Source organism: Candoia aspera, chromosome 14 (genome assembly GCF_035149785.1).
Source record: "Candoia aspera isolate rCanAsp1 chromosome 14, rCanAsp1.hap2, whole genome shotgun sequence".
In the NCBI taxonomy this organism is placed as follows: Eukaryota; Metazoa; Chordata; class Lepidosauria; order Squamata; family Boidae; genus Candoia; species Candoia aspera.
This window is the reverse complement of record NC_086166.1, coordinates 16918721-17062899: the sequence shown is the minus strand read 5'-3', so window position 1 is coordinate 17062899 and position 144179 is coordinate 16918721. Positions and strand designations below refer to the sequence as shown.

Sequence of the window (144179 nt, the reverse complement as noted above, 5' to 3'; positions counted from 1 at the left end):
GGAAAGGTGGATGGAGAGACCACTGCTTTGCATTCAAAAGGTTTGCTTTTTGTTCAAGACCCCCAAGGAAGCCTGGAAAAGCCCTCTGCCTGATATCCTAGAGCAGCAGTGTGCTGTGAGGACCCTTGGGAGCCCATTCCCCAGGGATCCACAAAATCAAAATTATTTGCCAGCCTATAGGAGAAAATGTCAAAAAATAAAAAATAATGCAATATTAAAATCTCACCAAACAGTCACAAATAATTTCTAGGGGCACAGCAAACATTATAGAGCAAATGACTAAAGACCTGTTGCCTCAACCAAAGAATGATTGACTGCTGATGTCACACGCCCACTCCAGTTTTACCACCTGGGTTTAAGGACACCATGATTTGTTGCATTGAAGGCAAGCTTGGGGTGCACATCTGTGCTTTTCAGAAAGTAACTGTTTGTTCCTACTCCCTCTGCTGGGTTAATACGGTATTTGTTACCAATGATAAAATTCTAGCTTTCATGCAAAAATTAGAAAATTTTCAAAGTTTGGAAAAATTTCCAAACTTGAATTCACCATCATGAGCGTCAGCTTCCCAATACTCAAAGACTTTTCTGATGAAATTGATGATGTCATTGATGAATGTGATTTTTTTATATTGTATGATGAAATGTGTAACATTTGGAAGATCTACAAAACTCAGTGAACTAATATTTTCCAGATAATCAAAGCATGATATTACAAAATCAAGCACTGGTAAAATATCTATTAAAGTGCAGGACACACCACTAGGTTTTAATGTAACAGAATACAAAAAGTTCATTGATATTCAGATTCCACATTACAACTAAACTTTGAGAAACTACCACTTGTCATGTTTTGGTGTAGTGTCAAAGAATACAATTATCTACCAAAATACTTCTCCCTTTTCAAGTACATATCTGTGTGAAGCCAGATTTTCTTCATATACTTCAACTAAAACAACATATCACAATCGATTAAATACAGAACCAGATATGAGAATCCCACTTTCTATTAAACCAGATATTGATCATATTTGCAAAAATGTAAAACAATGTCACTCTTTATTAATTTATTTGTTAAGAAATATGTTTTTAATGAAAAATACGTTATGTTAATATCTAATGGGTTTAATATTATTTTTACATGATTCAATAAATAAATATTCTATGAATTTATCAATTTTACCAATCGGAGCGAATATTTGTAGCTCAGGGTTGAACTGTGGAGTCCTTGGTGCTCTCTGAGCCTTGTTTTCTTGCAGATGTTTCATTGCCAGACTACGCAACATCTTCAGTGCCAGGGCAACAACAAGGCTCAGAGTGTATCAATTTTAATTTTTAATATGGTAACTGTTGATAAATATAACCTATACAAACACAACCCATAAATAGTGTTCGGCACATGTAACACCACTGCTTCAGGAGCTGCACTGGTTGCCGGTGTGTTTCTGGGTATAATTCAAGGTGCTGGTTGTCACCTTTAAAGCCCTTCATGGCTTGGAACTGGGTTACCTGAGGGACTGTCTTTTCCCAGTTGTCTCCACCCGTCCAATCTGATCCGGCAGGATGGGCCTGCTCCAGGTTCTGTCAGCCAAGGAATGTCAGCTGGCAAGGACTAGGAAGCGTGCCTTTTCTGCTGTGGCGCCTGCCCTCTGGATTATCCTCCCTCGTGATATTAGGATGGCCCCGACCCTTCTGGCTTTTCGGAAGGCCTTGAAGACCTGGCTTTGTGCCTGGGCCTGGGGCCCCAAGTGTGGGAAGGGCCCCGTTTCATGGTTGTGAATGATGGATTTTAATATCCCTTGCCTGTATTTATATTTAATTTTCTCTTGTTTTAATTGTTTGTTTTTTTATATTGTTAGCCACCCAGAGTCACTGGTCTGAGATGGGCAGCTATATACATTAAAATAATAATAATGATAAAGATAATAATAATAATAATAATTCTAGAGTTGGAAGGAAGCTCTAACTCCCTGTTCAGTGCAAGTGTCCTAACCTATCCCCTTATGGATTGATTCCACTATTGACCTGCTACTGCCCTCTGGAAGTTTTCCTCAATATTGAATTGAAATCTGCCTTTCTGGACATTCAGCTCCTGCTTGAAGAGCAGGTGGCAGCTGTGACCAAGAGGGCTTCTGTGCAGTTATGTATGATGTACTATTTATGACTCCTTCTAGAACAGGAGGGTTTACTCAGACTCACTCATATTTTAGTCACTTCCTGTTTGGATTACAGCAATGTACTCTACACAGGGCTGCATCTGAAGGCCACCCAGCTTCAGCTGATCCAGAATGCAGCTGCTAGAGTGCTGAGGAGAGCAACAAAGTTCTCTCATATGATACCCTTACTCTGAGAGCCGGACTGGTTAACAGTTTGCTTCCAGGGGCAGTTCAAGATGCCAGTTGTCACATTTAAAGCCCTATATGGCTCAGAATCAGAATATCTATGGGAGCACCTTCTCCCTGTAGTTTCTGTCTATTCAATAAGATTAGGAAGAGTAAGTTCTCACTAAGCCTTCTCAGTGACAGCCTTGCTTCTTTGGAACAGTCTACCAAGATCAAATTAGTTCCTACCCTGTTAGGTTTTAGAAACTCCATTAAAATACGGCTTTTCAAGACAGCCTCAAGAGTGGAACTGCTACTAGCGGTAAGCACCCCTGTCATATGTCCTTAGTTGCCTGATTGTTCCTTGGTGCTGTTGTAATTATAATGGCAATGTGTTATGTTGTCTGTTGTGCGTTTTTTTAGTAACTTTCTTAACTGTAAAAGAGGTAAGGTGCTCAGAGCCTTTTGGATAGGGGAGCCATAGAAGCCCTAGCAAATAAATAAACACACTGTAGATGATGATGATGATGATGATGATGCAGCCTATAGGAACATACTGCACTTCTAAGTCGATCACCAGGGAAAAGAAATGGAAGCAAACACCAAAAATCAGTGGTGCATTTTCCTGACATTTCAGGGGGGGGGGGACCATCCAGAAAATGGACTTGGTGCCCTTGCACCAAAAGATATTTAAGGACAAGTACGCCTCTTGACCAGTGAAAATTGCTCAACTGCCAACCCCTGTCATCCCTGGGCAGCCAGCTATTCCCAAACCACAGCCTGCAGATAAGTTGGATGATGGCCAGGACACTGTGGGCATAGGGATCAAGATATACAATGGATACCCAGCCAGAGATAAGCAAGTGTTGGTCATCAGGGTAGACAATACAGATTTACATGGACTAATGCTTGACCCTGGAATAAGATAGGGTAATACCAGGCATAGAAATTATCCTGAATTTCTTATCCTTTTTCATTCAGTTGATGAAATAGGATTTACTTTTGAATCTTCTGTTTTTGCTCTTATTTAGTAAGGAGGTTGCAAAGGAATGTGCATGTAAATCTCCTGTCTTTAATACAAGAATGAACTGAGGAAAAGAGTTTCATATGCAGCAGTATTCTGCATAGTGCACAATGCCCAAGGACAGCCTCAAGGTGTATGACATCTGTTAGTGTTTGCTACCCATGACCTTTGGGTAATCAGGGGACTGCAGGTACAGGCGAAGGATTGGCAACGGAGACATGCTGGTATGATTTTCAGGTGGCTCAAGGCTGGTGGAGAGAATTCAGCTCAGCAATGAGCAGAGGTATATGGGCAGATAAGAAGGTAAAGTCAGTGCTAGAAAATATACTTCCAGAATGTACAGGGAATTAAATGCTGCAGGGAGAAATGTAGCCCAACAGGCAGGAAATGGATTTCAAATGGATTGTCTTGTTTGGAAAAAGACCTTTAGACCTTTAAATCCATATTCCTATTCCTTTAGATCCTTTAAACCATGGATTAACTTTATAGAGCAAATTGGAATAATGCTGAATACCATTGCTTCTTGTGGAAAAGTTATACAAATGTCCAATTTAGCCTTGAGTACTAAACTTGACATTTGTATATGACATTTCCAAAGGAAAAAACATGTTGATTTGGGCCAGAGTCTGTCTACTGATGCTGGCCAGTCATCCCACATCTGAAGCAGAAACAGGCCATTCACAGCTGCATGGCCCAAGCATGGGGTGGGTCTAGTTCTCCACAATCCCAAGGGTCTTCCATATTCAGTGGCACATGTGGCTGTTGTTTAGTAAACTCAGTGGGGAGTCCTGTGCATTCTCCCACTGAATTTGTGATGAAAGAAGGCTGGAAGAAGAGTAGGTAACAGCAAGCCTCTTGCATTAATCTCAAACCACTGCTTTGCATGGTGTTCTCTAAGTGTCAGTCCCATTAGGTAGACCAGACCAGAAAATCAACTCCACAGGAAGGCTAAAACTACTTTTATTGAGATTGGCTATAATTACAGAATCTTGCACATCTGATTGTGCTGCACCTCCTCCTCCTTCTGATGCCCATGTGAATTTGGGCAGCATCTGCCTGAGACACTTGCAAATGTTATCTTGTTTCTCAGGGCTTAAAAAAACATTTCAGCCCCTTTTGCCTAAGTAATGTTTCCTGCATATCTCTGTCAAGGTGATCTTCCTTACTCTCTACACCAAGGGCCTTTCCCCATGGCTGAAATGGTAGCCTCCACCCATTCTTGAGTTGACAGAAAATTCTAATGGCATAAAAGCTGATGTTTCCTGACTTTCCTCCAAGGAAATGGGTGGCAAGCCTAAAAGCTACATCCCTTGAGGCTGCTCTTGGATGATGTAAGAATAAGAAAGAAAATTTTGGCCTTTCTTCACTGCTCTCCACCCACCCATCCTTGAGCCAGCAGAAAATGATACTGCCATGAGATTTTCACTCCATTGTCAATCCCTCCTCTCCCCCCTGCCTCTCTTCCCAGTCCCTGCAGACCCCTAACTATCCAAAGGTCATGGGTAGCAAAGCCAACAGATTTTAGACACCTTGATGCTACAGGGGCATTGTTGGAGTTGAAGCCAATTTAGTGGCCAGCTAGAACCACTGAAATGGGGCAGAGCTTATAACACAGCTGAGAAGCTGGCACAGAAAAAAGAAAATTATCTTAGATAGCTTCTGTGAGCATGCCAGAGAAACACAGGTTATTGATCTTACGCATTCAGCCCTCCCAAGCATAAAGAATCACACACTTAGACAGATTAGGTTAAGATAAGTAAAAGAATTCTTACTGACTTTATTGTTGCTTCTGTTACATCCATCTTGGTGAAAAAGATGAAGTTCTTTTGTTCTTCTTTCCTTTCTAAATACTTGTTGTTGTTTATTCGTTTAGTCGCTTCCGACTCTTCGTGACTTCATGGACCAGCCCACGCCAGAGCTTCCTGTCGGTTGTCAACACCCCCAGCTCCCCCAGGGACGAGTCCGTCACCTCTAGAATATCATCCATCCATCTTGCCCTTGGTCGGCCCCTCTTCCTTTTGCCTTCCACTCTCCCTAGCATCAGCATCTTCTCCAGGGTGTCCTGTCTTCTCATGATGTGGCCAAAGTATTTCAGTTTTGCCTTTAATATCATTCCCTCAAGTGAGCAGTCTGGCTTTATTTCCTGGAGGATGGACTGGTTGGATCTTCTTGCAGTCCAAGGCACTCTCAGAATTTTCCTCCAACACCACAGTTCAAAAGCATCGATCTTCCTTCGCTCAGCCTTCCTTATGGTCCAGCTCTCGCAGCCATATGTTACTGCAGGGAACACCATTGCTTTAACTATGCGGGCCTTTGTTGTCAGTGTGATGTCTCTGCTCTTAACTATTTTATCGAGATTTGTCATTGCTCTTCTTCCAAGGATTAAGCGTCTTCTGATTTCCTGACTGCAGTCAGCATCTGCAGTAATCTTTGCACCTAGGAATACAAAGTCTTTCACTGCTTCTACATTTTCTCCCTCTATTTGCCAGTTATCAATCAAGCTGGTTGCCATAATCTTGGTTTTTTTGAGGTTTAGCTGCAAACCAGCTTTTGCACTTTCTTCTTTCACCTTCATCATAAGGCTCCTCAGTTCCTCTTCACTTTCAGCCATCAAAGTGGTATCATCTGCATATCTGAGATTGTTAATGTTTCTTCCAGAGATTTTAACTCCAGCCTTGGATTCCTCAAGGCCAGCTTGTCGCATGATGTGTTCTGCATACGAGTTGAATAGGTAGGGTGAGAGTATACAGCCCTGCCATACTCCTTTCCCAATCTTAAACCAGTCTGTTGTTCCGTGGTCTGTTCTTACTGTTACTACATGGTCGTTATACAGATTCTTCAGGAGGCAGACAAGATGACTTGGTATCCCCATACCACTAAGAACTTGCCACAATTTGTTATGGTCCACACAGTCAAAGGCTTTAGAATAGTCAATAAAACAGAAATAGATGTTTTTCTGAAACTCCCTGGCTTTTTCCATTATCCAGCGGATATTGGCAATTTGGTCTCTAGTTCCTCTGCCTTTTCTAAACCCAGCTTGTACGTCTGGCAATTCTCGCTCCATGAACTGCTGAAGTCTACCTTGCAGGATCTTGAGCATTACCTTACTGGCATGTGAAATGAGTGCCACTGTTCGATAGTTTGAACATTCTTTCGTGTTTCCCTTTTTTGGTATGGGGATATAAGTTGATTTTTTCCAGTCTGATGGCCATTCTTGTGTTTTCCAAATTTGCTGGCATATAGCATGCATTACCTTGACAGCATCATCTTGCAAGATTTTGAACAGTTCAGCTGGGATGCCGTCGTCTCCTGTTGCCTTGTTATTAGCAATGCTTCTTAAGGCCCACTCAATCTCACTCTTCAGGATGTCTGGCTCTAGCTCACCGACCACACTGTCAAAGCTATCCCCGATATTGTTATCCTTCCTATACAGGTTTTCTGTATATTCTTGCCACCTTTTCTTGATCTCTTCTTCTTCTGTTAGGTCCTTGCCATCTTTGTTTTTGATCATACCCATTTTTGCCTGGAATTTACCTCCAATGTTTCTAATTTTCTGGAAGAGGTCTCTTGTCCTTCCTATTCTATTGTCTTCTTCCACTTCCGCGCATTGCTTGTTTAAAAATAATTCCTTATCTCTTCTGGCTAACCTCTGGAATTTTGCATTTAATTGGGCATATCTCCCCCTATCACTGTTGCCTTTTGCTTTCCTTCTTTCTTGGGCTACTTCTAGTGTCTCAGCAGACAGCCATTTTGCCTTCTTGGTTTTCTCTTTCTTTGGGATGTATTTTGTTGCCGCCTCCTGAACAATGCTGCCAACTTCTGTCCAGAGTTCTTCCGGGACCCTATCTACTAAGTCCAGTCCCTTAAATCTATTCTTCACCTCCACTGCATATTCCTTAGGAATATTAGTGAGCTCATATCTAGCTGATCTGTGGGTCTTCCCTAATCTCTTTAGTCTGATCCTAAATTGTGCAAGAAGAAGTTCGTGATCTGAACTACAGTCAGCTCCAGGCCTTGTTTTTACCGACTGTACAGATGTCCGCCACCTTTGGCTGCAAAGGATGTAATCAATCTGATTTCGGTGTTGTCCATCTGGTGAAGTCCATGTATAAAGCCGTCTCTTAGGTTGTTGGAAGAGAGTGTTTGTTATGCAGAGTGAATTGTCTTGGCAAAATTCTATCAGCCTGTGTCCTGCTTCGTTTTCTTCTCCCAGGCCATACTTACCTGTAATTCGAGGTGTCATTTGACTGCCCACCTTAGCATTCCAGTCTCCTGTGATGAAAATAACATCTCTTTTAGGCATGTTGTCCAGTAGGTGCTGCAGATCCTCATAGAACTGCTCTACTTCAGCTTCTTCAGCATTTGTGGTTGGGGCGTATATTTGGATCACTGTGATGTTAGATGGCTTGCCCTGAATTCGAATTGAGATCATTCTGTCGTTTTTTTGGTTGTATCCAAGCACTGCTTTAGCCACTTTACTATTAATTATGAAGGCTACTCCATTTCTTCTGTGGTCCTCTTGTCCGCAGTAGTAGATCTGGTGGTCATTTGATGTGAAGTGGCCCATTCCAATCCATTTCAGTTCACTGACGCCCAGAATGTCTATCTTTAATCTTGACATCTCACCAATAACCACATCCAATTTGCCCTGGCTCATAGATCTTACATTCCAGGTTCTGATGGTGTGTTGATCCTTAGAACATCGGATTCGCCGTTCACCACCAGCACCGTCGGCCGCTAGCCGTCCTTTCGGCTTTGAGCTAGCTGCGTCATCACGTCTGGGGCTAGTTGAGCTCATCCTCTGTTCCTCCCCAGTAGCATTTTGACCATCTTCCGACCTGGGGGTCTCATCTTCCGATGGTATACCGACATATCTCTGGTTGTACTGATCCATTTAGTTTTCACGGCAAGAATACTGAGGTGGGTTGCCATTACCTTCCCCAGGGATCGCATTTAGTCTGACCTCTCTGTCATGACCTTCCCGTCTTGGGTGGCCCTTCACGGTTTAGCTCATGGCATCATTGAGGTGCTCAAGCTCCAGCACCACGACAAGGTAACGATCCTTTGCTGAAGTCTAAATACTTAGTTTGCCCTAAAACCTCAGCCCTTTTTGCTGCCAAGGGGTGAGTGGAAGAAAAGGGCAGAAACCTTCATCTAGGCCTGAGCACATGGCCCTGATGAATGGAGAGCAGAGCAGCATGCTTGCTTCTTCTCCCTCGGTGGAAGAAGAGAAGAGAAGAGAGAGACAGGGAGTGGCAACAAACAGCTTCCTCAGAGTTGCATTGTGCGACAACTCAATTTACATGCTAATTCACATGCTAATGAGGCATGCTGGATTTGCCAGGACTTCCAGCAGGAAAAAGGAGGGAAATACTATTTGAACAGCAGCACAGCTATGAGAATCTACCTCACTCTTGGGCTCTAGATGAGATGAAGGCAATGTCAGGGGGACTTGGCAGGGCATATTCATCCTTTGGTGAAGGCGGGGAAAGGCTTTATAGAAGTTGCACTTTGACCAAATTCTTCTTTGAATTAAATAAATAGGAAGGACATTTTCTAAAATGGAGCAAATGCCCCTGGACATCTTTCCAAAATCTAGGTCCCTCCAGGCCTGGTGGACTACAATCCACATCGTACCTGTAATGGTTGCCTATCCCAAATGTACTCAGACTCACAAGCAGTGGCTTGAAACAGATCTGGTTTATTTAGGAATAGTATGCAAGTACAAAGAAAGCTGAGAATGAGCAGAAGCGTGCCAAACACAAAATAAAAACCCTCAGTGTGAAAGTAAGCCCGCCCCCCATACAACCATTTCAAGCTCCCCATCCCAGGTGCCCCTAACGAGTTCAGCTAATCAATGGGTAAAAGACCTTGGACACCAACGATAACCCAACCACATTTCTTTGGTAAGAAAACAGACATACAGCCTGGTACAAGGTCTTCCCAGCAGCTCCCTCCCAACTGAACACGTGTCTGCACCATGGCATGCGAGCCGTTACGATGTAAATCAAACATTGCAACAGTGAACGTGACAATACCCAGCCCAGGGAAACCCATGGCAGTTAAAATGCTGCTATATGCCTTTGAATCCAGTTATAGGAGTCAAATTTCAGTGGAGGTTTTTCTTTTTCAAACCCTTTGCTGGTGATTTGTTTTCTTCTGTTCCTGGTTGACTTATTTTATGGTATCCTGTCACGCAGGTCCCTTGCTTTATGTAAGAAAAGCAACTACCGTATAGCAAAAGGTTCTGTGAATGTTTCTCAGGAATAGGAGCTTTGCCGCAGGCCAGAAAAGAACCCTAGAAAAGAAAGAGAGAACAAACCTCAGAGAGAGAGAGGGGGAGGAAAGTGTCTCTCATGCAAGCAAAACAATGGCTGTGCCAAAGTCTCCCTCACTGCTGCTTTTGACATTTTATCTTACGCATAGGATGTCAGAGAGTGTCTTTCTCATTTCTCTTGGTGGTGTCTGAGCAAATGGCACATGAGCTTGCCCCAGACCCCAGCTTTGATCCTTGGCCTCTCTCCAGTTACCAAATGTTGGGAGAGAAGCTGCCCCTGAGATTTAGATGGAGGGATCAGTGGGGGAGAGAAAATGCCAACTTAGAACACTCACAAAATGTTTGCCAGAGAGAATGCTCATCCATAAATCTACCCTTGACCATAAAGAAAACTGGTGAAGTTGCTCCTTGCTAAGGATATACAGTGCCTTGGATCCAAAGCAGAAATCATGCTTCACAGGAGGTCTGTTGGCACCTTGTTCAAGGAACTGTATCTTATCCTGTGCCACACAATTCCAAGAAAATATGCATATAAGTGAAAGATGCACCAATTGCACACCCACACCTTTCCAAACACTTTATTGCACCCCACTGATGTTTCAGCTCAAACATGTAATACCTTTTCTAGATATTAAATTCAATATGGCTGCCATTAAAATGCCCTTTTTTGTTGTATAGTAGTTATCAATTTATTTCAAATGGATTTTTATTTGAAGACTTTCTTTTTACCTAGTATTCTTTTTTTTTTAATCCTTTCAATTGTGCCTGATTCTCAGAGACTACCTGGACAAGTCCCTTGTCTTGGCAAGGTTTTTCAGAAGAGGTTTGCCATTGCCTCCTTCCTAGGGCCAAGAGACAATGACTGGCCCAAGGTCACCCAGCTGCCTTCATGTCTCAGGCGGGACTAGAACTCATGGTCTCTTGGTTTCTAGCTGAATGCCTTAACCACTACACCAAACTGGCTGTCCATATTACATATCAAATTTATTTATTTTCTGTGGATGTTATGATATTTCTATCTTGATGATGATCAAAGACCATAACCCGATCCCTGTTGGGGAAAGGGGACCCAGAAAATCATCTACAGGGCTGTGCTGAGGAGTTTTCAGAGCATCTGCAGGATGAAATCGCTTGGATTTGCTCTGAGTTGGATTCCAAGCGTGGAACGGGGTCTGGGGAGATGCCTGCGGAGCACACTTACCCAGTTATCTGGGAACAGTTTGATCCTGTTGGACCTGAGGAAGTGGACAAGATCCTGTGGAGTGTAAATGCCACCACCTGTCAATTAGACCCATGTCCCTCCTGGCTGGTGAAGGCAGCTCAGGAGGTGATGCGTGGTTGGGCCCAGTCGATGGTAAATATATCCTTGCGGGAGGGGGTGTTTCCAGTGGCCTTTAAGGAGGCATTGGTATGCCCCCTCCTCAAGAAACCATCTCTGGACCCTATTGTGCTGGATAATTTTCGTCCAGTCTCCCACCTCCCCTTTATTGGGAAGGTGGTTGAGAAGCTGGTGGCACTGGAGTTCCAGAGGATCCTGGAGGAAGTGGATTATCTAGACCCCTTTCAGTCAGGTCGCACTTATGGATGATCTCTGGCGGGAGCGGGATGGGGGCAGTGCATTCATCCTTGCTCTCGACCTCTCCGCGGCTTTCGATACCATCAACCATGGTATACTTTTGGGTCGGCTCAGGGAGTTCGGAGTGGGCAGCGTGGTTTTATGCTGGTTCACCTCCTTCCTCTAGGGTCAGTCCCAGTTGGTGTTAATAGGGGAGGAGAGATCGGGCCCACGGCCCCTCCTTTGCGGGGTGCCACAGGGGTCAGCACTCTCTCCCCTCCTTTTTAACATCTACATGATGTTAAAATTTGAGATCATCCATCTCCACTGGATGAGGTATCATCAATATGCTGATAATACTCAGCTATACATCTCCATCACAGGGGAAGTGATGCTGTGACTGCCCTCTCCAGGTGCCTGGGGGTTGTGGGGGTCTGAATGGGGAACAACAGGCTTCAGCTGAACCCTGGTAAGATGGAGTGGCTGTGGGTTAACGGCCCCTCGGTTCCTAGGAATTTGCCATCTTTAGTCCTGGATGGGGTTGCACTGCCCCAGACAGACCCGGTGCATAATTTGGGGGTCCTCTTGTACTCACAACTCCTGCTCAAAGTGCAGGTGGCAGTCGTGGCCAGAAGGGCCTTTGTGCAACTTCATGTTGTGCGCCAGTTACGCCCCTTCCTGGAGTGAGAGGCCCTTCCAATGGTCACTCATGCCCTGGTCATCTCCCATATAGACTACTGTAATGCACTCTACATAGGGCTACCCTTGAAGAGTATCTGGAAGCTACAGCTGGTCCAAAATGCAGCCGCACAGGCGATTCTGGGTGCTTCAAGATCAGCAAATATTACTCCCTTGCTCCGCAAGCTGCATTGGGTGCCAATTTGCTTCCAGGTCCAATTCAAGGTGTTGGTTATCACCTTTAAAGCCGTACATGGCATGAGGCCAGATTACCTGAAGGCCCGTCTGTCATGACCTCGTTGCAAGGCACAAAGAGCCTCACAACGTAGATCTTGATCATCAAGGAATAGAGGAAGAAGATAATTAAACCAGGGATTAAAACAAGCACCCAAAGCACCCACACCCATGGACCCATATACAGCTGAAAAGAAGGACATCGGATGAGCAGAGATAAGCCACACCTGGTGCCCTGGAGGACACACCAGAATCGAGAGGACAAGAGAAGACACCGGGAAAACGCCCATGCAGCAATCAAGGACCCCATCAAGAGGGATTGGGACAATAGAGGGTGGAGGAGCCCGGGGCCATACAAGAGGGTATAAAATGGGCACCTCCACACTACACCTCCCGTTCCCGTTTTTCGTTCTGTCAGCTACCATTCCAATAAACCAGAAATCCTTAATACCCATTAAGTGAGTCTGTGTCTTATTGCGAAGCGAGACTGACCCTGACACCGTCTCATCCCCATTACGTCAATCCCTCCCACCTGGTCATGCAGAGAGGGCATGCTACGGACCCCGTCTGCAAGAGAATTCCATCTGGCGGGGTCCAGGAGGCAGGCCTTCTCTGCAGCAGCTCCCGCCCTTTGGAACATCCTTCTCCCGGAAGTGAGGTTGGCCTCCTCTCTTTGGGACTTCAGGAAATGGTTGAAGACCTGGCTTTGTCACCATGCCTGGAGTGGGGAGAGGAAGAGCCACTTTTGGGGTTGGTTGGTTCCCTAGTCCTGCTGAGGCCGGTCTTGTCCCCCTTTGGGTGGAATTAGATCTGCCATTACTTGGATCTCATTACATTTTATATTTATATTTATTGATATTGATATTTATTGATGAATGATATTATTTATGATTTTATTGAATTTTAAACTGTTTTATTGCAAACTGCCCAGAGTCACCTGTATGGGGGAAATGGGCGGTGATAAAAATATGATTGATAAATAAATAAATAAATAAAATAATAAGATTTTGATTGATTGACCTCAGATGTGTACTTTCCTAAGGTTGTGCAGCTAGAACCTTTTTGGGTTTGGAACTGAAGAGCTGCGTATCCAGGGCATCTGAGGGGGGCGGGGTTGTGTCAAAAAAGCCAATATAGTGGCCATGACCATGCAATCAAAGCTGTCCTCTGGACTCCCCTGGGCATATCCCTACTCTTCTAACCCTTCCACCATGCTCCCCCCCATTTTCTTTACATCTTATTTTCTGGGCCATTCCAGTTGCCATTTTAAAAAGAGTCACTGGGAGTTGGGCAGATTATTATTATTATTATCTGTATAGTCCAGAGAAAGCTCAGAGATCTTCTGGTAAATAGAGAGGAGGCAAGAGGCTCATGATTTGCTTTGAGCAGACCAGCTTCCTACTGACTTGCTTTAATTAAAAGGAAAAGTCAGGAGTGGCAAGGAGTCTGGCTGTGCCAAGCCAGTTGTTGGTGGACATCCAGGGGGTCCAGGATACCCTTGCTTGATTTACATAGTTATTTTATGTATAAGAGAGTTCAATCCAGATCAAGGTCACAAATACAATTAAGGGTAGTATTTTCTTTTTATTCTCATTTACCAAATCATCATCTGGCCTTGGGAAAATGTTGGCTTCCATCATCCACGGCAGCCCCTCTGGATGTCAGTTACACCATCCCACATGACAATTCATGTCATGCTTGGAATAATTTAAGAAACCATGAAAGCTTTTTCCAGGTGTGGCTCAACTCCCCACCTCTGCAGGATTTAGTGCCTCTTTATCAACTGATTGACAGGGAAGGATGCACCATTGAACATGTATTGAATTTATGCAGATGTTCCAATGACTTACCAAAAAGGTTTCCTCACCTTTACTTCAAGAGGTATGACATTGTACCCCTTCAGAACAGCTCAAGAAAGTAGGTTAGGAAACTGCTGCACAAATATATCCGCATGGTCCTAACAGGAAGAAGAGCAAAAATATTTATCCTATGTGGCCTTGCTCTCAATAGCCATGTGACAGTTGCTGATTGACAAGCCCTGGGTTTGATGTTCTGTGGAGCAAGGTAGCTGGGGCTGAACAGAGGTGGCAAAGAGGGGAGGCTGCTGATTCCAGTGGATTGGAACCAAGGCAGCCCTACTTGTGAGGCATTTTTGAAGGACCTTTTTGTAGGTTTGACTTAGGTTGGCAACAAGCATGGATTGGCAGAGTCCCATTCCTTTACTGGGCTGTTTCCTAAAGAGTCCAAGTCTCTGCTGATCATGGATGTCTATGAACCAGCTGACTAGCTAAATGCCTCCTGAGGCTAGCTGGGCCTATAGGACCCAGAGCCCCTGGGGCCAGCTGCTTCGCTCTGTCCTCTTCCAGGAACTCACCCCAGCCAGTGATCCTGCTTAGCAGCTGGCTCCAACTCTCTGCCTCTAGCCTCTTCAGTGGGTCACTGCTACAGGAGCCTCTGTTTTTATTGTAACAAAAGACAATGCAGACTAAACACAGAAAGAAAAGGAAGAGAGAGGAAAGAGAATAGAAAGTGCAAAGAAAAAAAGAAGAGGAAGAAATAAAAGGAGAAAAGAAATATTTAAAGAAGTGACTTCCAATCTTTATCACAAGTACAAAGAAACTTAGCGATTCTTCACCCCCTATAAGGTTACATGCAAGTTATCTCTTCTTTCCTTAACCCATCCCTTATTGATATGCAAATCCATAAATCATTAACATTTCAGTCCTGGTGTCGGCAAAAAGGCCATAAAAGATTCCCAGAGCTTTATAGAAATAAGTCCTGTTTTAACCTTGGTCAAGCTAACCAACTTTGTACGCCTTCCTTTTGCTTCTAACAGTCTTGATCTTTAATTCATTCAGATGTTGTCACAGGATTTAACCACTCTTCAAATCTTCTTTTTCCCATCTCAAAGGCTTCTTTGAGGCTTTAACAAACCTCTTTTGCAAATCCAGTAAAGAGTCATTATCCTCTTGGCTTATCATTTGTATTTCCACTTTAGCTGTCATCTCTGTTTTATAATACACAATTTTTTTATTTTCCAGTATTTCAACAATTTCTTTATATTCTAATATTTCTGTATGAGGTGAAGTTTGTTCCAGCCCTTTATCCTGTATATCTTCTGAAATTTTCTTTCACATCTGTCATTTCTTCTTTAACATCTATCTCTAGAAGCAGACATCATTGCTGATATTGTAGCTGCTATTTTCTGACCCCATTTTTCAAAGATCTCCTGAAGTATTTCACATGTCATTCTCTCATTTTGTCCCAATGCTGACCAAAAACAAAAAGCAAGCCTTTCTCTCTTTCCCCCCCCCCCCCTTTTTCCTTTTCTGCTTGGAATCTTTAGTCTCCTCTAGTGTCCAATTTCTGAAATCATAAAGTCTCGAGTTTCTGTTATGACTTAAGGTGGAAAAACAATCTAGTTCCCACAAAGGTGCTATTTATTATATAATTATTTCTAAAACCTTATAGCAAAAGTCCTAATATTCCAAATTTGTCTGGTCCCTTAATTTGTTTATAACTTCCTTGAGTTAAAATCTTATTTTGCTTTTTGCCATTTATTTCAAATTCTTTAAATTCTTAGGCTTATAGTTAATTTTTCTTTTCTTCTGGAATGAAAACAAACTCACCAAGTGGATTTGCAAATTTGTCATTTGAAGATCTCTAATAGCCTTAAGGTAGGTAATTTCTGAAAGTGATTAGAAAGTGAGGTTACCAAACTAGTGTCCTTAAGAAGGCTCCACCGTAGTTGAGAGCTTGATGGCTTCCCTTCATCTCCCGGCGCTCAAACCCACAGGAAATGGCTGTCCTGCAGTCTCCTTGCAAGGAGGAGCAGTTTGGACAATGCTATGTCCCCTTTTCCAGAGAGGTTCTGTAGGCCCGGTCTACTTGCCAGTCTTTTGGTTGTGGCTGCGATGTTGTCCCTGCTCGTTTGGAGATGTTAGCTCACCATTCCTCACTGGGAGTCTGCTGCTGCAAGGAGCTTCAAAGCATGTCTCTTCCGCTACCCACGTGGGGTCTTTTCAGCAGGCCCCAGCTGCTGCCCTTCCACACCAAGTCCTTTGATGAGTCTCTTCAAAGGGTGCTGCTGCTCTCCTATGGAGTCTTTTCCTGGCTCTGATGCTCCCTGGCCTATCCCTGCTGTAGCTTCTGGGTCTAGCTGCTCAGAAAAAAAATCCAGCTCCTTATCAAGTTTCTTTCACCTTATACTTCTGGCCCTCTTCAGGGAAAAACTTCTGCAAGCAAGTTCTACCAAGTTTTGCTCATCACCTCAGTGTTCATTGCAGAATAGCGCTGAAATAACCCTTTCAAAATGTCAAGGAATAAATGGTAACTGCAAACAAATGCATCAATACCTGCTGTTAGATAAAGCTCCAGACAAGTCGGTCAACCAAGCCCTTTCCAAGATATTTATTTCCCCCTCGTCACCTCTAGTGCCCTCCTCTTTTTGCTTTTGATCCAATTAGGGAAGTGTAGGCCCTCCATATAGTTTGTATGATTACTTTCATATGGCAGTTACCATACCAGTCGGGATGATGAGAGAAGAAACCATTCAACTGGCTGCAGGGCCGCAGTTCACACAAAGATGAAGGGAGGAAGGGGGAAGTATATTCGTACTTCTGTTCCTATAGAATTATGGTAAAAGTAGTCCTCATTTACATGGCCTTGGTCTGGTCTCTTAATCTGGTCTATCTTGTAGGGCTGACACACATGAACGTAACAAAAAGTGCCTGTTAGTGCTTGTGCCACTGCATTATCATCTGGAAGAGCCTTCTGGTTTTCTGACTCCCTCTCCAAATGAAGGGGTGTCCTGCTTTTCATTCTTGAGAGTTGTCTATCATTTGTACAGTACATTAAGAATGCTAATGTCATTATGCAGCAAAATAGAGTGTGCCTGTGTGTACTTTGCCAGATGGAGAGCAAACGTGTAACATCATGGGAGCTTGAAAAGCTTATATTATATTTATAAAGTCTAACAAGGAAACCACGCAAATTAATTAAATAGCCTCAGGAAAAAATATCACATTTCCTTCAAGTCCCATTCCTTCAACTTCCTTCAACTCCTGGTGACTTCATGGCGCCATCCATCCAGTTTTTTGGCAACAGTAAGAAGAGGCTTGTCCCTCTTGTCCGAGATCAGCTTAAACCGAAGAAGCTGGCTGTCACTTTGAAAGCCTTCCATGGCACAGGGCCTGGTTATTTGTGAGGCCACCTGTTCCTGATCATCTCTACCTGCCCAACAAAATCCAACAGGCTTGGCAAGCTCCAGGTCCTGTCTGTTAAGCAACATAATTTTACGGGACCCAGGAGACATCCTGTTTCTGTTGCTGTACCCCACAAAATAGAATCCCACCCCCCTGGAATCCAGATGGCCCAACCCTGCTGGTTTTTCATGAGGCCTTAAAAAGCTGGCTTTCCCCCTAGGCACTGGGTTAGGAGGATCTCTCTCTCTCTCTCTATATATATATATATTTTAAAAAATATAACAATAATAATAATAAGAACTACAACAAGCTACATTAGAACATAAAAAGTGAAAAAGAAAGACATATAAAAAGCTAAAAGTGCAATAAGAAGCAAAAATAGAAGAAAATAGAAAAAGAAAGAGCAAGATATAAAGGAAAATATAAAGACATAAAGAAGTGGCTTTCGATATTCTTTACAGCAGTTATAAGTACAAATATTTTAACCTCTCTCTCTAAAGTTACATCATGACTCTCTTCTTTCTATAATGTATCCTGTCTAATCATCAAAACCATAAATCACAAGTTCATTTTTGTCATTTTTACACAAAAAGTCCATAAGGGTTTCCAGCCACCAATAAATGTAGATACTGTCTTTTCTCTAATCAACAAGTCAGTTTATCCATCTCAGCAAGATCTGTCAATTTCACCAGCAATTCCACCATGGTGGGTAGTGCCAAATCTTTCCATATAATAATCTCGCCACAGTAATCATATATTGAAATAATCTTCCATGACTCTTTTCTGTGTATCAAGGAAAAGTTCTGGCTTCAACTGAATATTAATCTTTAAAATGCATCAATGCATTTGAATCCATTTTTTTTAGCTTTTTTACATGTCCACCAAGGATGGTAGAATGTACCTTCATGTTGTTCACATTTGCAACATACATTTGGAATGCTTTTATACATTCTAGAATCTAGATAATTTCTCTGGCGTCATGCACCAATTTTGTAAAAATTCTCTTTAAGACCATAACAATGTAAATTTCAACCCTTTTAACGACTTATTTTCCCATTGCTCCATCTGTATGTTATAACCAAATTCTTAGCCCACTTTATCATACGTTCTTTAACATGTTCTTCCTCTGGTTTCAAATTTCAACAAAAGTTTATACATTTTAGCAATTATATGTTTATCACTGGTGCACAATTGTACTTTGAATTCTGTCTTACTTTGCTCCATACCATAAGTGTCCATTCTGAATCTTTCTGATAACTGTAAATGGGAAAACCAGTTAGGAGGATCTCTAATACCACCCAGTTTGATTGTTTGATTGCCTCTGGTAGAATTCAAATTAAATTTTATTACATTGTATTGATTTTTTTTAGTATTTTATTGTTTTAATTGTACACTGCTTTGAATGGTTTTCAAGAAGGCAGCAGTATCAATGGACTAAATAAATGAACATTAAGGCAAATTAGAAGAAAATCCACAGGGGGAAAGTCTTGCCAATGGTGGCTCCACAACTGTAGAAAAAAGAGAGAAAAGTCCAATTCTTCTTAAATGTTTAGAGGAGAACACAGTATTTATAAGGTTTAAACTAATCCCTGACAGCAGGAGAAAGTTACTTCTTACTGTTGCCAAAAAACTATGGACCATGAACCAGTAGTCGATGATGACTTGAAGGAAATATGATATTTTTAATTTGCTTTTTTATCAGTCGAATGATTGGGCAGATTCTGGCTCTTTATTAGTTAAAAAAACAATAAAAGAGCATTTATAAATACTAAGAATATATGAGATGATGTACAGAGTGAGTAAAGAGTATTGAGTATTATCTTCACCATCATCATACCTCTTTTTTTCTTCAGGGTCTCAAAATGTCTCTACCTGTTAACATTCCAGAACCAAAGTATTGTTGAACCCTTTATCAGCCCTGTTTTTGCAAATTTGCTTTCAAGTCTTTTTCATTGGCTAAATGTTTATTGACTAATCAGGGAAAGAAAACTCACAATCATGTAATAAGCATTTGAATACAATTTTCCAACATTTCACATACATATGCTGGTCTGCATTGGGTTTCCCAGCATTTCTTGGGCCATGGTCAGCCCAGCTTCCTGAAGACACACATGATGTACCAAGAGCTCAGAGATCATGAACCTCAGGACAGGTGTTGGGTGTTAAGGGCGAGGCAACTTCTTTTCTTCCTTACAACCAGAATCACCTGAATGGACAGACTGCATTCCTTCCCTTGGTATAAAAGAAGATACTGCACAGGAGCAAGCCAAAGAATTTCTCTTCAGCAACTTGGTTCCTGTCCATCAGTCTCCTTCCCAAACCCATGCTGACATTTGACAGTAAGGTTTCATTTAGCTGGGAGGAATATATGGGGAAAGGCTTGGGGATGTGGGAATAACTGAATTCTTTCTTAGGCAAGTAGAAATTAGAATAAATTGGAAGGATATCTTTCATCTTCCGCATTCTGGGCTGTTAGATCCCTGACTATGGTAACAGTCTGAATGTTAGTTCCCTTTTCTCCTATTGTGTATATCACAGCTTTATCTGCAGTCTATAAATATGGATAAATTGTCATTTCTTTTTTTCTTTTTTACTATGAATTAGTTTCAAACTGTCTTTACAGAGGAGCATGATCTCCATATGTAGCAAATATGGTCTAGTGAGTTTATAGCCTTTAAAAAATATTTTTCAAAATAATGATTGGTATAATTTTAAATCTTTCATATTCATATTGCATGTTATTATTACATTTTAATGTAATTCACCTTGAATATTTCTGATTTAGCATCTGTGTAAGTCAAATAAGTAAACAAATAGAATAGGGTTACATTGATAGGGATGGTAACACCTATCTTTCTTTCACATTTCTCTTTATCAAAAATGTATGTTTTTCAAACCAAGAACTGCATTTGGTTTTTTAATGTCATAGTAGGAAAGAACTGATGAAAAATGATTTGTTTGATTTATCTTTAGGAAAAGAAACCAGAGTTTGAGGCTAAGACTTCAAACATTTAAGCTAATTAATTAATTAGTTTTTATTTCTACACCCTTGTATGCCACCCACTCATAAGGTTCTCTTCATTTCAATTTTTTAATTTAATATTTCAATATTTTTCCTTTTATTACTATGATTATCTTATGAGAATATGATTTTGCATTTTACATATATTTACATTTTATGTGATGGTTTTTCCTTTCTTTTTAGTTTGGCTTTCTATGTGCAGATCTATGACTGAAATAAATAAAATAAATTTAATGAAAATTAAATATATTATTGCTTCCTATATATTTAATATTGCTTCCCTTATATTCATGTTTCTGACATATTTGAAGTAAGTCCTCATACAATGCTGACATTAAAATAGTTTTAACGTAAGTTTTTTTTTTAAGTAAGATTTTTTTTTTCTTTTCATGGTCATACTTCAATTTGATCTTTTCTCTGGTTTTTCATTTTTTGCCCAGGTACTTTTTAAAGGTGTATTTACTGGGTAAGCCATGGAATTTAATATTTAAAAAATTTTAGCAGAATTTTTAAAAATGATTAAATACCGAATATTGCTTTTCTCAGCTCCCACTCCCATGGACATCACCATATGAGAAACTTATACTTAGTGCTTTCTCCAAAGTGTAGGTAATCAGTTGCAACTCTTGAGGTGACTTGAGGGACTGTCTCTCCCTGGCCGTTTTTACTTGTCCCGTGTGGCATGCTTTTTGGGCCCTGCCAGCTAAGGGCCCAGGAGGTGTGCCTTTCCTGCCATAGTGCCCGCCCTAGGGAACATTCTCCCTCCAGAGATGAGGATGGCCCTGACCCTGCTGGCCTTTCGTAAGGCACTAAAGACCTGATTCTGGGCCTGGGGCCCCAGGGTGTTCAGGGACCCGTTTCATGGTTTTAGTTAGTGATTATGATGGGTAATTTATTCTCGGCTGCGATGTATTTTAATTTTTGTATCTATGACACAATTGTTTTTATTCTCTTTGTTATTCTTTGCCATCCCGAGTCACTTGTTGAGATGGGTGGCTTTACAAATTGATTAAATAAATAGATGAATTCCATATGGAGGATGGAGTGAATCAACAATGCTTGGCTAACTCTAGATGTCTCTAATTCTGGAAATGCCCACCCCAAATCTATGGTTAATTCAGAATGGATGTGTTCACACAACACACTAGCACCTGTATTTACACAACATATTAAACATGTTTTTTGTGTGTATTTGTATAGCTAAGGCTTAGCAACTTATGAGAACCTAGTCTGTTTACTTAGGTTGTGATGCAATGAATGCCTGTTAACCCAAGCAGTTGGTTAATTCAGTAACCCGGATAAGAATGATGTGTGAATGTAGCCATTAATTCATTTCTCAGCTCAGCTGTGGAGTAGCCCTACGGTCCGAACGCAGCCAACTGTTGCCAATCCTTGACTAGCACTAGACATCAAAGAGGATCCTTTCTAGTTAGGTTCGATGGATTACCTTCAAGCTATTATTGATGGTAGATATCATAAAATCCCCTATGCTGATTGTTTTGTAGCTCTCAGGCAAACAGGAGGCAGGCCATGTCCTACTGCACTGATGATTTCTATAGAGATTTTGAAGCCTTTTTAATCACACCTCTTTGGAAAGAGTTCCCAGGCAGAGAAGATGAGGTAGAAACCTCGTCTTCAGACTAATGTCAGACCAGTGTTACCCATCTCAAAGCCAAATTACGCTTAGTGGCTCCAGGAATTGTGTACTCAGGTTTTGGGTGGCACAGCAAATATTTAAAACAGTTCAGATTGATGATTACCCTATTGCTATTGGTGTGGGTCTCAGGTAATAAGAATAAACAAGGTCTGAATTTGAGGGCATCCATGGGGGGAAGCAGTAAAAAAGTCAAGGCAATGGTTACAACTGTGGGATCAAAGCCATACCCCCTTTTAACATGCTTCATGCGTGACACACAATCACATAGGGCTACAGCTGCCTAGTGCAGGAATCCATATTAAAGCATTTCTGTCAGATGGCTGTCTATCCTCCTCATTTAGCTAAGGGAAGCCCACTTCCTCTCTCAGTATTGGTCTACTCTATCAAATTGCTGTGTCTGTTATGATATTTTTCTGAAAATTCTATCAGAATCTGCCTCCCTACATCTGAAATGAATTCAATGGATTTCATGTCCTGGGATGATAGAAAATGGATCAGGACCTTCTTCCTCAAATTATGTTTTCCAGGACTTTCCAGTCTGTCTAAGAAGTGTGGAAGCTATGAAAGAAAATGAGGGTCTCCTCATTTTTGCAGTTTTTGCAGTGCTACTACTGTGGGGTAAGTTATTTAAGCTGAGGTTTTAAAAATGCAATAATTGTATTCATTTATTTAGCAAATTTATATAGCTGCCCACCTCATGAAATGTGACTCTGGGTGGTGTACAAACATAATAACAAATAAAAACCATAAAACGTTCAAACATTAAAAAAACAAAAACATAAAACCCCAAGATTACGGGAGAACAGCAGTCACGTGACTTCATACAGCCACCTTGCAGGCTCACCATGGGATCCCCAAGGTTGATGGAAAAACTACATTTTAAGGGTTTTCTGGAAGGCAAGCAGGGATGCGGCCAACCTCACCTGAGGAGGAATGATGCTCCAGAGGGTGGGGGGGAAGGCATGCCATCTGGGTCCCATCAGATGGAGCTGCTTAGTAGACAGGACCGCAACATACCCCTCCTGCTCGACCTCCTGGGACAGGCAGATGTAATCGAGAAGAGGTGGTCCCTCAAGTAACTGGTCCCATGCCATGAAGGGCTTTAAAGGTCAAAACCAGCACCTTGAATTGCACCCAGAAGCAAACTGGCAGCCAATGCAGCTGGTAGAACAGAGGTGTAACATGTGCCATTCTAGGGGCGCACACAACCATCTGCGCAGCCGCATTCTGCACCAATTGAAGCCTCTGGATACTGTTCAAGAGCAGCCCCATGTAGAGCACATTACAGTAATTCATCCTGGAGATGACCAGGGCATGAGAAACTCTGAGTAGAGCCTCATGGTCTAGAAAGGGGTGCAACTGGCGCATAACATGAAGCTGTGCAAAGGCTCTCCTAGCCATGACTGCCCTCTACTCCTTGAGCAGGTGTCATGAGTCTAGAAGGACCCCCAGTTGCACACCAGGTCTGTCTGGGGCAGTGCAACACCATCCAGTACCAAAGATGGTAAAGTCTCAGATCCAGAAGGCCCAAAAACCCAGAGCCACTCAGTCTTGCCAGAGCTGAATCCTGTTGTTCCCCATTCAGACCTCTACACCCTCCAAACAAGACACAGGATGTCGGCAGCATTGCTTAGTTCACCAGGGGCAATGGTATATAGCTGGGTATTATCAGCATACTGATGATACCTCACCCCATGGTGATAAATGATCTCACCCAACAGCTTCATGTAGATGATAAATAGGAATGGAGAGAGTACCGAACCCCCTGGGACCCCACATAATAGGGGTCAAGGGCAGGATCCCTGGCTCCCAAAACAGCAACTGGTACCAGCCTCACAGAAAGGAAGTGAACCAGCACCAACCCACGGAGCCAATCCAGAAGGATACCATGGATGATGGTACTGAAGGTGGCCAAGAGTTCAGGAAGAGCAAGGACAGACCCCTGTCCCAAAAACATGACCAATGCTGTCTCCATCCCATGCCCAGGACTACAGTAAATCCTGACTGAAAGGGGTCCAGATAATCTGCTTTATTCAGAGCCCACTGAAGCTGCTGCACAACTACCACCTCCACAACCTTCCCTAAAAAAGGGAGGTTAGACACTGGACAAAAGTTGCCCAGCATAGTGGGATCTAGCACTGGCTGCTTGAGGAGGGAGCAAACCAATGCCTCCTTAAGGAGTGGTGCAACAACCCCCTGTCTCAGGGAAGAATTAACCACCACTAGGATCCAACCACATGACACCCCTGGGCAGCCTTAACTAGCCAGGAGGAGCATGGATCTGAGGAGCAGGTGGCTAAGCTCACAATCATAAGGACACTGTCCACTTCCTCAGGCCCAACTGGATCAAACCGTTCCCAGATAAGAGGGAAAGACGTGTATCAAAGCTGGCATCCAACTTGGAACAAATTTGAGCAATTTTGTCTAACAGATGCTCTGTAAATTCTTCCACATGGCCTTGTTGTAATGGTTGCCTAATCCCAAATACTCAGTCTCACAAGCCCGGGCTTAAAGATAACTGATTTATTAAAGGAATAGTATGCAAATACAGAGAAAGCTGAGAATGAGCAAAAGCGTGCCAAATACAAACTTAAAAGCCTTGCTTCCAACCCAGTCCCGCCCCGAGCGCTCATTAGCAACCACCCCCTCCCAGGTGCTAGCAACCATTACATCTGCCTGGGAAAGTAACCTTGAACAGAGTTGCAAACCCAAACGTACATTCCAAAGTAGCAAAATAAAGAACACAGCAATAATGGAAAATACCAGCAAACGGTCAAGCATGTAATACACGGATTAAAGGTTTGACATGTGAAACGTTACGATGTTAACAGAACATTGAAATGGTGAACATGACATATCGCCCCCCTAAAAAAAAATGCTAAGGAGCCGGCTTGTCCGGATAGGCAGAGTGGAAACGGGCAACAAGGTCGGGAGAGCGAACATCGTGACTAGAAACCCACTCAGGATGAGGAAAATGTTTCCAACGGATGAGATACTGCAAAGTGGAGCGCTGGTGGCGTGAGTCAAGGATTTCCTTGACTTCGAAGTGTTGTTGGTTATCAATCATGATGGGAGGTGTTGGGGTCGGCTGGGGATGCCAGCGGTCCGACTGCAGGTACGATTTGAGTAAGCTGCAATGGAAAACAGGATGCAAACATTTTAGATTATGGGGCAGATCAAGTTTGAAAGTTACAGGGTTAATCTGTGCAATAATAGGGAAAGGACCAACAAATTTAGGACCAAGTTTTTTCGAGGGCTGTGGTGATTTGATGAATTTTGTGGATAGATAGACTTTATCCCCCACAGCAAACGTAGGTTGGGGGGAGCGTTTGGCATCTGCATGTCTTTTATAGGTGGTTTGGGCATGGCAAAGGGCTCGTTGAATGTTTTGCCATGAGTCTTTTAGAGTTTCAGCCCAGTCAGTGAGAGAGGCTGGCAGTGATTGTGGATGCGGGAGTTCGGGTATCGGGACGAACTCACGGCCAAGACAGTTTTAAAAGGAACTTGTCCCGTGCTTTGATGTACGGCATTGTTATAGGCAACTTCAGCAAATGGGAGCAGGTCCACCCAGTTGTCCTGTTGATAATTGACGAATGCCCGCAAATATTGTTCTAGTGTTGAATTAACAGCCTCAGTAGATCCATCCGTCTCCGGATGCCACGCAGTGGAGAGGGCTTGTTCGATGCCAATCAGTTTTAAAAATGCCCGCCAAAACTGTGATGTAAATTGTGAGCCCCTGTCACTCACCAAACGGGCGGGGATTCCGTGAAGGCGGTACACGTGTACGAGGAATAGGTGTGCCAGCTGTTGCGCGGTGGGGATGGAAGTGCATGGGATAAAATGTGCTTGTTTTGAGAAAAAGTCCTTTACCACCCAAATGACTGTTTTTCGTTGACTGGGTGGGAGGTCAACAATAAAATCCATGGATATGTCCTGCCATGGGTAGGAAGGGGTTGCCACAGGTTGCAGAAAGCCTTGAGGCTTGCCAGTTTTGCGCTTGGTTGTTGCGCACACAGGGCAAGCAGCCACATAGGCTTTAAGGTCTTTCAGAAGAGTTGGCCACCAGAATTGACGTCTGATGAGGTGAAGGGTTTTAAGGTACCCAAAATGTCCAGCCAACTTATCGTCATGGCAGCGCTGGAGGATCGTCTTTCGTAAAGCCTCAGGGACATACAGACGATCGTTTTGCCAGGCAAAGTCCTCAGTAAAAGTTACAGTGTTTAAGTTCGCCTGTAACCAAGTGTCAGATTTCAGGTGGAAAAGCAACTGTTGTTTCAAGTCTGATGGAATTGGCAAACGCGCCAGACGGGAGGGAGGCGGAGTGGTCTGGCGTTGAGCCTGTTGCGCTCGCGTCTGACTGCGTGTTACAGCTGCCAAACTCAATTGCTTTTCAGTCCATACAGTACCCTGCACCATTGGCCCAGGGCCAGCATCTTGGGGTCTGCGTGATAAAGCATCTGCTAAAAAGTTTTTCCTGCCTGGTATAAACTTGAGTGTGAAATCAAAGTGACTGAAAAATTCAGCCCATCGAAGTTGTTTGGGGCTGAGTTTTCGACTGGTGCTTAATGCTTCCAGGTTCTTATGATCCATCCACACTTCGAAAGGGTGGGAAGCCCCTTCTAATAAGTGACGTCAGGTTTCCAGGGCTGTTTTGACAGCAAACGCCTCTTTCTCCCAAACATGCCACCTTCTCTCTGTTTCTGTGAACTTGTGAGAGAGGTAGGCACAAGGTTTTAAAGTGCCAGATTGGTCTGCTTGAAGCAGAAGTGCTCCGATGGAGAAATCAGAGGCATCAACCTGCACTACGAAAGGTTTAGTTGGGTCAGGATGCTGCAAAATAGGTTCAGTGGTGAAAATCTGTTTGAGTGCATCGAATGCTTGTTGGCAGGCTGGGGTCCATTTAAGGAGTGCTCCTGGGTTCTTTGAATGTCGCGTATCCCCCTGAGCTTTAGTTTTTAATAGTTCAGTAAGGGGAAGGGCAGTTTCAGCAAAATTTTGGGCAAATGCCCTATAGAAGTTGGCAAATCCAAGGAAACTTTGTAATTGCCGCCTGGTACGGGGAGGTTCCCATGCCAAAATGGCTTCAACCTTGGCAGGGTCCATCTCAATGCCCTTTGCTGAAATTCTATATCCCAGGTAATCAATTTGTGATTGATGGAAGGCACATTTAGACAGTTTCGCATACAACTCTGCTTTTCTCAGTTTAGCAAGCACTTGACGCACCAAGTGAATATGTTCTGCCACGGTTTCAGTATAAATCAATACATCATCCAAATACACTAATACCCCGTTAAATAGGTGGTCAATGCAAGACCTCATTGATGAGTTGCATAAAAACCCCAGGTGCCCCAGACAAACCAAAAGGCAACACTTTGTATTGGAAAGCCCCGAGAGGACAGTTAAATGCTGTTTTCCACTCATCCCTTTCCCTTATGCGAATGCGAAAATAGGCTTCCCTTAAATCTAATTTTGAGAAGATTTTGCCTCTGGCCAGATGTGATAACATATCTTTGATGAGGGGTAAAGGATATTTATTTAATATTGATACTGCATTGAGCCCGCAGAAATCGGTACATAGTCTCAAAGAACCATCCTTTTTTGGTCTAAAGAGAACAGGTGCCCTCACCGGGGAGTTTGCTGGCTCAATGAAACCCCTAGCTAGGTTTTTGTCAATGAATTCCCTCAGTGTAGCCAGCTCTTTAGGAGACATGGCATAGATTTTTGGGTGAGGTAATTTCGCATTGGGCAGAAATTCAATGGCACAGTCTGTCTTTCGGTGAGGCGGTAAGCGATCTGCTTCCTTCTCTCCAAACACATCTGCAAAATCTTGGTATTGCTTGGGCAGTCCTTCTAGGGGTTCAAGTGTTTGTACAGTGGTGGTAGCCACCCGTCCACCCTCAATGTCCTCCAGTAAGTCTTTTTCTGGTGCTTTATAAAATCCATCAGCAAACGTTACAGTTCTATGCAGCCAGTTGATAAAAGGGTTTTGTTGTACGAACCAAGGCATTCCCAAAATGACTAAAGGACCCCCCACTGGAGCTATGACAAAAAGTAATTTCTCCCAATGGGTACCCATTTGCAAAGCCACCAGTCCTGTGGAGTGGGTGACTGCTTTTCCCCCAGCCATAGTTCCGTCCAATTGCATGAAGATCATTGGCCGTTGCAAAGGGAACGTGGGCAGTTCTAAGGCAGCTACAACATCGGGATGCATTAGCGAACGTGAACAACCCGAATCTAGCATAGCCCAGACTTCCACAGTTTTGGTTCTAGATCCCAATTTCAATTTGACAGTCAGTGTAGGAAAATTCCCACTCACCGAATCGTGGTCGCGCCCGGTTTCTTCCACCTGCCCAATGGCACCCTTCAGAGCAGGTGGTAGCCTTTTCCTGCTGGCTGGTCGAACTGTAATTCCTCCTCCTCTTCCCCAAATGGGAGGTCTGAAGGGTCGACTTCTGCGCAGGCAGCCCTCATCTTACGCGGTAATGATGGCGATTTTCCTGACGATTTCCCTGGCCGTTCCTCCGGTCTGCATTTCGGGCACGAAGTGGCACGATGCCCTTCCTTCCCGCATCTCAGGCATTGACCTTTCGCAAATCGTCGTTCTCTTTCTTCCTCCCAACTTTTCGTTTTAGGGTGGCTTGAAAATCCCATGGCACGAGCCCCTTTACTTGCTCTGCCCTGCTTCAGTTCCTTGCTATGGGCGAACGTTTCTAGAGCATTTTCCGCACTGCCCGCCAACTGTATCCACCCATACAACGTTTTGGGATCGTCCCGACACAAAGCCCATCGGAGGACGTCCGTCTCCAGTCCTTGTTTAAACATTTCCACTAAAGTTGACTGGGACCAATCCTCCACCTTTCCCTCCAGGGCTTTAAATTCCAAAGCGTAGTCTGCGACGGAGAGGGTTCGCTGATAAAGTTTTTTCAGTGCCCTTTTCGCTCTCTCTTGGGCCAAGGGGTCTTCAAAATGCTGTTTTAGTGCCCACAGAAACTCATCAAAGTCCTCTAACTCCGTAGCTTCTGCTTGGCATAACTGCACATACCAATCCACTGCCCTCCCCTTCAGCTTGTTGGCAATAATATTAATTTTACCCTGTTCCGAACAAAAACATCGCCCCCAATCTTCCATATAATGTCTAGCATTGGTAATGAAAAAAGAGAGCTTGGTAGGGTCGCCATCAAACTTTACCCCAAACAGTGGAAGGGTTCTTATCGGCTCCGCCAGCTGTGATGGCTCTGCAAATGTCAACGCATGTCGAGCCCCCAGTGGTGGCCGATCCCTGGTTGCTCTCGACTCCCTTCCCCTCGATTGTCGGGAAGTCCGAGTCCTACTTCTTCCCCTGAGTGACGGGGACCTCTCTCTCGGGATAGCCAGTTGGGTGGGGTCTTCCTCCCAATCTTCCTGCAGGGACCCTGACCCTCTGGGGATATCCTTCAGGAGGGCCACTATCATGTCCATTTTATCCTCTATTGCTTTCATGCGGGCAGGGGTGACGGGCTCTTCTAAGGGTCTAGTGGTCACTACCACCCTCGGTGATAAGGGGATTTCATGTTCCCAGAATGGCTGTGGTGATTCCCTCCCCGTTCTTGCTTCCACCTCAGGTTGGAGTTCACCCCTTGTGGCACCCTGCACCGCCAACAATAGATCATCCAATTGGGCATCCCGCCTATCTCGACGTGCTGCCCTTTGGGCTCGTGAACTTGGAGCTACCAGGGTCTTTGTCGAGTCCGGCTCTTCTTCGCTCCCATCACTCTCGTGTAGTTGAGGTTCTGTCATCGCTAGTGCTCCCCTTTACCCAAAACTTGGATGGGGCTAGCAGAAGATGATATAAATGATTCTCAGCTTTATGTAATGGTTGCCTAATCCCAAATACTCAGTCTCACAAGCCCGAGCTTAACGATAACTGATTTATTAAAGGAATAGTATGCAAATACAGAGAAAGCTGAGAATGAGCAAAAGCGCGCCAAATACAAACTTAAAAGCCTTGCCTCCACCCCAGTCCCGCCCCAAGCACTCGTTAGCAACCACCCCCTCCCAGGTGCTAGCAACCGTTACATCTGCCTGGGAAAGTAACCTTGAACAGAGTTGCAAACCCAAACATACATTCCAAAGTAGCAAAATAAAGAACACAGCAATAATGGAAAATACCAGCAAACGGTCAAGCATGTAATACACGGATTAAAGGTTTGACATGTGAAACGTTACGATGTTAACAGAACATTGAAATGGTGAACATGACACTTGTAGGTAAACTTCCAAGTCATCCTTTCCCAGGAGGGCTCATGCCACCTTAAACAAGGCTGCTGGATGGCTATCTGTGGATGCAATAAGGGTTGGAGAACTAGTGTTGCTTCACCGCCCTTACCACCACATGGCAGGCCTTAATATTCTCACCTGTGTTAATTCATCCCTCATTGATCTCCAGCGGCACTTTAGATGTCTCTTCTCCTGTTTCATCTCTCTGAGCTCTTCTGTAAACCATGGGGAGCAATGGGATCCACAAGACAGGAGAGGTCACATGGGTGCGATCCAATCCAAAGCCTGGAACAAACAGCTTTTATAAGGTCATCTGCAAGAAAGATTTAAAAAGTCAAGATGGTAGCTGCAACTGTTGTGACACACAGTAAAATGGAGCAAGATTTCAATCAATGTGTGGCCACTACGTTGCCCTCCTTGATCCCCCCCTCAAACCCTTTGCTGAAATGAGATTCAGTTTAATAAGGCAGATAGTCACTCATCACTGCTGAATTTAATCAGTCAAAAACATTGGTTCCTGTAAAGGAAGAAAGAGAATTTCAGTCAGATTTTCAAGATTCTGTTGTAAAGGTAAAGGTTTCCCTTGACATGAAGTCCAGTCGTGTCCGACTCTAGGGGGCGGCGCTCATCTCTGTTTCAAAGCTGAAGAGCCAGCGTTTGTCCATAGACCCTTCCGTGGTCATGTGGCCGGCATGACTAAACAGACCGCCGTTACCTGCCCACTGAAGTGGTACCTATTAATCTACTCACATTTGCATGTTTTCGAACTGCTAGGTTGGCAGGAGCTGGGACTAGCAACGGGAGCTCACCCCATCATTTCAGTCAGATTTTCAAGATTCTGTTGTCATACCTGCTAATAAAGTAGGTAAAGGTAAAGGTTTCCCTTGACGTAAAGTCCAGTCGAATCCGACTCTAGGGGGCGGTGCTCATCTCCGTTTCTAAGCCTTGGAGCCGGCGTTGTCATAGACACTTCCGGGTCATGTGGCCAGCATGACGACTCGGAACGCTAATAAAGTAGAGTTCTATTAATTCTTGGAGTGTCTGTGTCCTGACCTGGCCTGCCTTGACAGGCTGACACTAAGTAAGGAGCAGCTGCATAATCTTTACAATGTTACTGTACATTATGCATGCTTACACATAGTCCTTGGTTTATGTCTATTTGTTCAGTGACCGTTCAAAGTTATGACGGTGCTGAAAAAATGGACATACAACTGATCAAAGTTTCAGCCATTGCAGTGCCCTTACAGTCATGTGATCAAAATTCAGGCTGGCCCACATTTACGATTGTCCTGCCTGCCACTGCCCCCCCCCCCAGCTGGCCTTTCTTGTCATCTTTGCCTGGGAAGAGGAGGGAGCCCCATGCAAGCATGTCGGCGGGCGAGAGCTACAGGCAGGGCGGCAGGTTCCATGGGCAGGTGCTAGGGAGCATGGGGCTTGAGACCAGCCAGCATTGCTGGCGCTTTCTATCTAGGAATATGTAGGGTTGTGCTATTAGCTAGCTAGCTAGGCCAGGCCAAACTCACGTATGGGCAAATACTGTATCCTCCATCTTGACCTGTCCCTGATGACAGTCTGCAGGTTTTATAGGGACATCTCAGTAATAGCTCCCCTCCAGCCATAATTTTCTATTTTTGTTTTCTACTTCCTTCAACCTTGCCAAGCATACTGGTAGTAGTTTTTTCCAGATGACCATCATCTCACACATTAGGTGTCTAAAATATATGAGATTCTGCTTGCTGATTATCACTTCAAGAAAGCAATAAGCCTTATTCAGTCCACAACTGATCCTTCTTGCACTCCACAAGGGTACTTAGTAGCCACCTCCAAAGTCAGAATGCAAAAGCATCTCCTTTCTCTTTCTCCATGTCCAACTTTCCAAAATGCATGCTTGGAGGAAAAAAATTGCTTTAACTGTTCTAATCTTCGACATCATTAAAATGTCCTTATCCTGCAAGATCTTGCCCAAGTTTGACATTATCTTCCTCCCCAAGATTAATCTTGTCTTCACTTCTCCAGTGAAGGAGGTTTTAAAGGTTAATAAAAAGAACTCCAAGCAGCTAACAGCAATCTTGCAGAGTAGAAGCATGAACCAAAAAAGAGAACTTGCACATTAAGCTTAATTACGTTCAGAAATAAATTCAGTATTCACACTGCAGTTAGATGAAGAAAAATAGAGATAGCTTACTTTTATTCAGTAGATCTCGATACAGGTAGATTCATAGTAGAACGCACTTAATAATCACTGGTTCTTGGTAGAAGAGAATGGTTGGGGGAGGGCTGCATTCCCGCAGCACCTCCTGCTTATATGTCTGCCCACACGGTAATAGAGACTGTTAATCCCCAAGCCCAAGAAGGAGGAGGAAGTGGAAATCAGGTGACCCACGTGACATCCCACAAGCACAATAGAGATGCGATTTGCTAGAGTGACCCCCTTATGCTTATGAGACAATGCTGAGGTGATCCCTGATAATTCCAACATCTAGCACATTGTCAATCTTCATCCATTTTTTTGCAAAGGTGGTCTGACAATTTTTATTTTTGGAGAAGGAATTTCAGGCTATGCAATATTGTAACCCAGAAACAGAGTGGGGTACTCAAAGCACAAATCCCTCTGACATATTTAGTGCAATGCAAATTTTTCCATCCATTTCATCTGGCCCTGCCATCCAGAATTCCTTTTTTTAGTTTTTTAAAATAATTTTATGAAGGATTACAATTATACAGATAAAAACTAATACAAACTACAAAAAAGAAAAAAAAAGAAAAAATAGAAAGTGCAGAAAATGAAAAAAATGATTATATAAAAGGAAGAATAGGAAAGAAGGAAAAATAAGAATATAACAAAGAAAAGAAAGAATATATAAAGAAGTAACTTCCCCCTTTGTCACAACTTGTTAACAACTTGTCACTTTATCTGAAAATACAACAAATGATCTTTTCATATCATATCTCTTAACTATAAACTATAAACAAATCCTTAAATTCTCAAAACTATCTTCCACCATCTGTTAACAGGAAAGCATACTGCAACTGCACTATGCTTTCACTAAGCATACTGCAACTGCAAATATACTGCAACTGCATAATTGCAAATGCATTAATTACAGCTGTTCCATCCAGACATTCAAAAAGTATGAAAGAATTTTCTTTTCCTGTTCCTCATAAAAGCCAGTAAGATCAATATTCTGGGCAAAGGAAAATAACTTTTTACCCAGCTTGCTAATTTATGGAACTTAAGGTTGCATGATATTATGATGGACACTAAATTGGTTAGTTTAGTTGTTTTTAAAAAATGGAAGCCAAACTCATTTCTATATTCTAACTATTTAAAGTTCTATTTTAAGGAGGCTGGACAGAAGGCAGTACACATGATCATATTTCTCACCGAACATATCCTGTCTCTTTGAACGGAGTAAGTAGAAAAAATGTGTTGGTTGCATGCATGACTTTGCTTTATAGTTTGATGTCTGATCTCAAGTCAGCATCATTTATTCAGAATGAAACTATATAATCTTATAGCAGAAGATTGTGAAAATGTTAAATGGGAGGATAAACACTGTACAGTACAAATTCAGAAGCACATCATTTTTTTAAAGATACATTTAACCCATCTTTCAAGCACAACACCCCCAAGAAGGCAGAAAGTTAAAACATCTTTAAACATTTGGTGCTTCTTTTAAAATAACTGATGTCAAGTTTTTGTCGTTATCTTGTAGCACCCCACCATCTAATATTACATTAGCTTTTCAGAATTGATGTTCCTCTATGTACGAGGAATAGCCAAGTTTGGTTTTCCCAGTTATGGTTCTCTTTTCTTTTATTATTCAGTGTCCGGCATACCCAGCCTGTAAGTAAAGCCTGTTTCGCTTTTACATTTTTCACCTAGATGATGTTCAGAATGATGAGTGGGAGGGAAGCCAGTTGGACCCATAATTTATGTTTGTTTATTTATTTATTCAAATTTTGCTACCGCCCATCTGCCCCAAAAGAGGGACTTTTGACACCAGATACATTAGTCATAGCTCAGAACTCTCTTCAGGTCTACAGTAGTAATACTATACACCCTCTCCTTGTTTAGCAACTGTAATACAGTCCTTAAATCGAAAGCGAAATGGTCACTAAGTGAACATGTGATGAGAGAATGAGGGAGAGAGAGAGAGATGCTGCGAAGACCACTAGTTTAGATAAAGTTCTCTTATGCAGCAATGCCAGTGCTACTCTCACGCCAGCGGGCATTATTGTCAGGCACAGAAGTTTGGGCATAAGTGCAGGCGTTGGTCAGAAAACCATTTTTTTACTACCATTTATTACCATTGTATTTGCGGACAGTCACTGTCAGAGGACTAGCTGTAATCAATGGGGAAAAAACAAATCCTAATTCTTGTCCCTTTGTCACATTATATGTGACCAGGAAACAGAACCCAGGATTTCAAACTCAGGCAACATTTTTTTATTTATTTATATTTCAAATTTCCTCACCGCCCATCTCACACAAAGCGACTCTTTTTCAAGGAGAAAACTTAGACTGCAATCTAGAACAAAACTGATTAAATGGGAAGACACTTGGGACCTCTGAACAAGAAATATTATTTTATTTTCATCTTTATTTCCATGTTGTTTTATGTTATTTAAAACTTGCCTGTGCCTCTGCATTCTGGACTATTTGCCCGTCTTCAAGGGCGACCCAACATAGAATAAAGTAATTTATTAACCCAACATAGAATAAAGTAATTTCATTTCATTTAAGAATGGCAACTTTGATTTTATTGTTATGTCTGTTCATTTCCTCCCACAGCTCCGACCTACTGCTCTTCTGTCAGCTGGTATGTCTGAACTGAAGGGAATGATTTAAAATGTAGTGGGTGGAAAAATAGGGAACCCTTTCTCCCCAGTAGGCTAGTCAACCATTTCAAACAAAACTAAATAAACAAAGCCACCTCCAATGATTCATTGTTGCAAAAGAAGTATCACTTGGTTCAGTGGGTCAGTACCCCCAGGGTTGGAGCAGGGATAACTGCGGAGTGGGGGGGGGGGGGTAAAAAAAAAAGGCAAGATGGAAGCCATGACCACACAATCAAAGCCTTGTCATTTTTAAAATTGCATGCATGACAAATGTAAAAAAGCATAGAGCTTCATTTTGGATTTTTTTTACCTTCTTCTCTGGATACCAGGAATCTTTTAACTTCTCTTACAAGGTAATTGTGAGGGTAAGAAGCATAATCCAGTGCAAGCCATAATAATATCATCTGCATCATGATACCATTGCACAAGTTATGCAAATTATGTAATTTGCATCAGTTGCGTAATGACACTTTCGCCTCGTGTGGATGCCCAGGTTAAAAGGGGAATTATCTATGCTGGCAATATCTGCATGTGTGACACGTGTTAAAAAGGAGTAGCACTGCAATCTCATGGTCACAGATGCCATCTTGACCTTTCAGACCCCCACACCTGTGGATACCCCTCGATTGGAGTTTGCTGGTTAAAAGCAAGTCAAAATAATTTCAAACAGTTAGGAGAACTAGCAATGCAAGTCTGTCGATTTATATACATTTGCTTATTTGAGTCCCAATAACTCTGGGAAGCTCACAATACCTCAAAACAATATGAAAACCATACAGCAGAGACAAACAAACCACAGAACCAGGCTCAGATAAAGAAAAAGAAAGAAAAGCAGAATGGTGAATCGAGCAAACCCCAAAATTTCCCACCAACAAGTGACATCCAACAAAGGGGGCACCAACCACCCTAGCCCAAGGCCTGGAAGAACAACCAGCTCTTTATGGCTCTTTGGCAGGCAGATACTAGGGGAGATCCCTCCAGTGACCACGGCCCATGCCATGAGTTTTATAGGTCATAACCAGCAAATTGAACCACTCCCAGAAGCAAACTGTAACCAGTGCAGCTCATGGGTAGAGGTGACATACCAGCAAACTGAGGCATGCCTGTAATTTCTTGTGCCTCTGCATTCTGGACTAGCTGCCCATCTTCAAGGGCAACTCAACATAGTGCATTGCAATAGCCAAGCCATGAGGTGACAGGACAAGAGTGACTGCTTGAACAGCCTCCCAATCCAGGAAGGGGTGCAACTGGTGTACCAGATAGAGCTGCACCAGAGCTGCTATCTGTTCATCAAGTAAGAGCCATGAGTATACGAAGACTTCCAGATTGTACATCACCCTTGAATGGGGAAGTGCAATCCCATCTAAGATCAAAGATAAAATATCCCCGGAACCAGGTCCCCAAATCCACACCCATTCAGTTTTGGTAGGATTGAGTCAGAGATGGTTCCTCCCCATCCAGGTCCTCACAGCCTCCAGGCGCTGGGGCAGGACCTCAGCAGTATCACTTAGCTGGCCTGAGTCAAAATATATAATTTGATATCGCTAGCATACTGCATGACAGTCACAGAATGCTGTTACCTTCCTGCCGAAGCAGTACCTATTTATCTACTCGCATTTGCATGCTTTCGAATTGCTAGGTTGGCAAGAGCTGGGGCGACTGCGGGAGCTCACTCCGTCACACAGTGTTTGGATCTTGAACCGCTGAACTTGAACTTGCAACCTTCCGGTTGACAAGCCTGGCGTCTTAACCACTGAGCCACCACACCACCCTAACAGCATTCCGTGACTGTCATGCTGGCCACATGACTGCGGAAGTGTCTTCGGACAACGCTGGCTCTTTCGCCATGAAATGGAGATGAGCACCGCCCCCTAGTGTCAGACACAACTAAATAGGAACCTTTACCTTTACTTTTCCTTTAGCATACTGAGGATACCAAACTCCAATCTGGCGGATGCCTCATCCAGCAGTTTCATGTAGTTGTGACAAAACTTTTCACATTCCATCAGATTGGTTGAATCCTGTCACACCCCTAGAAGAAGGGCCTAGGAAATGACATTTCCTCCCCCAACCAATACTGATTGGATCCAGCCCTGAAAGAAGGAATAGAACCACCATAAAAAGCTGCCCCTATCCCCAACTCCTGGAGTCTGTCCAGAAGGATACCATGGTTGACAGTACTGAAAACTGCTGAGAGAACAAGTTACACAAGGATGGATGTACCACCTCCACAGGCACTACCTGCCACAGGTCACCTACTGTCTCTGTATTAAATCCTGGCCTGAAAACCAGCTGAAATGGATCTAGATAATCCGCTTCCTTCAGGGTTTTCTGCAGCGGCAGTCTGACCACTTTCTTAACAACCTTTCCCAAAAAGGGAAGGTTGGAGACAGGATGATAGTTATCTAGTTATTGGGTCCAAGAACAGCCTCTTGAGGCAGATGGGTACCAACACCTCTTTTAAGGCTGGATGCCACCACAACGTGGATCCAATTACAAGTCACTTCCCTGACTGTTCTCATGATTCAGGAGGGACCTGGATCCAGCAAATGGCCAGTCCACTTCCTCAGCAGTCACTGGTTCAAAATCATCCCAGATCACAGCACAAGGTTGACCTCCAGGCACCTCAGCCAGACCTGCCCAGTCAGAGTCCAAGTTGGAGCAGATCTGAGTGACTTTATCTGCCAGATGGCCAGAATATACCTTACAGCAGCCCTGAAGATGGTTCTGTGGTCTGTCTCTACCCAATAGGGACCAGGTCACCCTGAACAGGGCACTGGGAAGCTCTTAGTAGATGCAATAAGGGTGGAGGAATATTGACATTTCACCACGATTGCCATAAAGTAATCCCTAATATGGGGTCTTCCCTGTGTCCAGTCAGTCTTATTCCGAGTCTTCCTCCAATGGTGCTCCAGGCAACTCTTCTGGTGTTTCATCTCTCTCTTTTCTTTATTTCAGGGGAGATCTCAACTCTACCACTGAAGATTTATGCCAATTTTCTATGCCACAATATGCCTGTGGCTTTGTAGAAAAGGTATCTTTGCTGACTTTTAAATATCTTCAATAAGGTGATTTCATATTTACCATTCTGAAAGCTCAGTGTGGACAGCAGTATCAAACAGCTCCTATGAGGTTTATCTTAATTGACCAGCCCCAGGGAATGGGTATCTTACAAACTGGTTTGCTACAAGTTTGGAAGATCTGTTCTCAGAAAGTTCCCATTGATTCAACAGATCATCATTATTTAAGAAATTGTAAGGAATGATATGACCAGAATAGAAATAAAGAGCATAATAAAGAGCATAAAGAAAAGAAGAGTGTTTGGGTTTCACAATGCAAAAGGCAGTTGGGAGGAGATATCCTGATCAAGATCACAACTGGAGAGAAAGACATTACCCCCCCACCACCACTTTAAACCAATGAGACTCCCATCATCTGCAGTTTGCATTAGAGAAATAAAAATCCCACTAGAAAGAACAGGAGCTTTCCCAATGAAAATGCCAGCCTCTGAATGGAAAAGTGAATCTGTGTATACAGTAAACACAAATGGATGGTGAGAATGGGTGCATGAAGGACTAGAGCCAGGGGTCAACATTTGTCTCCAACCCCACTGGCTACTGGCCATATCCTCAGAGCTGTGAAGATGGACATTTGAACTTCCCTTGATATTTGCAGGTTTCTTGTCTCAGTGAAAAGAATGCACCCAAGTAATAGTAGTTTTGTGCTTCAGGTTTCCAATCTGATATCAAGTGAACTGCCCTCCATCCTCGTGTGCTCCCTGACAGACCCTGCTGTTCAGCCTGATCAAGAGGCTTTCTTGCTGCTCTTTGAGAGAGTTAAGCTCAGCACTTTGCAGGTTGCTCTGGGTCAGATCAATATGGAGGTAAGGCTACTGCAAGCAGGGTCATCTGTGCTGACTGGGGAGCACTGATTTATTTCTGCCAGTTCCTGGGGACCATGCTGAATTCTATGTTTGCTTCCCAGTTTCTCAATTTATTATTTGTAAGTGAAAAGGTTAAAGTCTCCCTCAAGTGAAGCCTGACTCCTGTGACACCATTTTCTAGCAATAATATAAGCAGTCCAGTGTATGGGTTGAGGTGTTAGAGTGGGACTGGACAGATCTAGGTTCAACTCCACCCACAATCATGGGGGTGGAGACGGGATGATTTGGGGCCAGTCACTTACTCTACCTCACAGGGGGATAGTAGTGGGGAAAAATGAGAGGAAGGAGTACGATGTATGCTGCCTTGACTTCCTGGAATAAAGGCAGGATAGAAAAGTAAGAAAAAAATACACGAAAGAAGGGAGTGGTCTGCTACTGCTGTCCTCTGGGATATTTCCTTGACTTTCCAGTCCAGTCTGCAGCCTGGGATTTCCCAGTAGTCCCTCATGTGGGACTAATCAGGTCAAAACTTCATTTTTTCAAGATCAGCTGAGGTTGTTTTGGTGTGCCACTTGCACAGGAGTTTAATAGAAAAGGAACTTGGATACTTTTCCAATAAGAGAAGACCAAAATACATTTTGAGGGGTAGATATTGCACTTGATTCTTGGAGACACTTTGCAAATTGTGTTTGATACTGGTATGCAGAACACTGGAAATTAACAAGAGGAAGCTTACTTTTCCTTCTGCTTTTCTCTCTAACATATATAAAACAATCAGTTTGCCCAAAGATTTTCAGATTAATTAATTAATTAATTTTATTTTTATCCCACCATTATTATTTTTATAAATAACTCAAGGCGGCGAACATACCTAATACTCCTTCCTCCTATTTTCCCTACAACAACAACCCTGTGAGGTGGGCTGGGCTGAGAGAGAAGGATGGGCCAAAGGTCACTCAGCCAAAAGTCACTATGCCTAAAGCGGGACTAGAACTCTCACTCTCTTGGTTTCTAGCCCAGCACCTTAACCACTAGACCAAACTGGCTCTTTTAGATTTCCAGAGACCAGATGTCACCAACTTTCAAAAGTTTCGTGCTGAACGCAGCATGGGAAAAAATTAAGAGAGATCCTCTAGTATGGAGTGCTAGCTTCCTCTCCTCCTGGTTCCAAGAGACGATGCACCCCTACTTGGTGGCTGTGAACACCAACATCTTAGACTGCATGACTCAAATTCCGATCACATGTGATGGCTTCAGGACAATGTATGTAGCAACCATCTGAATGTGTTTTTTTAATTAGTTTTTATAAAAGTCTTTACACACTAAAAGACAAATATAAAAGTATTTGTTGTTTATTTGTTTAGTCGCTTCCGACTCTTCATGACTTCATGGACCATGAAGCTTCCTGTCGGTCGTCAACACCCCCGGCTCCCCCAGGGACAAGTCCGTCACCTCTAGTATATCATCCATCCATCTTCCCCTCTTCCTTTTGCCCTCCACTCTCCCTAGCATCAGCATCTTCTCCAGGGTGTCCTGTCTTCTCATTATGTGGCCAAAGTATTTCAGTTTTGCCTTTAATATCATTCCCTCAAGTGAGCAGTCTGGCTTTATTTCCTGGAGGATGGACTGGTTGGATCTTCTTGCAGTCCAAGGCACTCTCAGAATTTTCCTCCAACACCACAGTTAAAAAGCATCGATCTTCCTTCGCTCAGCCTTCCTTATGGTCCAGCTCTCGCAGCCATATGTTTCTACAGGGAACACCATTGCTTTAACTATGCGGGCCTTTGTTGTCAGTGTGATGTCTCTGCTCTTAACTATTTTATCGAGATTTGTCATTGCTCTTCTCCCAAGGATTAAGCGTCTTCTGATTTCCTGACTGCAGTCAGTATCTGCAGTAATCTTCGCACCTAGAAATACAAAGTCTTTCACTGCTTCTACATTTTCTCCCTCTATTTGCCAGTTATCAATCAAGCTAGTTGCCATAATCTTGGTTTTTTTGAGGTTTAGCTGCAAGCCAGCTTTTGCACTTTCTTCTTTCACCTTCATCATAAGGCTCCTCAGTTCCTCTTCGCTTTCAGCCATCAAAGCGGTATCATCTGCATATCTGAGATTGTTAATGTTTCTTCCAGCGATTTTAACTCCAGCCTTGGATTCCTCAAGCCCAGCTTGTCGCATGATGTGTTGTGCATACAAGTTGAATAGGTAGGGTGAGAGTATACAGCCCTGCCGTACTCCTTTCCCAATCTTAAACCAGTCCGTTGTTCTGTGGTTTGTTCTTACTGTTGCTGCTTGGTCGTTATACAGATTCTTCAGGAGGCAGACAAGATGACTTGGTATCTCCATACCACTAAGAACTTGCCACAATTTGTTATGGTCCACACAGTCAAAGGCTTTAGAATAGTCAATAAAACAGAAATAGATGTTTTTCTGAAACTCCCTGGCTTTTTCCATTATCCATCGGATATTGGCAATTTGGTCCCTAGTTCCTCTGCCTTTTCTAAACCCAGCTTGTACATCTGGCAATTCTTGCTCCATGAACTGCTGAAGTCTACCTTGCAGGATCTTGAGCATTACCTTACTGGCATGTGAGATGAGTGCCACTGTTCGATAGTTTGAACATTCTTTCGTGTTTCCCTTTTTTGGTATGGGGATGTAAGTTGATTTTTTCCAGTCTGACGGCCATTCTTGTGTTTTCCAAATTTGCTGGCATATAGCATGCATTACCTTGACAGCATCATCTTGCAAGATTTTGAACAGTTCAGCTGGGATGCCGTCGTCTCCTGTTGCCTTGTTATTAGCAATGCTTCTTAAGGCCCATTCAATCTCACTCTTCAGGATGTCTGGCTCTAGCTCACTGACCACACCGTCAAAGCTATCCCCGATATTGTTATCCTTCCTATACAGGTCTTCTGTATATTCTTGCCACCTTTTCTTGATCTCTTCTTCTTCTGTTAGGTCCTTGCCATCTTTGTTTTTGATCATACCCATTTTGGCCTGGAATTTACCTCCAATGTTTCTAATTTTCTGGAAGAGGTCTCTTGTCCTTCCTATTCTATTGTCATCTTCCACTTCCATGCATTGCTTGTTTAAAAATAATTCCTTATCTCTTCTGGCTAACCTCTGGAATTTTGCATTTAATTGGGCATATCTCCCCCTATCACTGTTGCCTTTTGCTGTCCTTCTTTCTTGGGCTACTTCTAGTGTCTCAGCAGACAGCCATTTTGCCTTCTTGGTTTTCTCTTTCTTTGGGATGTATTTTGTTGCCGCCTCCTGAACAATGCTGCCAACTTCTGTCCATAGTTCTTCTGGGACCCTATCTACTAAGTCCAGTCCCTTAAATCTATTCTCCACCTCCACTGCATATTCCTTAGGAATATTAGTGAGCTCATATCTAGCTGATCTGTGGGTCTTCCCTAATCTCTTTAGTCTGATCCTAAATTGTGCAAGAAGTTCGTGATCTGAACTACAGTCAGCTCCAGGTCTTGTTTTTACCGACTGTACAGATGTCCGCCACCTTTGGCTGCAAAGGATGTAGTCAATCTGATTTCAGTGTTGTCCATCTGGGGAAGTCCATGTATAAAGCCGTCTCTTAGGTTGTTGGAAGAGAGTGTTTGTTATGCAGAGTGAGTTGTCTTGGCAAAATTCTATCAGCCTATGTCCTGCTTCGTTTTGTTCTCCCAGGCCATGCTTACCTGTAATTCCAGGTGTCATTTGACTACCCACCTTAGCATTCCAGTCTCCCGTGATGAAAATAATGTCTCTTTTAGGCGTGTTGTCCAGTAGGTGCTGCAGATCCTCATAGAACTGCTCTACTTCAGCTTCTTCAGCATCTGTGGTTGGGGCGTATATTTGGATCACTGTGATGTTAGATGGCTTGCCCTGAATTCGAATTGAGATCATTCTATCATTTTTTGGATTGTATCCAAGCACTGCTTTAGCCACTTGACTATTAATTATGAGGGCTACTCCATTTCTTCTGTGGTCCTCTTGTCCACAGATCTGGTGGTCATCTGCTGTGAAGTGGCCCATTCCAGTCCATTTCAGTTCACCGACGCCCAGAATGTCTATCTTTAATCTTGACATCTCACCAATAACCACATCCAATTTGCCCTGGCTCATAGATCTTACATTCCAGGTTCCAATGGTCTGTTGATCCTTAGAACATCGGATTCGCCGTTCACCACCAGCACTGTCGGCCGCTAGCCGTCCTTTCGGCTTTGAGCTAGCTGCGTCATCACGTCTGGGGCTAGTTGAACTCATCCTCTGTTCCTCCCCAGTAGCATTTTGACCATCTTCCGACCTGGGGGTCTCATCTTCCGATGGTATACCAACAGATCTCTGGTTGTACTGATCCATTTAGTTTTCACGGCAAGAATACCGGGGTGGGTTGCCATTACCTTCCCCAGGGATCGCATTTAGTCTGACCTCTCTGTCATGACCTTCCCGTCTTGGGTGGCCGTTCACGGTTTAGCTCATGGCATCATTGAGGTGCTCAAGCTCCAGCACCACGACAAGGTAACGATCCTTTGCTGAAGATAAAATATATAAAGAAGAGAAGGAAAAGAGAAAAGAAAAAGTGCAGAAAAGAATACAGTTAAAGAAATGGGGGCGGGGGAGGATAGTTAAAGAAGTTACTTCCGCCCTTGTTTACAGCAGTTACAAACTTATTATCCCTCCTCCCTCCTTAACATTACAACAATCCCTTCAGCCCCTGCAACCATCTGGACATTAACTACGACTGTACATTAGACCAAGGGACAGGAAGGAATGGGCAGATACAGCTGCACAAATCTGGTTTCTTTGTCTGTCATGTTACTCGTGTATTACACATTTATGGGATCTGTATTCCATTTCCATCCACAGATGGCACTTTAGGTAGCCAGTCTTTTAAATCTACCTAAAAGTTTGCACAGAACATTTTCATGCTCATCCCGCTGAATGTATTTATTTCTGTAAAGAATTTGCCCTAAAGCAATGCATCCTGGGGTGCATGTCCCCTAATCTAAGCCTTCCCAGAAGCATATTTCAGGTTTCAAACTGCACTGCAAGATTCAAAAAAGTACAAATTTCTGTACTGTATTTCTGGTGTGGCCATTTGCAGAGACATTTGCAAATTGTGATGTTTGAATTGAATAACCCTCCCAGATACTCCAAATGATTATCCAGATATTGGAGACAGAATATAGAATCTATATTAGAGACTCAGTTCAGGCTAGAATTCAGATAGCCCAGTATGTTTAAAGCAGGTGAGATGGGAAATAAAATTTCCCCAAAACATATGTTTGCATCATAAATATATTCATTGGATATGTACATTTGGATTATTCCTCTTCCTTTCACTAGTGTCCAGGCCCTAGACAGTGTGTACCTTGATATGGATAATAGCACGAGGCAGTTGGTGACCGATTGGATTGGAAGATTCCTTACTGTATTCCGTAAGTGGAGGAGTGGGGGATGCAGAATGATGGAGGGCTTATTCATACTTGAAACAAATTATAATTCCAGGTGAAGAGCACAATTTCAGTCATTAGCACAGCTCAGTCTACCTTAGAAATAACTTCATTGTGTTTCATTGTGTAAGAGTTTTTCCCACACTGATTCAGGAGACTGATGTAAATAACCCACTACAAGCTTCCCTCTTACCTGTGAAAAGGCCTACTTCCTCAATAAATCACAGGTAAATCAGAAATGGGGTCATACTGGCCTTAAATTGAAAGAATTCAGCTGCTGGAATTCTTGTTGAGCGCATCTCATTTGGTAATACCTCTTGCTAAGAAGAACTATGTGATAATTCTCCTTTAAAAAGATCCACTTGATTCTAGGTGCCTGCCAAGGAGACTGACTCATCTGTTGAGTATCCGCTCCATTGTGCACTCCATTTAATTTGGGGGTACCCAACCAGTGATCCCGAAGTCTCAGCAAATTGTGTAATTTGCATCATTTGCATGATGACATCACAGTGCATATGTCATTACTCAATCCCCTGCAGATAGCTATGACTAGGTGCAGCCCTGCCAAAAGATCCACCAGAGGTGCCCGGGGATGGGTGGGTAGGGGGAGTCAGAAAAGTCAAGATGGTAGCTCTATCTGTACAATCAAAGACTCTCCTTTTTACATGCCTTGTGATGCACATAAAAATGGGCAGGTCTGTAATTTTATGGTCCCAGCTGCCATGTTGACTTACTGTCTCTCCCTTGTTCCCTTGCCTTGACCCCTGTTCTGATGATTCCAGCATGCTAGTATATAGTAAAGGATGCTTTGGGTCAGCACAATGTCCAGTATGAGTCATGATGGCATCAGGGGCATCTCAACATTATTGCACAAATGACACAAATTACGTTCTACGTGTAATGTGGTCATTATAGATGCAATGTCATTTTCCCCCCTTGGCCTCTCTCCACCTGGTGCCCTTTGGATCTAAACTCTGAGAATAATAATCAGGGTGTCTGGGAATTATGGCACAACCCACCCAGAAAGTAAGAGGTAGAGGAAAGGCTGCTCTACCAACCTGGGTCCCCTCTGATTTCCTTTTACATTCCTTTGCATTACCTTTCAGGGTGCCAGAAAAGATCAGCTAAAGAATGGATACAAAGCAACTGGAAGAGGTTTCAAAATTATGCTTCCTATAATGACTTGATGCAGACCTGGAGTGGTTTTGATGGGGTGAGGGGTTTTTCTTTCCCTTTACTGGCCTTTGATTAGGAGTTCCAACTAATCCAAAGTGTTGCACTATGGTAGCAGTAAATAAATGCTGTAAGTTTTTTGTCCTAGGGAAAACAACCTCAGGCACACTTGGGTCTTTTTAAAAGAAACAGTGAGCATTCTGCACAGCTTGGAAGTGTATGGAAACAAATAAAATTAATCAGAAAAAAGAATGCTGATTTGTATCTTGCATTTCAGCCTAATGGGCAACTCCATGGAGCTAAGTAGTAGTCCTGTTCCTTAAAGTTCCTGGCACACATTGGAGTTGTGGAGTCCTCTCTGAGCCTTGTTGTTTTCTTGCAGACGTTTCATTGCCAGAGTAGGCAACATCTTCAGTGCGAAGAGGGAGTGGGCCTTGCTCTCGATTGGTAACACACTGGAGTTGTTTTATCATTACAATAATTATTTTTGCTTTTCTGCCTATAGGTCACTCAAGGCAGCCAACTAGTATCTTGTTCTTTAGCTATTTCTGCTTAACCAATGAGTTTCCTTGAGAGTGCACAGATTTCACTCTGTTCTCTTCATCTCTTTCTAGTTTGCCACTCTTGATGTCCTTACAGCTTCCCAGCTGGCCCAACTGACTGTCACTCATGGGGTCCTCTCCAACATCACCCTAATGGAACTTGTTGCCCAAGCCCTCAACAGTCAGAGTGTCCTCTATATAGAGGCCTTCCTGGATACGTTGTCCACATTGCCACTTGATCTCTCACTTGACCACAAAGCTGTGTATCTTGCCCTGGAGACCATTCTGGCCAAGGTTAACAAGAGCTTCCCTGATCTCTGCTCATCCTCCTTGAAAGACCTGTTGCAGATCAAACTTGTGCACCTGCTGCCCTTTGCTGATGCTAGGATAATGATGCTCTTTCCAACTCAGATAGGCTGTATGGACTTCCACAACATGTAAGTTTGCTCAGGTTTGGAATGAGGCGGGGGGTATGAAAAAAGTCAAGATGGTGGCTGTGACTGCACAACTGAAGCTCATCCCTTTTTTATGTTCATTACATGTGCAACACATATAAAAATGAGGTGTGGCTTTGATTGCATGGTCATGGCTGTAATCTTGACTTTTTCTGGCCCCCTCTGAAGATGCCTCTGAGCAGTGTTTAGCACAACCAAAAGCAGCTCCAAGATTGGACTATATCATTGCATATGGTTTAGATTAAATTTATTGTTTTAAAATTGGATCTTTATGATATTAGAAAAAGCAGCATAATTTTGAAATTGGAATAGTGTGGTATTCTTTATTATTTTCCCCTTTGTTTATTTTCCCCCTTTGTTTGCTTGTTACTTTTTGCAACAATTATAATCTATAATGTAATGCTTTTCAAGAAATTAAATTGTAATTTCTTGAAAAGCATTACATTATGTATTACAAATGGATAATAACAAATATGTACATAAACCATATAACTACATAATATTATACAGAAAACTATATACTTCTGAAGAACACCGCACACACACACAAACACAAATACTGTATAATGGAACTATATGCTTAAAAGAAATAAAAACCTAATTATTTTTTAAATGAAAAAAACAAACCCAACAACATGCAATAATACCACAATTAGAAAAGAATCAAATAAGATCTTGACAGCCACCATACCTGGCTGCTTCGGAAAACCTTTGGGAATTGATTATATAGTAGGTGATCAATGTTACTGATTCTGCAGTAGTCAATATTAGGTCTGTTTTTCTTGGGATGTCAGTGGCTAGGAAGTTGACTGTTATTGGGTGTTTGCATTTGGTTATATTTTTTTTCTTTAAATCTTTCTATTTTACTCCTGTATCATTTGTAAGCTGCACAGAGTATATAAATTGCATTAATAAAACATATTAAAATAACCTTGGGGTGCCTTGAGGTACTAGAGATGCAGCACTTCAGATTTTATTCTGCAAAGAAGCTTCTGAGTCTGCAGGGACACAGATGCAATCACTGTCCACAACTCTACAAAGCACCTGCATCTATTCCCCAGATCACACAGCTGCCCTCTGCAGCTATCATAGGACCCTCAGGAAAGACATGGCTGTTTTCAAAAGCTGCAGATAGGGTTGCCATTTGTGCCCCACACCTTCCAAAGCATCTTTTCAGAACTGAATCAGAAACACTACATTAACACATTCATGATTTTTAATGGTAATATAACTCTCATCTAAATGTTATGTTCTATGCTGAGTTTCAGGTGGTGTTAAATATGAATTTCTGAATGAATTTCTACTGAATTTCATGGAAATATACTGCTAGTTTGTCTATTAGTTTCTGGTAATGTTAGTAACATATGGTAAAGAGAAAAGAATTGAGAGGTTAATGGGAGATCATAGAAAAGTAGATCGGTCATATTTGTGCTGATCTTGAATACTGATTAGAGAAGAGCACAGCAGAGTAAAACATCTGGGTCTGCAAAATATGGGATTACAGTACTCCATTGCTTTGATGTGCAATGTGCAAATATTCATTTTCTTTGCTTCTTTTGCAGCTACAAAGGTCTAAATTCTGTATATTATAAACTAGATCCAGTGACCCAGCTTGCTGTCTTTCATAATCGTTTGAATTTCCTTGAAGGGCAGCTTGCAAAGGAAGGTGATTGTTTCTGGCAAACTGTATTTTTCTTGCTGTATTTTTTCTTCTGAACAATGCAAAAAATATGTTGGGAAATTATTTTTTGGTAGTGTCCACGAACATGAGGTTGCTCAGCTCTAACCAGCATCAAAGCTTAATGCTGTCCTGAAAGCTGCACAGTATTTATTTATCAGTTGTACGTTTCACCTTTTGTGACAGGAGCTCAAGGCAATATTCATAATGCTCCCTCCTCCTGTTTTTCCCAACAACCTTGTGAAGTAGGTTGGGCTGAGAGAAAGTCACTGGCTTAAAGTCAACCAGTGAGCTTCCTTGGCTGTGTGCGAACTCGAACTCAGGTCTCCCTACTCCTAGTCCAACACCTTCCCCTCTATCCCACCCTGGCTTCTCAAGATGCAGTCCAGGACCCAATCCACTGGAAAAGTCTTTCACATGGGCTTCATTAAAATAACATGATGTATGTATGTGTTTGTTTATTTGATTGATTGATTCTATTTTGGCATCACCCAACTCCAAAACAACTGCATAAAATCTTCCTGATGGTCTTGCAGGACAGCTTTACAATGGAATGCCTTCTTTTTCTGGACAAAAATGTCTCATCATTTTGCATATGTGACATTTACTTTGTAAGGGCTAACATTGACTATCTCCCATACCATCTCCCAAGTAACTTTTCACAGAAATTTGGAATAAATAAAACATAGCTGGAGCCAAACATTCCACACATATGAAAGTCAACCTTTTGTGTCCTTGCTTTGGATGTATAGATATTATTCTGGGATTAGGGAGTGAATTGTAACAATAGGGAAAGCATTAGATAAGGGTGACAGGGGAAACATGAGACTGAAGGAACAGAAGCACAAATAGAGAAGGACTGGCACACTAGGGAATATCGGTCAAACTCTGATTTCTAGCTAATTAAACTTTCCTGTTTGTGCACATTTTGCAGGAGTTGCATGCACATTCACAGCCTCAAACAGTAGAGATTGGCTGCATGAAAACTTTGGTCTTTCCAGTCGCTTGGCTGATTACAGCAACTTTGTCCACCTGAATCCATCTTTTAATGGAGTAAGTGCTATTTCTTTCCCCCACGTATTTAAAGTGCTTAAGGCAGCTCACATGAGCTGTCCCCACTTATCACTGTGACCCACAGGATGGTCAAAGACAGGAATGTGATATCATGTGATAGATGCAAGTTGCACAATTCATATAATTTGTACAATGACTTCATGATGCAGGTGACATCACTGTGGCTTGAATCGGATGCCTATGTCTCTTATGCTCACAATTACCTTGGGAGAGAAAGACTAAAGCGTTAGTCCTGCCCAGGGGCATCCACAAGGTGGATCAAAAAAGTTAAGATGGTGGCTTTGCGCCCTTTTTTACATGCTTTGTGTGAGCTTGCTGCAGCTCCCTTCTTGATTTTTTTTAACCTCTCCTTTCAGATGTCCCTAGTCCTACCATTTCTAAATTTATATATCAGTGTGGCTACTGGTAAATGGTTGGGATGTGCCAGCCAGCCAAGACTGGATTCAAATTGCCTTTTAGTTTGGAAGGTTGATCAGAGTCAAATCTATTTTACAGGTAGTCCTCAACATGACCACAATAGGGACCGGAAAATTCATCGTTAAGAAGTGTGGTCATTAAGTATGGCGTTATGTGACAATGACTTGTGACCTTCCCTGCTAGCTTCCCCATTGACTTTTCTTGTCAGAAGACAGCTGGGAACGTTGCAAATGGCGATCACGTGACCACAGGATGCTGCAACTGTCATAAATGCAAGGACCAGTCATAAGTTGCTTTTTTCACTGCTGTCGTAACTTCGAACGGTCTCTAAACAAATGGTCATATGTCAAGGACTACCTGTAATTATTGATTTCAACTCACAGATTCAGTTCAAAGGGTGAATTTGTTCAAATTGTCTTTGGATCAAAGCTTTGCAGATGTTGCTAAACTATAATCCTAAAATCCTTCTCCACGTTGGTTGAGGTTGCTGGAAATTACGATTTGGTAACATTTGAATGGGTCATATGCTTAGGAACATACTGTATGTCTCCAGGCTTCTAACATTTATAAAGAAATTCCCGAAAGTCTCATTACCAGGTTTATTAAAAGAAAACTAGGTTAGGTTACAGGCTCTTGGAAGCTAGATATGTCTGTACTTAACAGCTTTTCATTTTTCATTTTCATTTTAATGTACACTTTGGTGTATAGTGAAATGACAATAAAAGTTTATCTTATCTCTTAACAGTGAGTAAGGCAGGCCACAGATCCTCCTTGGCACCTTTAATCTTTTTGCTAACTCTCTTGATTTACTGGGGATCTGGCTTTCCTTTTCGGAACTATAGACAGGATGTCCATCTGTTCATTCCCAAGCTCAGGGAATTTTATTACATTATGCCTCATATGAGGATACAAGGAAAGTAGTTCTCACTGTTATTTTATTATTGTCTGTTCATCCAACAAATATTACAGCGAGGTGTTGTCATTATTATTATTATTTGTAGTTTGAAGTGCTGGATTTGCTGACAGCAACCCAGGTTGGAACACTGGTGGCCTTGTCTGGCATTCTGACTGATAGCACGAGAGTGAGTGCAGAGATGGAGGCAGCCGGCGTGATGGACCTTTTCCAAAGTCGAAATGTATCTGAGCTCCAGACTTTCCTCCTCAAAATCAGTGCACTTGCAGAACAGGTGAGAGAAGCTTACTTGATGGATTAAGTTGAGCAAACCAAAAATCACTGCTGTGGCTAAGGTTTTGATTTTAGTTTTTTGAAATACATTGGTTGGATGACGTACTGCACATCTGAATTTCTAAAGATTAAACAGGCTTTGAAATGGTGGGAACCAATGGTTGTTCATTGGTTGCACTGATACTCCTCCTCATAAGAGATTGCAAAAAATAAATATAAAATCGGTAGAACTGAGAGGTATGGTCTGACCTAGAGTCACTGAGCCTAGAGGCTGAATTGGGTTTGAAGGGCTGACACTTGGCCATTATCCCACAATCTAGAAGGTTTTAAGACAGAACCAAGCATGTTTTTGCCCTCTATGGTCCTCTTTCAAAGCTTCTGCCACCAATGAATTCAGGCTTCTGACAAGAGAAAACAGAAGCCTCTGAGAAGATAAAGTGAAAGCAGTGATGTAAAAAAAAAAAACCTAACCTAGCTGGCTGCATTCACACAGCTGAGGAATACTAAGCAATGTTAAAATGGATCAAGCTTTGCAGGTTGTGCAAATGCAGCTTTAGGTTTAGCTGACCTGGCTGAAATATGTTGTGTGAACTCAACCACATTGTAGTTGGAGCCTTCTAAAAGAAACTACAAAAGCATTTATTTCATGGACAACGTGAATCTCTGTATCTTGAAAATATAAGCAAGTTTCCCTTGGGGTTAACTTGTGTTTGTCCACTATCTGTCTGCAGAATAACTTAGTGGAAATAACCAACATGAAAGTTCGAGCCATCATGCTAAAGGGAATTTTCCAAATCCTAAAACCACATTTTTTCTTCATGAGGACAACGGATTTGGAGCTTTGGTTCAGTAGGGTTCTGACATTGTACCTGCCCTCCATCACTGCTCAGGAGTTGACGATTCTTCCTTCCCTGTCCAACTGCACCCACTTGTATGTTATGTAAGTAAAATTTCCAAGGGTTATTATTTTATGTAGGCTTAGTGAAGGAAGGCAGAGAGAAAGGAAGGAAAAATTTGGGAGGGAAATCTTACAGAAGGAAGTTAGTATTAATTAGGAACATCTTTATCATTGCACATTTTACAGCTCATTACTTTGGGCTGGTGCAGTGGGAGGGGAAAAGAAATCTTTAAACGTGTATTTGTTGCTCCTAGAAATTAGCCTTTATTGGAGCTGTACAGAGCTTTGCCATTCTGAATTGAGTTGATGAATAATTTGATTAAATATTTCATCAAATATATTAATTGAATCAAACAGATACAGTGGTTCAGTTCCTCAAGTCAAGCTGAACCAATTCAGTTCAGAAAATAAAAAGATATGCTACACATGGATTTTTATTTTTAAAAAAATTGAATCAGAAAATTGAATCAGATCAACCCAGTTTAACAATTTCATTTTCCAAAGTGAATTGGAATCCTATCAATGAATTGATCTGATTTTCAGAATTGAAATTGGAATGTACTCACATCCCTAGAATTTATGTTCTTAATATAGAAATTAATTTTCATGCATTTTCCCCAAGACGGAACCTTCCAGATTTAACTCTAGTTATTTCTAGCCAACATAGCTGGGGATTTATACTTCCAAATGTCTGGCAAAAATCAGGTTAGAGAGAGTAGTAGAAAGAAATGACAAGAAATGACTATGGAAAAGATACCTTATTGCCTCCAAGAAAGGAGGTTCTTCCTTAGTGTGGGAGTGTTTTAAGAGATTCCTCCCAGGTATAAGCCTCTGAAACAAGAGAAGTTAGTGCTGCATATGATCACTGGAAGAGAGGAAGGAATTCCAGTACTACTACTTTGATTTCTTGTAGTGTGAAAGGATTGGATTATGTCTTTGACCTAATGTTGCTGGAGACCAAAACTGAAGTGGCCCAATGGATCACAAAAACTCTTCAGAAAATAGGTGAGCTGTTCCGGTTGTGTTAATTCATGAGCAATGTGGAGGCTCCCTTGACTATAGGAGCAACCTCAGCAGTTATTAGGGAACATAATTTTCAATTCTGCTCAAAATATTCCTTTGCAGTGTTACAGGGAAAGCTGCAGCCCAATGTGGGGGGTGGGGAGTATGTAATCCAGCCTTTCAATTTTGCAGTGGCCACTCACACACATAAAATTGATGTACAATGTGTTTTGAGACTAATTTAACGTACAGGGAGAAAATAATACAAGAGCTCATCTTCTGAGAAGACATAAGTTTAGAAATGTTAGATATTATTATCTAATTTTTAAAAGATAATATAGAACAATGTGGAAATGAACCAAACAGATTTATGTCAACATGGGAGAAACTGGCAAAGACCAACAGAAATAGAGCAACTGTTCCATTTGCAATAAAATATACCACATTATTATACATTTGTGTATTGTGGAACAGAAGACCACATTTTGGGGCTCTTTAACTGCTTGGGAAGTCTCTCAGTCTCTCTCTGTGTATTTATGTGCGCGGATGTAGATGCAGTTCTTTCCAACTTTTTGAAGTCTGTTGCTACTTTCATTTAATTCCAGACTGCCATACAAGAGAAGACTGGTTATCCCTCAGTTTCCAGCGATTCAAATCCATGATTACCCTCACAGAGTTGATGGCGATTGATCCCAACTTCAGTGGGGTAACATCAGCTGTGACAATTTTGCTCCCCAGACCATTGTGCCCTGATCCAATTTTTTTCCTAATGAGCACAGAAACTCTATTCACAAGGGCTGGGTTTGCACAGCAGGCTAGGATGGAGTGAGATCCTTTGTGGTTCAGAGTGTCACTGGTTTATTTGTTCGGAAGAGCAGATAAGAAGAATGCAAGACCAGAATCTCTTTATTTTGATTCTTGATGAGATGAGAATACAAGTGTCCAAAAACCAAATAAATAAAATAACCAACAGAATTGTACTAAGTTGCATCCAAAAGCATGCTCTTCTGTTGCTGAGCAGAACTCAGCAGTTGTGCTGCATAAACACAGATTTAGCATGTTGTGTGAACTCAGCCTTCTATTAATAACATCAGTGTGAGGAAGCACATATTCAAGGCTCATGCTTTTCCTATGTCAACGTTCAGTCATTTATGGTGCATCCAGAAAAAAGTTTTTCAGTGCTGGCCTGGTAATGGTATCCCATTTTATTCCTCACAAACTGGGAGAGGCAGCTAGGTAGAAGATCCCTTGCCTATGGAGGTACTACCATTTGGCAAAGTGAGGCAGCTACCTCAGGAGCACTGTATGTCCAGGTGTTGGCATCAGGCTCCTCAGTCAGTATCCTCAAGGTGAGCTCTTCTTCCTTATTGCTGTCCTGTGTATCTATCTTGCATAATCCCCATCTTCTTAGCCATTGCATGGAGCATCCTTAAGAAAGACCTCTGGGTGAGTGAGCAGGGGAGAGAGGCAACCAGTCTGGCTACATACTAACAGCCATCACTAGCACATGGGAGGCACATTGATCTACTAATGCTATATTGCAGAGAGGCAACCAGCAAGAGTTGTGGGGGCAGGAGATTTTGGAGGCAGGGCTGGGTATGCTTTGGGGCTGCCACATGCCTCCTAAGCCAGCCTATTGTCTTCATTTGCAATGGAGGAGGCACAGCCCCCTTGCTATTACTGCAATAGGATGCAGTATTTTTTTTCAGAAATACATCTCCCACAGGTCCTTGCCATTCACCACAATGACTGAGTTAATGGAATTGTCATTCAAAAAATCTGGAGAACATCAGTGCTTCCAAGTAACATCTTCAGTTAGATTATTCTTATTATGTAAGAGGAATCCTGTTGGATTAGATCAAACTCAAAGCACATCTAGTCCAGTGTCTTGACTTCCTACAATTCCCCTCTGTGGAAGTGTAGGACTATATATGCCACATAGGTTGTCCTGGATCTTCTAAAATCTAACGTGGTGAGAAGTTGTCTCCAATTGCTAAGATCAAGTGCCAGCTGTATAGCCTCTGAGTGGAGACTACACATAGTGCCATCTTGCTTTTTGACTCTACCTGCAAAATGTCTTGGTCCAGCAAATGTAGGTTATTCAGTGAACTCCAGGGCATTTGAGTTCTTTTCAATCCAAGTATGACATAGTGCTGATTTGCTAGGTACGATAGAAAGCAGATGGGAAAACTTTCCACCCACATTGTCCATTGTTTCTCTGTTTTAGATAGCCTACCTGGAGGAACTCTCAGTTGTTCAACTTGCTCAGCTGACAGTGACAGAAGAAGTGCTGAGCTCCATTGACAAGGTGGTGATTGTCTTTCAAAGACTGGGTCATTTCCCAAGCCTCAATGCCTTAGCAGCGTATTGGGATGAGTTCAACATTGCCTTTGAAAAGGTACAGCTTCCTTCAGGAAACAGCTTAATTTGCTGGAATAATTGATGTAGGTTTTAAAAACTGTTTTAGATCAATGAGTTCCATACTTTCTGATTCCCACTTGGAATGGGCTAGCAACCTAATCCCTTTTCAGTGTCCATATGATTTTAATGACCCAAAGTTGGATAGTTGACAATATCTGTTGCAAATAATGGCAGCATCTTTCTGCCCTGATGGATCCTCATGCTCAAAGGAATATTGCTCAATCATTTGGGGGACTGGACCTAGGGTGATGCCACAATCATATACATGCTTCAGTGTGCACCCATTTAGACTCAAATCAGACATGATTTGATCAATTGTGGTATTACAGCATTGATTTCAGGGAAATTTAATAGTCATGAATCATCTCTAAGCAACATTGGGTCTTGTAATTCTCAAAAGCCAGAGAACTTTCGTTCCTAAAGTTTGCAAAGCAACCACATATACCACATGCTCACAGACATCTGCAATTCCCCAGGCTGAAAAGAAAAGAACTTCCATATTGGCCCATGTTGGTCAGGTGCTGCAAGAACAGCTCATGGTCAAACGCTCAATCCCTAGCTTCCAAAACACTCAAGTCATCTGGTTATGAAGATTCTGCATTAACTAACAGTAATTTGGACAGATTGCTTTCATGGCTATAATTCATCTTTTTTTTTTAATCTAACCCTAACCCTAACCATTATCAAATGTGGCCATGAAGTCCCTGTATTGTACAGGGACCTGACTGTAAGCATTTTATCCTTCTTGACAACAGGTGTCCCCAAATTCTAGCACTCAAAGATAGGGTTTCTTTGTGGATGAAAGATGCAAAGCACAAATATTCAAAGCAATTTGAAGCAGTTCAGCAGACCTACACAGCATTTTCCCACACCATAAGTGGAAAGAGGTGGGTGGGCAGGTGAAGAGGGAAACAAGCCTGTTTCCAAGATTTTAACCTCTTCTGATGTTCTGTACCCCAGCTAGACAACATACTTGTCCATTCTTCACCTTTCCTATCCTTTTCAATAAGTACAATAATAACTTTTATCAGGCTAATCGAAGACACACAGAGTCTCGGAATTCGAGACACAGAAGGCCCAGGTCTTTGTTTCAGGTAAGATCTTCCACTTTGTGGAAAAAAGCCCATCTTAAACTACTGAATTAACAGCATCTACAGTAGCTTAATTATAGTGGGTGACTACATTAACAGCTTCAGTGTGAGAAACAGTGTGGTTCTTGATTTTTCAAGGATGTAACAGCAGATATGTGATGCAACATGGTAACTTGAACAATGGTAGTTGCAAATAATAGTGAAGGCATTGGTGGTCTAGTTTTCAATACACTTCTTCCAAAGTGCCAAATAGGACCTGTGTAGCAGAATCTTTGATATCTTTATGCACCTTACACTTTCAGGAAATTCAGGAAATCCTACTAAAACATCCCATAATGACCTCTGAAAATGATAGCATTCTCTGACCAAGAATTTGTAATTAACTTACTACTCAGAAAGCTTACTCAACTAGGCGAATGGAATGAATAAACAATGGTCAGCCACTAGAACACAGTGCTGGTGGCCTTAAAAACCTTCAGAACATCCTCAGCATTAAAAAAAAAATTACATCTGATCCTGTAGAATTTTGGAATGTGTGAGAGGAAAGACTGTAGGTCAGAAATCTTGAATATGCAGTTATGTGAGGGAAAAACTCCCTGTAGTAGCAGGATTGAGGGTGTAGGGTGAAAGACTGAAACTCTCAAACCTCCTCTCCAAAAGCCCTGTGTTCGTGTGCCTTTGAGTCAGTGTTGACTCCTGGCAACTGCCTGGACAAATCCCTGCAGTTTTCTTGGCAAGGTTTCAGAAGTGGTTTGCTTGGCCGCCTCCTTCCCAGGGCTGAGAGACTGGCCCAAGGTCACCCACTGGTTTTGTTTCTAAGACAGGACTAGGAGTCATAGTATCCTGGTTTCTAGCCTGATTCCTTAACCACCACAGCAAACTGGCTCTCCCAGTTTGGTGTAGTGGTTTTGAGGTCGCAAACCACTGAAGATCTCAAACCTCCTCTCCAAGAAGCCCTCTAGATCTACTGTATACACCCTAGTTCTACCTCCTGTCATGATGTAACAGCTTGGTACTTATCACTGCCACCATAGAATGTCTCAGCTGACATTTTCCCCCTACAAATGCCATTATTACACATGAAGCACCACCTCCTAGTCCTGTAAAGCTGTGGCTCATGGTTAGAAGAAGAATCAACCCTTCTTCCCCCTTCCCTTTGGAAGACAGACCACTTTCACAAGAGAAATGCAATCACACTTTTATTTGGGGGGAAAAAGGAAAAAAAGAAAATGGAAAAATCCCTTTGCAGCTTTAAGTGCAAAATATTCAGTGTCAAAGAATATGAAAATATAGAGCTGTACAAATCATTGATCATGACTTCAAATCCTGTCCCATAGAAAAATATAAAGAACAGTAGAGGAGAGAAGACTGTGGGCAGACCACAAGATGATGCTTGTCTGCTCCTGGTTTAGAGGTAGCTCTGCAACTCTGCTGTAAAGTTTCTAAGCTGCATAAAATGCACTTAACTTGTACATAGAAAATAAATACCAGAGCAAAATATTAGATTTAGTGTAAGCACACACAACAGAAGCTACAAATTCAACACAAGTTTTTGGCTAAACTTTATCTACTGTACATCCATTGAAATAAGCAGATTCCAGAAGCAACAGTTCTCTGCAGGCTTTCTTGGATTTTTTTTTTTTTACAATTTCATATGCACACACACACCACACCACTTTTTATCTTTAGCATTCCAATTAAAAAAAATTATTACTGTGGTACTGGTGCTCATCTTCCAGTCATTACTACAGAGGGACAAAGAAGCTAACTTAGAGGATCAGTAAAGCATGCTGAAGAATAAATAAGAGATGGTGCGGCAGTGGTGGGGGTGATTATGTTCCATGGATAATAGATTTCTTATCCTATGATTTGAAGTTAAGTGAAGATGCTCCTCAGATGCTGGGTCAGATTTCTGAGATCTTTCAAGATTTGATAGGTGTAATGATAAAGAAAAGCTTTTCTCCTTATCCAAACAAGGAACCTGATTCAAAGGCAGAAGTAGGACCTTCATTGTTACTTCTTCCTTTTCTACAAGCCATCTCACTCAAAGTCATAATGGGCTTTCATCCCTCTTTTAGCCTACTTTTGTCAGCATTCTCAACATTTCAATGGAAGTGAAAACATTCCTGCTCACCAAGACTATCGAAAGGTTGCATATGGAATTTCCAACTTTCATGGATCTTGATTATCAACTCTGGTTTGAAAAGAGGCTTGTGATAGTGCTGCCAAGTGTAACAGCTGCTATTCTTCAACAAATACCCATCCATATTTCCTGCGAGGCCTACAAATCTGTGTGAGTCCTCATTGGTTTGCTAGGTGTTTTGGGGACAGGATTACATCCTTTTTATATCCTAAAAAAGAATAATATAAGAACTATCCTGTACTTTAGCTAAACCTCTGGATTCAATGGACTATAGAATAGGATTAAACTGCTGTATGTATGTAGACTAAACATGACAACAGCAATTTCTATCTTCCAGGATTGCTGGGATGAACAGTGGCTTTTCTGAAATTTCACAGGAAAGGAAGACAGATGTTTTAAACTATATTGTGTCCTTCCTCACCCAAAAGTCTCAAACCACAGGTAACTAATTTAAATATAGAGAGACCTAGAAGAACAGTGATTAACAAAGGTTTCTGTTTGTGCTATTATATGGATAGGTACCCCACCAAAATCTCAAGCAAACAAAATCTTTATTATGGTCAAAGACCAGCGTAAGGAGGGTGGGGTACAGTCATTTAAAAGCATATAAGATACATTAAAATCTAATATAAAAAGCTAAAACACAAAAGTAAGATACATTAAAATCTAATATAAAAAGTGTTTGTCAAAATCTCAAGAAAGTTCATACACCTATGAGATTTAGACACTTTTGTTTCATTTTATGTGAAGGCAAAGCACATCTTGGTCTGGAAGAGATCCTGAAATCTTCAGCCATTGCATTGCCAAACTTTGGCTTAGGGAAGTGTTGACCTGAATCTGTGCATCGACTCTTCATTTAGAATTGCAGGATTGATACCAAAGAATGAGAACACCAAGAGAGATGCCAGGATGGTCTTGAAAAAGATTTATTAAGAAATTGCCCCTGCACATACATACAGCATCAGAACGATATGACCCCAAACAGTCGGGTGAGCCCAAACGGTGGGGAAGGCTTCTGGAACATGACTCACAAGGAAGTCGGGAAAAGGGGGTAAAGCTTATGCTCTTTTCTGCCCTCCCTCACCCTTTGGAATCCTCACCTGGCTCTGGGATAGGTAGCAAGGGGAAATTAATTGGAGAGGAAGAGATCATGAGAGAGTCGAGGGTTGGCAGGCACACAATGGGGAATATACCTGGACAGGAATATTGGCTTAGTCTGCTCCCGGCCACTTAGGAGGCAGAGGAAGGCCTTGAGGGTGAAACTGGTTAGGGTCCTGCGAATTTCAGATAGCAGTGCAAGCTGGCTGAGGGTGCTAATTAACTAATTAAGGTCACAGAGCTGAGCTTGTTAACCTGCCCTTAGCACCTTTTAGGGAAGTGCTGAGCTGGGAAGAAAAGCAGTTTAGGAAGAGATAGCTTGTTTAAGCAATCTCTCTGCAAGAGGGGAAATTCTGTGAAGGGGGAAAAGGAAAAAATACAAAAATACAGGTCAGGTCGTCAGGCAAAGGACAGGAAATATTAAGGTGGAGCAGGAAGCAAGATGCACAGGCATTACTAGTGCAGAAAAAGAAAACAAGGGCTTATGTACAGGTAGCCAATTATGTCTGAAGATGAAATTATAGTAAATAATTTACATTAAATAAAACTTCATTAGGGAGGTGTGCCATAGTCCTCCATAAAGAAGTTGGCTTATAACTTTTATTTTTGCATCCTCCTTGTAGGTCCCATCTGTTCTGGCCAAACCACAACCAGAAATTGGCTCCTCACATTCTTTAGGAGATTCTCTATGAATGTGCCATACTTTCAGTTGGTTTCCTACTTCCGCCAGACCTTTGATGCAGTAAGTCTACAGAGGTTTGGACCTGAGCCTGCCGCATCTTTTGGTTTCTGGGCATATAAGAGACATCCCACGGAAGAATTCTCTTGCCTAATGGTGCTGAGCTAATGTTCCATTTCTCCAGAAAAAGAAAAATATTGTTGCTATTGGCTAGGGCAAGGCTGGGCAAGGCTGGCTGTCTCCTAGTGAAGAACTGAAGGGAAGAAAATGTGTGAGATATGAGATCTGTTCTTTCTGAAGGGTGCTTGGGCATTAAAAACTAGAGGTGGAAAAATCAGTACTCTTCTACTTAAAAAAGAATACCGTACAGTATACCAGCTGGAAAAAGGTAGGCTGGGGCCTTTTTTTTCCTCAGTCAGTCTATCAATTCCAGTAATCTCTCTGTCATCTTGAGCAGACTATTGTTCTTCCATGCTGAGTGAGAAGGAATAGTGGCCAAGGGAGTTGCACAAGCAGAATGAGTACAGTATTTCTCTAATCTGACAGTTTCTGTGCTGGGCCAGCTGGCTGGGAATTCGGGGAATTGCTTGTGAAGAGCCTGTTATTGGCCACATCCACTGTGGTAGCCAACCTACTAGACAAACTTATAAACCAATACTGAAGCAGATGAATATTTGCAAGAGTGAGCAAATGTATTTATATTTGTTTGCTTACAGTTATAGATCTATTATCTATATCTCTGTCTCTATCTATCTATCATCTCAGATATATAAATGTTTATATATTTTCCCCAACAGTACACAGTTTTGGATCTATTAACTCCGGAACAAATTGGGGACATGATAATCCATTCTGACACTTTGACCAGCCACTATTTGGCAAAGCGCCTTCTGGTCTTCTTCCAAGATAGCAGCTTCAGCGATGTCCAGATGATTCTTAAAGAATTCACCCAGGCTGCTATTAAGGTATCTCTCTCCCCCACAACCCCAGTCCATTTTTATGAGAAAAAAAAATGGTTACTGAAGGTGGTTGTTTCAAACTTTCAGCACTATTTTCCTTGAGAATCCCATTAGTGACTTAGCAGTAACCTGGTTTCTTCAAACAAGTTAGTCAAAATCTGTAATAGAGACCTGTATATTCTTAAAATTCTGCTTTGTTCTCTTCTCTTCAGCAGAACAGTTGTGGTCTGGCATTTTTTTCTTTAGGAGTTTTTAAAAAATTGAAATGTTTGTTAGACTACATGGGAGTAGATGGAAATCACCATCTGACCGCCCAGAGTCCCCCAATAGGAGGAGATGGGCGGGGACAAATTTAATAAATAAATAAACAAATTTCACTTTCTTTTAAAAAAATGTATAAAGTGGTTGCCGCATTATTTATCACATGATCATTCCAGAAAATGTCAAAGGTGAGTGGGGGGAACCTCTTTGCAAACAACTCAGCACTTTTATAAATGTGCTTTTAAAAAGTTTTTAAACTCTGAAGAGACCCTTTCACCACTTTTTACATTAAAAAAAAAGCCATCTCCCAAAAACCTGTCCTGGGATTGTAAATATACAGGGCAGATGCCTGGACAAGTAATCATGAACCACTTTAAATTGTGGGGGAGGAAGAATTTATACTTGAATGTTTCTCATATAAAACATCATCTCCACACAATTAGCATGTCAAGGGAAATGCAAGGCTAAAACTTGTTCCCCCACCCAAGGTTTTCTAGATATACTGTAGATATGGATCTGTTTTTTTCCCCCGTGTCAGAGGATTTGCTGGTGATGTCACCGTTGCCCAGGGGATGCCCGAGGGGGCTCCTTTCATGTCCCTGTTATCTTCCCACCGAAGTGGTACCTATTCATCTACTTGCATTTGCATGCTCTCAAACTGCTAGGTTAGCAGGAGCTGGGATGGGTTGATGGGAGTTCACTCCGTCATGCAGCTCATGCTTTCCAGTTTCGAACTGCCGAGCTGCCAACCTTAATGGTCCCCTGACTCAGAGTCTTAATCACTAAGCCACTGAAGCCCCCACTAATGTGTTCAGATGAACATATAAACCTGTAGTATGATTCTATGGCTACTCTTTTCAATTGGGTGACTTCTTGGACTTTCTTTTAATCCCCGTGCAGCGCAAGATGGTTGTCCTTCCGAACCTGGAAGTGGCCCAGTTGCTCCTGACAAATTTCCTGGAACTTGCATCTTCTCACTTGGAGGTCCCCACTGCAACTGACTGGAACATCACATTCCAGCAAGAGCTGCGCTTCCTTGCTCATGCATTCAATACCACAACCCTTGCTTACCTCATCCCCCGAGACTATGAATCCTTCGCGGTCATGTACGTTTTCCATATATTTCCCCTTCTAGGAGGAGTCTCTGGCCTTTCTGGGCCAGAGGGCACCTTTCACATTGTGAACTTACTTTGTGGGAGTTCAGAGACAATGGCTGCCCCTTAAAGAACTTGTCCATTTACAAAATGGCCAGAACAGGGTCTGGGTAATCATGGCAGGCAAATCAGTGTGGTTGCTCTCTACCAACTTTGTCAGCCCTCAGACACTCGTCGCCCCCCAACTTACCTTGTCGTCTTTCTTTTTTCATTTACAAACAAGGCACTGGCTCCTTGTTTATTTCCTAAAACCAGTCTGGCTCCTGCAGTGGAGACTTTTAGACCAGAGATAGGGACTCCAGTATCCTCCAGCTGGTCTGGACCTCAACTATCAGCGCCTCAGCCCATGAGACTAGTGATAAAGCACTGTGGGACTTGTAATCTAGGACAGCAGGGGAGCACCAGTTTCCCTACAGGTTGCATCAGACTTACCACTTAAGGGTACCTTGCCACTTTAAAGGGGTAGGGCCAGTTTCACCTTTTGTGTGTGTGTGCACCTTCAAGTCATTATTTTTACTCCTGGCAACTGCCTGGACAAGTCCCTGCAGTTTTCTTGGCAAGGTTTTTCAGAAGTGGCTTGCCATTGCCTCCTTCCCAGGGCTGAGAGGGAAGGACTGGCCCAGGGTCACCCAGCTGGCTCTGTGTCCAAGGCGGGACTAGAACTCACCATCTCCCGGTGTCTAGCCTGGGGCCTTCACCACTAGGCCAAACTGGCTCTCCTATGTTTTACTTAAGGGGAAGAGGGTTCTAAAGTGTGGGGCTGCTGTCAGAAAGGCCTGCTTTCTGCCCCTCTTCCCAGTACTACCTGAGGGGGTAGGACCTTCAGCAGTTCTTCCATTTTTTCAGATTCAGATTCAGATTCAGTTATAATTGCCCTATGACCAATGTATATTTTCTATATAACTTTTTATATTCCCAATTTTTTAATATAATATATTTGTAATATGTATGTGCTGCCATACGATAGATGATTGATAGATAGATAGATGATAGATAGATAGATAGATTCAGCACCTACTGAGTTTTCCCACCTTGGGATGTATTTCTTCATTTCCTCCCATGTCTTTGGTTGGAGGTTGTGCTCTCTGTGGGTTCTGGCCCATAGTGGGTTTAGATATTGAACGGTTCTGCATCACGGTGGTCCTCCCAGGACAGAGAAGTTGGGAAGAGCCCACCCTGTAGTCCAAGTGAAGAGGAGTGCAACCTGTGTGACATCCCCTGGGAGCTCTTACATGCCAAAATCTCAGTGACTATGAACCGTTCGGTCACTTTTTGTTGTTACTTGTGTCATTTTAGTGTCTCAAGGCTTAGTGATGCACATGACCAAATGTCAGAAACTTCAAAGAGAGCTGTGGTACTCTGGATTATTCAGTATCTCAAGGAATTTAAAGGTAACCTGACATCAGACTCATAGGAGGCATGCTGACTCTGGCAGATTGAAGTAACCAATCCTATTTCAGAGATGTCTCCTTTGGAGTAATCTCCAATCATAGCCATTGTGTGTCATAGTGTGAAGTGTGCTTTGATGTCCCTCTCAGAGGGATGCAGGCAAGGTGGCCACATGAAGCAGCAGAGAGAGAGGTAGACACCTAAAATTCATACAAGAAATGTGCTGCTCCAGGAAAGAGGGAATCACTTCAGATTTTTTTGCCACACATACCATTCTGCTGCCCCAAAGAGCTGTTTCTATGAGCCTAAGCATAGTCAAACCATTTTAGGGTGGGATTACAGTGATGATGACTGCATTGTTGTGAAATCTGAAGGGCCAGGTTGAGGACAGATCATTCTGGAGAAGGTCTACCTGTGTGGCTGCTAAGAGTCAACACTGACTTGACAATTGATTTCTGAGAGACTTCTCAGCTCCCACCCCCCATTAAAAAACAATTTCCATTTGGTGGGCATTAGAAAGATAGGTAGTTGTAAATAGGTAAGAGTAGATATGCCTTGGTTGAAAGGGAGGGTCAGGCTCTCCTCAGTGTGGTGAATTGCAAGGTAAGGCATAATCTTGGCATTGGATAAACTCAGTATTTCATGAGTCCTCTTGTTCCTTATTCAGTGTATCACATGGAGCCCAGTGGTGAATGGATTCAGCAGTCCTGGGGCTTTTTCTTCCATGATGCCACCTTGGGCGAAGTAAAATCCACCCATGAGAAGTTTGAACCTGTGAGTTTGATCTATTGCTTAGCAGCTAATTCAGACAATGGTTGTAGGGGCAGAAAGTATGTGTGCATTTTCAAATTGATTTGAAATATGTATTTTGAACCTTATGCAACCACTTTACCATATGCAACCTTTACTACTACTTAGAGAAGGCCAACTTTTTTCAGATGTCTCTGCAGTTGCTTTAAGAAATCCATGCATTAATGTTAAGGTGGCCCTTGAAACACAGCTTGAATGAATAAGAAAGAGATGCTGTACCTCCATGAGGTCCAAAGCAAGTGATATCATTTTCTCCAAGCAGCCCTGGATGCCAGTGTGCTTCCATGTGCAATTCAAGGTGCTGGTTGTCACCTATAAAGCCATTCACGGTATAGGGCCTGGTTATCTGAGTGTCTGCCAATCTCCAATAGTTTCTGCCCACTAAGATTGGATGTAGTAGGCATGTTCCAGGTCCCTTCAATTAAAAAAATGCTGTCTTTCAGGAACTAGGAAATGTGCTTTCTCTGCCATGGTACCTGGCCTTTGGAGGAGCATCCTTCCAGAGATCTGCATGGCTCTCACCCAGATGATGATCAAAATGTTGCTAAAAATCTGGCTGTTCCTTCAGCCCTTGGGTTAGGGTAGATGTTGAGGACCAGTAGTGTATTATTTAAGTACTTGTTTTGTCTTCTGGTCTATGATTTTAGTGCTTTCAGCTTTTAACACCTAGAGTCTTATGGAATTGGGCAGCCTCTAAATTGTACAAATAAATTTCAAAATAAATTCTTCATAATTTTTGAAGCCTGCACATTCTTTAAGATCAGTACAAGAAATCGTGTTCAAACAGAGGCATAAATCTGGATATTTACCATGAACAGAAGATACTGAGCTTGCACCCAAGCTGTCTTACCCAACAACTAGGGAAAACTCAGTGAAGCAGTTTCCCTAGTGCCTGGCAGTACCCTCCTTTTTATTTTCAAATGGGAGAAAGAGCTGACTTGTGACCAGGAATCATCTCTTTTCTAGCTTCCTCTCTTACACTTCCTGAATGTTCGCCAGCTGATTGACTTCGTTGCAACATCGAATGCACTGGTCAATGTGACCACAATGATGCATGTTCTTTCAACCCTAAAGGATGAACGCTCTGAAATCCCTCTTGCCAGAATGGATGAATTCCTGACAAGACTCAATTTAGTCATTGAACAGGTAATTTCTAAGAAAAATATGGGGAATATTTTGTAGGTAGGGCCACATTCTCTCATGGGTCATCTGTTGGGGCAGTATATCATGAAGAAGGGGGCAACTCCCAAAGGAGTGGGCCCTTTTCTCTTTTTCTCTTCTTCCTTCTTCCCCAGCAAGCAGTTATGTACAGAGCAAATTATTCTTGCTGGGTTTCTGAGCTGATATCTAGTAGATCCCTAGAACTTGGAGATCTACAGTCCAAGCCCATCCCCATTATAAGACATTACATTTATCTTAAATGTACATAGCAATTTGCATCATATGCACTGTGGCATTATTACCCAAATTATTTGCCTGATGATTGGAGACATAAATTGAACAAATAAATACAATTTGCCTTATTTGCATAATGCATCTTCACATAAATAATGCAAATTGCTAGGCTGACATAATTTCATATTTAATAGCAATTCGTGAAGAGTGGAAATCTTCTTGAATAGTCCATTAAATCAAGGTCTCACTGTGAAGTTTATAAATCAGTAAATCATTTTAATATCAAACTTTATTATTTGTTTTCCTATAGTTTTCTTGCATGAACATTTCATAGGCAAATGGTGTTAATGCCTGATCTTTGTTACAAAATTTACAGAAGGGTGCTGTCCAATTTAAAATATGGACTAAATGAATTTCCACTACACACTGCCTGCTCTAGTCAATCTAATGGAGGGGACTCTCCAGCTCAGTGCATCTGTGAAGGAGAGCTTGGGAATCTCACTCTTTTCTTTCCTTCTTTCCGAAATTCTCTTCACAGAAGAACATTCTGGGCCTCAGAAATGCTACGGTGAGGCTGGAAGTGCTGAGTACCATTTTTACAAACCTGGCACGCTATTTCTCCAAATTCACAGCTTTAGACTACGATTCCTGGTTCTTTAATAAATTAAAATTCCTTTTGCCCAGCATAAATGTGAATCTGTTGCAGCTGATACCACTTGATGTCAGTTATCCTGTCTACAGAGCCATGTAAGTATGACCTTTCACTCCCCAGTCCATGCCCTCCTTCTTAAAATCAATCTGCTCGAACTTTCATCAATGTACATCCCTCTTTGGATATTAAACTGAGTCTCCTAGTGAAGCTGATGGGTTGGCAAAAGGAAGCCCTTTGTGGCCTAATGCACTGGAAGTTGCTGCCATAATATATTTGATGTAATGCTTTTACTTTGATGTTATCTGGTTTTGACCATGGATTAGATGGCTTTGCAGGAGGAGGAAATGCCCATTACGATCACAGAACCACAGAGTTGGACGGGATCTTGGAGATCTTCTAGTCCAACCACCTGCTCAGTACGGGATCATTTTTGACAAACGAACATCCATCCTCTAGAGCTCTAATGAGCCAGTTTGGTGTTGTGGTGAAGGCACCAGGCTAGAAAACCAGGAGACCATGAGTTCTAATCCAGCCTTGGGCACGAAGCTGTCTGGGTGACCTTGGGCCAGTCCCTTCCTCTCAGCCCTAGAAAGGAGGCAATGGCAAACCACTTCGAAAATCTTGCCAAGAAAACTGCAGGGACTAGTCCAGGCAGTTTCCAGGAGTCAAAAACTGACTCAAAGGCGCAGTGAAATAGGACTCACAAAATCCTGTGGCAACCAGTTGTACCAACTGACACCTCATATTAGTCACAGATATTTCTTTTTTTCCCCTTTTTATTGTGTTAGTGTAAATCCTGATACATTATATTATTTCAATACAATATTTATATAATATACATAAATTCTTAACATTCTATTATGTAGATACCTTTTTTTGTGCCTTCAGGCAGTGCTTATACCTTAGAGTACTGGATATAAAGAAGGCAGGGAGTGGATATTCTATCATCATTAGTTATAGTTTAGGGTATCAGTGTTATGAGCATTATGATTATTTGGCTTTTTCATTCAAAGCTAAGTATAGCAGTGGAAAGGACGAAATGAAGGAATAGCATGCATCAATGTATTTGTTATATAATAAATGTGTGTGTGTTTGTACATGTTAATAGAAGAAAAAATAGATGAAGAAAATAAGTTTAAAAAATTAAAATACTAAAAATAAAGGGAAAAAAGACAAAAAGAATATTTTTTTAAAGCTATTTCTGATTTCTTTTTATACATCTGCTAATTTGCAATATTTATAAGCATTTGGTCTCCCTTAAAAACCAAATGTAGGTGATTATATTTGCCATGCTGCATGATGTATTGTATATATGGGAACCATTCCTGCTTAAACGTAGTTAAACTTGGATTGGGTTTATATATACCACTAGTTTTGCCATTGCTGCATATTCTCCACGTTTAAGGTCCCAATCTGGTATTATTGGAATTGTGTCTTTCTTCCAATATTGAGCAAAATTTATTCTCACTGCTATAAGCATATATCTCATTTAATTATGATATTTCTTGTTGACTTTTTCTGAGATTATTCTAGTAAGAAAAGTTGTGGTTTTATTTTGAATTTAAACTCCAAAACTTTCTGCATTGTCCTATGTATGTATTTCCATTTTTATTTTATTTTTTTGCATGTCCACCACATGTGATAAAATGTTCCTTCTGTTTCATGGCATTTCCAACATCTATTAATGTATGATTTATCTATCATCTAAGATATAATATCTATTATTGATGGGTTGTATACCATCTATAGGACATTTTGCACCAATTTTTCTGTACGTTATAACTTGGTGTAAATGTGATAGATTTGGTCCATAAGTCTTCCTGTTGTTGTGTTTTAACTGTTTCTTTAAAAATTTGCATCCATTTTATCATACAGTTTTCACTTGTTCTGTCTCTGTATCATATCTAAGTAAAAGTTTATATATGTGTCCTAATAGTTGATGTTGGTTTTGTATTCGTGTTTCAAATTCTGGGTTGTTTTTTTTTCTTAATGTCCCTCCTTCCTTCTTAAGATCTGATTTTTATCCTTTCAGCTATTTGTAAATACATCAATCATGGTATTTTCCAGCCTTCACTAAGTAGTTCTTGTGTGGTTTTGGTCTATTTGTAGAAGTAAATATGAGTGGACCATATCTGCGTACGTAATTACATTCCTTTTACTGCAATTAACTCCAACATGAAAAGCATTTGAAGGAGAAGCTAGAGGTGAAATTGCTGGGCTTATTATTCCCTTTGTGGAATTCCATACTTTTATTAAACTTTGTCTAATAATATGACCTTTTAAATGTCTATCCTCCTTTGTATCTCTGTACCATACTGTAAGTATCTATGAAGGCTAAACCATCTCCTTCCAAAATTGTCATTCTACTATTTGGAGATGCTATCCATTGTTATCCATGATAGGAAACTTGCTTTATGATAAACTTTAAAATTTGGAAGGGTGAGGCCACCTCTCTCTTTAGCATCTTTTTTTGTTTGACCAGCTCTTTTCTCACTCCATACAAAGTGAGAATTTTGTGAAATTGTGATGGATGGAAATGTGATGGTCTAGTGTTCTTGCACTCTTTGAGTGGCCAAAGTGTATGTGAGTGTGACTGTCCTACTTTGCATTATACAATTGACTGACTCTTCCTCTCCTCCATTTCCCCATCTGATTGCAGTTTTGGAGGTCTGGACCAGGTCTATACACAGTTATCTCAAGAAACATCTCTCCAGATCTGTAACTTGATGAAGACTATCATGAAACTCCAGCTCAACGTCTCAGGTGATCATTTTATGGAAGTCAGTGGTATAATCTTTTAGCGGCCCAGTTCTCAGAGTCTTGTTGGAATAGCCTATTTCTAACAGCCATTTTCCCCTCTCATTTTTACGAACAGTATTTCCTGGCAGTTACAACAACAGTCAAGGTTTTCTGCAACTAATCTTTTACAGATTTGTACATTTTGCTAGTTATACTGACTTCCTCTCATTGTATCAGGATTTTAATGCGGTAGGTAAACATAAGCAACCTTCAGAAAGTATTTTTGGTAGCTTAGAAATATATGTTATTTATTCGTTCAGTCGCTTCCGACTCTTCGTGACTTCATGGACCAGCCCACACCAGAGCTTCCTGTCGGTCGTCAACACCCCCAGCTCCCCCAGGCACGAGTCCGTCACCTCTAGAATATCATCCATCCACCTTGCCCTTGGTCGGCCCCTCTTCCTTTTGCCCTCCACTCTCCCTAGCATCAGCATCTTCTCCAGGGTGTCCTGTCTTCTCATTATGTGGCCAAAGTATTTCAGTTTTGCCTTTAATATCATTCCCTCAAGTGAGCAGTCTGGCTTTATGTCCTGGAGGATGGACTGGTTTCATCTTCTTGCAGTCCAAGGCACTCTCAGAATTTTCCTCCAACACCACAGTTCAAAAGCATCGACCTTCCTTCTCTCAGCCTTCCTTATGGTCCAGCTCTCGCAGCCATATGTTACTACGGGGAACACCATTGCTTTAACTATGCGGACCTTTGTTGTCAGTGTGATGTCTGCTCTTTATTTTATCAAGATTTGTCATTGCTCTTCTCCCAAGGATTAAGCGACTTCTGATTTCCTGACTGCAGTCAGCATCTGCAGTAATCTTCGCATCTAGAAATACAAAGTCTTTCACTGCTTCTACATTTTCTCCCTCTATTTGCCAGTTATCAATCAAGCTGGTTGACATAATCTTGGTTTTTTTGAGGTTTAGCTGCAAGCCAGCTTTTGCACTTTCTTCTTTCACCTTCATCTTAAGGCTCCTCAGTTCCACTTCGCTTTCAGCCATCAAAGTGGTATCATCTGGGATTATTAATGTTTCTTCCAGCGATTTTAATTCCAGGCTTGGATTCCTCAAGCCCAGCATGTCGCATGATGTGTTCTGCGTACAAGTTGAATAGGTAAGGTGAGAGTATACAGCCCTGCCGTACTCCTTTCCCAATCTTAAACCAGTCCATTGTTCTGTGGTCTGTTCTTACTGTTGCTACTTGGTCGTTATACAGATTTCTCAGGAGGCATACAAGATGACTTGGTATCCCCATACCACTAAGAACTTGCCACAATTTCTTATGGTCCACACAGTCAAAGGCTTTAGAATAGTCAATAAAACAGAAATAGATGTTTTTCTGAAACTCCCTGGCTTTTTCCATTATCCAGTGGATATTGGCAATTTGGTCCCTAGTACCTCTGCCTTTTCTAAACCCAGCTTGTACATCTGGCAATTCTCGCTCCATGAACTGCTGAAGTCTACCTTGCAGGATCTTGAGCATTACCTTACTGGCATGTGAAATAAGTGCCACCGTTTGATAGTTTGAACATTCTTTAGTGTTTCCCTTTTTTGGTATGGGGATATAAGTTGATCTTTTCCAGTCTGATGGCCATTCTTGTGTTTTCCAAATTTGCTGGCATATAGCATGCATTACCTTGACAGCATCATCTTGCAAGATTTTGAACAGTTCAGCTGGGATGCCGTCGTCTCCTGCTGCCTTGTTATTAGCAATGCTTCGTAAGGCCCATTCAACCTCACTCTTCAAGATGTCTGGCTCTAGCTCACTGACCACACCATTAGGTCAAAGCTATCCCCGATATTTTATCCTTCCTATACAGGTCTTCCATATATTCTTGCCACCTTTTCTTGATCTCTTGTTCTTCTGTTAGGTCCTTGCCATCTTTGTTTTTGATCCATTTTGGCCTGGAATTTACCTCCGATGTTTCTAATTTTCTGGAAGAGGTGTCTTGTCCTTCCTATTCTATTGTCTTCTTCCACTTCTGTGCATTGCTTGTTTAAAAATAATTCCTATCTCTTCTGGCTAACCTCTGGAATTTTGCATTTAATTGGGCATATCTCCCCCTATCACTGTTGCCTTTTGCTTTCCTTCTTTCTTGGGCTACTTCTAGTGTCTCAGCAGACAGCCATTTTGCCTTCTTGGTTTTCTCTTTCTTTGGGATGTATTTTGTTGCCGCCTCCTGAACAATGTTGCGAACTTCTGTCCAGAGTTCCCTTAAATGGAACTTCTGTCCAGGGAACTTCTGTCCCCTGGAACTTCTGTCCAGTCCCTTAAATCTATTCTTCACCTCCACTGCATATTCCTGAGGGATATTAGTGAGCTCATATCTAGCTGATCTGTGGGTCTTCCCTAATCTCTTTAGTCTGATCCTAAATTGTGCAATAAGAAGTTCGTGATCTGAACTACAGTCAGTGCCAGGTCTTGTTTTTACAGACTGTATAGATGACCGCCACCTTTGGCTGCAAAGCATGTAGTCAATCTGATTTCGGTGTTGTCCATCTGGGGAAGTCCATGTATAAAGCCGTCTCTTAGGTTGTTGGAAGAGAGTGTTTGTTGTGCAGAGTGAGTTGTCTTGGCAAAACTCTATCAGCCTATGTCCTGCTTTGTTTTGTTCTCCTAGGCCATGCTTACCTGTAATTCCAGGTGTCATTTGACTGCCCACCTTAGCATTCCAGTCTCCTGTGATGAAAATAACATCTCGTTTAGGCATGTTGTCCAGTAGGTGCTGCAGATCCTCATAGAACTGCTCTACTTCAGCTTCTTCAGCATATGTGGTTGGGGTGTATATTTGGATCACTGTGATGCTAGATGGCTTGCCCTGAATTCGAATTGAGATCATTCTATCGTTTTTTGGATTGTATCCAAGCACTGCTTTAGCCACTTGACTATTAATTATGAGGGCTACTCCATTTCTTCTGTGGTCCTCTTGTCCACAGTAGTAGATCTGGTGGTCGTCTGATGTGAAGTGGCCCATTCCAGTCCATTTCAGTTCACTGATGCCCAAAATGTCTATCTTTAATCTTGACATCTCTCCAATAACCACATCCAATTTGCCCTGGCTCATAGATCTTACATTCCAGGTTCCAGTGGTGTGTTGATCCTTAGAACATCGGATTCGCCGTTCACCACCAGCACCGTCGGCCGCTAGCCGTCCTTTCGGCTTTGAGCTAGCTGCGTCATCACGTCTGGGGCTAGTTGAACTCATCCTCTGTTCCTCCCCAGTAGCATTTTGACCATCTTCCGACCTGGGGGTCTCATCTTCAGATGGTATACCGACATATCTCTCGTTGTGCTGATCCATTTAGTTTTCACGGCAAGAATACTGGGGTGGGTTGCCATTACCTTCCCCAGGGATCGCATTTAGTCTGACCTCTCTGTCATGACCTTCCCATCTTGGGTGGCCCTTCACGGTTTAGCTCATGGCGTCATTGAGGTGCTCAAGCTCCAGCACCACGACAAAGTAATGATCCTTTGCTGAAGAAATACATAGCAAGAAAGAAACAAGTGGGCCTTTATGTAAGTCATGCTGATTTACAACAGTTCTCATTTTATTCCTTATTAAATGACATTGTTAGTTAGAAAATGAAATATTTGTTATTTCACTACACTTGCTAATAGGTAATGGGGTCAAATGTTAACTAGAAATTATTTTATTTAATTATTAAAATTACAAATGGGAGAAAATGCCTCTCTGCTGTCTTAAGAAAATTCCAGAGAATTTGATACCTATGAAATCCTGTAATTCTATGAATTTATTCTCCAAGTTCGAAGTCCTTTCCCTCCTGTCCCCGAAGCAAATGGGAGAAATGATGGTCCTTACTGATGCCTTCAAAGTTGAATTTCTAGCTATCCAGATTTTGGTGGAACTGGAGAGACGCCCTTCTGCATCTATCATGGATTTTATGGTTGCATTTAATGCTGCAGCAAAGCAGGTAATATTTTTCTGTTTTGACCCTTTTGCTACCATGTTCTTCTTGTGTTAGATATTTCTACCAATGATAGATGTCTCTTTTCATTGTTTAGCACAGTCAATACCAAAAGACTGCTATTTCAATAAAGTTCATTTTCTCTGTACTTTTTGAACTTGGGAAAAAGTTGTCACTCAGTGGTAGGAGTCATATAAAACAATTTAGATCCAATCTCTAGCATTTTCAGGTAGAGTTTCAGATTTTGGAAAGCTTTCTGCCTGAAAACCAGGAGAGCTGCATTCAGAGGCATCTGCAGGAAAGATTAAAAAAAGTTGATGCAGTCATAACTACATCAGTTATGTGCCTCATTATTACTATTTTAATAATATAACCATTATATTATTATACTATTATATATAAATAATGTGCTGCATTATTAAAAAGAGTCAAGGCTTTGAGAAATCACCATCACATTTTGAACATGCAAGCCAAGCAGGATCTTCCCTCTTTCTTTTGCAGAAGCACCTGTTTGTCCTCTCAGACTTCCGGATCTGTGACTTAATTTTCAGGATGGTCTTCAAGACACTCAAGTTCAGCACCTTTTCTGCTGAGCAATACTCCTTTTGGTTTGGCACTCAGCTCCAGCTGTTTCTAACAGCTTTATCACCCAAGGACTTGCAGCTGATACCACTTGACATAGACTGCCAATCTCACCAGCACCTGTGAGTCCAAAATCATTTTTCCATCCATGCCCATGAAGCTTGGGGCACCTCCTCATATTCTCTTCAGCATCTGGAATCACATGTCAAACTGTTTGCTTTTGGCTTATTGTGATTTCTGAATCTAGCTACTCTGACTTGTTTGTAGACAGCGATTCGTGGCTTGTTCAAAAAAGCAGGATGGAAACAAGCCATGGCTTTGTGCAATGTACAGACCATGCCACTGTATTAAGTTATGGACAAGCAGCAGGCCTTGAGGCTGGAGAAAATGAAAGAACTGGAGGAGGAACCATCAGTGATAGGGACTTAGGTCGGGAAAGACATCTGTCCTGCAGTTCCTACCTGCTTCGTCTCCACTGCTGTGGCACATTGTTTCAAATGCTGTGGTACGTGAGGCTCCCTTTGGACTGGTCTGGAACCCACCACGAGGGTGGAATGCACCACTGAAGGTTTTGACCAGAATGCCGTACAATCAGGGATTATAGCTGGGTTGCTGCCCCAGCTTTCTGTCTGCTCCTGAGCCCAGGGCCTTGCTCGGTGTTAGTATAAAGTCAATAAAGTCTCCTTTAAATCGAGCCTAACTCCTGGGAGCTCCATGCACAGATCCTTGTCATTTTCTTAGGAGGAGGAGGAAAGTGGTTTGCCCTTGCATTCCCACAAAAGTGCTTTGTTTTCTTCCTAGCCTAACCTCTGATCCTCTAGTGATCTCCCATCCAAGGACTAGCCAAGTCCAGTGCTCTTCAGAGGGGGTGCTGCAGGTGACCAGTTAGCAGCAACACAGACCCTCTTTGTGGGGCATCTGCATTGGGGAATGACTGCCCCTTGGCAAGGCCCCCATGAGGATGTGTTTGGGGCATAAAAAGATGTCTTTAAGTTGTCCCTCGCCAGCCATTGTTTCCCCTAGTATCTGTCCTTCAAATGATTTTTTTTATCCATAGATTCATAAACTCATAGAACGTATAAGCCTTTCTCAACCTTTAGATCCTGGAGGAACCCTTGAAATATTTTTCCAGGCCTCGGGGAACCCCTGCACATTCAGGCTCAAATACGGGCCAGAAGTTACAAAATTATTACATTCGTTTCATGGGTAGGCCTGTAGATGTGCATTAACAGTGTTCTTAAACTAGAAACAAAGAATGAAACTTACCTCTTCAATGTGAAGTTGCCTGAATTTGAAATAATTTTTGAAACAAACCTAGATTTCCCAGAGAACCCTGAGTGGCCTCTTGTGGATCCCTAGGGTGCCACGGAACCCTGGCTAAGAAAACCTGAGCTAGATGGTACCTTAGAGGTTACCTAGCCCAACCCCTTTGCAGTGCAGGAATCCTCTTTGCTATCCCCAGCCTCTGTTTGCAAACCTCCAACAAAGAGTGCAGCAATTATTCTATTGTTTCTTCCTTTTTCTTTGGTTTTTATTCCCAAATGTTGTTTTATGATTAAGGTAAAGAGCTTTGTGGGTTTTTTTATTAGTTTTTTGTAATGACAAGTGGTACAGAGATCCCTTAAATCAATGTGAGCTTTCCGCTTGCTTTTCTCTACCTCAGGGTGAATGCCATGCAGAAAGCATATGATGTCTTCACAGCAGAACAGAAAGAGGCTATTCATGGGAGGATATTCCGCTATCTGAAAGTATATCAGGCAGGACAAGGTAGGGATTTAAGAACATCACAACCTTCCCATCTTTGCAGCCTGAAAATTTTGAATTGGAACCCCTTCATCCTGTGCTGGCTGAGGATAATGAAAGCTAGTTCAACGCAAGTAGAGGATGTGAAGTTGGACAAGGCTGATTCAGTATAATAAAATGCATTGCATCATACCAAGATTGTTTGCCCTGAGGCAGAAAGTGCTCGCTCCATCACCCCAATTTGAGAATCTGGACTCTCAGTGACTTCATGGGTAGGTTGTTAAAGCAATTGCTTTGGCAACCATTTGGAAGTTTCCTATTGCTTTTGTCTAGAATGTATTTTTCAACCTGATAGTCTAGCCTACAGCCCTGGGTTTTTCTGGTGGTCTCCCATCCTAATAGTGAGCAGGTCTTACTGTCCTGTGCTTTGTTTTTTCAAAATCAGTGATGCTTAGCTATGTAGTGCCACCATTTCCAACCAGAGCTGGTTGCAAATGGCTTATTTATTAATTTATATGGCTGCCTATCTCACACAAGGTGACTCTGGGCATAGTTTGCAATATAACAAACTATTAAAACCAAATATAAAAACCAATTAAACCAATCAAATAATTAACATAAGTAAAAACAAGATTGCAAGAGGCTAAACTAAGATGTCATATGTGATGCAACCAACACACATGCTCTTGGATGCCAGAGGAGCCTAGGCCTGGTGAAAAAAACATGTATTGAGGGCTTTCCTAAAGGCTGTAAGGGTTGGGGCTAACCTCATCTCAGGGGGGATGATGTTCCAGGGGGTGGGCACCACAGCAGAAGAGGGACCCGCAGCAAGCCTCTCCTGCTTTTTGAAAGTCTCCACAAAATTTTTGGAAAGAGAAGTTAGCTGGACTTCTCTAGTGGAAGAAAAAGTTGTCACCCAGGAACAAGCCATGATGACATTAGATGGGCATCGACATAACCACACAAATTATGTTAATTATGTACTTGCATTTATCGTGTTATATCTTTTGTGTGATGTAGTCATGATGCACATGACATTGCTCATCTCTCCCCCGCCCCCCCATACAAACACTTCGCTTCTCAAGGAGAGGCCATGACCCCTTTGGAGAAACAGGATTTATTGGAATGCAGGCCACTGGAAAGATGAGGGTCCTACAGAAAACCGGGCGTTGACAAATATCCCTGGGCCCCTTTACTATTAAATGAATGCAATAACACTACATTCTTCTCCTTTGAAAGAAATTCCAAAAATAAATTTCCTTTTGTCCAATTGAATGAGAAATGGTAGGGGGAAAAGTAATTCTCCACCCACACTAATCCTCTCTTTGCAAAGTGCGTCCAAAATATTAGAGGCAAGAGAATGCAAGAGAAGTTCTTGTTTGCATACCTGCACCAATTGCAGTTCAGGAGGGATTGCAGAGTGAACCCCCATCTGACCAACCCTTCCACCAGGCAAAGCCATGGAAGCCTTCATTCCTGGGATTTTTAAAAGTTTCTCTGCTACAGCTATAGTCTATGGTATGATACTAGATGAACTTTTAAACACCAACGATCTCATTGAAAAGGTCAGCACTGTAACTGTGGCTCTGGGGAAACTGGGGTACAGACTCCCCGTGATCTTTGCTGCCTCCTAGGTACCACCTGCTCTCCAGGTGCCAACAGCACCCAGTGGCTCCTCAGCAACTATGGCCGATTTAGTGCCCTCGCAAGCATTGAGGAGTTCTTGTCAGTGAATGTGAATTTTAATGCGGTGAGTGAACCTTATAATTGTGAAGTTAGCAAGCAAACAAGAATCCCTTGGAGGATAGACTGGGTCAGCACTTATCCATCATTTACACAAAAGTTGGAGGGTTGGATCACCTGCCCAGGGCCTCAAGGCCACTTGCTTAAGTTTTTTCCCCCTACATTTGTCCTTCTGCTGAATTTATTTTGAGCATCTTGAATCTTCTAAGGAAAATGGGAAGCTGCTTCAGAAATCAGTGCATTGGCTCAGTCTGATGTTGTCAGGACTGGCTGGAACTGTTCCCCATGGTTCCAGGCAGGGTATTGCAAACCATGTGCCCCAAACCCTGAACTTCAGCATTTCCTAGATAAAGGTGTCCCCTATCTTTCTTCTGGAGGAAAGCCTGATCTGAAAGACCCAGCTGGGAAACTAAATACAACCTTTCTAAACTTGCTTCACACATTTCTTATACTTGACAGGATCCCAAGCAATCCACCAATCAGCAACAGGCCTAAAAATCATCATGTTCTCATTGTTTGCAGCAACAAAATCTGTATTTTGATTTCCTTTGATGCAGGGGCATCCCCAGAGGATGGTGGGGAAAAGTCAGGATGATTGAAGCTCAGCCCAGAAAAGAGATGGTGCTATCATAGCTGCCATTTTGGTTTTTTGACCCTACCTCCTGGACGCCCCCTGAACACCCCTGCTAGTAGCATCCATGAGGGGACAAAGGAAGGATCAGACTGGCATAAGCAGTGTCACCTTTTCTGCATACATTCTGACCCTGCATCTTCCCCAGAAGGGCAGAGCTTGCAACATCCTCTGAGGATGCCCCTGCATCAAAGGAAATCAAAATTCACAAGGCTGCTTGCAGCAAAACCCCACAGATGCTACTGACCTATTTGGATTCCCTGTAATTTGAATGAAAATATGTCATTAAATGATTGTGGAACATGATGGATTCAATGTATATGATCCTTTCCAAAACACAATGTGGTGACAACTTTGGAAAGTTGAAGCGGGTAGAGCTAGCTGTTTGGGACCTGGAGAGGACCCTGATTTGTATGTGTATGTGCAGAGGTTGTGCTTATTTACATATAAGATGTTTGGGAGAATTTCTGAGTATGGGGAAGAGAGAGGAGTATGGACATGCTGATCAAGGGGCCCGAGAGACTGGCAGGAAGGTTCAGGGAAGGCTATTCCAGAGGAGAGGAGGAGCACTGCCCAAATAAATGTAGACATGTTTTGGTCTAAAGGTTGTGGGTAATTGATGGCCAATTGTTTTTTCTAGCATCTGCAGCTGTTTTGTTAAGCATGGATGAAGCATATTGAGAAGAGGTTGTACATAACCTGCACAATGTACATTTTCAGGTTTCAGCCCTGGCAAAACTCTCTGCAAGCCAGTTGGCTGAGTTAGTCATAACTCTGGAAGCCTTGAGTGACTGGAACCTTCTGGTGGAGGTCATGAGCCACTTGGACACGATGGAAGATCTGGCCAAATTCCTTGACCAGCTGAACAAGCTTGCTGCGGTACATGAATTTGCAGTAAGGGGCTTGGAAAAAATGGGGAGGAGAAGGCTTAGGAAAAGATGGGCAAAGCAGTTTTCCACTAGATGCTGCTGGTCAAATAGTTAACACACACAAAGAATCTAAAGGAGGCACACAACAATTTTAAACATCCATATTCAGTTTTTCTATACAGAAGGATACTTGTCCAGATAAAGGTAATTCATTAGGAAATGTATGATTTATAGAGTGCAAGAAAAAAGGAGAACAGATGTGAATACAACAGTCCTAGACGGAAGTGTTCTTCAAGGACTCGCTGTCAACATTTGGCAGCCAATGCTATTTCCTACACCTAAAATATCACAGATAAAAAGAAATAAGCATTCCTCCCCCAAATAATATTTAATATATTTATTAAATAATATATATTTATTTATTTAATAAATAAATAAATAAATATTTTGCGGTCATAACAGACGATTCGTCCCCTAAAAGTAATGTGAAGTACTGTGCAGCTGTTGAAGAAGGGGGTGTCAGGAATGGGGGGGCAGTGAGGGAGTTGAGCTACTTACCAAATGGGGTTCTTTTGACAGACGGAATTGCAGAGCAGTGAGTATTCTGATTTGATTCTTGGCACTGCATTACGAAAATTAGCTGTCAACTTCGCAAGGTTCAAACCCAAGGATTTTACATACTGGTTCCAAACTGCCTTCCAAAATGTGCTACATGCTGTGAACACAAGCCAGGTGGTTGCCATCCCACTCAGGATATCTTGTGGCTCCTACCAAGAAATGTGAGTATATCTCCCATGTGTTGCAGCTGTTCCCCCCAAACTGGGCTCTATTGCTTTGGCAAGCAAAGGCTGCAACTGGCCACTAAAAGATGCAGTTCCCACCAATGGTCAAGGAGATGGGCTGTAGGTAAGCAAGCAGTAGGAGCAGAATCATCTTGATTTGAGCAATGAATTACTCAGGGAAAGGGACCAGACCAGGCTAAGTAGCTTTACAGGGTCAAATGGGGCTCAATTGAGTCCTTATATCAGGGAAGGGATTGGGGGGGGGGTATGGATTACTCTTTCCCTGACATGTCTTCAATCAATCTGTGCAATCAGGTAATTATATGGTTAAAAGCATGTTCTAATGGTCTCTTGAGGCTGTTTTGGACAACCCCACTAACTTCAATTAAGTTTGAATGAACTGAAAGAGATTTTGCCTTGCTTTACTTGACAAATGGTCATATCTCCTAGATTGAAGGGTTTCAACAACATCTATTCCAACATCCCAGCTGAAAATGCCGCAAGCATTTTTGGATTCATCAAAACTTTTTTGATGTCAAAAGTCAAATCAGGTAACTTAAGCCTTGAAAAGATTCAAATCTAGCTTTTACTTTTTAAACATGCAAAACAGAGCTGTGTTATGTGACTAAAGAGATTCTAGACTATTAATCATGAATGTGCATTAATCGTCGACGATGCAGGATACCTGGCATAGTACCTAGAAAAAAAAATCAGTCAACCATGAAAAATGTAGCTGTAAAAAAAGGAGACAGAATTTTAGGCTGCATAAAGAGTAATGAGGTTTCCAAACTGAAATCGATACTTACGGGAAGATGGCAGAGAGTAATGGGATTGTCAGAGAGGATCTCTCCCCAGTTGAGTTGTGTTGTCACAGAGGATCTCAACTAAAAAAAGTCTCCTATTCACTGGGTGAAGATTACAGCCCAGAAACATCCACATCTGAGTTTCTGGGTGAGCCTGGAAGTGAAAAGACAAGAGACTGTTTATGTTCCGCTTGACTTCAAATAATTAAAAGACACCAAGGCCTGGGTTTTATTCCCTTTTCTGATTGCACACACTTACGACAGGATAAATTGGCAAGGGATCAGCTCCCCATCCCTTTCTTGACTTTCGTACCCTTGGCCAAAGTCAGCAATTTTTAACAACATTAATGCTGCTTTCCCCCAATTTGGTGGCCTCCAGATGCACTGAATTAAAACTCCCATCATTCCCAGCCATTTCAGAATATTCAGTGGTTGAAAATGATGGTCTATGTAGTACAAGAAATCAAGCAGATGTCAGGCTGAGGAAGGTGCATGGTGGGTTTTGCTAGAAATATATGTTGTGTTTGAACTGCAGATTGCCTGTAAAATGAAAATCCTAAAATAAGTATTTGAGATAGTGAGTTTAAACTATTTGGTAAGCTACCTTGGCAAAACAAATTGTTCTGAACAAGTGGCATGTGCCTTCCTAAAAACAAAATAATGAAAATAGTTTCTGTCTCTTGGTCACACTAATTTCCAAAGAACCACAAAACAGCTACTGTGGTGAGATGATTAAGGTGCATTCACTGGTCCAGTCACTGTCTCTCAGGCCAAACTACCACACAGGATAGTTCTGGTAGGAAAAAAAAAACCCTGGAGGACAGAGCTGCAGAGGAAAAATAGGATAATAACCAGGCATTTGCTAAAGACTACAAATTCAAAATAGTTGCTTTGAGTTTGAAAGGGGTTATTCCTTGAAACACTTCCAGAATGGTTGGTCTGGCCTATTTTGAACTTGAAATGCTTCAAATTTTGCATGCCATAAACAAATAATAATACTGTTACTTTTATCTTCTAGGGGGCATCTTTCTTTCACATTGGATGGTTGATGTGGTAAGAAAGGGCTCTGGGTAGGCTCACCTAGCACGCTAATCCATGATCTACCTCATGGTTTAGCAAATGAGTTGCAACCATGCACTTGCAGCTATGATCTAGAAGCTACAGTGACTGGGTTCACAAAACTTGCCAGGACATGAACAAGAATCCAGCTACAGAGATGCCTTCCTCCTGATCTAAAACCCAAGTGTCAGAACCAGAGCAATCCAGAAGCAATAGTTGATGGCAACTGGATGCATCTTCCTGACATGGGTTTTGTAATTGATTAAATAGTAAGCATGGGGGTTTGTTTGTAGCTAAGTAGAAAGCAGAGCACAGCAAAAGATCAGACAAGTGAGGAGAGCAGGTATTTTTGTTACATTCCTGAAGACTGTAAAGTAATTATTTAGGTTAAGCGTTATCACTTAGTAACCAGGGCAACAGGCAGACATCAAAGCCAAAGTGAGTCCGACAGGGTCATCACAGCTGGTAGCCATGGCGACAGAGGAGGGGGGTGAAAGAAAGAAAAGGTTTTTTTATTCAACTGTCTGCTTGCAAAACTTTAGTTGTTTCTTTAGCTAGAGTGGTCATTTCTCCTTAATAAAAAATCTACATATATCCTAATGGCTTGTATGGTGGATTACTGGAATTAAGGTGCAAGGGCCCTGTTCCTCACACCAAGACTGTCTAGGGAAACTGTTGCTGTCTCCCCCAACTCTGACCTGACTCTCTCCCTGAGACAAAGGGGCTGCCCAGCAAGGGAGGAGAGTTCTCCCTGCCCCAGCATAACTGATAGCACCTTCGTTGTTGCAAACAGGCTTTTCTGTCTCTTTCAAGGCTTGGCCTGTGGACACCCAACCCAGAGCTTTCGGGACTGGCTACAAATCAACCTTGGGAACTTCAGCCGATATGCTGACTACCAGGACTTGCTGGGCTGGAACCTGCATTTTGATAGAGTGAGTAGACATAATTTAAAATGTTCATGGCCATCCTTGTCGCCAAATTTATTTTAAACAAATAAAAAAGGAAGACCAAGTAAGTCCTGCCAGTGATTTGAAGGCTGCCAAGTTATTAGGAATTCTCCTCCTTCTCCCCTTCATCATCATCTTCATATTGCCCAAAACCAATGAATGGGAAGTCTTACCCAGATAGAGATCCAAACTTGAAATAAGGAAGAATTTCTTGAAGATAAGAGTTATGTAGTGGTGCAACAGCCTGCCTCCTAGATTCACTGGATGTTTTCGAGCCATTCACTATAATTTGCTCTGTCCTCTTCCTCCCCTTCTAGATTGCTGTCTTAGAGTATTTGTCTCCATCACAACTTGCATCATTCACTCTGGAATCTGGAGCCATCAGCAACAAGGAGCACATGTGTCAGATCCTTACAAAATTGCAGAACAAACTACTAGCAGACATTTATGAATATTTGGATCAATTCAACACAGTGGCCCAAAAGGTATGATATCTGAACAATCAAATATACACTCACACAAGATCTTCCTTTCCCCAGCCAAACCAACTCTCTCATTTTCTGATGCTCTCAGTTCCCCCTCAAGCACTTAGAATTATTTCAGCTATCCAAGTACCCGAACTGAGGAAGAGAAGCAGAATTTGATCAGCAACCAGTGAAAGCCAGTGATTTACACCAAGTTTTAACACAACCCAATAGTTAAACTGTGGCTCTTTTTTCCCTTTTTTAAATATGCAGCTTGGAATAACATCCCTGAAAGATGAAGGCATACAAAAGAAAATGCTTTTGCAGTTTCTTGAGGGGGCTGAAACTACATTCTCGCAGTTTTCTCCAGGAAACTGGACTCATCTGCTGTCAACAAGACTGGCATTCTTTCTGCCAAGCACCAGCGGAAAGGAATCTCAACAGATCTTGTCTTATGTTTCAAGTTGTGACAGTTTCAGAGCTGTGTGAGTATAAAGAAAAAGCAGAAGAAGGTGGTGATGCACCTCAGGGATGTTGAGGGGGGACCAGAAAAGTTAAGATGGTAACCAGGACTGCACGAGCAGTCTTGCATTGCCTTGAGATAGAGCAATTGACCCAATGTCCCCCAGGGAGCTTCTCTGGCTGAACGGGAATGGCCCAGAAATTTTCAGTGATTTTAATATATATACTCTGTGTGTGTGTGTGTGTGTGTGTGTGTGTGTGTGTATCATTGCCCTTGTAGTTGCAAAGGTGAAAATAGCATTTCTCCCCCCAGAGGAAAAACTTTTTTTTTTTTAAAAAGGGAGAAATATATCTTCTTCTTTATCATCTTTGATTCAGGTAAGCAAATGTCATCACTTGTGTCATGATGCTATTGTGCAAATGACATGAGGTTTTGCATTGGTTGTTATATAATTTGCATCGTTTATGCAATGACACCACATAATGTCACTGTGGCTTGTACCTGCTACCTAGCTAGACTGCTACTGTAGCTCCGGTTACAACTGATTTGTATGTCTGGTCATCACTTTGATTTTTAAGCCTCTATATTACATTTCTTGATCCACTGCAGACCATCCTCAGTATCAAGTGGCTGTTTTTGACACCATGTTTATTGTTGCTGTTGTCCAGGGTACCCTCCCTCAGCCAGGTTTATCCTTTTATACCACTGGCCAACCGAAAAGGCATCTACAGTACTTTGTTTGCCTTCCTTGACACCCAGCACAAGATCACAGGTAATTGTCATTACATGGATTTTGCAGGTCTGCAGTGAAAATTATCAGGCATTGCTACACGGAAGGGATATGGGATACAGCCAACCCATCAGCAGGATCTATGCTCACTGCACATATGCAAGTGGGCACCAGTGCCCCTTATCCTGTTCAGAGCGCTGGAAAGCGTTTGGCCTGAGAGATCAGAAAAAACACACACCAGGCATTTCTATAAAAATAAGTGTATTTACAAAAAGCATAAAACATAAACAATTTCCAGATCCCTGGATAGGCACAAAAGCTTTCTACATACAAAGAAACGTATTTTAGAAGCTCATGCACATGTGCTGAGCTGGACTAGAGGCTGCAAAAACGAAACTAAAACCTTCTTGTGGCAAGTTCCCCCAGGCAATCAGCAGTTTTATCTTATATGGTCACCCTTTTCCACACCCCAACCTGAGGACAATTAAGTCTGACCTTCTCACCCTGCCAAAGTGATTTGTTACCATAGTAACTTCTCTGCAGCTAAAATTTCTTGCAGAAAACAAAATACCAACATATCCAACCTCCCAGTACTCCTAAAAGAAGGTAGTGGCAAACTACTTTCATAGTGTTGCCAAGAAACCTGCTTGGATATGTCCACGAATCATGAAGAATTTATTCAGCTTGAAGAAAATTTTACTTTTTATAGAAAACAAGAAAACATGTGCTTGGTCTGCACATATTATCAAGAGAATCAAGATTAATTACTGTTCCTTCTCACCCTCTTCCTTTTAATAGACAGCCACCTAAAAATTTATGTTCCACATGGATGTCCACTCAGAATGTATTTTTCTATCCTCTGACATGACAGGATTTGTGTGTTCCTCTCACACCAGGAGTGTAGAGTCCTGGCTGCAGGACCATCTTGGGCCATTTGCCAAGCAAGCTCCTTATGAAGATTTCACCAAGCTGCTGGCCAGCTTCAGTGCGGTAATGTACCAGGAGGTGGACTGCAGTGATCTGAAATATTTAACTCCTTAGCCTAGCCTGCATCCTACCATCCTCACACACATTTTTTGCTGTGTCCTTGTAACCATGTGTTGCTGCTAATTTGCACATCAAAGCTTAATTAGGATTTGCAGGGTGGATACTGTTGGATATAAAAATCACGAAAACTGGACCAGAGAGTTCTGAAAAGGAACTTATTTTATTGAGCGGTTTGCAAAGCGCGGTGGGCACCTCAACCAGGCTACGCAGAGTCTGATTGAAAGGAGAGATGCCACACCCTTTTCCTTTGTTCGGACCCTTATATACATTCTTTGGTTGCTCTTTCCTGCCCCGAGATAGGTGGGTTCACAATCTATAGGTCATCCCTTTGCCCGTCACCTTTTCCCTAGCCTGATCTCCCATTGATTGGGGGTCTCAGACGCACAATCTTCCGACCGCCTCATCCCCTGGACCCTCACCCTTATTTTACATGTGTTAATAGACATTCTTATCTTGAGACATCCCGGACATTCCAAGGCCTTCACACATTGAAAGTTTTAATTGGGTTAGCTATTATCATTTGATGAGTTTCCCACTATCTCTTCCTGACTTGTTGTTAGTTTAAATGTGTAACATTGTGTTGCTCACTAGTTTAAACTTTTTACATATATTGCTTCCCCCCCTTGCTATTAACTAGTATTAGTATTTGCACCTAAAAATCTCCCCCAACTAAGATCTATATAATATTGCTTTATATGGTTATATATATAGATCTTCCTTATTTACAAATTGTATTTTTCTATACCTTACAATTCCCCCCTTTTAATTTTTATCAGTTTGTTCAATTTGTAACTCGAATCCTTTTAATGTTGCTTTTGCCTCCCAGTATCCTTGGGTGTCTTGGTTTTCCAGGCTCTGATACATTATTGATTTTGGAGGCATCATGCTTCAATTGTGCTTTGAACACTGTTTTTGATTAGGGGGATAATACATGAAATACACATCTCAGTCCCACCAAGATTAGGATTCCCATCATTAGAGCTTGTTTCCAGCTCGTAAATAATCCTCCCAAAATCCCTTTTGTCCTATATCTAGGGCCCCTTTCCATGTACCAAACCTAGAATCCAGCAACCCTGCAAGGGAGGTGTCTACCCCCGAACCCTCAGCCAACTTCCCAAACAGTGCAGCTAGACCCTGCAAGGCCCGAGCAACAGTTCCATCGGGGGCTGTGCTGCCCGGAATAAAGGCACAACAGCTCCCCCCCAGCACCACACAGACTCCCCCTTTCTCTGCCTTCATTCTCTCATTTCTCCTATTCCTCTCTACCTCCTGGGTTTGCCCTGCAAACACCCTGTTATGAGCTTTGCCAGCACAACCCCCAACCTTTCCCTTTTCTTTCCTATTTCAATAACCATCCTCTGTTCCTCCAGTGTCAGGAAGACTGATAACAAAGTCTGAATATCCTGCCACCTTGGATTGTGGGTTTGCATCAATCCAATCCAGACTCTCAACTAAATCACAATCTTTGACACTTCAGCAAACCTTCTATCCACATACAGTTGCCAGTCCTCAGCTCTCGTTTCCAAATTCGAATTAAGCAAACAACACAAAACACAAGGCTTCCTCAGGTCGGGCAAAGCTCCTGTAATTGTGGTGTTATTACAGGGAGAAACTTCTTTCCCTTTAGTCCCCTCTCTAACCATATTTTTCCAAAATTGTGTACCACCCCATAGGCATTCTTTCTCTCAAGTCATCTCAACATCACAAGTTCATTCTTATTTCTCCTTTACTTTATTTAATTCACTTTTACCCAATTCCCTTCCACACAAATTAAATTGGTCACCTACTCACAGCACTGAACACATGGCACAATCAAATCCCATGTCCCTCCATTTACAGCAAATAACAAGGGATTGCATAGCCAAAAATTTGGGAGACCCGCAGCCTGGCCAGGGCTATGGATTTCCAAAAACCTGAAGCATTCCCCTTTTACTGCGGAGGAGTTCAGTTCCTGAAAGGGACAGACTCACGTTTAACTCCTTAAGGGACAAGCTCACACACACACTCTGCACCATTTCCCTCAACAAATATACATACCAATACTCAGACAAATACCTACAAACAGAAAACTTTTTTTTTTTTTTTTACAAACTCACAAACTCATACAAATTCTGACAGTCCTGAAGGACTCCCAGGATTGATTCCTACTGGTTCTCTTCTTCCCCACCATTTCCACACCTATACTTTCCTCATCTCTGAGTGGCAGCGTCCTGCTGTGTTCCCTTTGTTCCATAACCTCCCTTACTGTTGCTACCATGATCCTGCCTTTTTGCTTGTGTTTCTCCGTCTCTCTCTGTACATATACTTTCTGGGCTTCCTTCAAGAGATCATCTACACTTTTTTTAGCCCACCCTTCTGCTTTTTGGGGTTTTTTAGCGATATCCAGCCAAGCTTTGGTTACAAATTGGACCCGGACCAGTTGTATATTTACTGGAGAATCGGGGTCTAGCCCTGAATACTTACACATGCCATCTTTCAACCTTTGCAAGAAGGCTGCCGGGCTCTCATCTTTCTCTTGTTCTACTTGAAGGGCCTTGCTCATATTTTGGGCTTTAGGGATGGCTTCCCTCATCCCTCTGATAACCAAGGACCTAAGGTCCTCCATATGTTGCCTATCTTGGGCTTGGTTGTTATCCCAGTTGGGGCGCTGCAGCGGAAATTTCTGCTCACCTGTCATTCTCCCTGATGTTCTTGCTCCCAACCTCGAATTGCTGCCTTACGTATTAACTGCCTTCCTTCTACTGAAAACAGGGTGTTAATTATGGCAGTTTCCTCTCAGGTGTAAATGTTTGGACCTAATAGGCTTTCTAATTGTTCCGCTGTTCTCAGTGGGTCTTTTACCACATTTTTCATTTCTCTTTTAAACATTCTGAGCTCTGACGCCTTCAGAGGTTCATGCACATAACTAATTACTGGTTGTCCCTGGGCATTTAATCCGGACAGGACTTCCCTTAGGGGGGGAAGGCTCTTAGGGCTTGGAACTTCATCGGGAAGTTTTCTAGGTCCCATTCCAACTGCTCCAGTTCCCTATTCCGCCCCGTTTCCCTCTATTATTCTTGGCGGGGCAGTAGGTTCCTCCGCCACGGGCGCAGGAGGTTGCTCAGGCGCCGCCTGCCCAGGTTGGAGCATAGGATTATAAGGGGGGTGGGGGATATCTTTTGGGTGGTTCTTCGGTTGTGCTGTCTGGGTCTTTGGTAGTCTGCAGAAATACCAGGGTTTTGTCTTCCCAAGCAGCTGGCACCCATAGCTTTGCATAGTTTAAACTGTTCTTACTTCCCAACCTCTTTACGAAGTCTAGGAGGCTCCTACACTTAAAATAGTCACTACTCCCATATAGGGACCAATCAATCTCATTCTCCGGCCCCCATACATAGCAACAAAGCCTCACCATTTCTTCTTTACCTAATTGCCATTTCTTCACCATTTTTCTACAGGGTTCCTTATCCCAATTCCTCAGCAAGAGTCCGAGCGGACTCTCCTTAGGTATGTTTTTCCGTAAGTCAAGAAGGGATCGTTCCTTTCCTCTGGAACTTTTGCCGTTGCCCATATTGGTTCGTGCTGCCTCTCTTTCCCCGCTCCTGACCGGCCTTATAGTCACTCCAAGTCGTTTTACACCCGAGGTAGAGTCCTCCAGCCTGCGCTGGATTTGCCTTTGGCAATTTTAAGTCTCTGACTATCGGGAGCAAAACCCCGCCCGGTCTCCCAGCAAGCGCTGGCTAGTTTTAAAGTCCGGACTTAACTTGTTCTCGATACTGCCCATGTTAGTGGGCGTTACTTGACCACTAGACCTCAGAGCATTGAGAGACCCCCCAATAGCCACCCCCCTTAAACCAGGGGGAGGCGCAACGTCGGGTGTATCCTGAAGGAAATCGCGTTGCTGTATTGGTTACCGTCTTCCCTCTTCCTGGTTCCCTACCAGCCAGAATCCTTTCGCTCTCTCTCCTTCTCCGGCCAATCCCCTCGCGGGGGTATGGAACCGCGGCACTCGGAGATCCACTTTCACTCCGCCTTGCCAGCCTCTGAGGCCCTCGGGGCGTCACACACACACACCATACACACGGGCACTGGACTCTAGGGACCTAGGGAATCCTACCCAATCCCCCAACCGCCCAGGTGTCTTAAAGTGAATCTCATTTTCACCAAGTCTACTCACCTGGGTCCACGCGTGGAGTTGCCCGGTCCTTTTACAGGGGCCGCAACATCATCCTTCCCACACCCTCACCCTTCCTCCTTTTCAGAGTCCTCCGATGGTCCGTCTGTTTGGTCCGTTTGGCTCGAACACCTCTGCTTTCAGGCCGGAGTCCCCACGTCCTGCCCCCCCTGGCTACCTAAAACCGGGTAGGACGCGTCTTCCAGGAGGTCAGGCTGTGGCAAACCCCCGGCCCCGAGGTGCTGTGCAGAGCCCCACGTTGGGCGCCAATTTGTTGGATATAAAAATCACGAAAACTGGACCAGAGAGTTCTGAAAAGGAACTTACTTTATTGAGCGGTTTGCAAAGCGCGGTGGGCACCTCAACCAGGCTACGCAGAGTCTGATTGAAAGGAGAGATGCCACACCCTTTTCCTTTGTTCGGACCCTTATATACATTCTTTGGTTGCTCTTTCCTGCCCCGAGATAGGTGGGTTCACAATCTATAGGTCATCCCTTTGCCCGTCACCTTTTCCCTAGCCTGATCTCCCATTGATTGGGGGTCTCAGATGCACAATCTTCCGACCGCCTCATCCCCTGGACCCTCACCCTTATTTTACATGTGTTAATAGACATTCTTATCTTGAGACATCCCGGACATTCCAAGGCCTTCACACATTGAAAGTTTTAATTGGGTTAGCTATTATCATTTGATGAGTTTCCCACTATCTCTTCCTGACTTGTTGTTAGTTTAAATGTGTAACATTGTGTTGCTCACTAGTTTAAACTTTTTACATATATTGCTTCCCCCCCTTGCTATTAACTAGTATTAGTATTTGCACCTAAAAATCTCCCCCAACTAAGATCTATATAATATTGCTTTATATGGTAATATATATAGATCTTCCTTATTTACAAATTGTATTTTTCTATACCTTACAATACCAAAGAACAAGAACCCCAAGGGACAGTAACAAATTCTGAAGCAAGTTTATTACAAAAATTGTCCTGAACATACTTACAGGGCCAGAAGGATCCTGGGTCCTGAAGCCTACTCTTGACTGTATCAGCAGGAGACCAAGAGAATTAACACGACTGATCTAATATGGCCAGCTGTCTCTATGTACACTGGTAACATCTCAGGACACAAGGACATATTTTATTAAGCTTGAGAAATGTTAGTGTGTTCTTTCTGTTAGGATGTTTTCTCTAAGAGAAATAAGCTAACATTTCTTTAAAAATAAAAGTAAGGGTGAGACAAAGCTAATTTTTGGCTCCAGAAGTGAGCTTTTCACTTCTGGCTGCCCTTTTCCTGAGCCAGGATGGAGGAAATTGTTTTGTTTAATCCAAGTCTTACATTTAAATGCAAGTTGTGTATATGTGCACAACATAATCTTCAGAAAAGGAATAATCTGCAACACCACACTCACAAAATAAAGGCACCATTAGTAAAGGAAAAGCAATTTCCCCACCAGAAGAATATTTCTGCCTGCTTATCATGTCTTCATGTGTATTCACAGTTTGAGATCAAGGATAATCTTACTTCCACCCAACTTGCTCACGTCTTTTTTGGCTCTAACATCCTGGATGATCCTGATATGGTTCGTGCACTTCTGATGCCTTTAGAGAACAGGCCTCTGGAAGAAACTGTTGCTTTTGTGACAGAGTTTGCCCTCATTGCATCACAGGTGGGTTGCCTTTATCAGCTATGTTTCCACCATGGGACCTTTTTGCTTCCAGGGATTCAGTACTGCTTTGGTCCCCTTTGTGACTATCTAAGCAGCAACTAAGAGGCATAGACCTCTGGCTACTGGAACAAGCAGCTTGTGAACCTCAAGCCATAGCGGGCCCATTTCATGTGGCCCTCAGTCTGACTTCAAAAGTCATGTGCAAGGGATCAATCCAGATGCAGGAAGAATTGATATGCCCCGTCCCCAAAAGCCTGTTGCTGTAAGAGAGCAAAGGGGATTTTGGAAGAGAGAAAATAACTGAAGCTATTTAGTGGCCTGCTAAAACCACCTAATGGAGTAGAGCTTAACACAGCTGAGAAACTGCACACAGAAAAAGAATATTATCTAAAATAGCTTCAATGAGCATGTCAGAGAAACACAGGTTACTGATCTTACGCACTTAGCCCTCCCAAGCATAAAAAATCACATGCTTAGACAGGGTAAGTTCAAAGTAAGGTAAAAAAGAGTTTTTACTGACTTTATTCTTTGGTCCAGTTACATTCATCTTTGGTAGAAAATGATGTTCCTTGTTTCTTCTATTCTTTACCTATACTTGGTGATCTCTCAGCCCTACAGCTGCTAATAGCTGCATTTAGAATAGGGGCAGAAGTTTGTTTTCTTACGCTGACCACATGGCCCAAGATGGAGCGGGAATCAAAAAGTACTACATGCCTTGCTCCTGGTGGAAGGAGCAGGAAAAGAGAGAGAAGAAGTGGGAGTGGCAACAAGCAGCTTACTCAATAGCACAGAGAGTTTGCATCCTAGAGCAATCATCCATATGCTAATGAGGCATGCTGGATTTGCCAGGACTTCCAGCAATAACAAGGTACAAAAATGGAGGAATCAGAAAGAAAGTGAATGGAGGGCTTCACCCCCTTTTTGCCTTGACTAGTCTGCTATTTGCTGAAGTTCCACCCACCATTGGCAGGCAAGACCATCTACCCAAGACTAATTCCAAGAACAGTTAAGGCTCTAATCCAGCAAAAGATTTGCCCAGCCCTGATTTAGGGACATGTGAAGCATCTGGAATTCCTTTCAGCTTATTTTAATTATTAATTATTTCTTTAAATGATTTGTAAGGCAGCCCCACTCATTATTCATGAGTCTAGATAAAGATCAAGCCAATCAAAATCAAAGAGAAATATAGAAAACAAAACACAATCTCACATCTAGGTTGGGTCACTCATTCTCATGACAGAATGGACTCAAGTACCATCTTGCTCCGATGCATAGGAGAAAAAAACAGCCCTCCAAGGCTAGTAGGGTCTTTGCAGGCAATGAGCTTGGCTAGCTCTTGCCTCTTCAGCAACCTCACCCAAAGTGGGGGGATTTGGACCACAAGAGCAGAGCCGAAAGCCCAGAGTGCCCTTGCTTGGCAAGAAAAACAAAATGGCCATTGGGTTCATCTGTTTTATTTTATTTTCCCTACCACCTAAGTTTATGCTGTTTTACAACCTTTTAGTTTGGTTATCTGTTGTCCCATTTCTGTGCCATTTTGGATTGGATTATTAATCTGAGGGTCTGCAGAGGGGTCAAAGAAGTCAAGATAGTGGCCAAAATGCCCCCCTTCCCCCATTTTTTGAAAAAAAAACACAAAACCCTGGTAAATGCTAATTGTTTGTGTTTCTACTTATCAGAGGGGGGTGATGTTCCTGGAAAACACAGATGTGATGTTCATGATGCTTGAAGCCTTTTTTTACAAGATGCAAGATCTGCTCCCCAGCGCCTCTGTCTCCCAGTACAAAGACTGGTTCCAGAATAAGCTGACGTTGTGGCTGCCCAGTATCAATGCCTCCACCCTCGCAATGATCCCCAAAAGTGTCCCTTGTGGCTCTTTCAAAACTATGTGAGTAATTTGCTCATTGACAGATTCATCAGGCTTCAAATGAGACTGAGGGAGATAAGAAAAATGAACAGCTGTAGAGTAGTGTTTGGTGTTTGTTTTTATTTTTATTTTTATTACTATTGTTGTTGTTCATGCAATGTGATTTTTTTGCAAAGCCAGTGGAGTCAAACCTGGTGAATTTGTTTTGTTGTTTTTCTGCTTTTTCTGCTTTTATATTTTCTTTTAACACTGCTAGCCCCCCAGAGTCATGAATTTGAGATGCACGGCCATATATATTGAAATAATAAATAACTTTGAAACGTGCAAATATTTTGTGGCTCCATTTAATATTTATTTATTTGGATGTATATGGCCACCCTTCTTGTACAGCATAACCTTGAGCAGCTCACAATAACATACAGAAATAATGAAGTACAAAAGATTAAAACCATTTCACACAACCAAGACTCCACAACGTTCCTATCACAAGTATACTCGGGTGAGCCTCAACTCCCATCCCAAAGGCCAGGAGGGTAGGGGCCTTCCAGATTTCAGGGGGGAGCTGCTCCATAGGGCAGGTGCCACTACAGGAAAGGCCCCTGCCAATGACATCATTCAATAGAGGGGACCTGGAGTGACACCACCCTATCAAATCCAGTGGGACAGATATCCCCAGGGAGAGGCAGTTCCTCAACTCACCTGGCCCCGTGTCATGCAGGGCTTTAAAAGTGATAACCAGCATCATGAATTTCACCCAGGAGGAAAATGGGAGCCTGCACAGCTTGCGCAGCAACAGTGTAATCTGAGCAAACCTCGGGACACCCAAAACTGCATGCACCACTGAATTCTGGCTAATTGAAGCTTCCCGGTGGTCTCCAAGGACAATCCCATGTAGAGCACAGTGCAGTAGTCCAAATCGGGAAGTAATTAAGGCATGGATGACTATGAGCAGAGCCTCTGGGTCCAGGAATGGATGCAGCTGTGCAAAAGTCCCCTAGCCCCTGAAGCCAATTCAGCAGCCTGCTAGGACCACTGAAATGGAGCAGAGCTTAACACAGCTTAGAAGCTGGCACAGAAAAAGAAAATTATCTTAGATAGCTTCAGTGAGCATGCCAGAGAAACACAGGTTATTGCTCTTACACATTCAGCCCTCCCAAGCATAAAGAATCACTTGCTTAGACACATTAGGTTAAGGAGTAAAAAGCTTACTGACTTTATTCTTTGTTGCTTCTGCTACATCCACCTTGGTGGAAAAAGTCTGCTCCCCCCCACTCTCACAGCCTCCCAGCATGGGGTAAGCACCTGAACAGCATCATGGAGCAGAGAAGAAAAACTATCATCAGCATACCGATGATATTATACTCCATGCATCTGCATGACCTCAGTGCTTTATTTAGATGTTAAATAGGAGGGGTGAAAGGACCAGGTCCTGAGGCACCCTAGAGGAGCCTAGGGCTAGACCTCTCCCCCCTTACCAACACTGACTTGAACCAAACACAGAGAAAGGAGAACCACTGTAAATTTGGTCCACAAGGACACCATGGTTGATGGTATTGAAAGCTTCTGAGATACAGGAGGACAAGGATGGATGCACCACAGCACGAACCCTCCAGAGGTCATCTACAAACATGACCAATGCCATTTCAGTCTGACCCAGCCTGAACCCCAACTAAAAAGGGCTCAGATAATGGTATGGGTCCAGGAGCTTTGATTACTCTTGGTGTTATAGTTGGCATTTTCTTCCATAGTCTTTCAACTCTAATTTGCAATTCCTGGTATATTATTACTTTTTCCATTTATTTTTCACTATTATTATTTCTAAACTGCTCTTCAGCTTACAGGAGCTCAGAACAGTTTGCAAGAGAACAGCCTAAAAAGTCTTAAAGAACATAATTGCAATAAAATCAAATAATATTTAAAAACAATAAATACATTTTTTTTTAAAATGACTACCTTTTAAAACAAGTTAGGAATCCTTTTCTGGCTTCCAGAAGTCTTTCCAACTATTTACCAGCAGTTGCCTTGGAAGACATCTGTACTTTCTTCTGGGTAATGAAGTATTGTGTTGCGTCTCTGTGCATTTGTGCGTATATTTGTGCTCTTCCCTTGTGTTGCATCTCTGTGCGCTTGTGTGAAGTGTGCACTGGGAAGCACAGTTGGCTTACATGCACTCTGCTCTGGGACATGTGACCAGGAGGGAGGAGACTCAGGATGAAATAGTCAGCATCATTCCAAGCTGCTGCCCAAGTGCCCCTTCCTTTGGGATGCGTTGGGGGCATTTTTTTCAGGATTTGTTTCTCCTGTCCCACCCAGATCCAACCAGTTTTCAAATTCAATCTTCTCTCCCCATACCAAATTTAATCCTGCCCTGTTCTGTTTTAAGAGAATTAACTTGCCACCAGGCAGAAGGACAGAGAATTTCTTTCCAATCTTCCTTTGGATTGGAAAGAATAAAAACAGAAGCAAAATAGTAGCCAAACTTATAGGTAATCTTTCCCTGGAGTAATTCTGTGAGAAATGCCCCAGTAAACAAGTGGGTCTTCAGTGTTTTCTTGAAAGAGGGCAGCTGAAAACCTCTTTTCTGAGATATTTATAAGGCCTCCCAACTCTACAGAGATTTTGGGCAGTGCACAGTAAAAACTATTATACAGTACAATTTAAAAACCCCAAATGCCGGAAGAAAAACAACTATGGAAAGAGAAATTGACTCTAATTCAACACCTGGGGGGGGGAGGGAAGCCAGGTTTTCAGACTGTTTTGGATATGCCCAGAGTGGGGGCCAGATGGTGTTTCAGAGGACACGGGTTGTGCCAGAGAGTGCATGCTTCCCAGGTCCCATCAGGTAACACCGATTAAAGGATGGGAACATGCCAGCTCTACCCAATGATAGTGTTACTCCAAAGAGATAAGAAGAAGTAAACATATTTATAGTGGACTGGGACAGAAATATGCCGTCTTTCTAGATTTGTTTTGTACAGTGTACGCATGGAAGAGAAAGAGTAGTATAAAAAGAGGTTGTTTCTGATGTGGTAGAATGTGGAGCGTCACATAGCAGAAGGCAGGCATACTTTGATGCTGCCAGGTTTTTTTAGAAAGACCCTTTCTAAGGAATTTGGTTACTGAATTAACCCCATTGTTTTGCTTTTGCATTTGCATTTACCATGCCAGTGTATTCACACCACAGTTAACTAGGTCAGTTAAAGACCTGGTAGCTACAGTCACACAACTTGTTAAACTGGGTTAGTGTACATCTTGATTTGGTTTGGGGGGGTTGACTTCCATATGAACCATTACTTAGAAGTAAAACAACATAGTATAAACAGATTAACCAGCTAGCTAGCTAACTAACAACTACAGAGACTGACCAGCAAGAAGCTGGTGTACATCATTAATATATTCTGTCCTGTCTACATCAACCAATCAGGAGCTTCTTGACCTTATAAGGACATAACCTTGGTCCCTGAGCGGAAGGCCCAGCCAGCCGGGCACCAAAGGCCCCCTCAGAAGAGCGGCCCCCACCTTTTTTCCTGTGCGGTGTCTTTTTAAAAACTCAAGCCTCTGAAATTCTTCTATGATTAAAACATATTCAACATACCTCACACAAAGATGGAGGGAGAGAGAAGTGAAGCACATTCAGACCTACAAGCTTCTGTTACTGGAGCTTTTACAATAAAAGTAGTCCTGATCTCTACGCCATTGTATCTCAGTCCGGTCTACACTGTTGAGCTGGCACAAACAGATTATGGGTTACACCACAATGTAACCCATAAACAAACAAACAATAAAACCTTACCCCAGGATTTGAGGATTAGATTAGGATTAGGATTACGACTAACTAACTTAGTTTTTTATATCATGCAAATATCCACTTGGTTATTATCTGACCTGGTTAAGTATATCATCCAAATCTAGGAGTCAAAACTTTCTAGAGCATTTGACCACAGATTCAAGTTTGCTACCCCAAGGTAAAAATACCCCAAGGTCTATTTCTTCTCTTCTCAGAATGGCTGGCTTGGATGGGAGTTTTCCACAGATGTTGCCAGAAAACTGCCAAGATGTTTACAAGTTTGTCAAAGACTATTTGACTTCCAAGATTTCTCAAGGGGGTAAGAGTTACAAACTTCTTCCTTTTGACTGAGAACACTGTAATAAAAAGCAAATCAGATGGAACTCAGGATGGATTTATCAGCATAGAGAACAGGCCTGGGCTGCACCACTTCAAACATGTATGTTTAAATGCTTCTCCCTATACAGGTAGTCCTCACTTAACAACCACATTTGGGACCAGAAACTCCATTGCTAAGCAATGTAGTCACTAAACAAAATAACATGACCATGACAGGCTTACAACCTCACTTCTGCTGCAGTCATTAAGTGAGTCACTGGGTGCTGTTAAGCGAGACATCACGTGACCGTGACTGGCAATTTTACTGCTGGCTTGTCCATTGACTCTGCTTGTTGGAAGCCAGCTGTGAAGTGCACAAATGGTGATCACATGACCACAGGACACTGCAATGGTCATAAGTGCAAGGACCAGTCATAAAATTACTTTTGCAGCACCATCATAACTTAGAACAGTCACTAAACAGAGCAGTTATTAAGCTAGGACTACCTGTAAAGAAAAGCATAAAAGCATAAAGAAATTGACCCATCACAAAGCAAATCAAACTCTCTTATTGGTTATCAAGATTGCTATGTGCTGTCAGTTGCTTTTTTAAAACAAAGAAAAATATTTCTCTGCTTTCAGTGGGATCTGTTCTTTGGGGCGACAATCTCTAAATTTGTCAGAATGCTTTATTAGAGGTCCTATGTCAGTTTCCATTGGATGGCCACTGTCAAAATTAATGTCAGAACAGAACATCTTATGCTTCCACCAGGGGCATCAAAGACTCCTCACAGGGAGGAATTTAAAAAGTCAAGATGATATCTGCAATGTCATCAAAGCCCCACTTTGTTTGGTTGGTTTTTACTTGCAGCATATTAAAAAAAGGGGCTTTGATTGCATGGTCACATCACTATGTTACCTTTTTTGACCCCTCTCTCCCAGATGCCCCTGTTTTCCACATGATAGACGTACAGTATATTACACACTTTTGAAGGGATGGTTAGGCAATGTCATCATTGCAGAAAATGTGATTTATTTGACAAAAAGTGAAAAAGCCTCCCAGTCTATAAATGAAACTCATTCATGAGACCATTCTTTTAGTTTTTCATGAATTTTGATGCCATTTAATGCAGAACTGGGACATTTTATCAACCTGCTTATTTTTTAATAAAAAAATTTCTAACAGTAATTAAGGTATGTTAAATTATTAGCACAATGGCTTTTAAATTTGTTTTAAACCTTCATTTTGCTCTAGGATAGGAAATCAATTTTGATTTCTCACAATTCTTTTTTCTGATGAGTTTGATGCATCAAACTTAAGAATTTTTTTCTAAATGTTTGTCCTGAAATTTGTCCTGAAATTACTTCTCCCAATATATGCATCTTTTCTTTGCAATTTTGCCTCTTGCACGGGCCTTGCTAACCATTTTTCCTAATAAAACACATTGTTGTCATGAATACTTGTATGTGCATTTTGATGCAGATTTTCCTCTGTTACACTTTTAGTTACTCTTGGCAAAATGCACTGCAGAATTCAGAGAAAGGTGTATGATCAAATAACTAAATTTAAATTTATGTATACAAAAAACACAAACTAAAGAAATTTCTCACCTATACCTAGTTTGTGTCTAGCATTTTGATTTCTGCAGAGAACCTCTATGGAAAAGAGCAGAAAGAAAAAGGTAGGTAGGTAGGTAGGTAGGTAGATGATAGATTGATCTGAGGAATTTAGAAAAAAATACTTTAAATTTCAATTAAGTTAAATTAAATGTTAATTTAATTAAATGTTTAAAAAGTAATATGTGTGGTGCTTAATTGTGTGCCCTGTGAACAGTAGGGCCCCCAGCCTGCTCCCTCTTTTAGCCCTTTAACAGGACCCCACACAATAATCACATCAATGTCTGATACTGCCTCTTGCCTTCCCAGGTGATCCTTGCATTGAAAATACCCGGGGCAGCTTGGACTGGTTAAATGCCAATTTTAAGCGCTTCAGCAAATTAGCCACTTATCAAGACTTGGTTGGCCTGAATCCAGATTTCAATGCAGTAAATAAAGGCTGGCTGGAGGAGGAGGAGAGGGAGGGAGGGATATTTGGTTTAGCCTGGGGTTCCTTCGGATAAGAACCACCTTAACTTGCTCCACAGCTGGATGCAGTGGCAGGTCTCTCACCCTCGCAACTAGCCAACTACATGCTAGCAAGTGGCATCTGGCGTGACACAGACAAAGCCCGGAAGGTCTTCGGGGCTCTTGATTCACAGGACACTGCAGAGTTTATGGATGTTTTCAATGCTGCTGCCAAACAGGTCAGACATGCAATCCCCGCCCCCGCTTCTCTTCCTTCTTTTCACAGTCTTTGGGTAAGACTGATGGCACTCTCATTGGTAAGGGGACAAGGACAGGACTGTGAATTTCATGGACACCTGTGTCATGATTGTATGGATGAAGAGACAGATTGCAATAGAACGAACTGAATCTTCCAATCTGGTCTGGCCATGTTAGTCTGAATGAGAGCCACCAACCCTCCAGAATCGTCTGAACACACAAGAAAATCCTTATAAGATTTATGAAACATTTGCTTGTTTCATAAATGGCAGCACAGCCCCTGCTGCAAAAAGATTCAAAATGTAAAGCAACTATGTCTTAGCAAACTCACTAGCAAAAGAGGGCTGGAGGTTCCTATCACAGTTTCCAAGGTTTTGTACTTTACCCTAATCCTTGCGTTAAAATGTCTTATTGAAGTCTATAATTCTTACTTCATTGATTGTGCCCAGCTGTGAGGGCCCTGACAATTATTTAGGGTCACATGAAGCCTTGATTTGGGTATTCAGTCTGAAAGCAATTCAACTGAATCTCCAAACTGAACTGACTTTCTGAAATAGGTTCAATTGAATTGGATGCTTTTACTTGTTTAGAAGGGCTTTGTGCAGGCCTAAAAGCTGCTTTTTCAAATCTATTGGGAAAATCGGTCACCCCTTTTTAACAGGTGTCTCTCTCTCACACACACACACACACAAGGGCAGGGGTTCAGTTATATCTCATGCTCACCATCTTGACTTTTTTGATCCCCCTGTGGACTTTCAGTGTCTTCTCAAAGCAATACCATTTCCAAGGAATTCTGCTCAACAATAGTTGGCTGGGAGGAAATATCCTCAGATTGTACTTGCTTCTCTTTTGTTCTCCAAGCATCATCTGTCTCAGCTGCCCCACTTGGAGACAAGGCGGTTCATCCTGGGTGAGATCTTCTGTCACTTGAGTGGCCTCCTCCACCTCTTCACCGCAGCAGACTATGATGTATGGTTTGGGCAACGGCTCCACCTTTTCCTGAGTAGCCTGGATGCTCAGAATCTTGGCTTCCTACCTAGTGATCTGACCTGTGATTCCCTTGCAGCCATGTATGTGCCATTTCTGTACCTTTCACCCAATATAATAGCCTCCACTCAACTTGGAATCAACCATATGCCATTATTATTATTATTATTATTATTATTAATTTTAATTAGATAGGATTTTTTAATCTGAAAATAGGTCAGATTGGTTTTTTCATAGCTCCTCCTTTTTGTGGACTGGTCAAGTTCAGTTTATCAAACATGGGAATGTCTTTCAAAGATTGTGCTAAGATTTCTATGTCATTTAGTGCACATTTCTTCCAAAGGTCTATGTTTTTTCTTGGCAATGGTGCTTAATATACTCAATCCTTGCACATACATTAGTACATTTTTTTACATAGCTGTCTGAAATGCATTACAACTGGACTGCTGTAACGTTCTGTATATGGAACTGCCTTTGGAGCTGACCCAAAAGCTACAGATGATGCAGAAAGTGACTAAATTTCTAGATGAGTATCTCACTAGCACTGAATAACAACAAAGTCTCTGCATTGGTTGCCAGGGTCCTTCTGGACCTAGTTTAAAGTGCTGGCTATTACCTTTAAAGCCACCCTGTATGCCATAGACAAGCAATTGCTAGGATAGACTCTACCCAGGCAGTCAAGACATCTAGAGGGCACCTATTGAGGGTCCCTGACTTTGTGAGATTCATGAGCCATTGACCGGGGACAGGCCTTCCAAGTGGTGGCTCCCATTCTTTGGAATACCCTCTCCCAGAGATAGGGATGTTCTCAACCCTTGTTAATTTTTGCCCCTCTCTTTGAACCTGCTTTTGACTCTAGGTTGTTTTTAGGCACCTTCCATTTTATTTGGGGTTTTTTTGTGCTGTATGTTTTATCTTATTGTCACCTGTCCAGAGCATGTTAAGACTGGTATATGGTACAAATACTGGATATATACAAATTTCAGAAAAGTATGGCATTTCAAACAATAGTTGCCTTTCAATTTGTGTATTGGTTCAGAATGGCAAAATTAGATATATTTACATTCAAATGCAAAGAAAATAACTTTTCCTTCATGATTTTGCAGAGTGAACACTTTAAAGGACCACCATGGCAACAGCACATTTGAAAATCCTGAAGATATATTTTATTTTATAAAGCGGGTTCTCCATTTCCAAGTACAAAATTCAGGTGAATAAACAAATATATGATCCACTCAACCTTCCAGATATAAAGCTTTTTATTCTCTAAATATCAGAGATCCCCGAGGTCACTATCAAAGATGCTCTGATTGAAGGGAACCAAATGTTTATCATTAAACCAAATGGAATGCACAGTTTCAGATTCTGGATGGGTGATGGTATCTGTCAGCTGTTTTTAAATGTTGCTGCTTTTTAAATTGCTCACTGTATAAGTTTTAAAGACTCCTGTGGATCTTCTGATTCAAGCCCCTGCTCAGTGCAAGAGTCCATCCACCCTCCTTTGAAACCTCCTACAAAAGGTTCTGAGGGCTAAAGGTTGACTCTTCTACTGCCCAACAGCTCTTGCTACCAAAAATCTGCAATTTGAAACTCCTTTCTTGAAGTTTCAACCAAGCAGTCCTTGGTCTGTGGTTCAGTGAAAATAAAATCTTGGGTGACCCAGGAGTGAATATGTAGGGTTAGGAAAATAAGGTTGAGCTTGTCTTCTGCTCTTTTCCTCTGCAGAAACTGTGCATCAGCTTTCCCACGTCACTCCTGCCCCACTCTCAGTCATCACTGTTGCTGCCAAAATCTGCACGCACCATCGGCAACAAAGTTCCAACCATTGGATTTTTGCTATTCTTCTCCCACCCTCCATGAATCACTTCTGTCATTCTGGTTCATACGTGGAATGAAACCCTCCCACTTCTTTCCTTATATGGAGCTAAACTTCAAAAACACATACGTTCCAATTTAGGTAGAAACCACCAAAAGAGGGGCATCCAAGGGAGTAAAAAAAGTCAAGATGGCAGCCATGACTGTACAAGTGAAGTCCCACCTGTTCTTTTTGGGCAAAGGGGTGGGGCTGCAGTCAGGCAATTCTGCCTGCCACATTGACTTCTTTACAACCCGCATGGATGTCTCTGCACCACAATCAACTCTTCTGTGCCAGAAAGTTTATGCGCCAAATGTTTTGCACATTTCTAGACAGAACTCTTACCCCTGAAGGTGATCTCAAAGGACTTCCAATGTGAGAAATGTCTGAATCTCCCCTCAGTCTGCCATCAAAGCAGCAAAAGGGTACAAGGAATTCCGCTATGATGTAACAAGTTCAGCATCTGGAAAGAGGAACTGGTTGACTGCAGCTTTCTCTGGATCCAGAGGTGTCAGTGCTGGGACGGGCAATGGGGGAGTTAGAGTCTGTTCAACTAAGCAGGGGAGTTAAATACAGCAACGACGTTCAAGTGTTTCTTGACCAGAACTGTGAGCAGCCATTCTAGCTTAGCCAGTGGTGAGGGAAGGATACTGGGACTTCTAGTTCAGTAACAACAACAAGATTATAGCACTACTGTCCTTATAGCACTCATCTCTGGTAAGTTTCAATTCTCAGAATTCTCAGCAATGGCCATGCTGCCAGCAGAATGCTGAGAGTTGAAATCCACACAGCTGGAAGGTGCCAAAATTGGGAGAAACAGGTGCCCCATCCTTGGTTTAGGTTAATGCCAAGTAATGGCATTAATGTCAAGTCAATGCCATTCTTCCTATGGTGACTTTGCAGGAGCTATGTTCTGATCTACTAAGCAAACAGGTGCTGCCCTCAAGAATTTTGAAAAGTTTTTGTCCCCGACTCTAGCGTTCTTTAATCCTATCTTCTTTATCCTGGGATCTTGCAAATAACAGGTGCTTCCATTCCCTTGTTTTGCTGGCTAAGATCCAACAGTGTGGCAAGTTAGATGTTAGTGATTATCTGGTGCGATGAACAGCTGCCCCATTAGAGGCCCCTACAAGACTCTGGATTCCTCACTGCTTTCTCTTTGCCACAGGCTCTGCCTGTACTCAAGATATCTCCACAGACAGACAGTGGTTGGCAAGATTTTTTGGACCCTTCACCATTTATGGCTCATACTTGGACTTCACTGCACTGAAAAGCAACTTCCGTGGGGTGAGAACTTTGTGGTCTGGGGGAGTCTAAACTTGGTTCCTCATTTTTGGCAATAAAAGAAGTTAAGGACGTTCACTTCTAAGCTGATCTCACTCAAAAGTAGTCTTCAGAATTCAACCATCCCTCCCCAGTTCTGCTGAAGTATTTTAAGATTACAGACAAGGAATCCTTATCCTTGGGTTCTCTTCACAGTCTAGGGACAATGAGGTCAAGCAGGCTTGCAAATAAGCTCCTTCTCCAAGTTTTAGCTTGCAAAAAATTTATAGTAGTCTGTTAGGGCCTGGCAGGGAAGGGATGGAGATTTGTGTACCTTCTTCCAGAGTCCATTCACTAGCCTAGATGCCATGCTTAGCCACCTGTGCCTGCAAGAGCAGTGAAGGATCTTGTGGCAGTTTCAAGATTACCAATAAAAACAGTGCTTCAATAGAAAACTGTTCTTGTGATCCTACTATATGAAGTATTTTACTGGATTTGAGCAGAGTTCATCAAGCAGATGGCAGCACCTAACCAACCTCAGCTTATACTGACACACCTGTATAGGGTTGAACCTACTTAGATCTGGATGGAAGATCATCAGGAAAGTCCTTAAAGGACAGGAAAAAGAGCCATGATCAAGGGTTAAATAAGCAGGGCTTGAGCCCAGGCCAAGAATCTAACTTGTCAGAGAAAAAATCTCAGACAAGCCCTTCCCTAGTTCAAAGAAAAAGGAAGTAAGGCAGGGGCAAGCTCATTCAGACTTGCAAGATTCTGTTACTATAGCCTTACAATAAAAGTAGTCCCGAGATATATGCCATTGATTACGTACTGTGGTCTACCTTGTAGGGCTGACAGGATCCCAAGCCTGAGCGCCATCTCACTTGTTCTGCTTTTCTAAATATAGTCAGATTCCTTGGACCTGTTCTCAGCAAGAGCCTTGGCTGAGCTGTCAGTTCAAAGCCATACCATTTACACCACTTCAGCCATGAAACACATCTTCCAGACCATCAGGAAGAAAGCAGATGCAGACCAGTTCCTTGGCACTTATTTGGATGAGTTCAATCCCTTTGTGATGAAGGTCAGCAGCCATTTTTTGGCCATATGAGCTGTCCCATACAACCTGGTGTCCAAAGTTAGAGTACCCACTTCTATTGCATGGCTGCCACATTGAGGTAGTGTGCTGGGATGAGAGGACGTTCATAGCACTGCAGTTAAACAACAGAAGTTCACAGCCACATCTATTTCTGGGGAGGTTTTGAAACTGGGTGAGATGGCTGCCTAGAAAGTTGGTCAGGTTTACATTATGGAAAAGCCCACTTAGGAGAAAGAGCAAATGAAAAAACCAGCTGGTCTGAGAGTCAGGTTTCATATCAATGCTTGCCTGTCCCTTTTAACACAGACTCTGGGGTTGCATTGGCAACCTTTGGACTAAATGGGCAGATTTGGCATTTTGAGAGCATGTCATAAGGATTCTCGCAAAATGGTACAGTGGTGGGTATGTGCGGTCAGAAAGAGCCAATTTCTCAGAAGCCAAGTAGGGAATTCCACTCTGCCATCTGTCCTACCCCAGAGGTGCGTGTGCATGTGTCAAAACAGGTAATATACCAGTCATGACACTGTAGTGGAAGCAATGATAGTGATGCCATGACTGCCATCTTGGTTAGAGGGGGGCTTCAATTGCAGTGCCATCTTGCCTTGTTTGTCCCTCTATTCCTGATCCCACCATCTAACCCTCTAGAATGTTCTCTACCACCCCAGCTTACCTTGTTCTTTGTGGGGAGGTGGGCATACTTTCTAACCAAGTATTGGTCTGCAGCCCTTCACCAGCTTTTCTAAGAATCCTTGCAGAGCCTACATAGAAGCCAAAAGCATTATTGGGAATAAATCTGATGCTTTATACACTTGTAGCAAGCTAGCATCCCATTTAAATTCTTTTATCACTAAAATAATCTTTATAAGGGTCAGGAAACCAACTGGAGAGAAATCTTCTTATAACTAGTTCTGGGTCAAAATATGCTGGGGGGAAAATGGTTAATTTCAGTACCAGATTGCCTACCCTGACCTTTGGGCAGTTTTCTCCTACACTTTATGCCTATTTTTCTCTAGCTAATTTATTTGAAACATTCAAAATTCACCAGATTTTTCATTGGTTTTGAAACATGTGAAATTATGTTAAATTCTTCACTGATCTCTCTCATCCTACCCTAAAGATATTGCCTATCCTGAACAAATATAGCTTTTGCTATCTCCTACTTCTTCCTCTAGAATCATGATTTGCTGAGCAACACCAATATCAGGGATGCTCTGCTGATGTTATCAGCAGAGATCAACTTTCCCCGAATGTCGGCTCTTTCCTTGAAAGATGTGGGTGGATGGCTGCAGAGACTTGACTTCTTGCTGCCAGGTATCAATGGAACCATGCTGGAACTGCTGCCACTGGATATGTCCTGTCCATATTACCAAACAATGTACGTACTTGATGACCTTGGCTTGAGTCCCTTTCACCCCTGTGAGATTTACAGCAGGAGAGAGCAACATTTTGGACGCACTTTATATTCTTATTGGTTTCAAAAGGGGGAGTGATAGAGGTATATAAAATCACGCGTGGCCCAGAGAATGTGTGGAGAGAAAGAGGGAAAGGTTTTCTCTTTTCCTCCTTAATTTAGAACTCAAGAACAGGGAGCCTCAGGACTAACAGAAGAAAAGTCTCTTTTCTTCTAGGGGAGACAAAGGCTGAATTAGATGGTCTATAGTCCAAACCACCATTATGGCTCTTCTGATTTCTGAGACTACCTTTAACTTTGTGGAAGAGAGTAAAGATGAGATAAAATGGTTGCTTGTGTCACACACAAGGGCTGACATCTTCCATCTGGGAGAAGGTTGGAGGGGTCTCTCTGCTTCCTGGAAAAATATTAAGCCAGTTTGGTAAGCTGTGCAGTGGATCCATGGCATCTTGGTTTTTAGCAAACATGCTTCCACAATTCAGAGAATAGTCTTGGAGGCTCCAGAAGCTGCAAAACATAGTTCAGGAGATGCAGGTCTCTCATTAAACAATGATTTAAGTTATCAATCTTTTTCTGTTCATGTCAACTTCAGTGTTTTCATCCTGCTTATTTCAGGAGGAAACCCAAAACAGTTTAATGATTTATAAAAGCGCAGTGAATATCTTAATATGTATTTGGAGCACCTGCTGAAAACTCCAAACAATATCATAAAAATTCTAAAAGGGGTGATTACAAACAAACAAAAACCCAAGGCAGTTTGATCTTCACATTCTTCCAGGAAGCACAGGTCAGTCTGCTATGCTTTCCCTGACCAGTTCAGCCCTTGCTTTTTGAGGCTCAGAAGAGGCATCTGAGTAACTTCCAAGTAAGGAGGAAAATAAAGGCCACAATCTTCTTTTATTGAACCTGGATGACTGTGGTTATTGTAGCCTAAAAACAATTGATTAGGCTCATAACCAAAGTCTATAACCAGGGCTGCCAATGAGACAGGAGGTCAAAAAGTCAAGATGGCATCTACGATCCTGACCTCTTTTACAGAAGCAATACTTGTAAAAAAAGGAATGGGGCTTTAATCGCAAGCCACTTCTGAGACGCCTCTACTTTTTGGAGTGAAAGAAGATAGAAATTAAAAGTGTTCAGTTAAAGCCTGCAGAGAACTCATAATTGTTGCCAGCTTTAAAAATGGCAGTGGGAAAAAGCTATTAAATCAGAGAATAATCATGTTTAATTTTAATTAAATGGAAATGGAAATAAATTAAATTTAGCCTTTGCCTGGATCCCCTACTATGTTTTGGAGTGTGGCCTTCACCACTCAAAAGTCAACTGTGGTGCTTCACAAAAAAATCCTGCAGTCCTAATAGAATATTTAAAAATATGATCCAGTATTCATACAAGAGGCTTCTACCCACTCTGAAAAAGGTTCCTTTAAGGGAATGAAGAAAAAAAGGGGAAACATACCCAGCAAGGACAGAAATATGAAGCAGGGCATCTTGGATTCAAATCTTCTTATGACCACAAATACCACAGATTGATTCATATCTGCTTGTATGGTTCACAGTTAAAAATAATTCCCTATTTTGCAGAGTTGATTTGAAGGTTATAATATATATGTGAAATAGTTAGAATACCTGCTATGTATGAAATATGCATTTATATTTTGCTTTGGCAAAATCAGGCAAGTTTGTGAGCAGGAAGTACTAAGAACTTTTCACACACAAACCTGCTTTTTAATGGACTGAATTCAGGCCATTCTGAAGCCAAAACATGGACTGTGTTTTTTCCCAGTGTGAAAGCTCTAGACTGTGTTTACTCAACATTGTCAGCCAGGAAGAGGCAGGATGTCTATGGATTTCAGAAGACTTACTTGACTGCCCAGTTTGCTGACTCAGGTAAGGAGTGGAAGCAACAGTTGGTTATATATAGCTGCATCACTCCACAACACCACTGCAGACGGAAGGCAGGTCCATTTGCTGGGGTAGACATAGATTACAAGAAAGAGCCATTCTCTTCCGTGTTCTATGGAAAGAGTATTGGACTTAGCTCTCAGAGAAGATGGTTCAAATCCCAGCCACTCATGCAAGGAAAGCTTTCAAGAGAAAGCTTTTAATCTATGACATTGAAAGGTGTCTTGATCCTTGTTGCAACCCAGAAATGAGCCCCAAAATTGTCATTTTTCCTGGGAGAATTAAAAAGGAAGACACAAATAACTGGGATAAAAAAATCAAAACACTGAACATTAGAACAAACAAATTACATTGTTTTTCTCTTAGGAGCATGGAGCAGGAGGGCTTCTGAAAAAGTGGATTGTTTGCCGCTTACATCCCCCTTCACACACATACAAGACTGCCTTGCAAAATACTAAGTATAAAATATGTTATAATTTACAAAGAATGCAAGAAACACTCCTTGGCATGGTCAGCTGCTGAAGCAGACCAAGTTTAAATCTTGTCACTGCCTAGACCTGAGTTTCAGAACACAAAAAAATGGGATAAAGGGATAATTGAATAACCACATGCATTGATCACACCGCTCCCCCTCCCTTTTGCCACTTTCAACAGCCATTCTCGGTTATGAATTACTCACTGTCAACCATTTATCTAGAAACATCACTTAATTAAAAAAAGGGGGACTAAATGTTTCCAGTTTCTGTTTGTTTGTTTGATTTCTATAGCTGCCCATCTCAACAAGTGACTCATCATCCAACCATAAAACACAACCATTAGGGAAAGGCAGTCCTGCAAATATTCTGGTCTTAGGTAGGGCTTTAAAGGTAACAACCAAACCTTGAACTGAACTTTGACACTTACTGCAAGCCAGTGCAGCTCACGTAGCTGTCATGTTATATGGATGTATGGTACCTTGGTGCTCCCAATATTGCACATGTGGCTACATTCTGGACCTGCCAAGGCTTCCAAATGCTCTTCAAGGGCATGTTATAATAGTCCAATCGGGAGGTGACTAAGGTGCGACTGAGCCTGAGTAAAGCATCCCAATCTAGGAATAGGCGCAATTGGCATACAGGATGTATTTCTGCAAAGGCCATCTGCTCCTCAAGCAAGACTGATCCCCCAGATTGTGCACCAACTGCCTGAGGAAGTGTAACCCCGTTCAGAATTAACAAAAACCACAACAAAACTAGATATGGGGTGCAGGGATGTAAAACCCACAGTCTTGTCAGGGCTGAACTGAAGCTGGTTGTTCCTGATCCAAACCTGCACAGCCTCCAGGTGCTGGGAAAGCACCTCAATAGTATCCCTCAGGTGGCCCAGGTAGAGATGTGCATCTGAATATCATCAGTATGCATATACCTATAACCTCATGTAGATTTTAAATAGGAGCAGGGAGAGAGTTCAGCCCTGTGGAATCCTGCAAAGTAGGCACCCAGAACTGGACCTCTTCCCCCCCTCCACTCATTGATTGGAAGTGGCCTCAGAGGAAGGGCAAGAATGTTTGGAAGACGGTGCCTCCCACTCTCAACCTGCTCAGCTGATCCAGAAGAACACCATGATCAATGGTACTGAAAGCCACTGAGAGATCAAGAAGGGCCAGGATGGATATATTATCCTATCCTGAGCCTGCCAGAGGTCATTTACAAGTGTGATCAATTATTGCCATTGATCATCAAGCCTATATCCTGGCCTGAATCCTGACTGCAGTGGGTCCAAATATCCAATTCCTCTTGGAAGTCTTGGAATCCCCCAGACATCCATAACAGTAGTAACAACAGATTGATGGAGTAGTTCAAGGGATGCTATTGCAGCTAAAGTCTGAAATAAAATTGGAAGTCTTCTGGTGTTGGAATCTTGGATCTTACAAGTGTTAGGTGGATGTAAGACAGAGAAAGGTGGTAGGACCAGCTTAGTGTTAACAATTACAGTAGTAGCAACTAATAATAAATTATTTCATTTTCATGTCCTGTTGCATTGCTGTAGCTTTTTTAGTTTTTGTACTGGGTATATTTTAAATTGTATATTTTTCTATGTAAGCCATTGAGAATCATTTTGATTACACAACCATAGAAATAAATATGTTTAATAAATAAATACGTAAATACTAGAATTTATGGTTATGATGGTCCAGCATACCTTTTATGTATCTGAAGGCATATATCTGGGCTGCAACAACTCAGATATCTACAAGTAGCCCTCATTTAGCGACCACCTTGTTTAGTAACCATTCAGTTATGATGGTGAGGAAAAAGTTACTTTATGACCAATTCTCACATTTACAACCTTCACAGGTCTGTAAAGCGAAGGAAAGCTGAAGTAAGATCATAAGTACAGTCACGGTTTCACTCAGCTTAACAACTAAGTTGCCGGTCCCAATTGTGGTCACTAAAGGAGGACTATCTGAACCAGATTATACTAAAGTGATACAGAACACCCCATCTCTTTGCTGCCATCTAGCAAACATCCAAATATTTGTGGCTTAGGTGTAGTATGCCCATGAATGTGAAACACACATTCAAAACCAAGCTATGAATTTTCCTTATATGAAATCTGATCACTACCTCTCTGCAGGGGCAGCATGTGATGGAGGGAAGATTGGGATCCAAGATTTGCTGTTGAAGAATTTTGGAAAGTTTTGCTCAGTGGCTAAACTAAGTGAACTTCAGGCTTTTTACCCAGAACTCAATGGAGTAAGTTTTGCAAATCAGTGCCCCTGAATGAGGACTCCCTTCTCTCCTCTCTGGTAATGACTTTGTTTGCTCACTCTTTAATTTCTGAAAATTCAGACAACTTCCCTCAAAACTGTTACATTAATAATCCAGTTATTGCATTATGCATAAGTGTTGGTTTGTACTGATTCTGGGGTACAAATTTTCTCCACCCAGTTTATACCGGGTTTCCAAACTCACACCTATCAAATCTTTTAGTCTGAAACTCCCATCACGTCCAGCTAATATGGCTAATGGCTGATTTATTTTGCAGTAGAGTCCATTTCAGGTCTGAACCTTCACACTGCTACTGTCAAACCCAGTTTTGAGTGTATTTTTTAATGTGATCTCTATACAAACTACCTGTCACTGCAAGAGGGCCCATAATAGTTTCAGTTTGGTAGAGGAGGAGCTTCTTTAGTTTCTTTGCAAAGATTTAAGGAAATCTATTTCTAAAGATTCAGCATTGCTGTCTACACCAGGTTGCAGCAAATGTTATAGTTTCCTACCAAATCAAGGATGGATGGAGAGCATCTTAGCAAGGGAAAAAAGCACAGTTGGAACAGTTACCTTAAAAATGGGTAGGTAGAAAAGTTACGTCACTTTCCTTCAAGGAAAACTGCATTTCTTCTTTTGATACCATGATCAGTGATTATCTTCAGAGAATTATACAGACACACATACTTTCTGAAGGATCTGGAAGCCTGTCCTAAGGCTGTCTTCCAATCATGTAGCAGTTTCATCAGGCTTGCAACTGAGAAAGACACTTGTCAATTTTTTTTTTAATCTTTGAATTTGATTCTTCTTTGTTTTCCTTTTCCTCTTTTTGCATCTTCAAATTACAGGTTCTTTTGAAAAGTAAATTTAAAAATGTAAACATCAACCTGATCACCAATCATATTGTCTTTCCATCAATATCCTACCTTTAGTTTAATCAGTAGCAATCTGGGCAACATTTTTTTTTCTATTTTTAGTTCAGTTTCCTGTCTCTGAGTTAAAGAAAAAGAAATAGCAAAATAGAGCCATGTATTTATTTCTAAGGGAAACATAGGACCAATCTGGATTGGATTTGTTTTGTCCTCCAACCAAAATCCCTTCAGATATATTTGGAACTACAGTTCCCTGGCATGAAGACTCATGGGTTTTTACCAGCTGTTGTGTGAAAAGAGAAGATTCTTAGATCTTTTTAAAGAACATTGTACTTAACTTTGTCTATGTCCCCCAAATTAAATCTGATTTACCTGTTATGTTAATCACAGTTGGCATGTGCAGTTTTGTGTCTCCATATATATTCCATGCTCATCAATAAAAGGAATTTAAAAACAACTGAAGTGGATTGCTGCTTCATGCTTTCTTGAAATGCTTACACATTTTTTTCCTTTTTTTAATTAACTTTATTTTGCTTAGAAAACAAATCAAACCACAAATAATGTGATTATGACTTGGCAATAGACAATAAAATATACAGTAAAAACAATAGCAGAGTAAAAGACAGCAGTTAAAATTTAAAAATATTACAGCAGAATTAACGTACATTAAAAAGATCAAGACTCCAACAACGATTTTTAAATATACTGGGGTAAAACAAAAATAATTTGGCCTATTATGTTTTGCAAAGTGTAAAGATGACGACTGGGGAAGGCAATGGCAAACCACCCTGCTATAGTCTGCCAAGAAAACATCACGAAAGCAGCGTCCCCGCAAAGGGTCAGACATGATGCTTGCATAGGGGACCTTTCACCTTTCATGTTTTGCAAAAAGGATGACTGTTTCCCAAATTAACTCAGAGGTAACTTTTCTAGTATCTCCCAACATCTCCCATCTTTTATACATCAATTTTTCCATAACAATCTTCCACAATTTTTCATACCAGAGATCTAATGATGGAGGCTCTGTATTTTTCCAGTATGTGCTATAGGCATCATGCATCAAACAGTTACATTTTCAGTTCTTTTGAGCTGTCTCACTAAATAATGACAGTAAACATGTCTTGGGACCATAATAAAATGTTTCATTCTCCATTCTGTTAATCTCACCAATCACTTCTTCCAGAATCTTTGCACAACCTCACAAGAGCACTATGCATGCATATAGGAACCTTTTGCTTTTACCACATTTCCAATATTTATTTGAGCCCCTCCCAGTAATTTTAGTAACTTGTATGGGAGTATAATACCACCTGTGAATAACTTTTAAATAATTTTCTCTGATCTTTGCTGATATAGATTGTAATGTGGAGTTCTTCCAAAGTGGAGACATTGTGTGTCTGAGATATTGATTCTTAAATCTGATTCCCATGTTTCTTTGAGAGATGTTGAACACACTTCAACCATTTCTAACAGAATTTTATATATTTTGGGTATTAGACCTTTAGAGGACTGTTATCTTCTTACAGATTTTATTCTTAACAAAAAAACTTCTTTAATTAGCAGCCAATTAAAGTAGATACATACCAATTTCTGCTTTAAAATACCTTCTGCAATTACTTATTTATGAAATAAGCCCTTAGGTTAAACATGTTTTGCTGTCTCCACTCATTAGTGGATAGCCCTGCTAGGTTTTTTGGAAAAGAGCCATGACCCATAATTGGCATTAATGGGGAAGGAGGTGGAACTAATTCCCCCCCCCATTATTTCCAAATTCTCAAAAAGAAGTCAAGAAACTCATTAATACATGTTGGATTTACCCATTTTATATCTCTTGCTTTCAGAAAAGGTATCAATTCTGTTCTTTGATTTATCAACCACTTAGTCACCATTTGTGCCCACTTGTTATATTTTGAATTTTGCACCCCAAATAAAAATTGTCTAAGTTGGAATGATGTATAATATAAATGTATATTTGGGAAGCCCCCACCTGCTTTTTGTAATTTCAGAAATAGTAGGTTTTTTGTTGGTCTTTTTCTATTAAAAATAAATTTTATAAACATTTGTTGCTAGGAGTTCAAGATCTTAGAATTCAAATATATTGGCATAGTTTAGAAATAATAATTTTGGAAAAACTGATAATTTTAGGGCAGCTATTTTGCTCAGAATAGAGAGATTAAGTAATTTTCTAAATTGTTTTTTGATAGCTTGCAACAATAGGTTATAATTTAGCACACCTAATTTACTGAGATTCTTTGGAATATTGATTCCTAAATATCTTAGTGACTTTTGACAGATATTAATGTCATATTGCTTCTTAACTTCTTTCTGGATCTTAGAGCCTATATTTATTAAAAGTGCTTCTTTTTTTATAGTTAATTTTCAATCCTGCTAGTTTTCCATAATTATTTATTTCTTGGATAATAATTGGCAGCTCTTTGGTTGGTAAGAACAGCGCAATATCATCAGCATATACATTCACATCATGTTGACATAAAAATTCACTGTTTAGCAACTGCTTATTATTATGGATTCTCCATAATAGCAGCTCTACAGATAGTATGCATTGTAGGGGAGATAAAGGGCATCCCTGTCTTGTCCCTTTATAAATGGAACTGTTCTGACTCTAAATTATTAAAGAACAAAGGCCCTTCAACAAAAACTCAACTTCCCCTTAGTGCAGCATATTGTTAATAAAATTTCAAAATATCTACAGGGTAATATTGTCTTTAGGGACGCAGTGGCGCTGCGGGTTAAACCGCTGAGCTGTCGATCGGAAGGTCGGCGGTTCGAAACCGCGCGGCGGGGTGAGCTCCCGTTGTTAATCCCAGCTCCTGCACACCAAGCAGTTCGAAAACATGCAAATGTGAGTAGATTAATTGGTACCGCTTCGGCGGGAAGGTAACGGCGTTCCGTGAGTCATGCTGGCCACATGACCCGGAAGTGTCTATGACAACGCCGGCTCCAAGGCTTAGAAACGGAGATGAGCACCGCCCCCTAGAGTCGGATTCGACTGGACTTTACGTCAAGGGAAACCTTTACCTTTTTTACTAATATTGTCTTTATGTATGTGAATATGAATAAAAATCTAATAAAATCTTATAAAAAACAGGAGATATAATACAATAGAATTATTTACATAATTTGCAGCATCTGTTAATCATATTTTCTGGTAACCATCTCCAGCTGGCCATATTAGTCCTCCATAAGAGGTATAGAGAGAGAGACTGAGGTATCAATCATCTTAAATTGCAATTGTTCATCTCCTTATTTAAGTATAGTAGCAATCTCTTGAGCTTCAAAGTCTAATACAGGTGGTTAGTGTAGATCTTCGTTCATTTCTTCTCCCCCTCTTATTCCCCCTCTTCTCTCTCTCTTCTCTTCCTTTCTTCTGTTTAAAGTCAATTTCCAACATTCAGATTGCTTATCTTTAATTGTTCAAATAAATTTTCAAAAAGCCCTTTGCTGTATCTCCAAGTTTAGGGCCGTATTATAATGTCTCAGTCATTGCATCTTGCATCTCTGGCATAAAAACCTTGTAAAACCTTTCTCCTTTCTTAGTTATGTCCATGTTGAACAGCACTGTTACTCCTCCTCTGCTTTTTCCCTCTTTGCTGGGTATCACTTTTCATCCTCAAACCACTTTGGTTATAGATTATAAATTTCAAAACTCCAGCATACAGAGAAATTAAGTGCCCTAATGGGCCTCCAGAATCAAAAACATTTATTGGGGGTTCTCCTTCTGAGTATCTACAGCTTGCTGGCTCTTAGCAGTTTACTCAACATTTTCATGGACCTTCTGTCTGTCTGTAGCTGCATCAATTGTCATTTCCGAAGGGGAGTTTAAAGCCTATGTAGACAAAGCCATCTGTGACCTTCAACTATACTAATATCACAGTATAACTCTATTTATTCGGAAAGAATTTCTCATTCTTTCTACTCTTCACTCCCTCTTTGCAACTCTAGATAATTAACAGATAAAGTTCAAAGATGGAAATAGCATACAAACTTTAAAACCTCCAGAGCTGCTACTACTACTACAGTTCCTGTATGTTTGCTGGTAAAAGTGCGGAATACAGAAGGCCAAATACAAAAGGCCAAACACCAAAGATCTGGGAGTGCAGGTCATAATTAAGCTGGTTGAATATTGGCAACCATTGCTTCCCAGTTATCCACAGTAGACATACTATCATTCAAGTTTGAGAGACTAGCATACATCAACTGTCCAAACTGAAAGAGCTCTAGTGGAACAGCACGATATCCAAGTATGAATGATGAAAAATATCTCTGAAGTTTACATACTTAAAAATGGGATATTAAATATTTTGCATTTCCATAATATTTAGGCTATAGTAATTATTAAGTGGGAGGTGTCTTCCCCTTGCCCTTTTTTTGGAGTATGATAGCATACGTAACTACCCACAGCAACATCCAAGTGGTACACTTCCCTTGTCATCTTGGAAGGCAAGAGTTGGCAAACTTTTTACAGTTGAAGGCCACCTTCCTTCTATATCCATTTTTACTCTTCAAAAGTTGCAGGGGATAGTGTAGCATGGATTTAATCACCCACCTGGATGGTGGGAATTTTCAGCCCACCATTTATTTATTTATTTATTTATTTATCTATTTATTTATTTATCTATTTATTTATTTATTTCTGGAGAGGTGGTCATATGTATGTATGAATTTTATATATATGATGATGGTGATGGTATCTGTTCAATCGTATCCAATTCTCAGTGATTCTATGGACCAGCTCTCTCCACGTTTTTGGATCTTGTACGGCTTCTCATAGTTGTTTTATGCTCTGGCTGGTGTCAGCTTGACATTCTCTAGCCCATTTTTGACAGCCTTCTTTCCTTTTATCACTGACCATTCTGAGCATAACTGTCTTTTCCAACAAGTTTGATCACGACATCACTGAAACAAGTAAGGTGGAGTTTTGTGATTTTGCCACCAATGATATGTCTGGCTAAATATTCTCCAATATTTGTTTGTCACCTCTGCTGACCAAGGAATGCACAGGAGCTTTCTCCAATACCACAGCTTGAGCAAGCTGATTTTCCTCTGTTTTAAGTTTTTTTATGCTCCATTTATATATATAAGATTATATATATAAGAATTTTTCAATACAGTAAAAGTATAAAAATTAAAGAAAAGGAAAAGAAGACAAAAAATGAAGAATAGAATCAACCCTTCTTTCTATCAAGTAATTGCCATCTCACTCTTTCCCCTGCCTTTAACCCTTTTTAATCCCCAAATCCATAAATCATCTTCAGTCTTTTCTTCTTTCAGCAAAAAGTCCATATAAGGCTCCAGTCTTTTAAAAAAGTCTTTATTGTTTTTCCCTGACCAAACTGTTTAGCTTTGCCATTTCTATAAGCTCTGTCAATTTTATAATCCAACCTTCTGTTGTGGGTATTTCATTATTACAAGCATAAAATAATCTTGCTGCAGTTACCCTATAAAATGTTAGTTTCCCATATTTCTTTTCTAGTTCAGCATTCATGAAACCCAATAAAAATAATCCTGTGTCAGGCTCTGCCTGCTACCCAGTAAAAACACAGACGCTAGTGTAGGCTTAGGTTCTGGTTTTATTTGAGTAACAGTATGCGTGCCCTTTAAGAAAGCTGAGAGTGAGTGGAGCGCACCGGAACGGGATTTAAATAGCCTGCGCTGGTCAGCGCTCCATCCCTCCTTACTCCAGGTGCGCCCCCGAGCCCCGTCGGTTCCGTCGTTGGTAGGTGAGGGGTCGTGGAGCCCTTCCTGTGCTCTGGGCGTTTCCTTGATTGCTTCCCTGGCCGGTGATGGTTCATTGCCGGGCGATCAGGTTCGTAATCTCTTTGACAGCTCGGGCAGGCCTCGTGATCTGGTCTTGTCAATTGCTTTCTTTGCGACATTGTATCTTTCTCTTCCTGCCTCTGGCTAGAGTTGATACTTTGTTGCCAGCACCTGTTGCTCTCTTTTGTTACCTAGTTGCCTTTTCCCTTAATCCGCCCGGGACCCATTTCCCTGCATTGTCATGTGAGCCATTGCGATGTCACAAGCATTGCAATGGTGATCATGACATACTGCCCCCCTTTGAGAAGGTTAAGCCGTGGGTTTGGAGGGATAGGCGGTATGGAAGGTGCAGATCAGGTCGGGGGCCTGGACGTCGCGGGCAGCGACCCACTCAGGGTGTGGAAAGTGTTTCCACTTTACTAGGTATTGGAGGGAGCCCCGCCGCTTGCAAGAGTCAAGTACCTCCTTCACTTCGAAATGTTGTTGCCCATCTATCATCACTGGTGGGGGGGGGGGTGCATGGGTGCCACCGGGAGGGATCACTTGCCGGCTTGAGCAAGCTGCAGTGAAATACCAGGTGCAGTCTCTTTAAATTATGGGGCAGGTCCAAGCGCACCATGACTGGGTTCACAATTTGTGTCACCTGGAATGGTCCAATAAACTTGGGGGCCAGCTCCTTTGACGGTTGCGGTGATTTTATGAATCTGGTGGATAGATAGACCATGTCCCCCACCTGAAACGTTGGTTGCTGGCGCCAGTGTTTGTCCGCTTGCAATTTGTACGTGGTTTGTGCCTCTTTAAGTGCGTCCTTGATGACCGGCCAGGAATCTGCGAGTTTCTCACCCCAATCACAGGTGGCTACTGCTGGGGACGGAGGCTGAGGTAGTTCAGGGATGGGGACAAACTCCCGACCCGACACCACCCCAAAGGGGGGTTTTCCCGTGCTTTGGTGTATCGCATTGTTGTATGCAACCTCTGCAAACGGGAGGAGGTCCACCCAGTCGTCCTGGTGGTAATTTATGTAGGAGCGGAGGAATTGCTCCAGTGTGGTATTAAGGATCTCTGTGGATCCGTCCGTCTGGGGATGCCAGGAGGTTGACAGGGCTTGCTGGGTACCTATCAGTTTCAAAAAAGCCCGCCAAAGCCTTGAGGTAAATTGTGTGCCCCTATTGGTCACCAAGCGGGAGGGACAGCCATGTAGGTGGTACACGTGGACTAGGAACAGTTTCGCCAGCTGTTGGGCTGATGGGATCGAGGCTCAGGGGATGAAATGGGCTTGTTTTGAAAAGTACTCTTTTACAACCAAATGACCATTTTCTTTTGGCTAGGCGGTAAGTCTACTATGAAGTCCATTGAGATTTCATCCCAAGGGCAGGAGGGTTCAGCCACAGGTTGCAGCTTGGCCATAGCGCACACTGGGCAGGATGCCACATATGTCTTGACGTCCTTCCTCAGCGAGGGCCACCAAAACTGTCTCCGAGTTAAGTGTAGGGTTTTCAAAAACCTGAAGTGACCAGCCTGTTTGCTGTCATGCGATCTGTTGAGGATCGCCTGCCATTGTGAGTCGGGTACATATAACCTTCCCTCCGCCCATGCGAGGTCCTGTTCCATATTGACCTTGTTGGGGTTGGCGAGGAGCCAGGGGTCAGATTTTAACGCCATTGTAAAATCTGCCCATAACCCACTTGGCATTTGAGGTTGCCTGCATCTAGGGGCGGGTTGCGCCGTAGTTGTTTGCGAGGGGGAGGCAGGTTGTCCCCGAGTGCGTCCCAGGGTGACAGCTGCCATACCCAGTTGGGAATCAGAGAGCACTGTCCCTACGATGTTGGAGATAGGCTCCGCATCCTGGGGCAGTCGGGAGAGTGCATCTGCCAGGAAATTCTTTTTGCCTGGTATGAACTTCAGCTGGAAGTTGAACCGGCTGAAGAACTGAGCCCAGCGTATCTGTTTGGGGCTGAGGCGCCGGGGCATACGGAGTGCCTCGAGGTTGCGGTGGTCTGTCCAGACCTCAAACGGGCAAGTCGTCCCTTCCAAAAGGTGATGCCAAGCCTCCAGTGCTGCTTTAACTGCAAATGCTTCCTTTTCCCACACGTGCCAGCGCCTCTCTGTCTCTGAGAATTTCCTCGAGAGATAGGCGCATGGCTTCAGAATTCCAGCGGAATTCTTTTGCAGCAGGATGGCACCTATTGAGAAGTCAGAGGCGTCCACCTGCACCACAAAAGGCCGTTCGGGGTCCGGGTGAGCTAGAATTGGCTCCGCTGTGAACAGCGCTTTGACAGTTTGACAGGCAGGAGTCCAATTAAGTATGGCCCCTGGGTTTTTGACCTTGTGCATCTCCCCGACGCCTTTGGTCTTGAGCAAATCAGTTAAGGGCAGGGCAATTTCCGCAACCCCCCTCGCAAAGGACCTATAGAGGTTCGCGAACCCAAGGAAGCTTTGAAGCTGGCGCCTGGTGCGTGGGCTCAAAACTGCCTGGACTTTGCGGGGTCCATCTCTATCATTGTCAGAGATTCTGTACCCTAAGTAGTCCAAGCACGACTTATGGAATTCGCACTTGGACAGCTTAGTGTAGACTTTGGCTTTCCGGAGCTTAGTGAGAACTTGCCTCACTAACCTCTCGTGTTCCCTCTGCGTCCTCGTGTAGATGAGGACATCATCCAGGTAAACCAGTATGCCCTTGAATAGATGTTCATGCAGTACCTCGTTGATGAGTTGCATGAAGACCCCCGGGGCCCCCGCAAGACCGAATGGCAGTACCTTGTATTGGAAGGAGCCCAAGGGGCAGTTGAACGCCATTTTCCACTCGTCCCCCTCCCTGATATTACAAATTCTGTAATACACCCCATGGAGGTCGGGTTTGGAAAACACCCTTCCCTTTGACAAGTGTGCCAGCATGTCCTTTACGAGGGGTAGGGAGTATTTGTTGGATAGGGAAGCAGAATTTAATCCGCGGTAATCGGTGCATAGTCTCAGGGTGCCGTCCTTCTTTTCCCGAAATAGGACGGGTGCTCCAACCGGCGGGTTCGCTGGTTCTATGAAGCCCCTGGAGAGGTTTTTGTCCAAGAATTCCTGCAGCACCGCTAATTCTCTCTGGGTCATGGGGTAGATCTTGGGCTTGGGTAATGGGACGTCTGGGAGCAGTTCAATTGTGCAGTCCGTCTTGCGGTGGGGGGGTAATTGGTCCGCCTCCTCTTCTCAGAAGACATCTGCAAAGTCCACGTATTGCTCCGGCAGTCCTTCTGGGGGGGGGGTTGTGGGTTTGGTCGACGACCTCTGCCCTCCCCACCGTCAGAGCAGATGGTTTGTCCGGTGTCGGTGCCTGGTAGACCCCGTCTTTGAACTTGATGGAGCGTGTCCTCCAATCTATTGTGGCATGCTAGCCAGGGGATCCCCAGCACTACTATGGGTTTCCCCACCTGGGTTACCACAAAGTCTATGGATTCCTTGTGGGTGCCCATTGTCAGGGTGACCTTTCCGGTCCTCTGGGTGGCCGGTCCCCCCCCCCCCCCGCTGTAGAGCCATCAAGTTGTTGGAATGCCAGCAGTTTAGGGAGGGGGGAGCAGGGCAGTTTTAATGCAGTGACAATGTCTGGGTGGATCAGATTTCTGGAGTGTCCAGTCCACCAGAGCCTCGACCACGATGGCTCTAGGGCCGTATGAGAGTTCAATTGTCCCTGCCAGGATGGAGCAATCGTCACTCACCCTGGGGTTGTTGCGCCCCTTCTTCACCACCTGCCCAGCGGCACTGCTTAGAGCAAGTGGGGGGCGTTTTCCGCCGGCTGTTCTTGGGCGTCGATCGTGTCCCCTGCGAGGTAGGTGTCCGCGTCCTTGTCTGGGGTTGCTAGTGCTCCTGTCAGACGTCTGGGGGGGTTGGATGGCTTGTGCAGCGTCTTCGACGTTGGTCTGGGCAGGCGATCCGTTGTCCTGTTCTTGAAACAGTCTGCCGCTTGGTGGCCTGTCTTCCCACACCTGGTACATTGCCCACGGGCAAACCTCCGTTGTTGGTCTGCGTGCCAGGTTGGGCCTGACTATGGGACTGGTCCTCTTGTGCTGGGAGGGACTTTGTCATTTGCGGTTGTGAGCAGGAACGTGCGCTGGGCATGCTCCGCTTTTCCGGCTAGGCAAATCCACCCTTGAAGGCACCCTGTAGAGTGCCCATTGTAGTACCTCCCGGTTGAGGCCACGCTTGAACATGTTGATCAGGGTGGCCTCAGACCATTCCGTGATTTTGCCTGCGAGGACCTTGAACTCGAGGGCGTAGTCGGCCACCGTTTTTCTTCCTTGGCGCAGCGCTTGAAGTGTGCACTTGGCCCTTTCTTTCGCCAGGGTGTCCTCAAAGTAATGCTTCAGCTCGGCTAGGAAGTCATGGAAATTGGCCAAGGCTGGGGCTCCGGACTCAGACATCTGCACGTACCAGTCCGCAGCCCTGCCTTGGAGCTTGGTGGCCACTGCCGAGATTTTGGCTGCTTCTCTGCTGAAGTAATGGCTGTATTGGGCCATGTAGTCCCTCGCATTCATGAGAAGGAAGGACAGTTTTGTAGGGTCCCCGTCAAACTGTGCGGGGAAGTCTTTGGCGAACCCCTCAATTTGCGGGACCCTTACCTGTGGGTGGTAAGGGATGGCTCCCACTGGCCTGGGGCCACAAAGCCCTGCGACAGAGTCTCGTGCTTGGCCCCTTCCACTCAGGGATGTTGGTGGGGGGGGTAGGGTGCCCCGATCCCCTCTTGCCCCCTGTGCCGCCTCAGTCTTGGAGTGTTCGCCTACGATCGTTGCCAGGGACTGGAGCATGTGTTCCAGGTCTCGTACCTTGGCTTCCAGGGCTGTGACCTTGTCTGGCATGCCCTGGTCTGCTGATGTCGGGGACTGGAGCAGGTGTTCCAGGTCTCATACCCTGGCTTCCAGGGCCGTGACCCTGTCTGGAGTGCCCTGGTCGTCCGACGTCGGTGCTGCCGGATGCTGTTCGGTCTGTAGTCTTGCACCTTCCTGCTCGGGCATTTGGGGGTAGCGGAGCCTCCAGGTGGAGTAGGGTGTTCCCGTCCAGGGTCCTGCTCCGCCGGCCCATGTGAGGAGTTGTTGGTCCCCGACTTCATCTTCTGTCGGGGCTCTCCCATCTGGGTTGGAGCTCCAGGTCTGGAACTTGGGTGCGGTGTGGGCAGGGAGGGTGTCCGTGTCCCATTTCGGGTGCGCCGCCTCGAGCAGCTGTCAGGTCACCTCTACCTCTTGCAGGCCGTCCTTCACGCCTCTGGTGCGTCCCCGGATCTGTTTTTGCCAGTTGATCTCTCCCGCGGAAAATTTTCGTCCGGTGGAGCTTGGCAACTTTGGTTTGGTGACTCTCAGCTTTATGTCAGGCTCTGCCTGCTACCCAGTAAAAACACAGACGCTAGTGTAGGCTTAGGTTCTGGTTTTGTTTGAGTAACAGTATGCGTGCCCTTTAAGAAAGCTGAGAGTGAGTGGAGCACACCGGAACGGGATTTAAATAGCCCACGCCGGTCAGCGCTCCACCCCTTCTTACTCTGGGTGCGCCCCCGAGCCCCGTCGGTTCCGTCATTGGTAGGTGAGGGGTCGTGGAGCCCCTCCTGTGCTCTGGGCGTTTCCTTGATTGCTTCCCTGGCCGGTGATGGTTCATTGCCGGGCGATCAGATTCGTAATCTCTTTGACAGCTCAGGCGCGCCTCGTGGTCTGGTCTTGTCAATTGCTTTCTTTGTGACATTGTATCTTTCTCTTCCGTGCCTCCGGCTAGAGTTGATACTTTGTTGCCAGCACCTGTTGCTCTCTTTTGTTACCTAGTTGCCTTTTCCCTTAATCCGCCCGGGACCCATTTCCCTGCATTGTCATGTGAGCCGTTGCGATGTCACAAGCATCGCAACAGTGATCATGACATCCTGGTTTCATTGTAATATTAATCTGCAGTATCTTTTGCATCGTTGTATGAATTTTCACCCAAAATTTCTTTGCTTTTTCACAAGTCCACCTAAAAAGTCTTCTCTTCCCTTTCACACTTAGCAGCACTGGTTTGCTATTCCTTTATACAGTTTTGACAGTTTGATTGGTGTCACGTAGCATCAGGACATCATTTTATAAAAGTTCTCTCTTAAATTATGACACCCTGTACATTTAACATCAGTTTCCCACATTTTTAGATTTTTTAATATATTTTTTATCCTGCCTTTATTATTTTTATAAATAACTCAAGGTGGCAAACACACCTAACCTAATACTCCTTCCTCCTCCTCTTTTCCCCACAACAACCCTGTGTGGTGAGTTTGGCTGAGAGAGAGGGACTGGCCCAGGGTCACCCAGCTGCTTTCATGCCTCAGGCGGGACTAGAACTCAGACTCCTGATATCTAGCCTGGTTCCTTCACCACTAGACCAAACTGGCTCTATTAGTTGTGTTGTTAAAATAAATCCACCTTTCCCAAAGTATCATTGTATTGTTTTCATTGTTCATTTGTGTTCATTTTGGTGTTTAGATTTTTAGGGGGCATGTTTACACTACTTGAGGATTACACCAAAGGGAGGTGTGGTAGCAAAAAGGTTAGGCACCCCTGCCATGGAGGAAGATTCTGCACTTGGTCCATGCAAAGCATTGATAAGATCTCTGGCAGACATTGTTTTGTTGGAGTTGGGAACTAAACCCAAATCTGGCCCAAGGATGATAATGATTATATCCTATCTTTACATATATAAACTCCTTGAGGCAGTGAAATCAAGGCAGCGAACATACCTAATACCCCTTCCTCCAATTTTCCCCACAACAACAACCCTGTGAGGTGGGCTGGGCTGAGAGAGAGTCACTGGCCCAAGGTCACGCAGCTGGCTTTCATGCCTAAGGTGAGACTAGAACTCACTGTCCTGGTTTCTAGCCCAGCATCTTAACCACTAGACCCCCATACTGTGCACCAAAACTACTCAGTCAAGATGGCAAGATCACAGCCTCCTGGTTTCTAGGCTGGAGCCTTCACCACTAGCCCAAACCAGCTCTCTATTCTATTATGGATATATGGGAGATTCCAAGACCTCCAAGAGGAATTGGATTATCTGGACTCACTGCAGTCAGAATTCAGGCCAGGATGTAGCCTTGATGATCAATGGCACTAATTGATCACATGTGTAAATGTCCTCTGGCAGGCTCAGGTTGGGATAATATACCATTGATATATTGATGGGATATTGTTGTTGTTGTTTATTCATTCAGTCGCTTCCGACTCTTCGTGACTTCATGGACCAGCCCACGCCAGAGCTTCCTGTCGGTTGTCAACACCCCCAGCTCCCCCAGGGACAAGTCCATCACCTCTAGAATATCATCCATCCACCTTGCCCTTGGTCGGCCCCTCTTCCTTTTGCCCTCCACTCTCCCTAGCATCAGCATCTTCTCCAGGGTGTCCTGTCTTCTCATTATGTGGCCAAAGTATTTCAGTTTTGCTTTAATATCGTTCCCTCAAGTGAGCAGTCTGGCTTTATTTCCTGGAGGATGGACTGGTTTGATCTTCTTGCAGTCCAAGGCACTCTCAGGATTTTCCTCCAACACCACAGTTCAAAAGCATCGATCTTCCTTCTCTCAGCCTTCCTTATGGTCCAGCTCTCGCACCCATATGTTACTACGGGGAACACCATTGCTTTAACAATGCGGACCTTTGTTGTCAGTGTGATGTCTCTGCTCTTAACTATTTTATCGAGATTTGTCATTGCTCTTCTCCCAAGGATGAAGCGACTTCTGATTTCCTGACTGCAGTCAGTATCTGCAGTAATCTTCGCACCTAGAAATACAAAGTCTTTCACTGCTTCTACATTTTCTCCCTCTATTTGCCAGTTATCGATCAAGCTGGTTGACATAATCTTGGTTTTTTTGAGGTTTAGTTGCAAGCCAGCTTTTGCACTTTCTTCTTTCACCATCATCCTCAGTTCCTCTTTGCTTTCAGCCATCAAAGTGGTATCATCTGCATATCTGAGATTGTTAATGTTTCTTCCAGCGATTTTAACTCCAGCCTTGGATTCCTCAAGCCCAGCTTGTCGCATGATGTGTTGTGCATACAAGTTGAATAGGTAGGGTGAGAGTATACAACCCTGCCATACTCCGTTCCCAATCTTAAACCAGTCCGTTGTTCCATGGTCTGTTCTTACTGTTGCTGCTTGGTCGTTATACAGATTCTTCAGGAGGCAGACAAGATGACTTGGTATCCCCATACCACTAAGAACTTGCCACAGTTTGTTATGGTCCACACAGTGAAAGGCTTTAGAATAGTCAATAAAACAGAAATAGATGTTTTTCTGAAACTCCCTGGCTTTTTCCATTATCCATCGGATATTGGCAATTTGGTCCCTAGTTCCTCTGCCTTTTCTAAACCCAGCTTGTACATCTGGCAATTCTCGCTCCATGAATTGCTGAAGTCTACCTTGCAGGACCTTGAGCATTACCTTACTGGCATGTGAGATGAGTGCCACTGTTCGATAGTTTGAACATTCTTTAGTGTTTCCCTTTTTTGGTATGGGGATGTAAGTTGATTTTTTCCAATCTGATGGCCATTCCTGTGTTTTCCAAATTTGCTGGCATATAGCATGCATTACCTTGACAGCATCATCTTGCAAGATTTTGAACAGTTCAGCTGGGATGCCGTCGTCTCCTGCTGCCTTGTTATTAGCAATGCTTCTTAAGGCCCACTCAACCTCACTCTTCAGGATGTCTGGCTCTAGCTCACTGACCACACCGTCAAAGCTATCCCCGATATTGTTATCCTTCCTATACAGGTCTTCTGTATATTCTTGCCACCTTTTCTTGATCTCTTCTTCTTCTGTTAGGTCCTTGCCATCTTTGTTTTTGATCATACCCATTTTTGCCTGGAATTTACCTCCAATGTTTCTAGTTTTCTGGAAGAGGTCTCTTGTCTTCTTCCACTTCCGCGCATTGCTTGTTTAGAAATAATTCCTTATCTCTTCTGGTTAACCTCTGGAATTTTGCATTTAATTGGGCATATCTCCCCCTATCGCTGTTGCCTTTTGCTTTCCTTCTTTCTTGGGCTACTTCTAGTGTCTCAGCAGACAGCCATTTTGCCTCCTTGGTTTTCTCTTTCTTTGGGATGTATTTTGTTGCCACCTCCTGAACAATGTTGCGAACTTCTGTCCAGAGTTCTTCCGGGACCCTATCTACTAAGTCCAGTCCCTTAAATCAATTCTTTACCTCCACTGCATATTCCTGAGGGATATTAGTGAGCTCATATCTAGCTGATCTGTGGGTCTTCCCTAATCTCTTTAGTCTGATCCTAAATTGTGCAAGAAGAAGTTCGTGATCTGAACTACAGTCAGCTCCAGGTCTTGTTTTTACTGACTGTATAGATGACCGCCACCTTTGGCTGCAAAGGATGTAGTCAATCTGATTTCGGTGTTGTCCATCTGGGGAAGTCCATGTATAAAGCCGTCTCTTAGGTTGTTGGAAGAGAGTGTTCGTTATGCAGAGTGAGTTGTCTTGGCAAAATTCTATCAGCCTATGTCCTGCTTCATTTTGTTCTCCCAGGCCATGCTTACCTGTAATTCCAGGGGTCATTTGACTGCCCACCTTAGCATTCCAGTCTCCCGTGATGAAAATAACATCTCTTTTAGGCGTGTTGTCCAGTAGGTGCTGCAGATCCTCATAGAACTGCTCTACTTCAGCTTCTTCAGCATCTGTGGTTGGGGCGTATATTTGGATCACTGTGATGTTAGATGGCTTGCCCTGAATTCGAATTGAGATCATTCTATCGTTTTTTGGATTGTATCCAAGCACTGCTTTAGCCACTTTACTATTAATTATGAAGGCTACTCCATTTCTTCTGTGGTCCTCTTGTCCACAGTAGTAGATCTGGTGGTCATGTGATGTGAAGTGGCCCATTCCAGTCCATTTCAGTTCGCTGATGCCCAAAATGTCTATCTTTAATCTTTCACCACTGTAACTGTCCATCTACCTTGCTGCAGGTCATCCTCTTTCCTACCACCATTTCCAGCATCAAAGCCTTCTCCAGAGAACTGGTTCTTCACATAATTTATAGAAAGTATGTTAATTTGAGCCTGGTCATCTGGGCCTCGAATGAAAACTTTGGGTTGATTTGTTCAATGATTCATTTGTTTATTTTCTGCTACAGTCTTCTCAGGAATCTTCTTTAACACCAAAGTTCAAAAACATCAATTTTCTATCTCGCTTCTTTGAAGTCCAACTTTGCTTCCATCAAATGTCATAGGGAATATCATTGCCAGTGACGGACTCATCCTGGCATCTGAATATCTTTTTCAAGTGGAGTCTTTGGTGCTCTCTGAGCTTTGTTGTTTTCTTGCAGACGCTTCATTGCCAGACTAGGCAACATCTTCAGTTCGAAGAGGGAGTGGGCCTTGCTCTCAGCTTACATACCGTGCCTTGCATGGCTTGTGTTGTTGGGGGTGTTGTTCTCTCCTTGGGAGTTCTTTGATTGGGCTGTTGTTTGCTGCTTGGTTGATTGACTGAGTTAATAGTGCCTTGATTAGAGTGTACTGTGCTGTTTGATTGTTCATCAACCAAGCAGCAAACAACAGCCCACTCCCTCTTCGCACTGAAGATGTTGCCTAGTCTGGCAATGAAATGTCTGCAAGAAAACAACAAGGCTCAGAGAGCACCAAGAACTCCACAGTTCAACCCTCAGCTACAAATATTCACTTCGATTGGTATCTTTTTCAAGGCCTTCAGGGCTGCTCTACCAAGTGCTAGTCTGTTGTGTATTTCTTGACTGCTTGTTCCTATACTATTGATGGTTGATCCTAAAAGGCAGAAGCTCTCCACCACCAATATCTTCATTGTGAATTCTAAGGCTGGTTGCTTTTCCTGTAGTCATTAGTTTGGTCTTCTTTATATTTAATATAAGTTCCATTTTTTTCACTGTGCTCCTTGACTTTTATTACTATAGATCCTTTGGATCTGTGGCTATCAGAGTAGTATCATCAGCATAGTAGAGGTTACTGATATTTCTTCTTCCACTTTTAAAACCATACTCTTTTTCTTCCAATCCAACTTCCCTTGATATATATTCAACATATAGGTTGCATAAATAAGAGGAGAGTATAAAGCCTTGTTTCACTCCTTTTCCAACCTGAAATGTTCTGCAATGTTCTGCAATGTTCTCTGCATACTCTGGCTTCTTATTCTGTATATAGGTTATGCATGAGGATGATGAGATGTTCTGGGATTCCACAGCTTGACATGATTGACACAAAGGCCTTTTACAATCAATGCACATACTGACTTCTTTTGGTTTTCTTTGGCTATCTATCAATCATCTATCTGAATTTTGATGATAATAGTAAAATCTAATTACAAACTAATCTTAAAGAAAGAAAAGAGAATAGAAAGGAGTATCCCATTTTAACCTTGTTCAAATAAACCAACTTTATATTCCTTCCTTCTAACAGTTTAATCTTTAGTTCATTCAAATATTGTTGTAGGATTTGATTTCTTTTCATTTCTTCTTTGTCCTATCACACAGAGCTCTTCAAGAGTTTAATATGTCTCTTTTGTAAATCCGGTAGGAAAAAATTATCCAGCTCTCTCTCTTGGTTTGTCATTTGTATTTTCTGTTTAAATTTTAAAGCCTCAGCCAATTTCTTTTGTAGATCCAGTGAAACATCTTTTTCTAAGTCATTCTCTTGGCCTGTCAGTTGTAAATCCACTTTCAATGCCATCTCTATTTTGTCAGCTAAAATTCGTTCTACAGCTGTCATTTCTTCAATAACATCTTGTGGACATAGTCTATCCATAGAAGTAGATACCATTACTGACGTTGATATTGTGGCTACTATTTTCTGATTCCATTCTTCAAAAGTCTCCTTCTGTATTTCATTGTTAGAATGTTGTGCAACATTTTGCAGGTTTGTAAATCTTTCCTCTACCTACAAACTTTAGTCCCCTCTAGTCTCTGGTTTTTGAAATCATGAAATTGCTTATCTTTGTTTAGTCTTGTAAAAACCAAAACAGAATCAATTTCCCACAAGAAGTTGTTTGTTCTTTAATCCAAAATCTTATTGTAAAAGTTTATTCCAATTTTATCTGGACCCTTAATCCATGTCTAAGATCTGTCTAAGAACTGTCTAAGATCAAAATTGTATTTAGCTTTTTGCTGTTTATTTCAGATTCTTTAAATTCTTAAGCTTATGATTAATTTTTTCATTCAGGACTGAAGGCAGACTCATCCAGATGTTTTCAGACTTGTCAGTCTGGAAGTCTTTAATAGAAGTAGTCAATGAGCAATTTCCGAAAGTGATTAGAAAGTGAGTTTTGCCAATGTAGTGTCCTTTAAAAGTCTCTACTGCAGCTGTGAGCAAGATGACTAATCTTGTTGTCTGCCTGTGGTCTTCTAATGGGGAGCAGCCATCCAGGAGCACATGTAGACAATATCTGGACAGGTAGCAAGGAACCTGTCTAAGCAGTTCCTGGGTCTTTGCTGTGGTAGTCGGCTCCACTTTCGCAGAGCCATCTTTAGTTTGCCATACCTGTCCCAGAATACTAGATTTCTATATTATAAACTTCTGGACTGGATGTCCTCTGAAAACATTTTGCTCCAGAGCAAGACGGCTTCAGGTCTGAACATTCAAACATGGATCAATGTACCATCCTACATCACTTAGCTGAGAAATATTACAGTCACCCCAAAGGTGCCCTCTGTGTAGCCTTTATAGACTTGAGGGCAGCCTTTCATTCTATTCCACAAGAATGACTGGTGGAAATTAGCTACTACAATGATAGACCAACATCTTGTTAGGCTAAATGCTATTATACCAAGGCACAACCACTCAAGTAAAGGGTAGTATCTTTGGTGATGTCCTAACAGTCAGGAATCACGCTGAGACGAGGAGTAGGTCTCTTGTGTTTATTACAAGACAGAATCCTAACAAACTGAAGAAGCGTGGGAAAAACCCAGACAGATAAACCCCAAAAGTTAAGGTGGGTCTGATCTGTGTCTCCTTGAATGGCTGCTTAATTCCTCAGTACTACGCATGCATTTTCCCCCCTGGATAGAGGCCCCCTCCTGGTCGCCATCAGTATTCATGACAGGTGATTTAACTGAGCAAAGGTGTAAAGCAAGGTTGTATGCTTGTCAACTTCTACATTAATAATATTGTTGAGATGTTTGCTAAGCCAGAATTCCATCCTCCTTCTCTTGCCCACTGTCCCGTTTCTATTCTCATTTATGCTGATGATGCAGCCATATTGTCTATAACCCAAGTAGGCCTCTGAAGTTGCCTTAAAGCACTTTACAGAGAACACCTTGAAATAAATTACTCCAAAACAAAAGTACTGGTATTCTCTAGGAAATGCTTTAACCCTCACCTAGATGGACAATTAATGGCAAACTCATCAAACAGGTAAAATCCTTTAAATATTTAGGTCTCTATTTTCAGTCTTCTACCTGCTGGTCTATTCAAACAAGACAATTTCTGGTAAAAGCCCCAAAACATCCCTTGCAATCACTAAAATTGCAGGTTTTAAACAGCTATTAAACTATTTAAAGCTAAAGGTCTTGGTTTGATGTTATATGGTGGTCAGTTGTGTATTTATAAGGTGTCTCCTAGTTTAGAAATAATCCAATCAAATTTTTTGAAAAATGTATTAGAAGTTCCTTATTCAGCTTCCAATGCTTTAACATGATTAGAATTAGGCTGCATTTTCCTTGGGGCCCTATTAAGAGTTTGCTGTCTTAGATTCTGGCTGGAACAAGTCTACTGGGGAACTTCCTTAGGTCATCTCACCTTGCTGGGTAGGTTCTCTTACAAACTAAGAAGGCAAATCAGTGACAATTTGGCATATTGCAGACTTGCTTTGTCAGCACTACCTGCTTTGGGAATTGATAAAACCCTGGCTGAGCTAAAGCAGAGGATTTGGGATCTAGGTATCCAAAATGACAGAGCCAAAGCTCCCATCCCTTCTATAGGAAAATTACTCCTTCCTCGTCTGTCCCTAGATAGTCTGGCAGTGAAAAGTCTGCAAGAAAACAACAAGGCTCAGAGAGCACCAAGGACTCCACAGTTCAACCCTGAGCTACAAATATTTGCTTCGATTGTTAATCTGTAGTTGTTTCATTTCATCTTTTACTGTGTTGAGCTTTCCTGAGTTCATGCTTCTTATATTCAATGTTCCTACTGTAATTCTATCTTTGCAGCTTCAAATTTTCTTTTCCTGTATGGCAACATCAACAACATCATCAAAACTAGACATCCTGAAGGCTTTAATCTAGGCATGTCATAAACCCCATTAGTATCTGAAGGATCCTCAGCTCTTCCTCAGTAGCATGAGTGCCATCCAACCTGCCATCATCTGTCACTACAGCACCAATCACTTCAGCTGGTCTATCCATGTGGTTTTCTTGACATATATGGGAGTGGTTTAGCATTGCCTTATCCCACACAATATGAATTGATGTCTTTGCCATTGTCACTAAAGTGATCATCTGCCTCTGGCATCTTATATTGCTGCTGCCTAATACTGGTGCCTACTTGGTTTAGCTGGGCAGCTGCGATGATCTTCACACCTTGGGTGACCCTGCTGGGGTTAGCATTCCGGCATTTTTTGCTCATGCAATGCAAGAACCCCCAATGCCAGGATGAAGCAGCATGGGGGGATTGTATTGCTTAACCCCCCCACAAATATATAAATAATTTATGTGACACACACACACACACAAACACAAACCATAAAATTCCTGTCATTGCTGGATGGTTTTTGACAGATGCCTAGATAGTTTAGTTATCAAAACTAGCTACAGGTTTGGCTCTTTGCTTTGCCAGAGCATACCTGCAATGTTCAGGCACAGTTGGAGCAAGTTTTGAAGCTCTCCCACTGTGCCTACGTAGGTCTGATCAGTTTTTTTTAAAAAGTGACCCACCTCTGTGTGCCTAGGAAGATGTCATAACACACTGAGACCCCTGGTTTAGAGTGTTCTTTTCAAAGCAACACAATCCCATACATGTAGACCCATCATAAGAATGGCCTTCAGGTTAAGCAATGTTATATAAAGTGCAGAAAAGTAATATGCCAAAGGCATACATAAAGAAAACAGTGAAATCCAGTTTGCACCACCACTTTTACCATACCTCTCCATACCTTTCTATTCCTGCATAGCATTCTTCCTTCCACGATATCCATTAATTATAGTTTTTTTCTTTAATAGACTTTGGCTTGCTGCCATATTTCAGAAGGATACTTCTGGTTCTTCTGCTTTTCTGAGATTAATTATAGTGGAAGGCAAAAAAAATGGCCAGCTGACCTACGATGTGTCAAGGGAAACATTCTGCCAGTGCCACAATCAGAAATAGCTGTCTCAGACATATTCTTCAGCTGATTGTCCTGCATATGTGAACTGGCTCTTTCAGCCAAAGTGATACAACTCAATGGGACCAAAGAGATTACTTGGGGTACAAAAAAGCTAGAAAAATTAATTCCTTATTAATTCTGCAGGTGGAGAAACCTCCTGTCTATATCAGCCCAAAAGAAGCAGCTGACTTTACTAGCATTGCTCAGATGCTACAGAATGCCACTCTAGCCAGGCATGCCATTGGGATGGTCAAGACTTTTAGCAATTATTACTCTCTCCGTGAATATCTATCCAGGCTCCAAAGGGGTTCTTGCCAGGTAAGCTTTAATTCCTGAGTTTGGAATGCTTCCTTTTCCACTGTGGAGGGGCTTTTTCTTCAGCTTGTATCATTGTCCTCAAAAGTCACTGCTCCGTAGGCACCCAAATACATTGTGATCTGTGAGTTTTCATTACATCTGACCCTAGACTTTGTAGCAAGTTGTGGTTGATGATTTGGTTTGTGTTTTTCATACTGCCAGCAAAAGCAGTATTCCTGAACAGTAAGAACTTAGGAACTCCAGCAGCAGTATCCCTAAAAACACACATGTATTTTAATGTCCCAATGATAGAAGTGTTCTGGCAGGCTGTTAAAATTCCTAAGCATTGTTTACATAGTAATGAGTGGAAAAGTGGGCTCTCTCGCATTATTTTATTTTGTTTTAAAAATTGTATGCCACCCTTCAGAACCAAGGTTTCCCATTATTCTTTTTCATTTTCTCATCCAAACTCCATGTTGATCCAAAGTCTGACCATGCATAAGCTATTTTCCTCTCTGTATTCATAGAATCTCAGAGAAAGCTACTGAAAGCATATGGCAATGTAGTAGATAATGCTGACTGTATTAAATTACAAAAAAATATTTTTTTAAAATAAATTTTATTGCTTTTAATTAATAACAAAAAAGAGAAAGAAAAAGAAAAAAACAAAATACAATAAAGATACATATATCATTATATCAACTATACGACTGACATTCCCTATGGAAATACGAGAGTTTTTCCCCTTGATTGTTGTAAATTTAATTCTGTCTCTTTTGTTCAGGGCATCAGAACCATATCAGGCCCATCAACATGTAGGCAATCTTCTCCTGCCTTCACTGTTGAAATCCAGCAAGAATTCTTGGAAAATGCTCTTTTTTTCCTCAAAAAAGAAGGTAGCTCAATGAACTCTTCTCAGTGGGGTGAAGCCTACTTCCTTTTGTTTTCCAATATCCTGCCACAACCCAGGACAGCCCAGCTGGCTCCCAAATTGCCATGTCACCTCCACACCATGTGAGTCAACCATGAACCGATGCTATTAACTGAGAGAGGTTAATAGCTAAACTGGGTCAATTCATCATATGAATAATGTGGGATACCTACTTTACTAATTACATGATCTAGGAGTTTATAGGAAGTGACAGAATAGACAGGCTGATAGGTCTGTTGGTGAGGAATCTGCAAACCCTGGGCCATAGAAGCCAGAATTCAGAGTAATCATTCTGCAAGTACACAGTGAAGTCATGTGACAGTCAGAGGACTGAAAATGGGTAAGTTAAAAGCTTCTGCTGGGTCAGGAATCAGTAATCATTCTATGTTCACAATTAAGTTACATGCGTGAAGTAAAAGTCAGAGGACTAAGGATGGGTCTGCCGGGTCATCAATCACCAACGATGTCTTTCCCTAAGGCATAAATAGGTTTGATACAGATCTGCGATCAACCTCTCTGCTTGAAAGAATTGATATTCAAAATATGCTCTGTGTTTATATCAGTTTGAAGGCCATCACTGCTCTTCATCCTAGTCTGACCAAACAGCAGGAAGAACTTGTCAGCCATCTTTGCTGTCCTGGAAGTCATCATCCTAATATTAAAGGTAGATTTCTCTGCTATATTGGGCCAAAATAATCTACTTGGAAATTATAATTTGGACACCAACCTGAGACACGCAAATTTGAGGTTCTGCAGAGAGATCACATTCTCTTAATTTCATGACAGCTAAACTCAATGTGCCATTCTATGATTTGCTTGAATAAATCAGAAATTACAATATTTGGCCAGATGAAATACTGAGGTGAATTAGAGGTCAGTGAGATATGATTTCTGGGTTGTATGTATTGTCCACATCCTGAAAATTCTGAACAGCTTTATGATTGCTAGATGATTGCTGCAATTGTTTCCCCTTGATTGCAAATATATGAGGGACTCCATTTTGTGACACGTGGCACTTTAGCAGATTATATAGGATTCAGTGTGTTGTTGTCTGTTAAGTGCAAGAAACATTAATGAAACTAAATACAATTCCTGAAACTCCTCATAAGGAAGATCACAAATCTGCATCCTTTTTTCAATTTTCTAGTCCACCTTCATTGTAACCTCAATGGTTACTCAGCTCTGTTATATATACAATGCCTAGCAGTCATTATTAAGAGGATGGCTCACTATTAGATACAACAAAATTAAGTATCAGCAATAATTACATTTACATGAAAATTCTGAACTGCCTTGGAGTGCTAGATGACTGCTGTACTAATGGTTCTCCTTGACTGAAGTTATGTGTTGTTCTGCATTGTGACATGCAGACTTTCTATGATTCAAGAAAAATTACTGACAGTAAGAATTCATGGTGCTCCTTACTGGGACATCACAGATAAGCAACCTCCTCTCTGTGTTCTAGCAAATGATGTGATGGACTCCATTGTGTGGTTCTCTGTTTTCATGTTTTGTTCACTCTTTAGGATAAGCAGGGAGATGGTGGATCAGCAGCTCTTTTTCAATTCTGGCATTCCCCTGACTTTTTTATTTTAGATATTTTATCCCTCCTTTATTATTTTTGTGGGACGCGGTGGCCCTGCGGGTTAAACCGCTGAGCTGCTGAGCTTGCTGATCGGAAGGTCGGCGGTTTGAATCCGCGTGACAGGGTGAGCTCCCGTTGCTAGTCCCAGCTCCTGCCAACCTAGCAGTTCGAAAACATGCAAATGTGAGTAGATTAATAGATACCGCTTCAGCGGGCAGGTAACGGCGTTCCATGTAGTCATGCCGGCCATATGACCACAGAACTGTCTACGGACAAACGCCGGCTCTTTGGCTTTGAAACGGAGATGAGCACCACCCCCTAGAGTTGGACACGACTGGACTTAATGTCAAGGGAAACCTTTACTTTTACCTTATTATTTTTATAAATAAGGCGACAAACATACCTAACCTAATACTCCCTCCTCCTATTTTCCCCACAACAACAACCCTGTGAGGTGGGTTGGTGTCATGCACTGCCTACCGCAGAGTAAAACACTGACGCTGATTCATGCGAGAGCAGGTTCAGGTTTATTTCTTTACGTAGTAACAGTTGCGGAAAAAAGCTGAGAGTGAGGAGCGCGCGCCGGTGCGGGGTTTAAATACCCCGCGCCGGTCAGCGCCCCCTCACCCTGGGTTACGTCATCCCCCCTTTGTCCTGCATGCTGTCTTGCCGGTAGGTGAAGGGTTGCGAGGCCCCAGCGGGTGCCCCGGGATCGCCCATCATTGGTTTCCTCATTCAGCCGGTGATTGCTGTCAGCTGGGCGATCTCCGTTGCGCTTGTGCTAACAGCTTGGGTGCGCCTCGCGATCTGCCTATCCTTTGTCCTTTCTTCTCTCTCTTTTGTGTTTTGATGGCTGCATGCTCCAGCTAGGGTCTGTGGTTTTTGTTGTGCGTGCTAAGCTTATCTTGAGCCCCTTCCTCTGTTTCCTCGTTATTGTCATTTGTGCCGTTGTGCTGATGTCTTCAGCTCAACGGCACTCATGACAGTTGGGATGAGAGAGAGTGACTGGCCCAAGGTCACCCAGCCAGCTTTCATGCCTAAGGCAGGACTAGAACTCACTGCCTCCTGGTTCCTAGCCTGGAGCTTTAACTATTGGACTAAACTGACTTTGCAATATGATACATTGCTAGTTGAATTCCTCATTGGACAGACAACACAAGAGTCCTTGTTAAGAGTAGGTCTCTTTGCTTCAGCAAATGAGATTATACATTGTAGACTGCATATTTTTTACAATTATGGATCGTCCTTGGATAGTTAATGGAGAGCTGTTGTTATGCTGCCTCTTCATTGTACTCATATGATGGACTCCATTTGGTGGTATATTGTTCTAATGCAAATGTCTTTGAATACATCTTTTCTATCAATTAAATAGATTAGTGAAAGTAAGTAGGTTTCCAGATTCAGCCCCCATATTTCAATTCTGGCATTCCACTGACATTGGAACATGGTAAGTCTCAGTTGAATTCCATAGTCAATATACAGCACAAGCACCCTTGTTAGGTGTAAGTAAAGGTAAAGGTTTCCCTTGACATTAAGTCCAGTCGTGTCCGACTCTAGGGGGCGGCGCTCATCTCTGTTTCAAAGCCGAAGAGCCGGCGTTTGTCCGTAGACAGTTCCGTGGTCATGTGGCCGGCATGACTACACGGAATGCCGTTACCTGCCCACTGAAGCGGTACCTATTAATCTACTCACATTTGCATGTTTTCAAACTGCTCGGTTGGCAGGAGCTGGGACTAGCAACAGGAGCTCACCCTGTCACGCGGATCAGCAAGCTCAGCAGCTCAGCGGTTTAACCCGCAGCGCCACCGCGTCCCTTTGTTAGGTGTAGAACACTCTAATCTGTTTCAGGAAATGGGATATGTGTAACACACCGCATTGACATCATAATTAGGAACTCTGATTGGATTGCAGGTTGATCACTTGTCATGCTTCCCCTTGATTGCAGTTATATGATGATGGCATGAGGTTGAAATGCAAATCTTCTCTGAATACATGTTATGCTTACTCTTAAGGGAAAGTGGTATTAGTGAAAGGAGACAGATTTCCAGATTACCATCATTAGATTGGGAATGGGCAGTTTCTGTATGCTGCTCTTTGATTGCAGTGATGTGAAGGACTCCACTTAGTAGTATATGGTCCTCACACTTTTTTTTTTTTAACATTTCCTGTTTCACTTAAATGAAAGATATATTGAAAGCAAGTATATTCTCCTCAGTGGTGATGTTTAATCAAATTAAAAAGCACAAGTTGTCTGCTATTATACTGAATGGTACAACAATTTTAATAATCCCACTTAATAAACCTCAAAAGAAAAAGCCAATTCAAAACAGTAAATCCAAAGGCAAATAGCATCAGTCAAATCCTTAAAGCAAACCAGATAAACATCCTTCAATCTTTATCCCACTTCAAAATAAACCAGAGCAGTTACATGTCCCCACAATGTACACAGAGCTTCCTCTTTAAAAAATCAAACAGCCCAACCGCCCCTCTCAAAAATTCCAAGTTCCTTTCATGGTATTGCACCAGGAGATCGATTTTACTTATGGTTTGCAAATCACTCTCTTAGATTTCTCCATTATCCAATCTTCATCCAGCATCTCAATGGAAATCTCAGTCTCAGTCTTAAAAAAAACCCTTTCTATCACTCTTAGATTCCTCAGTTTCATCCACCACATCCCCAGCCTGATGGTTCTCATATTTTCCACAGTGTCCTGGATATCTTGCATAAAAGTTTGATAAAAGTCTGAAGAATCTGTTTAAGATCCTGGTGGCCAGAAAGTAGCCGTTTGAAATCCTCCATGTCTCACGCAGTAGATTATGGCGCCCCTTAGAACTTAATCAGTGAAAAACAAAGATATGGGAGAGTTCGAAAGTTTTTACATAGTGAGAGTAAATAACAGACTATTCTCAAGGGAAAGTGAAGACAGAAAGTTGAAGGTTCAGATCAGCCGATCTTTAAATTTAATACAAAAATAATAACAGGAAGACAATTGTTTATTCTCGGTCTTTGAAATTTTCTTTGGAAGGAAAACAAAATCCAGAACTTAATTTTTTTTTAAAAAGTTATCACAAAAATAACATTAAGCACCAAGAGGACCAGTTTCTCCTCACTGTAAAAAGCCTCTCTTGGGGTACATATACTTAAAAAATACAAATTGGTGATTTAGAAATGGGGTGACCTGTCTTAGTGTCTCTTTAAGGCTACAGCGTGGCTTGGAAATGGTGATGTCCCCACCTTCCAGGTTCTCTTACCAGTTAAAAACAAAACACAGTCTTCTGACTGCAGGATGCCATTTCAGAGGACAAATGGGGTAATTCCAAGCATTCTCCTTAATCCGGAGAACATTTTTGGGCTTCAGGAAAGCCTTCCTGAACTTGAAAGAAGTTGCCGCATTGTCCGCTCTGCCAGCTGAGCCAGTGGGCAAAAAATTCCCACTGGAAGCCACAATACACTATATTTATATGAACATTCTGAACATTCTTTTGACTGCTAAATTATCACTGCAGTTATATTTCCCCTTGATTACAGTTAAGCAATGGACATTTTGTGATGTGATACTATGGCAAATTTTCTACATTTTGGTACGTTCTTTGTGAAGTGTAAGAACATAAATGAACCTTTATTGTTCCTGATGCTCCTTACAAGGGTGATCACGAATCAACCTCCTTTTTTCAATTCTTATGGGACTGATTCTTTCCAACATTTTCCAATTGTTTTCATTACTGTATCTATCTCCTTCTTGCTAAAGGAGTCCTTTGTGTGATGTTCGTAGATGTAGCCTTACAGTACACTACATTTGCATGAAGATTCTGAATTGTCTTTTGATTGCTAAATAATTGCTGTGGTTATGTTTCCCCTTGATAGCAATGTGACAGACTCCAGTTTGTGACATGCAGTAGTGTAACAGAATTTCTGTGGTGTGTTCTTTGTGAAGTGTAAGAACATAAATGAACCTTTAGCGTTCCTGGTGTTCCTTAAAAGGATAGGTAAAGGTAAAGGTTTCCCTTGACGTAAAGTCCAGTCGTGTCCGACTCTAGGGGGCGGTGCTCATCTCCGTTTCTAAGCCTTGGAGCCAGCGTTGTCATAGACACTTCCGGGTCATGTGGCCAGCATGATGACTCGGAACGCCGTTACCTTCCCGCCGAAGCGGTACCAATTAATCTACTCACATTTGCATGTTTTCAAACTGCTTGGTGTGCAGGAGCTGGGACTAGCAACGGGAGCTCACCCCGCCGCGCGGTTTTGAACCGCCGACCTTCCGATCGACAGCTCAGCGGTTTAACCCACAGCGCCACCGTGTCCCTCTGCCTTAAAAGGATAAGCATCCTTTTTTTTCAATCTTTGTGTCCTACCTACTTTGTAACCTCAGTGGTTGCTGCTGAATTCCATATTTAGATACAATAACAGTTCTTTTTAAGATGAGGGCGCTCTATGATGTTCAAGCAAATTAGATATTGATACTGCGTTCGTATTGTACTTCTGAACTGTTTTTGGATTGCTAAATCACATACACTCCTTGTTTTCTACCCAAAACTGGATAGTATAACAGTATTATCATTTTCCCCACAACCTCAGCTGTGTGAGGTGGGTTGGGCTGAGAAAAGGGGACCTGCCCAGTCACCCAGCAGGCTTTCATGCCAAAGACAGGTCTCCTGGTTTCTAGGTCAGCACCTTCACTACTACTCCAAACTGGTTCTCAAGCTTCTATTATTAGTACTTCTAAGCCACACTGTTGATGCATGATTTCAGTGTGTGTGAAAAGGTTTGTGTGTGGGGGGGGGGTGGATTACATGTAGGCTAAGACTTTAGGCTGGCTATTTCTGTTCTAGATATTAATAATTGAACAAGAGATTTCTTGTATTATATCCAATTTGACTTTAGTTTTTCATTTTGATTTTAGCAGCAACTCAAATCCTTACAAGGGTGACAAAGTACAGCTATCAAGATGAAACACACAGCAAGCACAGACACAGGACAACTCTTCCCCATCAGACTGCCAAATCACACGTCCTAGGAGATATTACTAACCAAAATCTTGAAAGTGACCCAGATAATAAGCTCAGAAGCAGTGGAATGGACATGACAGGACATGCCACAATTCATTATCTTACAAACAACACCAGTGGCTTCCTTGAAGATGCTGCAAACAAACTAATTTCTACCCCTGGAGGTGCCACAAAGGACATTTTGCTAACTATCACATCTCATATCTCTGAAAATCCCAGGTTTCCCAATCCCAAAAGTGCCAGAACTAATGTCCCTAGAGATGCCACAAATTATGTTACTGAAAACACCACAGGTGATTTAACTGGGCACATCACAATTTATGGCTTTGGAAGGACCAGCATGGACATTTCTGGAAGTTCCATAACTAACATTCCTAGAACTGCTACAGCTGATATACATAGAAGCACTATAACTTCGATTCCTAATAAAGGTATTACTCAAATATCCAGGAGGGATACAAGTGATATCCTTGGGAGAGTCTTAGGAAATCTCCCTGAAAGTGCTATGCTTCACATCTCTGGAAGCACTGCCAGTCACATCCCTAAATGGGCCACTGCTCAAATCTTTGCAAAGACCACAAGTAAATTCCATGGAAATATAACAGATCGTTATCGTAAAAGTTTTGCAAATGAGATCCCAGATGAGATTACCAAAATTCATGGCAATGCCAATGAAATCATCTTTGAAAGCAGTGCAACTGATGTCCCAGGAAGGGCCATAAGTCATATCGCTGGTGATACCATAGGTAAGATTCCTGAAAAATATTTCAACGCAGGTATTTAGAGGTATCCAAGGTAATCTTGACAGCACCATAACACATACTGCCCAGAGTCCCTCTCTTGGGGGAGATGGGCGGTGGCTAAATTTGATTAATAAATAAATAAATATCCCTAGAAATGACAACAGCAAAATTTCTGCTAGTGCCACACATAACAATTCTGGCAATTCCTCAGCTTGCACCACACCACATAACTATGGAGGTTGTACTGGCTGTAACCGGGAGGGTATCTCAGGTAACACTTACGGAACGGCTAGGACTCCCATTCCTGGAGATACCACTGAAAATATCCTTGGAACTTACTCTCTAGCAAGCACTATGGAAAACAATTCTAGTGCTGCTGTAGGCAATATCTATGAAGTTGCCGTAACACACATCCCTGCAGATGTTACAGTCGGCAAACACACAGTTCACATTCTTGGAAGCCAAAATGGGAACTTACCTCATAATATGATAGGATTAATGGAGGTCCTACAATCCAAATCCCTGAAACAACGCAACAGGAAACAAATCTAAAGTCTCCATCGCCTACACTCCCAGAGATAGGGCCATGAGTTACATCTCTGGAGGTGTCACAACTATCTCCGAAAGTACCACTGTAAATATGTTTCCAAGCACCACAACTAATGCCAAGGAAGTTGCCATGGGGACTGACCATTATAATAATGGTGCAGTCAACAACCATGAAAGCACAATGGGCAACATTTCTGGAGGTGCAATTATTTATGTTCCTGGAGGCGCTACTGCAAATATTCCTGGTATAGATAAAAATCTGGGAGGTACCAATCTTGGAAGTGCCATTCATAAACCTGGAGCTTCCATGATTTATGGGAGTGCCACTGCCACAATTCTTCTTGGTCGTGGTAGCAGTAATATTCCCAGTGATTGCATGCTTCATATGTCTAAAAGCACCATTCCTGAAGGGTCCACAGCAGTGTCACTGACAATAACACTGACAATAAAGCTACCCACTTCCTGGTTTCTCAGGGAACGTTACTAGAGGTATTCCTGATCATGTTAGTGGCAATGACCAAGGTGGTGCCAGTTACCATCATGGATAACACTCCTCAAAATATAATCCCTGGGGTTGTTGCTAGCATTGTTTCCAGTAATAATACAGGTTACACATATGCAAATGCCACACCTTCTGGAGACATTCTAACTGCCATTCATGGAGATGCCTCTGTTAAAATTCTGAGTGCAACAGGCAACATTGTTGGAGATGCAACTGTCAATATTCTTTGAAGATGCTACAGGTTCCATTCCCTTAGGTACCACTAACCATAACCTTGAAGACAAAACAACCCATGTTTTCCTTAGGTACCAGCCATGATGATGCCACTGGAAATATCTCTCAGAACATCATAACACCAATTTCTGGAAGCAGCAGAGGTAGTATTTCTACTATTCTTGGAGGTGGACCAAGTCGCCTCCCTGGAAGGGGCAATGGAGATAGTGCTCCTCGAGGCCCAGACCATGAGACTTCTGGAGATGTGATAACTAGCATATTTGTTGGTGCTGTAACCCATAATCCTAGTTCTGTTCCTGGCAGCAACTGGGCAAATAATTGCTTGCACTTGTCATTCTACTGCGTTCTCCCTTGGATTTTTGTCTCGTTTTCATTATAGTCTTTTTTGTAATCCAAATGCAAATGTCTAAATGTCTGATATCCACAGAATATATTTAAACTGGTTAAATAAAGCAGCTACACTTGCACAAGAGAAATTGGTTGTTGTTCACAGCTTGATGTATTGGCTGAACCCTATAATACACAAAAATTTAACCTGTTAAATTATGGTTGACTGAAAACCTAGAAAATGGATTGCTTCAGTAAGCAGGTTAAGGATGTGGGAACACATCCCTTGAAATGAAAGCTGTTTATCAGTTATGTATCCAAAGTATGGACACTAATTGTATTTTGTTCTCCTGGAATATTAAATTTTTGCTTGGTAATAGAGACCATCCAACCATCTGCCTAGCAGCAGTGTGCATTACAATACATAAAAATTTCTTGTTTCTTAAAAGAAAATTGTGGTTTCTCTAAAAACCACATTTCTTTTCGTGAAGTGAGCAATTTCAGAGACCCCTGCTCCAGAAAGAAAGTTTAAACTGGAAAAACAATGGTACAATTTTTAGTAATTTTTGAGCTGGGCAATATAGATATATCTGCATGTTAAATATTTCTTCCTGACTTTATTTTTCAACACCTCACTATGATAGATCAGCTGGAAAGGTTTGTAATTTTTTAATTATCTTTACAAATCACTCATTTTGAGGGGAAATGGAATTTTATTTCCCTTTGTCGGATAAAAATTAAAAATGAAAAAAGATTTTTAATACTACCATTGAAGGCAATTCTTGAATTTTTTGAATCCTGCTTTCTATTAGATGGTAGAAACACACTTCAGTTGCTCAGAAGAAATCATTGGATCTTACAATTTGTCTTTATTATAATTTTTAATATTGCCTTAGATATTTTATACTGTTAGTATGTGCTGCTTTTATTTGATTGCTGTAAGCCGCCCAGAGTCAGTTTCTGAGATAGGCAGCTATATACATTTGAATACATAGACTTACATGGTGCTCAGAAATTTGCACTTTGATTATGTTGAGATACCAGTGCCAATATATATTTGTATAGGTTGCTATCTGCGTAAAAAAGACTTTTCCAATTGCCAGCTTTGTGGTTTTGCCTTGCCTTGTTTATTCCATACACTGTATTGCTTTTTTCTGACTTAAATGTAAATGACAGTTAATACGACAATTGTTTGCAAATTTTCCCTTGAATCAATATTTTAT

The 144179-nt window shown here is 42.3% G+C and overlaps 1 protein-coding gene across 3 annotated transcripts; it reads left to right on the top strand.

The window, feature by feature from the left end:
- The first annotated feature begins 40010 nt into the window (after positions 1-40010).
- On the top strand, positions 40011-140868 carry LOC134505234 (uncharacterized). Of its 3 annotated transcripts, XM_063314846.1 has the most exons (28): positions 40011-40213; positions 44294-44385; positions 45507-45613; positions 46188-46552; positions 48133-48236; positions 49183-49301; positions 50741-50926; positions 51657-51865; positions 52737-52828; positions 82620-82738; positions 83071-83238; positions 83491-83702; positions 84349-84452; positions 85282-85400; positions 91106-91273; positions 92953-93161; positions 97143-97246; positions 99172-99290; positions 99390-99548; positions 100429-100637; positions 101661-101764; positions 103578-103696; positions 104577-104750; positions 105938-106140; positions 107962-108065; positions 110697-110815; positions 134573-134673; positions 140496-140868. In XM_063314846.1, the coding sequence occupies exons 1-27, from the start codon at positions 40020-40022 to the stop codon at positions 134600-134602; spliced, it is 4011 nt and encodes a 1336-aa protein (XP_063170916.1). In that variant the 5' UTR covers positions 40011-40019; the 3' UTR covers positions 134603-134673; positions 140496-140868. The 3 variants fall into 3 exon arrangements, with proteins under 3 accessions (XP_063170916.1, XP_063170917.1, XP_063170918.1); XM_063314847.1 differs by lacking the exons at positions 107962-108065; positions 110697-110815; positions 134573-134673; positions 140496-140868 and having other exon boundaries at positions 104581-104750; positions 105938-106067; XM_063314848.1 differs by lacking the exons at positions 103578-103696; positions 104577-104750; positions 105938-106140; ... (1 more) ...; positions 134573-134673; positions 140496-140868.
- The last annotated feature ends 3311 nt before the right edge of the window (positions 140869-144179 follow it).

Excerpts from the sequence above, each read along its gene's own strand:
- LOC134505234 (XM_063314846.1), top strand. The coding sequence starts at position 40,020 with ATGTCACCAACTTTCAAAAGTTTCGTGCTGAACGCAGCATGGGAAAAA. Across the intron at positions 45,614-46,187 it reads CCTGGAGTGGTTTTGATGGG|TTTGCCACTCTTGATGTCCT; the intron begins GTGAGGGGTTTT and ends ATCTCTTTCTAG. Across the intron at positions 85,401-91,105 it reads TGCTGGCCAGCTTCAGTGCG|TTTGAGATCAAGGATAATCT; the intron begins GTAATGTACCAG and ends GTGTATTCACAG.